The following is a 144,179-nucleotide window of genomic DNA, read 5'->3' on the forward strand; positions in this document are numbered from 1 at the left end:
CATGCTTAGCCATCACTAAATCCTTAATTAATCATACATAGACATGCAACCAACATAGAGAATTTAGTGTAGAGATCAATTCCCCAAATAATCACACATAAGACAACATGTAATTGAAATAGAGAGTCACTAGGAAGAATTAAATCAACAATCACAAGACTAACCACTAATCACAATAATATATATATAAATCCCCAAAAATGAAAATACAAGGGTTTAGATTACATAAAACTTAGGGCTCATCCAAGCCCTAAGTGTAGATCTAGCCAATCATGGAGGAGGTGGATATGGTCATGAAACCCTCAAGGGCAAACTCCAAACATAGCTCTATCTTCTTCTTTTTCTTCTTTGAAGCTCAAGAGATAGCGAGTGTGTGGATCTAGAGATGTGTTCTTGAGATGTGCCTCCACTTCCCTCTTTTCTTCTAACCCTAATCTCTAACTTTCTAGAGAGAAACTAATGAAAATATAGAAATTACAATGTAAAAATATGAATATCCCTACAAAAATGGTTCAATCCCTCTTATATACAAGGCTTTTAGAGCCTAAAAATGTGAGAACTCGGCCCTAGGATCTCCCCTTTCAAGTACAGCCCGAGTTGGTTCGAAATGAGCTTTAGATCTGTTTTTTTATAACTTCTGCGAACAGTTCGATCGATTCGACCAACAGTGTGATCGATCAAAGGCATGGTGTGATTGTTCAGGGTTCGATCGATCCAACTTGGCAGTTTTTCAACATCAGCGTCCTTTTGCTCCAGCTTCTCACCAAGACTTAGTTTCACTCCAAAAAGGCCTTAATGGACCAAAATTAGCCCGTTTGAACCTTATTGACTTGAAATAGACAAAAATACAAATAAGTACTAAAATGGGAAAATAAAGATAGATGAATGGACTAAAATACCCTCACTTAGGTACTAAAATGCATCACATTTGAACACTCATCACACCCTTAAACTTAGATATTGCTAGTCCCTAGCAATGAACTACAAGGAAAAGAAAGAAATAAACAATTAAGTAACTATGAACTATAAAGCAATAAAAGGATAATGCCACTTTCGTAGGGAAGACGATTGCATTTAGCATATGCAACAAGCCTTTTAAACCCCTAGGTTACCCCTAGTGGATGAGTGAAGTCTCGTGAGGGTTTCCAGAAATGATACCCATAAACATTAAACTCTTTCTCACTAAAGAGGCACTAATATTCCAAACAAGTATTGGGAGAAAACTACCTCAAGTATGCAATTTTTCAACAATTTTCAAGCAATCTCCCAAAATTTTAACATCAAGTAAGGAAATATGGTCCTCCACACATCAAGACAATGATCATGCAAATTAAAACAACTCTAGAATCCTTTTTAAGTGAACCGGCATCAAATATGTTGCTATCTAAGCCAACTAAAGAAATGATCACAAACTTTTTTATTTGCTTTTGCAAACTTGCTTTTTCTTCTTCTTCTTTACACAAGTTATTAATTTAGAGTTTGGCCCTCCACCTTTCGGCACGAGCAATTCAGTGCTTTATGAGGCTAGAATCCCGGCTACTCAATAAAAAAGGTTTGTTATCCACATTTATCAAGAATGAAACATTTCAATGCACTACCAGCTCAATTGGGATATAACCAAATCAATAATCAACAAAATATGTACCTCACAAATGAATGCTAGTGTGCGCTTGTGCTAGTGTAGAATCCTAGAGTGAATCTCAAAATAATCACAAAATAAAAATGATATGGACCACAAGTGCAATGCAATCATGATATCAATCTTTCAAAAAAATTACTCCTAAATGGCATCCACAAAACATACAAGGAGTATTGCACTCTCAAGTCAAGCAATTTTTAAATTTTAAGTATCATGGTCCTCAAAAGATCAAAATCATAGCTAACAGGGATCTCCAATCTCAATCATACATTTAAAACTCAACTTTAAGTAGAATGCGACAAAGACACCTTACTCCCAAACTTAAACTGCACATTGTCTTCAATGTGCAATGAGAACAATGGAAAAGATGGAAAGAGTATACCGTGGTGACGAAAGCATGTAGCCTGGTAATGATCTAATATGAAAAGGGTCTCCCCCAAACTTGGAATCAATAACCTATTTGAATAACCACACTAGCAAACTCACATCAAATATCAAATGGGATAAGAATAATCAAATCATGCATTCTAAGGCAATATAACACAAGATGAAAGAGAGATATGAGATCAAGCCTAATAGAAAATATTAAGGTAGCCAGGGGCGGAGCCAGAATTTTATTTCGGGGGGGGGGGGGGGGGGGGCATAGTGTATTTGACGAGAAAAAAAAAAAAAACCTTAACTAACATGACAAATATAATTTTTTCATATGAAAAGGTAAAAAAAAACAAACTTAACAAAAACACAAAATTCTCAAGTAATAGCATAATATTCGTGATCTAATTTAATACCAATACTGATTTAAAGTAGAACAAAGAATTACCTATGTATGTTGAGATACCGGATGAATTTTCAGCCATAAGAATTACCTATGTATGTTGAGATGCCGGTAGAATTTTCAGCCATACCAAATCAATCATACTCCATCTTTAAGCACTTCGTGAATTCTGACAACCAAAGCAAACAAGATTTTATTTAATTATTTATATCTTAAATTAACAAGGAAACAAAATGTTTTTCAATAATGTGAATAAAAATTTAAATAAAAGAATTCATTCTTCAATTGAAAAGAATAAAGTTACAACTCAATAATACTTGACAAATATAAAAACCAAAATATAAAAATTTACTTGAATCAAAATATAGATTTTGATAACATTTTCATTGAATATTTGAATACATTACAACTGTCCTCAAATCAAACATTCAAATCAATCAAACCAATATACAAACACATTCATAATTTGTATATATGAGTTTTTTTTTTTTAACTAATTGAGAAGTCTGATTACTAACCATTTAAATGGCGAATTTAAAGCTCCTATGTTACTATGTAGCATTATGGGCTCCAAAATTGATGCAGAAAATCTGCTATTTTTGTTTGTTGGTGGAGAGAGATGAATTTCTGAGCAAATGAGGAATCAACCAAATTATTCAATTTATGGAACTTTGAAACGAAGGAACAGAAGAATCAGAAAGAAGATAGAAACAATTTGATTAAAGTTTTAGGAGGTTCTAATTTGTTAACCGAAGACCTCTCTTTTCCATATTTATATATAAATAAATTAAAAGGAAAAATCTAGATCTTGTCATAGAAAGAACCAGGAATGGAAGGAAATTACAGGACTGACTTTTTTTTTTTTCACCAAATTATGTCCAACAATGTCTCATTTAATTAAAAATAAAATCAAATAAATATAACTATATAAGGGAGTCATAGAAAGAACCAGGAATGGCAGGAAATGACACGACTGACTTTTTCTTTTTTACTAAATTACAACCAACAATGTCTTATTTAATTAAAAAATAAAATCAAATAAATATAAGGGCATTGCAAATAGATGTAAAACATATTATTCATGTGAAATTGTGAATCCAAAAAAAATTAGAGTTTCCAAATTGTCTAAAAAAAAAATTATGTTTTACCTAGGAAATCAATGAGAGACTGATAGAAAAATAGGACTAATTCCCTTTTGATATCTCCTTTCGATTCTGTTGCAGACAATAGCATTTAGAAAAATCAGAATCAAAATTGGGTCGCCTTTTCTGGGTACCGTGTAAAGTAGAATTTCTTTCCCCAAAACAAAAAGAACGTGATGGCAATCCTTTAGCCTTCAAAATGATAGGCGAATGACTGAATCACCCCTCAACATGTGAACAAAAAAAAAAATTTGAGGGGGGGCATATTTGAAATTTTGAAAAAATTTACATATAATAATATTAAAAAAAAAAATTTCAGGAGGGGCATGCGCCCCCTGGGCACAATGTCCCTCCGCCCCTGTCAACAGGTGAGTTGCTGGAATTACCAACGTGAGGCAATCACTTTCTGTTTCTGTTTCTGTGTCGTATTACGTAAAAAGCTGCAGCGCCAGAGTAAAAATGGCAGTATATGATGCAATTGGGATCCTCGGAAGGACTGCATGATGAGATGAAACTAAATTGTCCACCAAAACACAATGGCTTTGGAGGTTGTGGGAGCCAACAGGGATTGAAAAGATAGAGTAGTGTTCGTTTCATTCGAATTACGAAGAGATCGAATTGGAACAATGTAACTCCAGTGATGGTTTTATCACCCATCGCCAACTTTAATTAATTGTTGTGGTGTAACAAAATCTCGTGTTGAAACAGTAGTAGCCATACCAGAAGGAAACAGCCACCCTGAGCATACTTTTGAAAACGTACATGATCCTTTTGAAAGTAAATAGTAGTAGTAATGGAGGAACTACATGGATTCCGCATCAGATGAATTCAGACATGTCCGTGAGATGTTCCAAGATCAAGTCCAGCAATTCTTCTGGGAGGTCGGACCAAGATGAATATTGTACTTTTCTAGCAATTATTGCCACCGTTAGGTCATTGAGCAATTCTTTTGGAAAGTCACTGGAAGATTGTTCAGCCATTGAATACTAGAATCAGAAGAAGAAGAGACATTCAACAAAAGGTGCCTGTACCAGAAACCGACACAGGTGGGTAGGTAGAGAATACTTAGGGGCGCGAGACAACTCTATCTATGGAACTCGGCAAAACAGCCATGTAACTACTGTTGGGGTTTTTCTTGGTTATTTGATGATGCAAAGATTTGAAATCAATAATTAAGAATTTTCATCATATCTCCTCTCTCTCTCTGTATATTTATACAATTATATATTTGATGTGTTTGATCGTCTGACAGGTAAGAATTATGAAACCTATAATTTTCTTACTTAATATTAATATAATTATATATTTGTTTCATGCATCCAAGCTTGTTTGAACTTGTATATGAATGCTACGCTCTGTTTTTGGTTAGTGATTGATGAGTAAAAGGACCCTCAATTGCAATGGAAACCCAAACAATCCATCTCAAGCTCATTGCCGTCCTAACAATCCATCTCAGGGTTTATCGCCGGTGAGTGTTGGGGCTCCTCGTGGTCGTGGAGTGCTGAGATTTAACAGTTGAAGACAACAAAAGACCCAAGGACCAACTTAAATCCCGTGAGTTGAGAGAACATATGAAATTTTCGTGTTTAAATAATGTTTAAAAAAGTTGACGAGTCTTGTTCACGTCACATTCTGTAAAATTGGGGGATAATTGTTTGGTCCCCATCATTATTCATTTTTTAATTTCTCACTGCAACGCCATTTGCGCTCTCCTTTATCTAACAGCTAAACCCCCATAATTGGGCCTGCTACCCAGTTGGGTTTGTTTGTCCCAAGCAATTGTCATTTGGACATAACAGAACCTTCAATTTCCTTAGCCCACTTGCCTTCTCAGGTCCACCGAATGAAATGACCCATACCATTTAGGCCCACCGAATTAAGTAGGGCCTAACACCAGATTCTTTGCCTGGACTTATTTAATTAATTTTTTCTTTTTTTAAAAAAATATATTCATATTTTACATGGGTAGGAAACGCCATCACATACTTACTTATTCTCATAAAATTTATTTATTTATTTATTTATTTTTTAAATTTAACTCTGGACCTTTTACTTTAAAAAATCATAAAATATCATTAAATTGTGACAATAATTAAAATATTAAAGATATAATATTATACTAATTAAATATTGACATTTACCACATAATAATAAATAATGTCATCCAAAAATAAATACAAAACATAGGAATTTGAGCCTTGTATATATCAAATCCTAATCTCAAATCGCACTTGCCTAAAAATGTAAGTGGGTCAAATCTTTTTCTTTTATCAAATCTCTTCTTCTTTTTTTTTTCTGTGCAAAACACAATAATTTAAGTGAAAAAATACATAAAATAATAGTATGTATTACCTCATTCAATTTTAAATAGTCCAATTAATTTGAGGTAAATATTTTTAAATATACTCACATTACAAATTCACCTTAAATTATTAATAACAACGATGTATAGTTTTGGTGCTTATAATATTTTAAAATTATATTCAATTTACTCTTTCTTACAAAATAATAATAATAATTATTGTTATTATAAAAACTTGGAAAATAAAGGCTGCTTCACGCACCTTGGGCAAATGGGAATATTTTAGCATATACGGTGACGAAAGTTTGTCCATCAGTACCTACCGAAATAAAAATAAATAAAATAAAATAAAAAAATTCACCAATGAGCTGTTTTATTTTCATTTTCTCGTTTCCCAAACAAAGGGAAAGAGAGGGAGTGAAAAATTACATGTATGTACTCTTCTTCCCCCTCTGGGACAAGCGAACTTGAACTGAAAGCCACGTCGATCTGTTATCAGTTCTGTCATTTTCTGCCCCAATTTCCCTGAGAAAGTCCGCCATAGATTTTTCAGCTCCTGCTTCAATCATGCTTCCCACCCGTCATGATCGGTCAGTCTCCACTCTTTCTTCTTTCATTTAATATATATTACTCTATGTATGCGCGCACAGACGCATACACATATTCATTTCAGGGTACATATTCACATATACTACATAATACATACTTGTATGTTGCCACGCACATATGTAAATATATTCATATATAGACAGATATACACAAATATACACAAATATACATATAGATTTGTTTTTCCTGCTGTAGCCGTACTAAAATTTCCCTTTGTTTCTCTTATGGTGTTGGAATACAGCTAACGACTTCGAATTTGAGATTCGGTTCAGTTACTTCAATTGTTCTTATATCCGTGTAAAATTGATTTGTTCCGCCAGGTGTTTGATTTAAGGTCAATGAGAGTTCATTAAGTATGCTATAGAATCTATTGCTGCATATTGCACATTTTATTTTTTTACAAAGGACAAGGAATATGGACTTTGCATGTAGTTTCCGGCAGCCTAATGTGCTTAATGGCGGAGAAGGAACGAGTTATAGGACCTCAGATTGTTTCAATTCGCGCATGAAGTTCAGATGTAGAAGTTTTAGTTATAAGTTTCTTGGCAACTCTAGGCTTGTCCCAAAAGCCTATGGGCCAAAAAAGTTGAAGAAAATCACTGTATGTAGTGGTAGTTCTAATTCCAGTATGCTTATTAAACGCGAACCTAATTGTCATTTGTGGGGTTATAATTCACGGAGGTCCTTGATTTGTAATTTTGATCACGTTTCAAGGTCATCGAGGGCCCTAGTTTGGTCAAAGTGTCAAGGAAATGATTCAGTTGCCTTTATTGATGGAAATGGTCGAAATGTAGAATTTGCAGAAAGTAGTACAGAAGATAACTCAAGACACGGGGCTATTGTTGAGCCAAAGGATTTGAGAGAAGAAGTTGGAGAAGAAGTGGAGGTTCCTAGTTTGGATGAATTAAGGGAATTGTTACAGAAGACACTCAAGGAATTGGAGGTTGCGCAGCTTAACAGTACCATGTTTGAGGAAAAGGCTCAGAGAATATCAGAAGCCGCGATAGCATTAAAGGATGAAGCAGCAAATGCTTGGAATGATGTTAATTCCACCCTTGATACCATTCAAAAGCTTGTTGATGAGGAATCTGTTGCTAAAGAAACTGTTCAGAAAGCGACAATGGCCCTTTCTTTGGCCGAGGCAAGGCTTCAGGTGGTGGCGGAATCATTGGAAGCTGCAAAAGAAAGGGACGTTTCTGTAGAAGCTTCTGGAGAGAATGCTTTAGAATATGAAACTGGAGGAGAAGAATCAAAATTGTTGAAGGAAAAGGAGGAAGCTCTCTTGGTTGCTGAGGATGATATTAGACAGTGTCAGTCAACTTTGGCAAATTGTGAGGCGGAGCTTAGACTGTTGCAGAGCAAAAAAGAGGAGCTTCAGAAAGAAGTGGACAGGTTAAATGAGGTTGCAGAGAAAGCTCAGATGAATGCTTTGAAAGCAGAGGAAGATGTGGCAACGATAATGCTTTTAGCAGAGAAAGCTGTTGCTTTTGAACTTGAGGCTACACAACATGTTAATGATGCGGAGATTGCATTACAGAGAGCAGAGAAAAATCTCTCCAACTCTCGTATTGATAGCCTGGAAACTGCAGTACACCAAAATGGATCATCGTCCCAGGGACAGGTGCTGAGTGAGGAGGCATCTGTTGAGGAGGAGAAGGTGATTCTGGAAAATTCAGTTGATTTTAGTATTGAGAGAGACAGCGATGTGCCAACTGAGGTTGATTATTCAATAGGTGAGCCCTTAGCAGATGGCAAGGTGGATATGCCCAGCCAAAAGTTTGAAGATTCGAATTTGTCTGATGGAAGTGTTCAAGGGAACGGAAAAATAAGTGTAGACACATTAAAAGAGAGTGAAGTAGATACAGAAAAGTCAAAGAACGTGGTTCAAACAAAAAAACAGGAAATGCAGAAGGATTGGACGAGGGACAGTTCACCATTAAATGCACCAAAAGCATTATTGAAGAAATCATCTCGTTTTTTTTCTGCATCGTTCTTCTCTTTCGCTGTAGATGGAACCGAGTTCACACCGGCATCAGTTTTTCATGGCATCATTGAGTCTGCAAAGAAGCAGTTGCCTAAGTTGGTTGTTGGGTCATTGCTTCTTGTCGCAGGGTATGTTGTACTGTTAGATTTGTAATTTTTGGATTGTCGCTTTTTGTTTCAATTACTTTTCTTGTTTGCATCTGTATTGATTAGGTTATTGATGCCTGTTATTAGATTGTTATTGTTACTTTCTTTTCCCTAAATGTATCTCTTTTATTAGATTGTTATGTCTCCTGTTAAGGTTTGACTTCCTATGATCTTAAGGTGCTAAAATATGTCACAGGGTCACATTTTATGCTAATCGGACAGAACGGACTATTCAATTGTTTCAACAGCCCGACATCATTACCACTAGTATTGATGAAGTTTCCTCAAACACAAAGCCTCTGGTCCAGAAAATACGGAAGTTGCCCAAGAGAATTAAGAAATTAATTGAGATGCTTCCTCATCAAGAGGCATGTTCTCAAATTGCCTTTTATTAGCTCTGATTCTGGGCTAAAACCCATAATTCCAGATTTTCATTTATCTATTTGTTTTGTTCTTCCTGATTGTATGCTCCATTTTCCTTCAGATGAATGAAGAGGAAGCTTCCCTTTTTGACGTGTTGTGGTTACTGCTCGCAAGCGTTATATTTGTGCCCATATTCCAGAAAATTCCTGGAGGTAACTGCACTTCTGTTTCTACCTTTTGAAATTGAAGCCTTCATCTTCTTACACTTCATTATTTATCAGTGTCACAAGATTGCAACATATAACATGCTCTGGCTTTAAATTTGTTCAGAAACAAGTATTTTTAATAGCTTTATTATAAAATATGTTTAGGCCATTTTGTTGCTCATGTCACTTAAACTAATTTGTAAATTATTTGTGCTATTCCTTTTGTGACTGTTTCGTTTTTGTTACTTTTTCTTTTTATGATTGTTATGACAAGCACGGTGCTATTCGTGCAATTAACCATGGTCTGCATATACTGTACTGGGCCTTCGCATCTTTTCTGATGTATGTTGTTGAAGTTTTCTTGCCTTCTATCTTCTGCTATGTTTAGGAAGTCCTGTCCTTGGATATTTGGCTGCTGGAATCTTGATTGGACCCTATGGTCTCTCTATAATTCGTCATGTACATGGGACAAAGGCCATAGCTGAATTTGGAGTTGTTTTCTTGCTATTTAATATCGGCCTTGAGGTAGATCCATAAAATCTTGAATTTAGCATCCGTTAAGAATTACTATTTTTCCTTATTATTCATCCTGCTTATAACAAAGATTGTTGAAACTGAACTCTGGTTATCAATTTGCAGCTCTCTGTTGAAAGACTAAGCTCCATGAAGAAATATGTTTTTGGATTGGGGTCTGCTCAGGTGCTTTTACAAAAAAATTTCCTGTCATAATTAACTATTTCCGCCCCAAGGCAACCTTTTTATTTGCAAGTGATATATTGGCTCCCTATTTGAGATCTCTAACGTGCCTAATTTATACAGGTCTTGGTAACAGCTGTGGTGGTTGGCTTGGCTGCTCATTTTGTTTCTAAGCTGCCTGGTCCTGCTGCACTTGTGATTGGGAATGGCCTGGCATTATCATCTACTGCTGTTGTCCTACAGGTAAGAAGTGGGCAGTCTTTGCTTTCAATAAAATGTATATGCAACTTTTATTCTCCCCTACACCCCCTCCCCCCCCCCCCCCCCCCCCCAAACGAATTTTTTGCACCCAAGAGGATTCGAACTTTAGACCTGATGCTTCCATATGCAACTTCTTAAGCGTATTTATCATCTGTCCTATTTTCTCTTTCTTCTTTATCAGGCCAGTCTCAGTGACTGAAAATTGAGTGTCAATATGGACATTTTGTACCTACTTGTTAGAACTGGATTAAATATGCATTGGCATTGATGTAATGCAACTGAAATTTTCCTAAAAGGAATTCTCATGTAATGTAACTGAATACTCAGTAATATTCTTAATAATCTTTGTTAGAAGAAGCATATGATATTCTACTTGAGCCCCATGAAGTCAAGTGCGTGCTAATTCCTTCTGAGGCCTATGAAGTTTCAACTTCCTCAAACTATTCCATTTTTGCTTTTAATTCTCAAGCCACTTTATTTTCTTTAGGGTTCCACTGTCAGGATTACAGAAACTTGTTAGTTGATAAGCTTTTCAATGGGCAGATGAACTAATTTTTGTGGATTTTCTTCCAGGTTTTGCAGGAACGAGGTGAGAGCACGTCACGCCATGGACGTGCAACATTTTCTGTCTTACTTTTCCAGGTATCGATATGGTATCTAATGTAATGTCTGTTTTTGATGTCATGAGTAGAATTTTACGGCTAACACAGTGATATTGGCATTCAACTTAATTCTTGTTATATACTGATAGTTGTATTGTTGTTTTGTAAGTGAACTTAACATTCTAGTTGTCATGCTGTACTGTGTCATTCATACTTCTGTAACTTCAAAAGACAATCAGCGATGGGGCTAACAACCCCTACTGCTGCATAATGTGTAGTTAGCCTTGCTACATTTTTTTTCTTTTCCTGCTATTACATATAACAACACAACATATACATGTACTAAACTGTTGTTATTGAAAATGTGATTGGCCAGTTATTTATTGGTTGTATAGCTCCATGTTTGCCCCTTTATGATGAATTATTCAATTATGTTCCTTGACGTTATGGTTACTTACAAAAAAAAATGTTCCTTGACATTATCATGGGCTTCTGTGTTCACTTTATTTTATTTGATATGTTTGTGTTTCATTGTGAATCTTAATTTTATCTGATTATTTCTATCGCTTACCTTCTTTTGATCTTTTCTTGCAGGATCTAGCTGTTGTGGTTTTGCTTATACTTATACCTCTTATTTCACCCAATTCATCTAAAGGAGGGGTACAATTTTCATAATTCATCTAATGTTGGAATGTATCAGCAATTTTGCACCTTTTCTCACGGTTTCTTTTTCAGTAGTTTCATTTAGTCTGTCATCTTATGGATCAGCACCTCACTCTCACATGCACCCTTTCTTTCTATGCTCAGAGTGTTTATCACATGATGCAAATTAAAGTTTTTTTCCCACATTGGAAAGGATAATTGGACACTATTCAACGATTAGCTTTGAACTCGCTTATGGTAGTTGTAATGTAGCTGCTTTTTCTATAGATAATGTAGTTATAATGGGTAATAATTTCTGCTCATTTAGATTGGTTTCCAAGCAATCGCTGAAGCTCTTGGATTGGCAGCTGTGAAGGCAGTTGTTGCCATCACTGCTATAATTGCTGGAGGACGCTTGGTGAGTGTTTTTTTTATTTCTAGTAATGTAGAATTATGACATTTTAAGTGATCGAGCCACTTTTTTTGTTTTTTGTTTTTACTATTCAATCAAACTACATTTGATGCTCCTGACTGTGCAATTTTTATATTTTAAAATTCTCCATCACTATCCCTCCTATCAGAATTTATGGCAGTGCTTGAAATTACGCACTTTTAAAATGTACTCAAGGAGACAGTTTATAATTTTTGCTTTACGTTGTTATACTGTTGTATGTCTAATTCTCTTTTTGGAGTCCTTGTAGCTTTTGACAAAATATTTGTCAAGTAATCTTAAAATTCTTTTTAGCATTTGTAAAGTTCATCATTTAGTGACTTCTCGTGCTCATTTTCAGCTGCTTCGGCCAATTTACAAGCAAATAGCAGAGAATCAAAATGCAGAGATATTCTCTGCAAACACTCTCCTTGTTATTTTGGGGACTAGCCTCCTTACTGCCAGGGTATGTGGGCATGTGTTATTGATTGTCATTCCTGCATATTCTTATAGCAATAAATATTTACCTTTTTCATGATGAATGGAACAGGCTGGCCTTTCAATGGCATTGGGAGCGTTTTTGGCTGGTTTACTCCTTGCGGAAACTGAATTCTCCTTACAGGTTGAATCAGATATCGCTCCATATCGTGGCCTTTTATTGGGTCTCTTCTTTATGACGGTAGGAACTTACCTTGGCATATCTGTAAAATCCATTTCATCATCATCCTGGCCTTAATCCCATACGAAGGGGTTGGCCATTTGTAATATCCATTTATTATATCTATACGCTCCGTAAACCTTGTTTCTAGTTCTGAAGTTACTGATTCAATGGAAATAATCCTTTAAGAATCCAGTGGATTGAAAATCCTGTCTTTGTGTGGTCTCCAAACTTTTTATGCCATGGTTCTATGTAATTACATTTTTCATCAATTTTTCGCAGTTCCACTAAATAATGATTTTTTTGATACTAGTCCATACTGCAATAATAATAAGCATGACAATTGTTGGACAAGAATGTTTTAGTGTTTTTATATCAGCAGATTGATTTTGCTGCTGCATGACCAGCAAGGATAGTTGCTCTGATAATTCCAATTAATGTGAAATTCTTGGGTTTTCACTTTTCAGGTTGGAATGTCCATTGACCCAAAACTTCTTGTATCAAACTTTCCAGCTATTATGGGGACATTAGGACTTCTAATTGGTGGCAAGACTCTGTTGGTTGCAGTGATTGGTAGACTTTTTGGTATATCAATCATATCTGCTATAAGAGTTGGCCTGCTTCTTGCTCCAGGGGGAGAATTTGCATTTGTTGCTTTTGGTGAAGCTGTTAATCAGGTTTCCTTTCCACAAACTAATTATTTTGCTTGCAAGTTTTACTGCTTAGCTGCCAATAGTTTATACAGCCTTACCAAAACATTTTATTATCCTGTTTTACTAATCAAATATATAAATAGATTGTTTATCCTGGGTGTTAGTTTTAAAAATGTTGCTTTATGCTTTATACAAAACCTTCATTTTTTTCGGATGTGTAAGCCACATAAAGGATGCGATGGAGAACGACTTATGGTTCGCATGCATGAGCCAAGAACTCATGCTTATTTACAGAATTCTTGAGAATGAAATGGAATTCCGGCAGTATTTTCTGGTTGCCTCAATACGGGTTCCACTCTCATGTTGGAATTTGGAACCACAGAAGGTCCATGAGACGTAACTTTTAGACTTTTTCTCTAAGTCTTACGAGCAAAAAAGGCTTTCTATTGACGCAAGAAAACTCCTTCCCTTCTGTATCACACTTCATCCGACTAGCACCTTTGAAAGGCCCTTGGATTGAGGCCGGTGGTGCGGCAGAAGCAACCTGTGCGGGTCAAAGAGCAAATCCAGAGACATCAATCCAGCAGCAAAGGGCAAGCGGGGGATTCGAGATTCTTGGCATAGCGCCAGGCGGGGGTTAGAGATATATTAGTATTTTACTATTTTAGAATTTCTTAGGGTTTATTTATGTTTTGACTATATAAAGAAGCCTATGTGTGAGTAGCGCGATGCGGAAGCTGTTAGTTAATGTAGTTGTGAATTACTACTCTAAATGAACTAGAGGGGAATGAATTGGTCAACTTGCCCAATTTTTGTGATTGATTAAATTACCCACAATTATGATCAATTAAACATCCACAACCACAAAAATATAAATTGTAAAGTAAAGCAAGCAGAGTAGAGTTTGAGAGATGACACCGGGTTTTTGAGCTTGGAAACCCTACACCCTTTCGCTTTACCAAAAACCAATCTTTGACAGTCTTCGGCTTTGCAACTCCCCCGTTCAACAGCACTTGACTTCAGATTTACTCTTGATCTCTGTAGAAGGATCGTGTTAGCAGATATGATAGCCACGATTTATGGAATGACTTATCATATTAGCAGACATTTGATTATGCTATAGAATATGCCATAGAATATGCTTTGATTTGATTTAATTTCCTTTCTTGTAATATGAGCATGTGCTCTTTTATCTATAAATATTAGAGTCGTGAATGAGTGATTATCTCATTCAAGCCTTTACACAATTATCTCATTTCTCTTCTTTTTATATTTCTAGTTGGTATCAGAGCTTGGGTGGTCCGACTACAATGAGGGTATTGCAAGTTCAGCACCACTTATTCGGGAATGATCCAAGGCGACATCGTGTGATACCCCCTAATTTCAGAGACATTGGTTGATCAAGTCCACACTCGAAACCAAGGGATATCAAAACAATTAATATTTAACAAGCACAAATTGCAAAATGAAATAAAAAGAATAAAATAATACGCTGAAAGAAATTCTATTAAATAATAAATCAATTACTAATAATCCTCCAATATTACAACTCGATTCCTGCAATTCAAGGACCCATAAAAATCGTAATCCAATCATCTATAAATAAAATAAATTTCAACATCTAATAATGGATAAATATCCTACTTTGAAATAAATAGAAATAATAGATAAGTCTCCTAGCTATAGATCTTGAGACTTGAACCTCTAATAACCTGAAAGATATAAAAATAAAATGGGTTAAACCCACGAGCAAGTTCCTTCTACTAAAGCTCTTAAAACCAATAAATAAAACATTTCTAACCAAAATCATCCTAATAAAGATTTAGACCTTTATTCTAAGATGATAAGTAATACCATATGGCATTAACAATAAATAAATAATATTTCTAGGATCCCACTCCATGGATGATGGTGTTTATATATATTTATATAACCATAACCAACACTAGAATAAACATTCTCTTCTAAGAGTAACTCCCTCAACCCAAAACTAAATAAATTGGCTCACCAGCCATTAATCAATGCACTAATCAAATCTAAGAGTATTATGTCCTCCAATTCACAAATACAACATCTATAGATGTATACTTGTTTATACAATTCACATAGCAATTTATTTAAGCGTTGGCAACTCCTCCATGAGTATGTTTTTGTCCATACTATGTAAGTGGCAACCTATTTATGCTTTGGCAACTCATCCATACCTCCACAAGTATGTTTTTGTCCATACTATAAAATAACAAATCCTCCATGCTATTAATGTATGTATTTGATTTATACAATTAAATGGTAATCTATTTATTCCATTGCAACTCATCCATGCCTCCGAATAAACCACCTTCAACATTTTAATCAACTACACAACAACTATACAATAGGCAACACATGCTTTATATAGCATGATAAAACTTTACTCTCACAGTATACATGAAAAAGTAACAATTCATCATTACCATGTTTATAACCATGGTACATTATGAAAATACCATCATAGATCAGATTTACAAATCATAAATATACTAGCAAATATGATTACAATCATAAAGTGGATTATGCATTGAATTACACAATTAGTATCTTAATAGATTAATTTAAAACTTAATAATTAATATTCAGCATTCCCATTAATTATCATAACATAGGAGTTACACATTTATATATTTTCCCATGACACTATTCCCAACACTTACAAACATGTTCGGGATCATTAATACCCAAACCAGGGTCATTCAGAACACTGTTGAAGTAAACAGGTTCCCAGAGCTCGAGCATAATCCCCCTGACATGCTTTGGTTGCTGACTGCTATCGCCTTGCTAGTGGTAGGTTGTCTTGGGATGTTCAGTTCCGGCGATCCTTTCAGGATTGAGAGTTGGATGACGTCACTGGTTTGCTGGATCTTCTGTATAGACAGGAGGTGGATGGCACTGGTTCGGACTCCTTAACTTGGGTGCTTTTTCCATAGGGAATGTTTCAAGTTCAGTTCTTTTTTTACTAGCTTTCAGGGTTTCGAGGTTCCACCTTCCCGTGGAAAACGGTTTGGCACTCGAAGGCTCCTCTTAGGGTGGCTTTCTTTGTGTGAACTGCTGTTTGGGGCAAGATCTTGACTCTGGACAACTTAAGGAAAAGAAGACAAGTCATCCTTAACCGGTGTTGTCTGTGTATGAATGATAAAGAGTCTGTGGATCATCTTCTCTTGCATTGTCCCGTGGCCCATGACTGCTGGAGCCTCATCTTAAGCCTTTTTGGTGTTCAGTGGGTTATGCCTCGGACTTCAAAGGATTTGATTGATGGTTGGAGGGGCCAAAGGGTGGGAGCGTGTGTTCGTGACTTCTGGAGGGTGACCACCTTTTGTATTTGGTGGAGTCTTTGGAAAGAACGCAATCAAAGATCTTTTGATGGGGAGGGGATCTCCATCGGGGCTTTGAAGTTCGCTATTCTTTGCTCTCTTTTTAGTTGGGGAATGGGGAGAGATTGTATTTCTTTGGATGAGATTATGGACTTTTTGGGGTCGTTGGGTCCATAGGTCTTCCTTTTTCTTTTTTTTTTCGATTTTTGTATAGCTCTTGGGACTCGTTCTTCTCCTGAACGCTTTCTTATACATATTTACTTATAAAAAAAAATACCAATAATGTCCTTTTAGAGTACCCAAACTACCCTTTACTCATTTTTTCTCTCATTTCTATATATATAATATATATAATGACCTTATTTAATTAATTTTATTTCTTAAATACTCTCTATATAATACACATATTTTCTATATATATTACTCATTATATTTATATTTTTCTCTCCTATTTATATTATATCCCTCATTTCTGTATATAATACTCATATTTATATATATATATATATATATATATATATATATATTTCTTTCTCTACGTTTTTTTTTTCATATTTGTATTAATTAATTTTCTTTCTATAAATAATCTATATATAATACACATATTATATATATATATATATATATATATATATATATATATATATATATAATACTCAATATATTCATATTTCTATTATTTCTCTCCTATTTATATTATATCCCTCATTTCTATATATAATACTCATATTTATGTATTTTATTTATTTTTTCTCTCTCTCTAATGCTTTTCTTTTCATATTTGTATTCTTTATTTATTTTCTTCACTCTCAATATAATATAATTTTTCTTTTCTTAGTTTTATTCTTTATTTATTTTCTCTCTCTCTAAAGATTCTTTCTCTCTGTTACAACTTGCATCTCCACAAGCGGTGTCCGCTGCCGAGCTCAGTTCCATCACCCTGTAACTTCTTATTTTTGTTCTGACCCACGAAACCCTCCTCTGGAATTCCTCAATCACAACGGCCAAACAGTCTTCCTTGATGAAAACTCATACTTGGTCGGCAAAATTGAAGAGAAACATCCGAAAATCGAAACCTACGACGTTCAATTCACCACCAAAGTGAGCGATTTATACGACCTTCTTCACCACGTGAGAGAGCAAATTCGGAAGGAGTGTAGACCTGTGCAGAGCCTACTCTTCTCGGACTGCAAATTGGGGATTATATTCTGCTTCCCAATCATGTGTACGAAGTGGGTTGGGATGTGATTTTAGTGGGCGAGCAAAGTGGGAAATTTCCGGCGGCGCCGGGGTGGATGGCCTTGATATTCACCGTTAGCATGCTAGCGAGAAGCAAGGGAGGAAGCGGCAGAGGAAACACCCATGTGTTTGTGCAAGATGTGAATAGGGAGGTGGAGGGATTGCTTCATCTCTGTGTGTGTTGGTTGTGATCTGTGTGCGTTGGTTAGTTGTGATCTGAGGCTATGGAGTTTGTGTTTGGGAAGAAGAAGTATAATGACTGGTCATAGCCCTATTTGTGCTTAATTACCCAAAATCCCCCGTTTACAATTTTGTATACTATTTTTGTTTCATTACCCAAAATGATGCCGTTTAGAATTCTCTATTTGGGTAATTTCAACTTCTAGCAATTTTTTGTTATTATTTTATAAAGAATATTGGTGGGTATTTTCGTATATTTACCTATCCCTTTGACAAGAAGTCCTTAGTGGCACAATTTTGAAACTACAAGGGTGGCTTTTGAACACCAGGGATGTTATTTGCACAATTTTAAAACTACAGGGGTGTTTTCTGCACTGCATCCATATATATACATATAAACCTTTACAACCATGGGCCCTAATTATTTAACCTATCAAGGCTTCATCCAAGCCCAAGACCACATCCATTGGTCCAACTTCCCTAAACCCAATCCCTTAAACATTTAAATAAATAGAACAATTAATTAAATCTATTAATTAAAAATAATTCACAATTAAATAACACAAGCATAAATACGCACATAGTCAAATAAACAATCCCAGTCATGGCATTCCAATAAAGCAAAACATTATACCAAATCATCAAGTATAATCACGAAATATAATTTAAATAAAACAAGACAATTAAATAAAACACCCAATTTAAATCAAATAAATCACCTCCATCAAATTAAAAGTAATTAAATTAATTAAATAACTCCTTTAAAATATAGGGGTATTACACATCGCCCATCCGGGAGGTGTCGGGTAGGCAAGGTGGTCCAACATCAATGAGGGAGTTGCGAGTTTGGCACCACCCATTCAGAAATGGTCTGAGGAGACATAGTTGTTTCTTTTTTATGGTCTGAGGAGACATTGTTAATTATTTCATCTACATTGTTTAAACATATGTATGAAGGGGAATGGTCTGAGGAAACATTGTTGATTCTTCCATTTACACGTTTTAAACAAGTGAAGGGGAATGGTCTGAGGAGACATTAGTGATTCTTTCACATGTTTTAAACATGTGAAGGGAAATGGTCTGAGGAGACATTGCTGGTTGTTTACGGTCTGAGGAGACATGATTGGTTGTTTATGGTCTGAGAAGACATTGTTAATTATTTATTATCTGAGGAGACATTTTTGATTTGTTAATCGGCACTTCATTAGAGAGAATCATTGCTATTCAGATTTGCACTCTGCAACTTGTAGTTTCTGAAGAAGGGTGCTAGCAAGACCGTGTTTGAAAATGCGTTGTTTAAGTTGGGCGTTTCAGGTATTGAGGAGGAGTGTTAGTAGATATAATAGCCACGATTTATGGAATGACTTACCATATTAGCAGAGATTTGATTATGTTATAGAATATGCCATAAAATATGCTTTGATTTGATTTAATTTCTTTTCTTCTAATATGAGCATGTGCTCTTTTTATCTATAAATACTAGAGTTGTGAATGAGTGATTATCTTATTCAAGCCTTTACACAATTCTCTCCTTCTTTTTTTTTCTTTTTTTTTTTATTATTATTTTTTTATATTTCTACTGATAGCTAGTAGATCAACCAACACTCCAAGAATGTCTTGATCCCTTCAAAGTGTGATCGAAACCTCCTCTTCCTTAAAATCTTAATTTTGTGAAGGTTTGTAGAAAATCTATTGTTCTGATCAACTTGTAATCTGACGTAGATTCTGAAGATTTTGAGTTGATCAATAGAAGAACATCACCCTATTCCCTCTCATGTTTAAGTGTGTGCTCTAAAAAATATACAATCAGATTTCTCTGAAAAATCTCTCAAAAAGCTTTAATGTTCATGTAAAAGATGAAAACTTTAATTTTCCAATTGAAGCCACCAATCTCTCTTCTAGGTTTTAGAAAGACATCATATGTATATTAGAGAGTCCTTATGACAGACAAAAATAGCTTTTAAAATCGCGCAAGGGCTGCCCTACAAGTTTGGGTACAAACAGGAAACTGAAAAGTTACCAAAATCTGATACATTCGGGCAATTGCAACTGGTTGGACTTCAGAAAGTAACCGGTTGAACTTTTCCCGAGAGCAGTTCTTTCACTGCAAGTGCAACCGGTTGGACTTTGCTAAAAAGTGATTCCAACCTCTGCTCTTCTACCTAACTTTAAAAATACTCACAAGTGTTCCTCACTCGCTTGCCTGTTCTAAATGATGTTCTCAACGGATTCAACACTAATAGGCACTTGCGCTTCAGCTCCAAAAGTCCGAGACTCAAGATAAACAAAATTACAACTCGGTCATCAAGTTTTGACCCCGAAATTTGCCAACATTAAAAATTTATATCTCACACTATGTAACTAAACAATTCACCTTTTGATGATTGAATTATTATTGTGAGTTTGTGAATTCTCTGTGTATCTCTTTCTCCCTCTTTGTTCTTGCTATTCTCACTCCCACATTCTTTCTCTAGCCTCTCTCTTTCAATCTATCTTCCCACCCCCTTCGTCGGTTTCTCACTGCCTTCCTCTAGCCTATCTCATCTTCTCATTCTCATCTCCTCTTTTCATTCTAGTTCTATACCAGTTTGGTATTAAAACAATATTTGTCCTACATCAGAATGTCTTTCTGAGATCATGAGTTGTTGCTTTTCATCGATAAATTTGCATATGTACTTGTGTGCGGTGGCTATAAGGTGTCCACAAAACAAAAGCCTCACCTTGAAGTTGTTGCTAAAGAATACATTCCTAAAGGTTGGAGTTGCAAGCTTAGGTCTCCTAAAAGTCAAGCCCCTAAAAATGAGCCACTGATATATATATATATATATATATATATGTATGCATGTATATCTTTGACAACTAAAATAAGCCACCGATATTTACTTCTAGGGGTGTTTTTTAAGTGTCTATAGGATATTGAGGGGGCTCCAAGGAAAGAGTGAAAGAAGGGAAGGGCTTTACACACCTTTACATATCAAAGGAAGGGTGTAATTGAAATATAAAAAAAGGGAGCTATATTGTTCCTCCTCCTAGGCCATTTTTGGGAGGAAAGAATTTTTTGGGCAGGAGGGGATGGTCTCCCCTCTTCTCTGTGTTTCCCTTCCTAATTTTCCCCACCAATCTGGTAAGAAACTATCCATCCTTTTCTTTCCTTCCTTCCACTCTTCTCCTCTACCAAGCAGTCCATTGAATTGCAAAGTAAACCTGCTCAGAACTTAGCCGGCTCAGCTCTGGTTTATGATGGTTAAGGATTGCCACCTCTGAATGAGATTTTGTCTTTCAATATTAGAATGAAGTAGCATAATAGTTGTCCAAGTTAACTATATAAAAATGCCACATCACTGTAATTTGATCATAAGCAGCCTTGCAATAAGGTTTTTGAATGATGCAATCTGTGTTCAGTTGAAGTTATGTAGGCCAGTGAGATTGCTTGAACTTTAGATACTTCTTATTTTTTCAAGGGGGGAAATTATAGGTGGAAGTAGCCCTGTTAATAGGAATGGAAGCAATCTGTAATTGGTGCTTTTTGCGTAAGAAGCCAATATCATTGTTCAGACTTGTGTTCTTGTTACTTTTTTATTTTCCTTCTTTTAGGTAACAAGACTATATATCGATTCCATTTTCCTTTTCCTTTTTCTTTTTTACTTTAATTTCTTGCCTAAATAAATAAATTGGGTAACGCAACACAAATTATAGTTACCATGAGCACAACTAACTCTTTGTTAATTGATGTTCTTTGCAGGGTATAATGTCACCTGAACTGTCATCTTTGCTGTTTCTGGTGGTGGGTATTTCAATGGCCCTCACACCATATTTAGCTGCTGGAGGCCAGTTGATAGCATCTCGTTTTGAGCAGCATGATGTCCGAAGCTTATTACCTGTGGAGAGTGAGGTGAAATGTTATTTGAGTGTTTACTGAGATTATTAGTAATATCTGGAGCAACCATTTTTACTGTTGGTTCACTGAATGTATTTTCTCTCTTCACTGTCGTATGATTTAAAATTGGTTTATTTGGTATGTGATTTCCAATCAGGATTCAGGACTATAATCATTTTATACTCAACTGAATGAACTTCTTTTCTTCTTCTCCTTTGCAGTAACTTCTTTTTTTTTTAACCTTCACACCCAACTTTTTGCCCCTATGGGACTTGAACCCTCAACCTTCTACTTTAGTTTCTTTGATGTAGTCCATTATATCTATATCATGAGAGAGCAGACAAGTAATGGAGAATAAACCTGTTAATTCATGCTTGCTTGATTGCATTGTGGTTGAATTTTTAATAATAATATCTCAAATGTCATTGAACCTTTTCCATTATAAAATTATTTTAGTTATTCAAATTTCAGTTTTAGGCTTTTAAAATACTGGCAGTGTTGTTGAAATTATTTAATAGGAGGTTGCCTGTTATAGCTGGTGGATTGGGTTTTTATTCCTTCTCAAAGTATTACCACTTCAAATTGATGCAAAAGAACCAGATGATGATAAAAGACAGTGAGTGGTAATAGCTGACATAAAGTATGTACGGAAAGATCAATTAATTTACATATAGTCGAATGATATGATGGGTAAGTAGATTGGAATGGGTTTACTTATAAAAATAAAAAAAATAAAAAGTAGATTGGAATGAGTATCTACATGTGCAGTAAGGTGGTGAATATCCATCTGCAATGAGAAGTTTCATGATCCATGTTCTCCATCCTGGAAAGTTTTGACATGCAAACACCTTTTTCTTTGTTGCATTATAATAACGCCAGATTATGCTGTAAAAGACCTTGAGTAATTATTCACTTATGATGCATTTCGATTTTTTGCTGTTATAGCCATGATCAATTGAACAGTGATTTACACACAACATAACCAACAATAAACTCGGTTAAAAAATTTATTTGTTTGTTTTATTTATATTGATAGTCTATTTGATCTTTGTTTACTGCTCGAGGTTTTATTGATTGACCACGAACCAAATTCTTTGTCCATATGATGAATTATTTATTTGATATAGGGCTGACATTGGGATCATACTGCTATGTTTACTGATTGCATTAAGTTGTGATGTTTTATTTTTTATTTTCCAGACAGATGATTTGCAGGATCATATTATAATTTGTGGCTTTGGACGTGTTGGCCAGGTGTTGTACAATTTTCAATTCTTGATACGTGAATTAGTTTGAGACCATTTATGTAGAGTTTCTGTTGTTGGTTAGGATGTGTATACAATGTACATGTGGATGTAGTGTAACAGTTGTATTTTTTTTTTTTTTCCTTTTCTTTTTCTTTGGGTTCTTTCAGATCATTGCCCAACTTCTTTCAGAAAGACTAATTCCATTTGTTGCTCTTGATGTGAGGACGTAAGATTTTCTTCTCTGTCTTTTCTACATCACACTGAACTGATATTCTTCTGACAAGGATTGGCATCATATTTTATATTGTACTTTTGTGGAATATCAGCTGAGTGTTTTCTTTTTGGTTATAATAAAATATTTTGAATCATCTATATTGAAATGTTTAACATGTGTCCTACTAAAAATGATTTTTGAGGAAGAAAAAGGTAATCCAAGTCCATTATTCCTTGCATCATAGGTAAGGCAAAGCATTACTTATCCCCCCCCCCAAAAAAAAAAAAGGAGGTAGTTTGTGTTTGATTAAGTTAAAGCATATTGATCATTTGTTAAGTTTATGTATATTGTTCATTTGTTCTTACGCTATGTTTGGGAGCACCGAATCGGCTTCATTTGTAATTGGAAGAAATTAAGTTAACACCGATTCAGTGCTCCCAAACACAACATTAATATACTTTTACATAATGGAAGTTCTTCTTTGGTTATAATGCAAGCTAAAAAGAGCCTGGAAAGTGGCTCCTTGAATACATATGAATGGGTGATAGATCATTATGGAATTACTCCCCCCATCCCACAAAGTGTCCACCTTTCTATTTTTGGCTGTCCTATTTCAAAATCTAATGTACTATTTTTTTAATAATACTATTTTAGCCTCCTTGCCTTTAAGATAAGCAATTAAAATTTGAAATAAGACCTCATGTGGACCCACCATAGAAGGGTATATTTGAAAATTCATTCCCTTCCACTATAATAAAAAAACATTAAAAACTACACTCTTAAAAAATTAGGTTCCCAAAAAGATACACTTTTTGTGGGACGGAGTGAGTATTTTTTTTTCTACAATTGTTCTTTTCTACTCTTGCTTGTTTTTATTGTAGTTTGTGGAAAAATTTGTCTTTTGCCTCGAAAAATATTTTGTATATGTCTGTAGATAGTATTTGAATATTGCAAAATGATTTTGAGCAAATCCTAGTAGTTGGATACTTGGTTTTGTTATGTGGAGTTGAATACTCATTGCTGTATATTTTAATTAAATATGAGAGGAAAGAAATCAATTTGTATATGCATTTTGTTCCTCCGAAACATGGTTGTTAAAGACATGCCTAGACCGAAAGAAGAAGGGGAAAACAAAAAGGCTCATTTAAGCTTAGTCAAAAAAAAAAATTTAATGCCCTATATCTTACTTCTTACAATTTTTTATGTGACAGACCATATTGTTTAGTCATGGAAGATATTTAATATTGTAGATTCTTTATTTCTTTTGGTAGGTTGATATTAAAAATCATGGGTTAATGATTGATGACTTGAATCAGATTTATCTAATGCTTGACTCTCGATAATTATGACAGTATTATAAATGCTTATTATCTATATGTTGTTACCTGACATTATCGCACTTCTGCATAGGTATTTGATCTAGTTGATGCATGTGCAAAATGAATATATCTACATTGATAGCTAACCCTCATAATTGATATGCTTCAAAATATAGTTTTCTTTGATTAGTTTGTGTTGCATGTTTTGAATTGCTTCAATTGTAAGTGCACTATATTTACATTTTTATCACACATGGCCTTGCTTTTGTCATGCTTGTGCTTTTTGCTGCTCCTTGCACGAAAGACATTGGCGTGCTACCCTGCACCTTAATAAATATGCTTCCAGGTGCACCGAAGAATGGAGTCATGGACTGATATTCTAGTTGATGTTAACTTTAATATCTATCAAGGGAACACCGGGAATTCTTGTTTTGGTTGCATGTTCTTCATAATTTAATATTAATAAGAAAACCTTTAGGCGTGTTATCCAGGAACTTGTTCAGAAATACCGTAATGAGAAGGTAAAAGTAATTTTTCTTGTTCCTTGATGTGCTGATGTGTAATTGTAAACATGCATTCTATTCATCTAACACGGATGAGTAAAAGCTTACTTCATACCAGCATGCAGTTTCTTTACTTCAGATTTTCCATGTTTTCAGTGATCGAGTGGCGGTTGGGCGTGCACTTGATCTTCCTGTTTTTTTTGGAGATGCTGGCAGTCGAGAGGTAAAGCAAATTGTGCCAGAATTTAAGTATTGTTGCTTCCGGTTCACTTTGTGACATGCTTCTCCCTATACTGGGTTATTAGGTCCTCCATAAAGTTGGTGCTGAGAGGGCATGCGCTGCAGCAATTACATTGGATACCCCCGGTGCAAATTATAGAACTGTTTGGGCTCTTAGCAAATATTTCCCCAATGTGAAGACATTTGTCCGTGCTCATGACGTTGATCATGGCCTCAACTTGGAAAAGGCTGGGGCAACTGCGGTATCATTCTATTTCGCTGTTTTTTTTTTTAAATAGGCAATCCTTAGCTTTCTTTTTTATCTGGCACTGATGTTATTTTTAAGCTCAAATATCAAGATTGCATTTCATGAGCTCGTAGTTCCTACATGAGTTTTCAAGCATGGCTTATGAATTTTGAATTATTGATCCAAAATCTGCATTCTTTTAAAAATTAAAAGCTTCCGTATCATACTTATAGTTTTTGTGGAAAACTTACAGGTAGTTCCAGAGACATTGGAACCAAGCCTACAGTTAGCAGCTGCTGTTCTTGCACAGGTAAGCAGAATGATTGACAGTGTATTGTATTGAGTTTATTACATGGTAGCTATAAGGAGATCTATATTACGTTTTTGTTCTTCCTGAATATCTAAACTGTGGTTTTTGTCTGGTAAATATCGGTGACTGTTGATGAAATAGCATATGGCCAGATGGTAAATAGATCATATATCAGAAACGAGATAATATTCATTGATTATGCTAGCTCTTTTTATGAATGCATCATTGTCCTCCTCTCTCTTAAAGATAATATTATAATTGCAAATAGTTGAAGTGATCAATCTTTTAGCATCATTGTCCTCTTCTCTCTTAAAGATAATACTATAAATGCAAATAATTGAAGTGATCGATCTTTTGGATTAATGAGTCTTACATCTGTGTAAGATTGATCTCTTTTTGCTACAATTTTGATAAACATCCTTTACATCCTCTGGATATTGTGATTTTTCATGGGTTTTACCATTGAAAAGAGAAAATGAAATAATAACTAAAGAACATGCATACCAGCAGCTTTTAGTCCAAGGGGTATCTCCCGTCACTCCAAAGGGGAAGGTTCAGTTTCAGTGTCAACTGGGACATGGATATATGTGCAGTAATATACTCATAGACACACACAAACATCACTTAAATGTGCATACCTTTTGGTTTTTGTTTAGTTGAACATCTCTCGTTTGCGAATACCTATGTTATATTTTTGCTGATTCTCTGTATAGTTCTTGGATCCGATCACATGGATTCACCAGCACAGTGGTACTGATTATTGTTAAAGCTCTTAGTTGATGCTTGCATGACCAACCTTTGATGTTGATTTAGAATAATGAATGATTAATTACTAGTTTTTGGCTGGTTTATTTCTTAATGTTCTTATTTTTCTTCTTTCTGCTATTAGGCCAAACTGCCGACATCAGAGATAGCAGCAACCATCAATGAATTTAGATCTCGCCACCTCTCTGAGCTCACTGAGGTACTCAATGTTGGTTACACTTCAAATTGGCTTACACAATTTTTATTTCATCTTAATGTTGTATCGTAGGATCTAATAGTAGTTATTTTCTCTGATAAATGCCTGGCTTCTAAAAGGATCCTGCAATCATCTATTAATTCTGCATGCAGTTATGTCAAGCCAGCGGAAGTTCTCTTGGTTATGGATTTTCACGGATCATGAGCAAAGCCAAATGTCAGCTGCCCTCGGATTCTTCAGATGATAACCAGATCACTGAAGGAACACTGGCAATATAACTCGATCGATCATCCAAGATAAACAAAGTTAATGGTATTGAACTTCCCCCCTCAAAAAAAAAAAAAAAGTTAATGGTATTGAAAAAGAACATTAATAATGAAGAGCTGTATAGAGTTTACGTGCCTATTTGGTATAAATTGTACAGAAATATAGCGGACGAATTGGCAGTAGCTAGCACACACTTCTTCATTGATCAATGACATTTTTTTTTTGTTTTGATAAATTCTGATGGACACTTGATTGTAAAATTTGTCTAAGAGGACTGTTGTGTTTCTAGTTATACCTCATTCCTAACCTCTTTCTCTCGCCCTCTCTCTCTCAAAGGGCCAGTATGGTTTATTTCTCAAACCTCTTGCTTAATTCGGTTTCTCATGGAACTGTGAACCAAATGGGCTTTTGGATTATTTTTATTTCCCATTTTTCAGTTCTATGAAATAATAACAGATGTAGGGTTGAACTTCCTCATGTTGCTGTTTCAAATGTCCTCTCTCTTGAAACACAACTGATGATACTATTGACGTTGCGTTTGGAACACCAAATTGGTGTATTTGGTGTATTGAAATTGGGGGAAACTGAGTTTAAAATTTGCACGAAATTTTCTTCAATTCTAAATTTAAGGTGCCAATTGGTGTTTTTAATAAGCTGTTGATACGGTGCGTCAACTATTGTATTGTAATTTTTCTTGCCAATTATAAGGATAAACAACTGAGATCAATACAGACAATCCTGGGCTGCCAGAGCTAGAATTTCAACAGGAATATGAATAAGAGCAATATCTTAGAGATATGACTTCTTGAAAGCTTTGCAATTGCATAGGAGACGCCCGTTGTGCCTTTGGACATAGATAACAACGTGGAGAAGTTCCGCAGCGTCAACTTGATATCATAAGATGTTGCTTAAATTTCTGAAAGCCCTAGATCAGCTCCTCACACTGCCTTGATGACATTTATTAAAATAAAATAAAAAAATTCAAACCACGCCTGATCGAACTTTTTTGTTTTTAAAGCCAATTTTGGGTAGCAAAACTCTACTTGTACTTAACTCTTCATGACTCCAATATTAAAATACGTAATTTTGAAAGTCATTTGCGTAGAATAATCCCAATAGAAAGTTGAACAAACACCTTGAGAGATCTTAATATTATATTAGATGATAATTTTTTGGTTGAAAATTTACGCTAACATTTTTTATCTAAGCAACATGTGTTAACCTTTTTGTCCTCCTAAAATCACTTGCAACATATGTTGCCTTTGGTATAAATATACATTATTATTATTTTTTAACAAGTCAAAACATAAGTTATACAATTCTTCTCAATGGGTATCGCTTTCACGTTCCGAAAGAACTCCCGTTCTCACGCTCCGCACGCTCTCGCTCAAATTCTCACTATTTGTGATTTAATTTTGTCGCTTTCACGTTTCAGCTATTGAATTTGTTTTCGTTTCTGCTCCTACTTTATATGACTTGAATCCAAACGGTAAAAACATCAAATTTGTTAGGATTTAGTGCAATTGTATTGCATCTAACTACTCACAACAGACATAAAGTTATGCATGATAACACATTAGTGGGAGATATGATTTGTCATGCTTTCATTGATGAAATAACTCATTTTAGCTTCAACAAAACGGTCTTGATAGGTTAAAATTAGATTAATAAAGTTTTAAATGGGATCTAATTATATGATCTATATATTACTTTCTAATACCATTTTAAAAAGTTTTAATTATATTTTTGTAGAAACAAAATAAAAGAAAAAGGTCAAAAATAAATAAATAACGGGCCCCTCTCCCTCTTTATAAACCCTTTATTTTCATACACAAGCAAGCTAAAACCCTAGTAGTTCTAAGCAATAGGGCATATAGTGAAATTTCTTGGAAAGTGTCATCAAATGGCGTCGATGATATTCACTGACTGTACTTCAACCACGACATCTCGGCTTCTTCCCTTTCCCGGCCAAAAATTCCGTCGCATCCGCCGATCAGTGCCCTTCCATTTGGACCGCGCAAATCCGACCTTCCTCAGAACCATCACCACCACTCACAAATTGGCAGTTTCTTCCTCCTCTCACGCCGGTAAGTGTCTTCTTCTCACTTCATTTTCTGATTACGGAAACAGATGTAGATGATAGATGTGTGTGTACATTATGTAACACACGTTTGGAATTTACATATATTGTAGCTATGTTGGACTGAAATACTATCGCCGGTTTCTCGCCGACCATACCATCGCTGGTCACTAGTCGGCAAAGCCCTAGCCGGTGAAATATCTCATCGATTGACACTTGACAGACTCCAGTCGATTTTCACTGGCAAAGATAATAGGTGTTTTTAGGGTCTGGTTATACATCGGGGATCATAACCCAAAATTTTGGACCGATTCCTGGCCGGACAGCGACATATTCTTTTCTGATACATCATATATTTTCCTTACACATTTTTACACAGACGATTACACACATATACATTCTTACATGCAATGACACCCCTGCACACACGATTACACACACACACATATATATATATATGTATATGTATGTATGTATATCTTTACAGTGCCATATTTTACTTCCTTACTGTCACTGTTACTGTTTTTGGACACATTATACATATTTTACTATTTGTTGCTTCTTTTAACTAATTTGAGATATATTGTTTGAATTTTATTTATTTATTTATTTATTATTATTTTTAAAGGCAAGAAGATTATATATTAATAGGCTCAAACGAGCACAACACATCAGATCAGAAGCCAAATATATAACCTCCACTGGAAAATCATTGGTACAAATAGAATTACTCTTGCAACGTAGAGCCATAGCACCCAGAGCATGGGCTACAAAATTTGCTTCTCTAAAAATGAACTGCAACTTGAAGTTTATTTGATCTCTTAACCACTTGATGATATTCATCACCACTGCTGCAAGATGAATGGGCAATCACTCAAGTGTTATTATCTGTTCTAACCACAATCTCTGAACCTGATTCGGAAATAACATTCTCCAATCCCCAAACTTGAGCAAGCTTAACAGCTTCTCTAACCACCAAGGCCTCTGCTACATCAACTCCCTCCACATGCTCAAAGTAACAGCACACAGCTGCAACAATTGCCCCATCATGATTACGGGCCATAACCCCAACGCCAGCAACCCTGTTATCCTCTAAATAAACAACAGCAGAATTTATTGTCACCTAACCAAGGGGACGCCGAACCCAAGAAGCCTGATATCTGCCATTAGGGAAGCAAGAGCTTCTTGAAGAAGAAAAAGAAGAATTGCCCAGATAAATCCGCAGGCTCCAAAAACTCAAAAAATTGAGTTGCGGCATTGGAAGTAATCTCCATCTCAGACCACCACTTGACATCAAATACCTACGCATTTCAGGCCTTCCAAATATACCAGCAAATACTAGCAGCTAATCCCTTCAACTCTGTCCTTTGATCTACCAAATTCTAGAAATCTATTTGATCAGTCCACTAATTGGACCGACAGGAGTGCGCCGTATTTGAACAATCCACGACTCCAAGCGAAGGAGGGATACTCTCTAAACCTTAGCTCCTTGAGGACAACTGCATAACATGTGAGACAGGGATTCCGGCTCTTACCCGCAAACTTTACAAATTAAATATTCCGTCATATTATGCTTGATTGGTTGCACAACTTTTTGAGGATAGAAACCTTTCCATGTAAACATCTCCACAAGAAATGTTTTATTGTTCGACACACTTTTAAATTCCACACCTCCTTCCATAGTTTGGATAAATAACTTCTTCAACTTGTTTCTCCACACCTACTCTGAACAATAGCAGCCTTTACATTTTTTCAGGTCAACACACAGCCTATATGCAGATTTCACAGAGAACAAACCATTATTGGAGTAAAGCCCCCCCCTTCTTTTTTTTTTTTAAGGCAAGAAGTGTTAGAAGTTAGATTAGTAGATGCAAAGAGTCGAAGCCTAGCACTCCAAGGTTCACGGGAGGCACTAAACCATTGGGCTATCGCGGCATTTGTCCTACTACCTTGGTCAATACGATCCACCACTCTATGCACAGGACTAACATCTGGTTTCCTGGTTATTATTTTTGAATTAGACTTGTCATGAATCCAATCATCTTCTCATACCCATACCTGTTTACCATTACCAATTCTCCAGACAAGACCTTCCACAAGAACCCTTCTAGCCACTAAGAAGCTTTGGCAAGCCCATGAGGGGTTAGACCCTTTCGTTGCCTCCATGAAAGTGCAATGAGTAATCAACTTTGGACTGTCAACAATTGCCCCTTAATTTTGAGGGGCTTATCAGCTTCATATAAGCCGTTGAAAATTTTAAAATCAAATGATAACCACTCTAAAACCGATAAGGCCTCTTTAGAAATCAACTAAAACCCACCCTTCAGTTGGTAAATCTTTATTTTATGCGATGGTGGAAATGACTACCATCTGTTTCCAAGAAATCCGCGTCTAGAAACTCATCAAAACATGTCCCTTTATCGAGCGTATTCCCAAGGCCAGGTGGAAGGCTTATTATATATATATGCAATTTGTTTCGGTACTATCCCTTTCCTTTCCCACTTCTTCTACCTTTGTGTTTCTCGTTCCAAACCCTTTCCTAAAACTTCACCATGGCTCCAAGAAGCAAAGCTCCCAAATCAGCTACTGATACAGCTTTGCCTACACCACTCATCAACCCAGATTGTCATGACAATCAAGCAGAAAGAACCAGCATAGCCATGCCTGTAAGCGACCTGTATCTAGGTACCATTGTTGATCTCTCTGCTAACTTCTAGGGTTTAGGTCCAGGTTTCATCAACCAGATCCCTCCACCTATCTCTGGTTTCTACCTTTCAACAAGTTCAATCTCCGGATTTGGCACACACCAACGGACACCTGGAACACATGGGTAGGCAGAGTGTCTGATGCCAAGAGTGAGACTTGGAAGGCCTGTAATATTTACGACACAATCCAGCTAAGCAAGATAACAATCACCCAGGACAAATCCCTCCTTTTCGCTGCTGTTTTCTTCTGGTCAACCACGACCAACTCACTGCAGCTTCGGTGCAGCATGATGTCCCATGCAAATCTACAATAAAGGACATTTGCTACTTGACAGGGCTAAAACCCATACCATAAACATGGGTATGGGGCATGTTTTAGTGACAAACATGCCAAACACATGCCCCATACCCATGTTTATTTGTCTTACAGTGTCCACTATGAATGCTCCTCGCATTTAGTACATTCACTGAGATGTAAGATGTGGCTTCAAAGCATCTATTTCTGCTTTGATGCAGAATTCCTTTATACTGAATTATGGATTGACAGGGCCAATTTTGTTGTATTTCATCCATATGTGGATTTAAAGTTGTTTTTTTCTGTTAAACCTTCATGTTCTTGCTTAATTTTTTCAGTTGATTTCTTGTGCAGTTGCAATGGGTACTGAGACTTCTGCAAAGGTTATTGATGGAAAAGCAGTTGCAAAACAAATCAGAGATGAAATAACTGCCGAGATATCCAGGATGAAAGATGCAATAGGTGTTGTTCCAGGATTAGCAGTTATACTAGTTGGGGATAGGAAGGATTCTGCAACATATGTACGCAACAAGAAAAAAGCTTGTCAATCCGTAGGGATTAATTCATATGAAGTGTGTTTGCCTGAGGACTCCACAGAACAAGAAGTGCTCAAATATATCTCAGACTTCAATGATGATTCCTCAGTTCATGGCATCCTTGTTCAGCTACCTCTGCCTTCTGTATGTTTCTCGGTTACCTCGACCTTCTTTTTGCTTTTATGATGAATTTTCTTTTTCTCCTTGATGATACATGCTAGATCTGAGAACTTAAACAAGCATTGTTGGATTGTTATAGTGGAGAAATTTATAGTAAAACATATTGTCACACGAAAGAGAAGGTTGTAATTATCAAAGTTTATCATTTGCTAAGCTTCATTGTGATTAAGCTAGATATAAATGTTATTGTCATTTTTTTTCTTCCAATTATTAAGATTTAATGGTTAAAGTACATGGCTTTTGAAAATAAAGTACAGATTAGATTAAGCTATATAATTTCAATATTCTTGTTGTCATCTGCCTACACAAATAATATCCTTGTGTTCAGGGGTGAAAACCAAAATTTAAGGGAAAATGAATCATATTACTAAATTATAATGCTCCATATATATTATATACATAGTTACATACATATCCATGTACATTTAAAATGCATTTCACTGTTTCCTCAAGAAGAGGAATTTTTGGAGAGGGTAAAGGGAACACTTGCCATTGGGTTACGGCACACTTCACAGTGTTCATAACGTTTCACTGGGACTTTCTCATCGACACCCTCCACTGACTCAAATTCCTTCTGTTTCAACCTCGGAGTGGTTATCGCAAATCAACAAAGGGTATTTCCTACTATGTATGCAAGACTGAAACAATAATAAAAGAAAAGAATGTTATGATACTTGGCCCACCAACTGGATGCCCTTGGTCTCTCCTTTGAGCGCTCGTTCCCTTGGGACTCAAGCACCTTCTCCACTTGGCGAACCTGCTTGCCTCCCTAAGTGAGATTTCTCCAGCAAAGAAGCTCATCCTCATGCTTATAATATATATATATATATATATATTAGTTTATAAACATTTTAAAATTTGATTACATAGTATTAGTTCCTCCCTCCTCCCTATTACCCATGCTTATGCTTATGTTGTTACTCTATGCATATAAACGTATGTGGATCTTCATAAGATTAAATTCATTGATATTCCATTATGTAAGAAACTTGTTAGTTTTGTGTAAGGTCATTCATGCACTTCATTGTTAACACCACATCTCTAGTTCATGCCAAAGAAATGATTGAATGTCAGAATGTTAATGTGGATTCATAACTATCTGTTCTCTATGAATTTATTTTTGGATATCCAGCTGAGGGTACTGTAAATTTTGTTATTATTACAATGATCCCATTACAATGGTTGATTTGTACAAAAATTGACACGCTCAGAACTGAATTGACCTGTTCAGTTTCCATGGAAGTGGAATGAACTAAAATGCCTACTTAGACTGTTTGTCAACTTGTCACTAATTGAGGATGATAGAGGGCGAGTCTGGATAGATACCTGACATTTGGCATCCCTTACAGAGTGGCTGCCCTCAATACTCAAACCCACCTCTTCCCACTTGCTAGCCTAAGCTTTTACCATTATAGCGGGCAATATGAGAAAAAATTTATGTTGTCATGGAAATACAGAAATGCACAGAATAAATTAGACAATATATTTATATGAACTTAATCACTTACTCTTTTATGTGGACATAAATTGACATGTCAGAAATGAAACAAATGCTTTGCCTTGCTGCGATTTAAATAGTCTTATCTCCATGGATTTTGTAACAGCATATGAATGAGCAGAACATCTTGAATGCTGTCAGTATTGAGAAAGATGTGGATGGATTCCACCCGCTGAACATAGGTCGTTTAGCCATGCGAGGTAGAGAACCCTTATTTGTTCCATGTACACCTAAAGGATGCATAGAGTTGTTGCATAGATATGGCATTGATATCAAGGGAAAGAGAGCTGTTGTGGTTGGCAGGAGTAACATCGTAGGAATGCCAGCTGCTCTGTTGTTGCAAGTATATTCTTTTTTTTCTTCTCTTAATTGATAACTTCAAGTATATTCTATTTATTGAAGTTCTTTTATGTATTTGTTCCCTGCTAATACCAACTTCTTGGTGTTTTATTATTGGTAGAGGGAAGATGCTACTATTAGTATTGTCCATTCCAGAACCAAGAATCCTGAGGATATCACGAGGCAAGCAGACATCATCATCTCAGCTGTAGGACAACCAAACATGGTGAGGGGTAGCTGGATAAAGCCAGGTGCAGTTATTATTGATGTTGGGATCAACCCCGTTGAGGTGAGCATACCTTTTTCCTCAGTTCAATATCTCAAAGTTCTACAAAATTCATGCTTTAGGAACTCTCTCTCAGAGAACATGTATAAATTCATACACTTGGATTTCTGCTCACCTCAATTAATATAGCTGTTTCCCTAGGACTGAGAGATGAGTTGATCATATTACGTTGATGGTTTCTTTTAGATCAATATTATAGGTTTTTTTTAGCTGGTTTTGTGTCTCCTGTGTGACAGGATGCAAATAGTCCTCGAGGCTATCGATTGGTTGGAGATGTTTGTTATGAGGAAGCCTGCAAGATTGCTTCAGCTGTTACTCCTGTTCCTGGAGGAGTGGGGCCAATGACTATTGCAATGCTTCTCTCTAATACTCTCACCTCAGCAAAGAGGGTACACAACTTCTTGTGAAATACAAGTTTCTCCTTATTTATGGAAGGGGATGATGCATTCAAATTTAGTTCAGTTGCCCAAGTGATACCTGCATGAGCTTGAGCCACCTTTTATCTACCCTTTTCCAATGAGAAGCTTGCAATGTCACTGCCCCTCCTTTTAAAAGTTATTTGTATTTATAAAAATATAATCAAGTAGAGTCTCAGCTGATACAAATAAAAGCCTTTTGATGTCACTGGCATGTGGCATTTTATCTACATGGTTTTCCAAGGCATGGGAGATCTGCAGTTGTGGTTCATGTTGTAGGCCGAGTTCCTATGAAAATGGTGGAGGGATTTCATTTCGAAACAGGAATGAAGGATGGAGGATTTTTACATGAGAATAATAAATGGTGCTTGTTAATCTTGCAATTTTGCTCTGTGTTTCAACCAAGAAAAAGGCTGGATGCAAATTTGATGCGAAGATTCTTTGTTATTAAGTGCCTTCTCATCTGTATGGAATGTAATATTTTGTACAAAAATGTCCCAGGTAGTAGTCTCACCTTTTTCACTTCCAAAAAATCAGATGACCGCGATATAGCCACCATATATGGCTTTGTTTGATCTTAAAGCATTGAAATGATTTATGGCGAAGAAGCAAATCCTCCCAAAATGATTGTAATTTTATGTCACTTTTTTTTTTTTTTGTTTTTTTTCCTAATTTTTTTTTTATTTTTTTTCCTAAGACTTAAACTCTGACCTCTCTATAAAAAAAGTAAAAAAAGTAAGCTTAGTACCGCTGAGCTATTAGCACATTGGTAATTCAATGTCACTATTACAAAATTACTTTTTGACAATTTTACGCCACCATGTATGGCTTTGTTTGATCTTAAAGTATTGAAATGATTTATGGCCAAGAAGCATATCCTCCCAAAATGATTGTAATTCAAAGTCATTGTTATTTTTTTTTTTTTTCTCAACAGACTTGAACCCTGACTTCTTTTCAAAAAGTAGGCTTGGTACCACCGAGCCATTAGTCCATTGGTAATTCAATGTCACTATTACAAAATTACGTGTTGACAATTTTACGTTTAATTTTGCAATGTTCACATTATGACTATTTCATTACAAATAACACTTGCATTTAGCAACAAAAGTTGAAGAAAATCAGTATCATAACAAAATAACAATCAAAGACGCTGCCATATAACAACCATTTAGCTTTGTTACGGTTCCCATTCTCTTATTAACTAATATCTAAGGGTTTAATCGCAAAAAGTAGCCTTTTCTAATGAAACCACAATTTCATATTTAGCGATGAAAGTCGATATAGATCTATTTTTGTCACAAATAACTATGCTAAGATTGTGCCTTTTGTTACGATTTTTTGTCATAGAAAAACATAAGCAATTATCCAAACATTCAAAACCTCAAACCAAGGAGATTCAATGGGCAGTACCGAGTATCCCCTTTGGAGTCATGCCTTTAGCCACTGTAGTATAACAAAAATCTTGAGTCAATGAAAATATCACCACACAGGTTCCCCATTCTTTACTACAAATAAAAAACCCAAATTCACTTTTGCCGGAATTCCAAGATTTTAAATATTTCGTAGAAAAATGATAGCTCTTTTAAGGTCAGTGTTTCCATGAGCAGAATAGCTGCTCCTGTAATGTAGATGAGAATGTTCTCTGTCAACAAAACTTCGACTTTGAAGCAGAGGATCAACTGATCAAGAACATAGCACAAACATGAGAAAACGACTTATCTATTCTTCCCTTTACTCGATGTGATAATCCACATTACCTTAATAGTTTGTTTGACAATGTAAATTTTGGGATTGGAAGCTTGAAAATGACATCCAATCCCTAGTGGCAGATTCCACATTGCCATATCCAACCCTGCTCGATTCCAATTACTACAATTCCTCAGCCGTGAGATCAATCCGTGCTCCAAACTGGTCTATCCCAGTTTTATTTTGCAGTTTTTCACTCCTTAGAATTGAAACCTACAAGAAATTTAAACAAACAATAATAAATAAAATATTTTAAAAAATAAAGAAAACATCATGAAATTCAATTGTGGAAAGTACAATCCTTGATCATCAAAGCAACTAAAAATAAGCCATTTTAAGACTGCTGAGCAACAAAGCACTTAATTTCAGAGCAAATCATGAAAAATCTCATGCCTTCTAAAAATGTAATGCTCATCAATATGAATCCTGAAGGTTCTTTCGGACGGCCTGTGCAAATAAAATCCCCAAATAGCATTTTAACTCAAAAAGTCTTGAATGTTTAATAGATGGAAGAAGAAAAATAGTCTCATCATTATCACCGATACCAAGTTTCCTCTTTTCCAGTCAAACAATGATATCCTAATTGTCTCACTGTAACATGCGCAAAATTAATAAAAGGACCTCATACATTTCAAATTCTAATTAAACCAAGATGGACTGCTCTACATTCTAGGAGATATCAAAAGGACAAGTAAAATCTTCTATGATTAATTAAGTCACAACTCACAACTGAGACTAGACCGAAAATTTCTTGATTTTTAAAACCTTAAATAACATTGTATAGTTCTACCACGTAGCATCATTATATGCATTCAATTTCAGGTAATGGGTTAGGTTGCATTTTTAGTCCGAGGGACAATGCAATCAATTGTAATGTTTCCCATAGAAGGTGGTCAAACTCCTTGAGCTATGGTAGAAAGCATACTAGCGACTTAACTATATTGTAACCATTGAATTGTGATGTTTCTTGCAGTAATTGAAGGTCAAATTCTACCTCTAAAATCATGGTAGAAAGCATGCTACCTAAAGTATGATGTAACTAAATTATTTTTATGGAACATTCAAGCTTCATGTATATTCAAGACTAAAAATGTTCAAAATGATAGTCCTGCCTATGTAGGATGGTGAGATGAGAAGACCAAAAACAGGTCTAGCCTTTGGCATTATTTTGCAGAGCAGTTGCTCTCAAACTCCAAACAACATCTTCATACTTGTCAACCCAAACTTTCTATCATTGAACCAAAGCAATGACGCAGGGATATACACAAAAAAATTTATGAAATCATATAATTTTGATGCCAGGGGCTTAGACTAAATCAGGAAGGAACAAATATACTGTATTTCCAGCAGTTAGTTTATTTTAAATATAAAGATAGACATCGTTCTTCATTTCGTAGAGCTTGATGAGATTAAAAAATACTTTATAAAATGAAAAAGATATCTACAATGGTAAGATTCAACAGATTCAAATACCTTGGGCCGCTCCATAGAGCTTCCAAAATAACCTATTCCAAAAGATGAAGAAGTATAGGCAGCTGCAATCTCTATAGCTTTCAGCTTTGGTGGATTTCCAGGAACCTAAATTAATAAACGTAACTTGATAATTTCAAAAAAACGGGGGCAAAAAAAAAAAAAAAAAACTAAGGTCAGGAACTAACCCCTATAGGAGCATCAGCTTGCACCAGTAAAATTCCAGCACTTCTATCAGTTCCAGTTTGACAACTTTCTTGAACAATGGAGCGTAAAACTTTCGTGCAGGCAGAGGCAGGACCTGCCTGTGATCTATACAACAAATATAATCATGTCAAATAACATACTGGCCTGTATACATAAATAAGAATTTCTGGTTTTTGCAGGTTTAGTACATACAGCTTGAATAATACAACTAAATTATTATTCAACTACTTCGTATCTGCTGGGTGTTGTGCATCTAGTTTGGAAAGTCACTTTTTAGTTCCATGTGGTGACCAGGGAAATAATAAATATACACTCCCTCCATCCCAAAATACTTGTCCATCTGTCTATTTTAGGACATCCCAAAATACATGTCTCATTCCTAAAATGGATGTACTACTTTTTATAACATTGCTAAACTACCCTTTTGACATTTACTTTATTAAACAAGTGCACTGTTTTCGGAGTACTCTTTTGTCTTTTAGAAGGATAAATTTGAAAATTCACTCTTATCAATACAATAAAAAAGTATTAAAAACTTCTCATCATAAAAGTTGGATTCCCCAAAACACCCAAGAATTTTGGGACGGAGGGAGTAATGCTTTTTAGCAGTAGAGATTTAGAGCTTTTCGTCGAAGATCAAATTTGACACTTCTGCAATTGTAGTTGCATGTAGAGGTAAACCATACACAAGGATGTTAATGGAAGGAGTAGAACTTATTCACCTTTTTTAACACCTTGGAGGAAAGAAAAAAAAAAAAAAAAAAAAAGAAACAACAACAAAGCATCTTTAAAAGCCACAGAAACATCAAACATGATATTAAATTTAAAATGAAAAAGGGAAACAAATAATTGTCAAATATCCCTCAAAAAATAGGATCCAATCACAGAAAACAAGTAAAATGAAGGTCCTGACAGAGCCTGCAATTTCAGAGGCACAAGATGCTAATGACAAGATACTCTTCAGAATCATACTACAGGTAATATCATTCTGGACTGTAGAACGTTCTGCTCCAAGCCTTCAAATATGCCAGGAATTTAGTGGCTAAAAAAGTTCTACCAATTGCAGTTTAATATCTTGGGAAGTAAAAATGATAACTTAATATTGAATCTTAATTGATTTCAAGAGAATAGAAGTTCTGAAAAAAAATATTTTGATAAGTAATAGAAGTTCTGAAAATTATGAAGCAAATGCTAATCGTACAGTGATGATGAGACACAGCACTCTCGGGCTGCAAATCCTTTCATCAGGTATTCTCCAGCACCGCTAACACAACAGCCAACAAGGAATGGGGCCCCAAAGGGACCTTTTGAGGACGCCCAACAACCTGAACCATACATTGCTGCCAGTCCCACACGCCCGCTAACCTGTTAAAAAGATTAAGTGTAAAATGAAAAACTTGGTTAAATAATCCAATACTTTGAAATCAGCACAAGTCAGATTCTTCATAAATGTTCCAGCTTTTAGAAACATGTATAACAATACCAACATAATGGCAACATTACCAAAAAAAAAAGAGCTGATAATTAACCAAAGTTAAATGCAGATAACGTAAATAAGGAGTACAAGATGTATATTAATAATTGCTAAAAGAAACCTCACAAGGAATCTCAAATTTGGGCCTTCTACAATAGAAAAAACTCAAGATTCATGTCGAAGCACGCACAGTTAAATGCTAATAAAATAATATATGGAATCAATTGATCAGTCATAAAATGACGCAAAATAAAACATTAATTAGTAAGAAAAAGATTCCAAAGAGAGCCATCTAAAGAAAAGGTAAAGCAAGGAGAAAACTACAAGGCCTATATAATTATATTAGGAGGGTACCAATATAATGTCCGTATTGGATATCGATACTTCTCAGATACTCGCGAATACTTCCTAAAGTATCCATAATCTAAAAATAATAATAAATTTTTTTATTATTTTTAACATGTATTCAATACTTTAAAGATACGTTGGCAACGGCCGTGACGTATTGATACTTCTTGGAGACTTTAGGACACATGTTTAACAAGTTTTGAACAAAAAATTATTACTTTTTCAAATATAATACCATAGAATAATTGTTAATAAAAGCTTAAAATTGCATAAATAATAAGTATTGAGATATATATATCATGGCTTATTTAATCTAAATTTATCCATGTTGGTTCTTGGCAAGAAACTCGCACACTAGTTTGTCCCTATGGAAGCTTGAACACTCACCTCACTTTGAGAAGTTCAGGAGATACCACTAGGTTCCAACCTTTGGTGTATTATAACTCTTAACCCTTCTTGTTTGTCATAATATTGTTATTGCTAGTTACTACATATATAACATGACAAATAATTAATATTTTAAATTTATACCTAGAAATATATTTTTTATATTTACTCATATATATAACAATAATATATAGAATCAATTAATCTCACCTCACGAGGTTTGGCCTAATTACCCTTGGCTTAAAGCTTTTGCAAAGTTCTTACTAGTATTACTGAAGAAGAAATAAAAAAGACTGTGATGTCTATGGAACCTGATAAGGCCCCAGGACCCTAGGGACATTAACTGGTAACAAAAGGGCTTCTCTCCCACAACCATTAACAAGGCGCTCTCATTTCAATCCTCCTAGATAACCTTCTCACTCTACTCATCTGGTTTGGATCCATCAAAATGGAGCTTGAATTTCCCTTCAGAGGTGCTTGGGCCACAGGCTGTTGAGCTTGTGGAGCCTTTCTTTTTCGTTTTTTTTTCTTTTTTTTTTTTTGATAAGTCTCATTGAGCCTTTCTGACTTGCACTTTAAGGGAAACAGATAAAAAAAATTAAAAAAAATAAAGCTAAGGCTGCAAGCTTCAAAGCCACCTTGTGCAGAAGCTAATTTGAGTAAAACTCTCAGAGGTCACAATCATGTATCTCGAATTCAGTTTCAAAGTCACGGTGAAAAGAAAAATGAATTCTCTAGGCCTATAGAAATGGAAAGGCTTTTGACAACCCTGTCAGACTAATGAACCGTTAGTCAACCCAACATTTTATGTGCATTTACTATAATTCCCTCAACTTTTCAGTAGCTAATTACTAGCTGCCCAAATAACTCCTTTACAAGCGATATGTATACACCTTATAATAGAGAGAGAAAGATACCGTGAGTGTAATAGTTCTACAGAGAGAGAATATATATACATATACAGAGAGAATGAGTTTTAGAGAGAGACAACAAGCGAATCAATTGATAGATCCATGCCTAGTGTTCTTTAGCTTTAATTTACTCATCAATGGACACACGGACACCATCTTAAGAGCTTCTGTAAAAGATCCAAGACCTAGAAGCAAAGCTCTAGTTACATTATGTATCAGGTTGACTTTTTATCTCATAAAAGATCATTATTCAGTTAGTCCCCACAAACAAATATGTGACATATAAATGATACCATCCAGCTGGAGTTTACATGATCTCAAAATAAGAACAATCAGATTTGGCTTCATAATAAGGAATGAAACAAAACCATATCCATCATTTATCAACTTGGACTTTGTCAATTGATGCTATGCAGTAAAATAGGGACTGCGAATGAGGCTTAAATGGAAGTGCTGTGCTGGAGATTACAACACATGGCTCACCTCAAATAAGAGACGCCGAAGCTAATAATTTCAGGCAATTACTAAGCGAACCAACAACACAGTGGTAGGATACACCAAACGCTCGTTTGATGTTGCCGCAGCGGCAGACGGTGGTGAGACGACCAACCACCAGTTCTCTCTCTTCTCTATCCACCATTTCCCACCTTCTCAGTTCTCTCATCACTGCCATCTTCCCTTATCTCTCCTCTCCACCCTTCACTACAACCACCATCTCCAATGAGTCTATATTATTCGGCACCTCTAACCTCCCCTTTCCATTCATGGGCACAAGCCACACAACGACCTCCACTGGTGATCCCAATTTCAAAAGGCCGAAACACAAAAAGAACTAGATCTAATACCAGAATTAAAAACCCTAACCCTATATCTTGATTAATTGAGAGAGAATATAGAGGAATTAGTTGAGTTTGATTGATGATAGAAGTGAATGGGCAAAGATTTTTTTTTTGAGTTTGATTGATAATATTAATGATGGGATTGCTATCCCTTCCAATTCAACTTGTGACCTAGTGGTGATTTTGCTGTAGAACTGGGTGTACATACCATATAATATATGCATATATATTACAATACACATAAGATGAGTTATCATGGAGGGAGAAGAAGTGGGATGGAAAGAATGAAAGGGGTCAGTGGTGGACCTAGTGGTCCCTGGTGAAGTTATCTTTGTAAGAATAATAATATCAATAGAGTCCCCTCATGACAAGAGCCATAAGCTCTCCACAACTGAATTGAGACAGTTTTTTGAGATCTGTGAAAAATCAAATGAATATTTAGTACATCTTTCAATCCATTGGTTAAATGTGCGGAGTTCATGGCTCTTGTCATGAGGAGGCTCTTGATAGCATTACATTTTTTTGTAAATATACTGCATACAAGGGTAGTTTTGACCAATAAGATGGCAGGGGTGTCCAGAGTAATTTACCTAATATATATATATAGATATTTATTGTCGTGTCCTTACCATATACAATCCTATTTTTTAATTAATTTTTGTATTGTGTCGTGCCCATATTCATATATGTGTCCATGCTTCACAAGAAAACATTACTCAAATTCTAGAGGTAAGCTTGGTTGGTATAAAAAAAATTATGGAGACAAATGTGAAATCAACTTGACATACTAGTCATGGCACATCATCTATTGACAATGCAAAATTTAATTTAATCAAGAAATAGAAAAGGTGGAGCGCCACAGGCAAAAAATAGACAGCTAAGTGAAACTAAGATAATGAAAATAACAACCTAAAAAGGGCATTGCGTCCAAAGAGATAAAGATCAAATACATTTTATATGCCCTTTCCTTGCAACAAGAACTCACAATGAATCTGTTCTTCGCAAATTATCCACTGATCTCTCGCACTTCAAAAAAAAAAAAAAAAACAGAGCCAGGGATTTTCAAGCTAAATCCCAATCTGCATAGTTGTTAAAGGCTTAAGGCGCACTAAGGCTGTCAAGGTAATAGAAGAGTGTGTGTTGGATTGGTGGAAATTGAAAATTAATAAAAGTCTATGGATAACTGAATTTGCATTTGAACTGAGTTTTGAGAATTAAGAATTCCTTTCAATATTGTTGAGTTTCATGGTAAACATTGATACAATTCATTGCATACCACTTGTCCATGTCCAAATCAAGAACCATGCACTTCATTAATTTGTGGAACGAAAGTCCTTAATTACTAAGAATGTCTCTTCTACGGTTCCACCCTTATTTACCCTTGTGTATAGCAATGGACCACTTGATTTGCACACTACCCCCATAGCTTACAATTAAATCAAGAAGCTCGTTTGGAAGCCATGCCCAGTCTCTCATCAAGGTCAGTCCTTCTAATTTGCACACATATGCAACCCCAAATAAAAGGAAGCTCACCCTTTTCCTCTTTGAACTCATTCCAACACCCTTGCCTGAACAAATCTAGAGTTTGAAATTCTAGTGCTTGAGTGGTAAAACTTAATACTTCCTGATATAGAAGTTAAATGAAGCTTGTTATGCTGGATGAATATCATAGGCCCAACGCGCGCTAAGGCGCAAAAGTTCCTTGAAGCCTTAAGCACAAAGCACAAGGTGCGTACCTCAGTGTCGTGAGGTGCACAATTGAATGATAAAATTACTATCAAATGATATCCCATGGTCATTATTCTAAAAAATAATATCAAACATGAAAAAATAAAATCCAAAAACCATATCACCCAAGCATTTGAAACCATATCATCCATGCATTAAAAAATGTAAAAGCATATCTATAAATCCATTTCCAAAACTAATACTTCACGAAACAAAAGTAATAAATATCCAAGCATGACTTTTCACTCTAAAACCAACCAATGAATATCCAATTAATCAAGCACTTGTGCAGGAAAAGCAATTCAGAACAATAACAAATCAGTTCAAATCAATTTGAAAAATCCAGAAAATTCAGAATTAATTCACAACATATCAATAGGAAACAGCAACTAAAGAGAGAAACGAAGCAATACCAGAGAGAGAGAGAGAGAGAGAGAGAGAGAGAGAAGTGTTCAATCTGTGACCCAAAAATGGCCACAAGTACATTACATTACCTTCAGCGCAATTCCACCGCTTGAGGCTCCAGATGCTATGTGACCTTTAGTGTCAATGCAAATAACTCCAACAGTGTCCATAATACAGTCCACTTCCAATGCACTAAGTGCAGATGATTGACCACCTCCTCCATTTCTCTTGGAAGGATCACATGGTTGAGCTTCTATTTCTGGAACAGATATATATTTATTAACTAATGCACAATTCTACTGAACACCTAAACTCAATTTATCCCCAATATGAACTAGGAGTAGAACAAACAACCAAAGACACTATCAGATTGTCAAAATTGAAATGGAAGGAGTTCATTTCTTTAAGATAAATGTGAAGGAATACCTGATATTGTAGCAATCTCTTGAGAACTACAAGACATATCCACATAAGAATCGTCTTTTGTAGCTTTTGCATCATCAAGCATACTTTTGTATTTGTGCCATTGTGCTGTTGCCCTTTCTGTCACCAGCCACTGTTAACAAAAAATGTGCCAAAGTAATGATTAAGGGGACAATTTTCTGACCAGATTTGTACCTTGAAATTTTACAATCATTATAGTGAAAACGAAAAGTAATTCATACGAAAAAGAAATTTAGTAAGCATAATTATGGCAGAAAAACAACAAGAGTACCTCATCAGCCTCGGCTATGCTTGCTGGTAAAATAATTCCCTTGGACTTTGCCCATGTGCATGCACCTTCACCAACCAAGAATCTGCGCAACACAAGAAATGGCCCATGGAAAAATAAAATAAAATAAGTTCAAATTCCAAAAACATGCATTGATATAACATGATTGATGAAAAACATGTGATAGCAATTAAAACCAAAGAAGTTCAGACACATGCACAAGTTAAGAGTGGGCGAGTGGCTCTATGAAATTCAACATTTTGAAACTTGTAAGTTGTAACATATTGTTTTGATATGAAACTGCGAGAGGACCCTTTTGTCATATTAAGTGAGCATTTTCATTGACCATAGCTCTCTATCTCATGTCAAAAAGAAAAAACATCTCTTTATTTTGAGCTTGCTTTAAATAGTGGTTTACTAAGTAAAGAACTCTGCATGACCAGGGAGGCAGATCTGCAAGTACAGGCCCTAACAAAATCGACGATTAACACATACAATGCATGCAATGATTAGAATAACTTTCTGAAATTCAACATTTTGAAACTTGTAAGTTATAACATATTGTTTTGAGATGAAACCGTGAGCGGCCCCTTTTGTCGTATTAAGTGAGCATTTTCTTGGACCATCGCTCTCTACCTCATGCCAAAAAGAAGAACAGATCTTTACTTTGAGCTTGCTATAAATATTGGTTTACTAAGTAAAGCACTGTGCATGACCATGATGGCAGATATGCAAGTACAGTCTCTAACAAAATCGACATTTGACACATCCAATGCATGCTATGATTAGAATAACTTTCTGCAAAAAAAATTTTGGTCGACGATGGTGGCGTCGGGCCTCTTAGAGCACCCCAAAATCCACCACTGGGCACATGCAGTCCCCCTGTACCGCATGCAGAAAGCAATTCTGAGGAAAATTCCCTGGGAGTGGCCCCAAGGGGATGAAGAAATTTGTACCAAGATACCAAATACAGAAAAAATTTTGAGAATATGCTACAATAAAGAGGTACTTTTGAGTTTTGTCCAGTAGGTTTAAAGACAAGTATGGCAGAGTAATCATACATGGGAGGTATACGACCCAACAACGAAGAACCCGTCATCTGTTCCTTGGCCAAAAGAGAAGCAATCTGGATTGCATTTCGGACACCTGGTAATTATTAACTTCACAAAGAATTGTAGGGTATAAAATGAAGATGGAAGCCAAAGGATGTCCACAGAAAAGAAAAAAAAATGATATCAAATAAACAAAATAGTTTAGAGAATGGTTTCAAAGATGAATTATATGAAATTCAGTCTTGGACTCACCTCTCACTGCGCCAACAGCCCCGAATGCTCCAGAATCGCCATCAATAATACTGGCATCACATTCCACGTGACCATCTTCTGTCAAATTTGAACCTCGGCCTGCGTTCGTGCTTGGATCATCCTTGAGAAATAAAATAAAAAAACACTCCAACTATCAAGCCATAATAGAAACAAAAACAGGATGTCTAGAGCTGAAGCAACTATATACAGCCAGCATTCGACCAGCTCTCCAACCCACCAATTCAAAGACAAAATCCAACCCACCAAAGGCAACATCAGGAAGCACCAACCCCATTTATTTTAAAATTTAAAGCAATAGCTAGCCTAAGCAGCCCACTGGGCACCAGCTCATTTTCTTTCAAACCTACAACAGCAACCACCACCAAGCCTTTTTCCCAACTACTTGGAGTCGACTCGATGAATCCTATGTTTCCATGCCACTCTATTTTCTTTCAGACCTATTCATCCAAAATCTAAAATGCTATTGATTTAATGAAAGGCAACATTACAACACCAATGTCATAGGATTAAATAGATAAACAGAGTCCATGCCATAGATGGAATAAGTACCTCCAACACTTGAATGGCAGCCGAAACAGCATCCAAGCATCCACCAGAACACTAGAAAATTCAAACAAATACATGAACAAAGGATTGTATATTCATTTACGGTCAATCCAATGATTTCTAATTCATCAGTTCATAATCTATAGAAATGTAAAAGTAAATCAAGAAACCAACTACAAACCTGGCAAATTATTAGCAATTAGCATAATAGAAATCAATCCATTATACTCTATATAGAGAGAGAAAAAGAGAGAAGCCCTAGAAATTCTAACAAGTACATGAACAAAGGAGTGTATCTTCAATTACATTCAATCCTATGATTTGTACTTCATAAGTTCATGATCTATAGAAATGTAAAAGCAAATCAAGAAACCAACTACAAACCTGGAAAATAATTAGCAAATAGCAAAATAGAAATCAATCCATTATACTATATACATATAGTGAGAGGGAGGGTGGGAGGGAGAGAGAGAGAGTAGAAAGAAGACCTTGCGGAGAACAGAAGCGGCAGCGAGGCAGGCACGTTTCATGGCAGAGCGTAGATGTTTCTCGTTGGACGGTGCGTGAAATCCAGCACCGACGTGTACGGCTACAAAGAATCTAGGGTTTTCAGAGTCTCCTTCGTTGGCCATGGAGTTTTCAGTATGAGGATTCAGCGAATACAACTGAGGAATCGGAGGACAAACAATCTATATTTTGTTTTAGGGCTCCACAGATCCAATTTTGCTGATCCCTCTTCTCTTTCCAAATGAACAACAATGCTAGTACACACTCCACTAAGGATCTGTTGCACATTTTGCTTGCATGTAAAACCCCTTTGCTTTGATTTTCAACCACCATTAACGTCTAATGTGCTTACTAATGGTTGTTTGTTTTTCGCATTGGGCTGGGCCTTGTCCCTTGTGTGTGGTTGTCTTTCAATCTTAGGGTCACTCTCCCATTAATTGGGTTGTCTGGCCAAATGGCCCACAAGTGTAATTTCTTTAATTTATATCAGTTGCTTAAAATTCCAAAAAAAAAAAACTTTTATTTTCAAAGAAAAGAGTGTGCTAAACCCACAGTATATATATATATATAACCTGGCAAGAAATATATTTATACACTTTTTGTCCAAGCTTTAAACTCTCCTTCTTCTGAATGAAAATGTTATACCATTAGACTAGATACAATATAATATTTTCAATTCAATAATATAAACAAAAAATAAAATTTTAATCCATTTTCTCTGTTTTACTTTTTAAAAAATTATAAAAGAAACAGTCACATTTAATTACTAATCTTCTTAGATGAAATGTAATTGCGTCAAGTAAAACTATTAGGAGAGTTCTTCTCTCATTTATATTGGATTGAATTAAGTACTACTAAGTTATTGAAAAAAAAATTATGAGATATGTAAAAATTAAAATAAATCATTTAATCATGAATAATAAGGCACAAAACTTTTGTTAGGCGAATCGGAGATTCTCTTGTTAGTCTTATTCTACTACTCTATTATGAATGTACTTATAGTCAAATAACTACATTGACTATTTCATAACTTACTATTTTAGGAGGTGAGGGTTCCACTCCATAATGGAGATTATGGGAGGTTTACGTGTTGTGTAAATGTTTGAAAAGCATTTTGGATTTTGATTTGATAGTTCCATGTATCGTGATAATATACAACACTACAAAGGCATTGTAGTTGGGCAAAACTATATGATTTTTTCAAATTGTTTTTATCACTAATACGAAACCATTCAATTGAATTCAAGACATATTACAAAATTGGGTTGATATTAGACGTGTCAAGCATTCTACGTCATTGATATATTCATTCAATAAAAATGTGGCTTCCTGTCAGCATTTTTACATGTAATTTTTTATTTTTATTTTTAACTAAACACAAGCTAAATATCTTACAGAAAATTTTTATTATGTGTGCAATACCAATGATGCTCAACTCTTTTGTTACATTTAGAACTTTTTACTTTCAAATCTTGTCACATTTAATTTACTACGATTCTATCTCACCTTAAAACTCAATCATTAAATAAATAAAAAGGTAAAGTGTAAAAAACCCCCCTATTATATAAAAATTGTGCCCAAAACACCTCTCTCCCTATTTAAGTATGTGATCATAACTTCTTAATATTCGAAATTTTGCACAAATTGCCCCCTTATTTAACCAATTTTTTAAATAAAAATCCTTTTAAGTTTTTTCAAAGAGATTATTTATTATTATTATTTTTTTGTCCTCAACAACTCTTACAAGTCATGATGTTGGTCAAAAGGCCCAGAAAGATATAATTGATTGAATGGCTTCATATTCTTTTATACTACATTAATGCCTATCATATTTTCTCCTTAAACGATGTGGGATACCATCAACAGCCTGTGAACCACAGGTGCCCTGCGCACTTGAAAGACTCGGCTTTTCCCAACCAAATCAAACCTGCTTTGGTCACTAAAGCTTTCAATTTATCAACCCATATTTGTATAGAGATGTTTATTTTTTAGGTGATCAAAAACCATTTGCATATCATAGTAGTCCTTGATGCATTTTCTTGTTCTTTTGAAATTCTGAATCTGCCAAGTAATGCGCACAACACGCTTCAAAATATTCAATAATTGTAAGAATATGTAAGAACAGATTGCTTCAATCAAATCCATATCGTTATTCTTATTCTACTGGCAAACAAGCACTAAACAAGCTAAACAAATATTACTAAATAGACCACAAGCCATGCTTGTGTATTTAGAGCATAAAACAGTACGAGAATTACTTAGATTTGTTGTACAAAGTATTAGTATGACATGACAATATCGTTAAAACTCACAAGCTACTTATTTTACATATGTGATATACATGCACAGAAAGCCGTATCTTCATCTGCAAGCTTTAAGTCTATAACGAATCATGTTTATCCTTCAAAAAGATGATACTTCACTACGAACGAAGAAGAGACCAGAAGGACCTCCATCCGGCAGCAATGCAAGTCTCACGGGGCTTTCAGCACCTTCTTCAACACTTAATATGCCAGTATTAAAGTTTATATCAGTTTTTACATAGCCAGGGCACACACAGTTGATGATGATATTCGGGTACTTCTTAGCCACTATCCTTGTGTAGGCATTCATGGCTGCCTTAGAGACTGTATATGCAGACATAAAAGTAGGCCAGCTTTTGGCTTCTATACAACCCTCTTTGAAATCTCTCAGAAACTCATTCAATACTTCGTCAACTTTCTCTTCTGTAAGGCTTTCGGCATCACTACTGAGCACTCCTTTTGCCCATTCATTGGGTATAAGCTGAAACAACATGATGGGAAAATAACCAAAAAAAAAAAAAATGTGTCAACTATTTCAAAGATTTCACTCGCCAATTTTCAAAGAAAAAGAACTCCATATCAACAACAAAGTTAATCAAGGGTCTATTAAATCCCTTATTTAATATAAAGAAAACCAATATTTTGGAAAATTCTACAAATTTACTGAAAGAAAATAGATGGATTGGCTCAACTTGGTCAAATTTAGAATGGAACTGAAACAAAACACGGTATCAAATTCGGTTAGACCTATTTGCATGACCAATACACAACGTACACAGCTGAACTTCAAATCAATTTGCTATCTAATATCAAATACAAAGATTGAATTCATGGAGGGTTAAATTTTTTACCTTTAACTGCCCCAGTTGGGAGGAAACATTCACAATTTTTGGTGAATCGGATAACTTGAGAAGGGGAAGAAGTGCTTCAATCATCCTTTTTGCACCATAGTAATTTATTTGTAGGCATTCTTCTGTCACCTCATAAGTCTGAGTTATTATTTCATCCCACTTGATCTGTTCTCCTTGCCGCATCAGTGGAAAAAAAAAAAAAAAAAAAAAAAAAATTCACAATTCTACAATAGGAAGGAAAATGTAGAACTGTTTGAACATATAAAACAAAGTCAAGTTTATACATCACACGAACTACAGTTTAATTAATCAAATATCTTAGCAACAACTGAACATTGCACACAAACTCAAGAAAAAGTTGAAATCAAGTGTTTCAAATTGACCAAACAATCAGTGCTTGAAAAATATCATGTTCGTTGACACAACTTTGAGGAAGAAATTTTTTAATAGACACAGAATAATCTCTTAATTTCCTATCTCATTATCATCTTATTTAAAAAAGGTAAAGGTGAAAATTATATAGCACCAGCATTAAATTCCGTAATATTATATCCTTTCAAGCTTCACTCAGGCCTCTTGTCCAACCAACAAAAGTGACATTTTCTTACTCCCCACCCAATATACATTGTTGATATATTTTTTATTTTTTTATTTTCTCTCCTTCTGGATTTATTGAGTAGTGAAACTTTCATACAAGTGCATGATCTTCAAGCAAATTGCATAATGAACTTTGGTGGCTAGTACACAGTATGCATATGTGAAGTTGCATTTAATTTCAATTTCGCGTTTTGCTCATAGGAAATAGACAGATTAAATATAATAGACTCACCTCATCACCAGCAGCCACATACGCTGTTATCGCATCACCATCTACCATGGCCCCTAAAATCCCTGCATTGTTCACCTTCACAATTTCCAACTTTTTTCAAAATTTATTTCACAAAAAATAAGAAAATGAAAGATGTAAAATAGACAAATCATTTGATTTATTAAAAAATTTGGAGGAGCAAAGGCAAAGTCACCTCAAAATCTTCAGGAATCATGAGATAATAAGGAGGAATCTTGTAATCACAATACACTATATGGCCTCAGTTCTGTCTATATACTCGAATGTGTTTCAGTAAATTGCATCAGCAAAGTTTTTTTCAAACTCATTAGTCCAATCCTAGTTATATCTACTCAATGGATCAAGAATAGAAGCTATTTAACTAAGCATCTCTGTTAAGAAAAATTGAGATTTAATCATGGAGAATAAAATAAACCAGCATAAAACAATAAATACAAGAAAAACTTTTTTGAAATTCAAAAAAAAAAAAATGACTATATTACCATTTCTAAATTCACAAAACTGTAGAATGCTTAGATTTTTATACCATATTTTCATTTTTAATAATAGAAATTGAGAGACCATAATTCTATCAAACAGGTATATCTTAAAAACAATTGTAGGTATTTCAAAAATGGACATAATGATATTAAACTGGTAATTTTTTTAAAAAAAAAAAAATTGTAGGTAAGAGTAAAGTATAGGAACTTCAAAAATTGGGTTTAATAGAAGATGAACCAAGTAATTGTTATTGAAAAAATTGAAAATGGACTTTGATACATACCAAGATATCAAGTTTTCCAAACTGGTTCTTGACAAATTCAGCGAGGGAATGAATACTAGAAGGGTCTGCCACATCAAGCTGATGAAAAACCACATGATCAGAGAGATCAGACCCTTTGAAATTCTCAAGAGCTTCAAGACCCCTCTTCTCATCTCTTGCCGTGAGCACCACCAACACTCCATTAGAAGCCAACTGTCTACATATCTCCAGTCCAATCCCTTTATTTGCCCCAGTAACGACTGCATACCTACAAAATAGTGAAAATAAATAGATTAAAGAAAAAAAAAAAAAAAATGTTGATAGGTGTTGGAGATGTAGGGTTATGAAAAATTTAAATGCTATGCATACTTAGATTGCAAATCATAGGAGAGACCAAAGTGAATTTTTAAATTTTTTTTTTTTATAAAAAATAAAGTAAGTACCTCTTTGTTGCAGTGCTGATCGCTGGTTCAGCCATTGTTGACAAGATGGGAGTTGCCAAAAGGAATTTTAGCTTCAGTACATAGTTCAATAAATCTTCCTGAGCAGAAAATTTATGTTCTATAATTTGGCATTTGGCATGTATGGACAAAACGTTGTGGTCTTCCCTATTAATCTCTCTCTATATCTTCTCTCACTGAGTTGGACTCTGGTTAGCCACTCATATTGTGTGACTTCGTGAAGCATTGTGTGCCAATTTTATATTCTCTTGAGATTAATCCTATCAAAAGTAAGGGACCCTTGGCTTGCCCCTTCCCAAAAGCATATGTTGTAATGGGTCATTTGTATATAAGGTTTTTTTGTTTTTTCCGTACAAGAATGTTATAGGTAAAGTGGTTACTTAATACGGAGACGATGCAAGGTCCGAACGCAAATTTGGAAACATAAGAAGTAACTCGACTACACAAATAATAAAACATTTATCTTAAAATATGTATAAAAATGATTTTATACATTTTTTTTTTAATACGATTGTATTTATAATATATCAAGAATAATTTATTGTTTATTAAAAATTTTCTTATAGATATTCATATAACAAAGTAGGAGTTCTCACGTAATGGCAAGAATAACAAAGAATTACAGATCCGTATCATCATAATCTTATATTCATTTCGATTCTATTATTTGGTCATCAACTTTTGTGTGATTTGTTACGTAATTATACATATTCAGTCGACCAAATAATTGAATCGGGATAAATTAATAATTTTCATTTAATAAAAGGGAATCATTTCGTCATAAAAAAATATTGCAAACACACATCTATATAATGATATATATATTAAAACTCTTTTCTTTTTTTCTTTTTTTTTTTTAAGGAAGGAAGCACATGCAAACGCTCTCATAGAGATTAGAGAAAGAACAAAATCTAAACAGATTTAAGGCATTTGTCTACTACATGAACCAACAATATCTCTCAGGTAATTAACTTCAAGTCCAAAAGAGCACAAGCACTAACAAGTAGCAGCAGCAGCAGCACCACCACCACCACCACCACCACCACCACGACCGTGACCACCACCATAACCACAACCAACCAAATTAATAACACAATGAATTACATCATTCATATCAAGTTGATCTGCAGTTTGGGCCTCGCTTATCAACTTACCATTGTAAATAAACCTTAGCTATTCATAGTCCACTGCAATAAATTTGGCGTGATATTTGCGCATCAGATAACGCAATGGCATGCTACGACTGATCGTGAACCACAAATATTTATCAGAGCTTAGCTGAAATATTAGTTTTGGTGTGAGAGTACTCAATACTTTATATTCTCTTGAAATTAATCCTATCAAAATCAATGGACCCTTGGCTTGTCCCTTCCCAAAAGCATCTCTTGTTACGTGTCACTTCCATATTCCATTGAAATTAATACTTCCAAGATTTTTTTTTTTGGGAAATCCTTGGTTGGTCCTCTCCCTAGCTGAGCTCATGTCTTCGTTTTCCTTCACAAAAAAAACTTAAATACTCCTGGTACAACTGATCACATAATATTAGATAACCATTAAACTCGGACATATAAATAAAAATACGTTTATTTTGATGGGTCATATCATTGTGTGTACGTCATTTAATTATTCTATGATGCCATATCATCACTACATGGTGAATGTTTAATTTTTTTTTTTCCCTTTCACGGAGCCTCTTGATCAGAGCCCTAGTTGGTGCTGTGTTTTGCCCTTTTCAATTTATTGCACAGTGGCAGTCATAATGGATACAGATTACTCTTGGGCTGAGCTCTCCATCTTTCTAGTGGTTGTTTTGAGAGATGGGTTTGTTTGGGCCAACAGCTTAGTTGGGCCATTTTGTTAAGAGTTTTCTCTGTTCGGCCCTCCAATGGTCTTTATATATATATATTTTTTAATAGGATCGTAATTATAATATATCAAAAATAATTTGCCATTTATTAAATTATTCCTTATAGATATTCATATAACAAAATAGTGATTTTCTTGTAATAGCAAGAATAACCAAGAATTGTGACATTCATATTATCATAATCTTATATTCATCTCGATTCTATTATTAATTTGGTCATTAACTCTCGCATAATTTATTACTTGATTTAGTAAGATGACCAAATAATGAAATCGAGACAAAATAGTAATTTTCATTTAATTAAAAGGCAACCATTTCGTGATACAAAAATATCGTGCACACACGCATTTATATAGTGATATATATATATATATATATTAAAAATCTTTTTTTTTTTAAGGAGGGAAACACATGCGCACACTCTCATTGAGATTAGAGACGGAACAAAATCTAAACAGATTTAAGGCATTTGTCTACTAAATGAAGCAACAATACCTCTCAGGTAATTTAACTTCAAGTCCAAAAGAGCACAAGCACTAACAAGCAGCAGCAGCAGCACCACCACCGCCACCACCAACCATCCTAATCAAGTAATGAATTACATCATCATCCTTCACATCAAGTTGATCTGCAGTTTGGGAACCATTTCGTCATACAAAAACATTGCACACACACATCTATATAATGATATATATATATATATTAAAACTCAAAAAAAATTTTAAGGAGGGAAACACATGCACACACACTCAATAGAGATTAGAGAAAGAACAAAATCTAAACAGATTTAAGGCATTTGTCTGCAGTTTGGGAACCATTTCGTCATACAAAAACATTGCACACACACATCTATATAATGATATATATATATTAAAACTCAAAAAAAATTTTAAGGAGGGAAACACATGCACACACTCTCAATAGAGATTAGAGAAAGAACAAAATCTAAACAGATTTAAGGCATTTGTCTACTAAGTGAAGCAACAATATCTCAAGTCTCAGGTAAATTAACTTCCATGTCCAAAAGATCGAGCACAAGCACCACCACCACCACAATCACAACCACAACCACAACTAACCATCCTAATCAACTAATGAATTACATCATCATCCTTCATATCAAGTTGATCTGCAGTTTGGGTCTGGCTTATCACGTTACCATGGTAAATAAACCTTAGGTGTTCATAGACCACTGCAACAAAGTTGGGGTATTAGCGCATCAGGGAACGCAATGGCATGCCACGACTGATCCTGAACCACACATATTCTTCAGAGGGAAGGAAATTTTTATTTTTTTCTGAAAGGTAAGAGGGAATCAAATTTGTTACCCTTAAAATGACTGGAGTTTCTCCTTCCTCCAGAGGATAAAATTACACAAGTCCCTTGAATTGCTGATCTCGCCATCAATGGCAGGCCTTTAATCGTACTTAAATACTATAAAAATGAAGCCATAGTTTGAATTTGGAAGTCACACCTACTTTGGGAACTGCAAAAGATAGTGCATGTACCAATCATTCCATTTCCATTTCCATTTCATCCCCTTCATTTTTCAATTTTTTATTTTTATTTTTCGGGCTTGACCTTTTGTTTTCGAGGATTTTTTTTTTTTTCAAGTCATATACCCATTTAACAATGCAAGATCGTAAAAGGATAAAAAAAAAATTAAAAAATTCTCTCATAAAAGAACGAGAGATTATAAAGAGAATTTTTTAGGTGGTTGTGATCCATTAATACACACTTATGGGGTCATTTTTTTTTTTTTTCAATGTGAGAGTCTAAATCTAATTGGTTCATCAAGTGTCAATGGACCAAGTGCATGTGAATTGATTGAGCATGCCAATGACTATGGTATGTCCAGCACACCCTATATCCATTCCGTGAACACCATTAATTAGTTTGAAATGGGATTTTTTATTTTCCATTGAATGAGAGTGGGCACACTAAGGGTTCATTTGGATAAACATGATACAATATATATATATATATATATATGGATAGCATTAATTATTTATGAGAAAAGAGAAGAGATGGAAAATATTGATAACAATAATCTTTATTCATGTTTTGATAAATTATGAAGAAAATGAAAGCATTATTTGAAAGGTATAAAAAAAATAATTAAAAATAATAATAATCAAATTACTATCACGGTAAACAGGACTCAAATAATTTTTTTTTTTTTTTTTTTGTTAAAGGTAGTTCGGGACATTAACAGAAGATTCATTCTCCTCCCTAAAAGTTGAAAAAATAAATAAAGTAGCAGTTAGGATCTAATTTATGTTAATACATTTTAAGCATATCACAGAACATATCTTCCCAACTACAAAATCAACTCAGTTGAGAATAAATTGTAAGAATTAATGTCTTCAAAGATGAAGTCTATAAAAGGAAGGTCATGTCCAAAGCTCGGAGACAAGCCCTCATGAAGTTCTTGATGTCAGGCTTGCCAAACTATGCGGTGCAATGTTTTAAAATTTCAAAATCTATAAGCAACAAATTGAGAAGCCAAATGCTAGACTTTTGGAGTAAATTATGCAAACCAAAGGAAGTGGATGGTTTAGGCTTTAAATATATTGATGCTTTCAACTTTTCCCTGTTACTAAACTGACCACAAGCCACTACTGGTTGTGGCAAGTCCAAAATCCAACAGTACAAGTGCATGCTTGTGAGCTTGCAGCATATATAAAAGAGTAAAGAGAATGAAATAGATTTGTAATACAAAGCATAAATGTAACCTGAGATGGTTAAAAGTCACAAGCTACTTATTTTTGAAGTTTGATGATATACATGCACAGAAAGCCATATCTCTTCATCAATCAGCATATTATTATATATCACGAATCCATGTTATCCTTCAAAAGTATCAACTTCATTACGAAAAAAGAAGAGACCAGAAGGACCTCCATCCGGCAGCAAAGCCAGTCTCACGGCGCTTTGGGCACCTTCTTCAACACTTAATACGCCGGTGTTAAAGTTTATATCAGTTTTCACATAGCCTGGGCACACACAGTTGATGATGATATTTGGGTACTTCTTAGCCACAATCCTTGTGTAAGCATTCATGGCTGCTTTAGAGACTATATATGCAGACACAGAAGGAGGCCAACTTTTGGCTTCTATACAACCCTCTTTGAAATCTTTTAGAAACTTATTCAATACTTCATCAACCCTCTCTTCCGTAAGGCTTTCGCTGTCACTGAACACTCCTTTTGCCCATTCGTTTGGTATATTCTGAAACAACATGATAGAAAATAACCGAAAAAAAAAAAGGATCAACTATTTCAAAGACTTCACTAGATTTTAAAAGAAAAAGAACTCCATATCAACACGAAATTAAGTAGATCTAATAAGAGGTCTATTAAATCCCTTGTGTAATAGTAGTATAAAGAAAACCAATACTTCGTCAATAATAATTGAATAATTTGCATAAGTAAAGGGAAATATTTTCATGGAGTAATTAAGTTTTTGTGGGAAACCATTTTTCAACAAATTAACTGGACAACTATTTACACAGTCGTTCCGTAAACTGATGTAGTATCTGTTTTATCATAATGAAATTTTCTTTTACAGGAAAATGCAAGCCCCTCATCCAACACCATTGTTGATTTCCTTTCCTGACATAATTCATTTCGTAAGACAAACATCTCGAACCAAGCCAAGGTAAAGTGCAAGCCACTGCCCGAATAGGTGATTGGTTGTTTATTGTTTGGAAAACCTTACAAATTACTGAACTTGGTCAAATTTAGAATGTATATGAAACAAAACTTGGTTGCTAAAAATTTGGTTAGACATAATCTTATGACCAATACACAACACAACTGAACTTCAAACCAATTTGCTAGCTAATATCGGACTTGATAAAGTTGCTTATGAGGATGCAAAGATTGATTTCATGGAGGGTAAAAAAAAAAATTACCTTTAACTTCCCCATGGAGGAAGAAACATTCACAATTCTTGGCGAATCAGACAAGTGGATAAGGGGAAGAAATGCTTTAATCATCCTTTTTGCACCATAGTAATTTATTTGCAGGCATTCTTCTGTCACCTCATAAGTCTGGGTCATTATTTTATCCCATTTGATCTGTGCCATTTTCTGCATCAGTGGGGCAAAAAAAAAAAAAAAAATTAACAATTCTACAGTAGGAAGGAAAATGTATATCTGTTATCCCTCTCCCCCTCCACAAAACAAATATAATAATTAAAAACATTGAACATATAAAATACATTGAATTTTATAAATACATCATGCGAACTACATTTTAATTAATCAAATATATTAGCAACAACTGAACATTGCACAAACTCATGAGAAGTCGAAACGAAAGTGCTTCAAATTCGACCAAACAATCTGCTCATGAAAAAGATTATGTTGGTTTTCTAACACAACTTGGAGAAAGAAAGAATTTAATGGACACCAGAATAATCTCTTATTGCATTTCTCTTTTATCATCTTATTCAAGAAAGGTAAAGGTGAAAATAATATAGCACCATAATTAAATTCCACAATATTATGCCTTTTCGCCACTTCCCACCCGCAAATTTTTTTTTTTTTTTTTCATTCTGGATTCATTGAGAAGTAAAGCTTAAATACAAGTGAATGATCTTCAAGCAAATTGCATGGTAAACTTTGGTGTCTGATGTCTCTGAAGTTGCATTTAATTTCAGTTTGGCCTTTTGGTGGCAGTAAATAGACAGATTGAATATAATGGACTCACCTCCTCAAGAGCACCATCACCAGCCACTGCAGCTCTTAACGCATCACCGTCTACTTTGGCACCAGTAATCCCTGCATTGTTCACCTTTACAATTTCCAACTTTTCTCAATATTTATTTAACAAAACATTATGTGAAATAGACAATTCATTAAATTCTTTTATAAATTTAGAGTCTGTCTACGCCTCAATAAGCGAAGGCAAAGGCAAAGTCATCTCAAAATCTTCAAGAATCTTCAAGACAATGAGGAGATATCTTTTAGTCACAATACATTATATGGCCTCAGTTCTGTCAACATACTCAAATGTGTTTCAATAAATTGCTATCAGAAAAGTTTTTTTTTCAAACTGACTAATCCAATCGTAGTTATATCTATTCAATGGATCGAGTATAGAAGCCATTTAACTAATAAATATCACTATTAAGAAAAATTGAGATTTGATCATGCAGAGTAAAATAAACCAGCATAAAACAATAAATTATTTTATTGAAATCCAAAAACAAAAATAACACTATAAGCATATGAATATCATTTCTAAATTCACAAAACAATAGAATGCTTAAATTTTTATCCCATATTTTCATTTATAAGAATAGAAATTGAGAGAAAATCTTGTAGTACATAATTCTATAAAACAGGCAAATTTAAAAAAGAACTCTAGGTAAGACTGTAAGAGTAAAGCATGAGTGTTTAAAAAATGGACATAATTATATCAAACTGGTAAAAAAAAAAAATGGTAGGTAGGAGTAAATCATGGGTATTTAAAAAACTGGGGTTTAATAGAAGATGAACTAAGTTATTGAAACAACTGAGAATGGGTTTTGATTCATACCAAGATATCAAGTTTTCCAAACTGGTTCTTGACAAATTCAGCAAGGGAATGAATACTAGAAGGGTCTGCCACATCAAGCTGATGAAAAACCACAAGATCAGAGAGATCAGACCCTATGAAAGTCTCAAGAGCTTCAAGACCCCTCTTCTCATCTCTTGCTGTGAGCACCACCAATACTCCATTAGAAGCCAACTGTCTACATATCTCCAGTCCAATCCCTTTATTTGCCCCAGTAACAACTGCATACCTACAAAATAGTGAAAAAAAAAAAAATGTTGATATGTGTTGGAGATGTAGAGTTATGGAAAATTTAAATGCTATGCATACTTTTAAAAAAAAAAAAAAAAAAAAAAATTATAAAAAAAAGGAAGTACTTCTTTGTTGCAGTGCTGATCATTGGTTCAGCCATTATTGACAAGCTGGGAGTTGGCGAAGGGAATTTTAGCTTCAGTACAGAGTTCAATAAATCTTGGTCTTCTGAATTGTCAACCCATCATCCTCGGCAGATGTTCAATAATTTGGCATTTGTCATGTATGGACAAAACGTTGTGGGTCATCCCTATTAATCTCTCTATATTTCCTCTCACCGAGTTGGACTCAGTTTAATTTGACATGTTTGTTATCTAGTATATATCTTGAATCTTCCCAAAAAAACATAAAATAAAAAAATCTATCTTCTTTTCTTTATTTTCCATGATAGTACAGAGGTAGGTGTAGATTAGGAGTAGGTATATGGTGGGCTTGGTCGTATCGTACCTTGGCTTATCCCCTACACAAAGGCTACAAAGCATCTCTTGTTATGCACCACTTGTTTATTTTCTTGAAATTAACGAGTTCGGAGGTACCTATAAAACATTTAAACCTCTTCATTTCTCTTGATAATTGGAATTAACCATGTACCATTAATAGGAATATTAAACTCTCTGCACTCTTTTAAAAAATTACTTTCTCCTTTTCACAATTTTTAATGTGAACAATTATTTTGAAAGGGAGGGAATAAAAACTTGACTTTTTTTTCTCTCTGAAACTATGTTGAGTTGAAAGAAAGGATGAATGAGGAGGTATAAAAAAAATAATTAAAGGAAAAATGAAGTAATTCTAAGTCATATAAAGTGAGAGTGAGAGTAAATTCAAGAATAAAAACACGAAAACAATAAAATTAAAATATAAATAATGAGAATTTAAATAAAAGCGTAGATAAAACGTGATAATAAAAATGTACTCATAATATAAAAGCGGCACTGAAAAAAAAATTAAGTGACTTAGTGTAGCGTTGTGTGCCAATTGTATACTCTCTTGAAATTAATCATATCAAAAGTAAGGGACCCTTGGCTTGTCCCTTCCCAAAAGCATATGTTGTAATGCGTCACTTGTATATTCCCTTCAGATTAGTACTTTCAAGATTAAGCAACCTTGGCTGGTCCCCTCCCTAAAGCATTTATTTTATTATAATATATATATATATATATATATATATATATATATATTTTGGGCTTTGCCATTAGTTTAAAAAATCAATTCTTATTTGTGATTTGTTTAGGAATTAATTATCATTTATAAATTGTCTAAGTATAGAAACTTACCATCACATAACTTCTTTTACTTTTTATTCTACTGACAAATTACGTGATTTATTGACCACGTGTTTGTTTACTTATATATCCTCTTAGGCTTAATTGTTATTATTATTATTTTTTTTCCGTGCTCACCTGATGGGTTGTATTGTAATTATTTGATTTTTGAGTCATATTTTACTGTTAAATAAAATCTATAAGTGAAAAATATTTTATTTTTTTTTGTTCTTGTACTATTATGTTCATTTTTTTATATAATATTTTTCACTTTAAATTAATATAAAAAATTTCACATTCAGGAAAAAAAAATATAGAGTAAATAATCAGATTTGTTGTATTGGTGTTGTTATTATATTTATGTAAAGTTTCTAATTGGAACAAAAAAATTTAGGATTGATAAAAATTGAAGTGTAAATTTAAATTTTATAGATTTTATTTAACAGTAAAATATGATCCAAAAATCAAAAAATACAATACAACCCATCAGGTGAAAAAAAAAAAAAAAAAAAAAAGGAGGAAGAAGAAGAAAACAACAACAACAACAATTAAGCCAAGAGAATTTGTGGCTAATAAATCTCGTGACTTGCCAGTAGAATAAAAAGGAAAAGAAGTTATGTGGTGATAGGTTTCTACACCTAGACAAGTCACAAATGATAACTGATTCCTAGACAAATCACAAATGAGAATTGATTCCTAAACTAATAGGACAGACGACTTTAAAGCCACAGTCATTTATGGTGACTGGGCGACTGTGGTTAGCAAATCACAAGAGAATTTGTGGCTAATAAATCTCGTGACTTGCCAGTAGAATAAAAAGGAAAAGAAGTTATGTGGTGATAGGTTTCTACACCTAGACAAGTCACAAATGATAACTGATTCCTAGACAAATCACAAATGAGAACTGATTCCTAAACTAATAGGACAGACAACTTTAAAGCCACAGTCATCTAGGTGACTGGGCGACTGTGGTTAGCAAAGTCCATATTTTTTTTATGTGCTCTGCACAAGAATGGTATGGTCAAGTGGTTAATTGATAAAGAGGAGGTCGGTGTAAAGTGGACTCTCAAACATAGAAAGTACCCCACCACACAAATAATATAGCATTTGCCTTAAAATATGTATAAAAATGACTTTATATAATTTTTTTTTTTTAATACGACCATGTTTGTAATATATCAAAAATAATATATTGTTTATTAAGTTTTTCCTTATAGATATTCATATAACAAAATAGTAGTTTTCATGTAATGGCAAGAGTAACAAATAATTGCACATCCGTATCATCATAATCTTATATTCATCTCGATTATATCATTTGGTCATCAACCCCTGCGTGATTTGTTACGTCATTATACATATTTAGATGATCAAATAATCAAATTGAGATAAAATAGTGATTTTCATTTAATAAAAAGGGCACCATTTTGGCATACAAAAACATTGCAAACACACATATATATAATGATATATTTATTAAAAGTTTTTTTTCTTTTTTTTTTAAGGAGTGAAGCACATGCAAACACTCTCATAGAGATTAGAGAAAAAACAAAATCTAAACAGATTTAAGGCATTTGTCTACTAAATGAAGCAACAATATCTCTCAGGTAAATAACTTCAAGTCCAAAAGAGCTAGCACAAGCACTAACAAGCAGCACCAGCAGCACAAGTCCCTCGAAATATTTTACCCTTAAAATGAATGGAGTTTCTCCTTCCTCGAGAGTAAAAAATACACAAGTCCTTGAATTGCTGATCGCTCCATCAATTTACCTATTCCCTTTGCTTGTAAATCGTATTCTACTCTTATTTATATATAAAAATGAAGCCATAGATGGAACTTGGAAGTCACACTTCCTTTGGGAACTGCAAAAGATAGTGCATGTATCAATCCTTCCATTTCCATTACCATTTCATGCCCCTTCAGTTTTCATTTTTTTTTCCTATTGTTTTGGGCTTGACCTTTTGTTTTGATATGAAATTTGTTTTTCTTTTTTTCTTTTTTTTTTTTTGTTTTTTTTTTTAGCACCTTGATAATAAGAAATAACAATTCACTTAGCTGAAATATTATTAGAAACCCTTGGCTTGTCCGAGCCTTAAAGCATCCCTTGTGTGCCTGTTTTATGTTCTCTTGAAATTAATCCTATCAAAATCAGCTGACCCTTGGCTTGTCCCTTCCCAAAAGCATCTCTTGTTATGTGTCACTTTCATATTCCATTGAAATTAATTCCAAGATTTTTTTTTTTTTTCAAGATTAATGAAACCCCTGGTTGGTCCTCTCCTTAACTGAGCTCATGTCTTAGTCTTTCTTTACGAGAAAAACTTAAACACTCCCGGTACAATTGATCATATAATATTAGGCACATTAAACACGGACATATAAATAAAAATACATCTATTTTGATGGGTCGTATCATTTAGTGTACACAATTTAATTAGTTACTAATATCATATCATCACTACATCGTGAGCATTTATTATTATTATTATTTTTCCTTCCAGGGAGCCTCCTGATCAGAGCCCTAGTTGGTGCTCTGTTTTCCCCTCGTTTCAATTTATTGCACAGTGGCATTTTGAATGGACACAGATTACTCTTGGGCTGAGCTCTCCATCTTTTTAGGTGGTTGTATTGAGAGATGGGTTTGTTTGGGCCAAAAGCTTAGTTGGGCCATTTTGTTCTCTTTTTCTCTGTTCGGCCCTCCAATGGTCTTTATAACAAAAAATTGGATAAAAATTCTCTCCGGCGAGGAGAAGTTTAGCACAGAATTCAGTGATTAAAATTGAATTAATAAATGAAACCATTAGTAGTGATGCAATTTCAAAGGATCTTGTCCCAAAAAATTGCAGCATCCCTCCCGTAACGGCATGATCTCAAAAGTTTGTGTTCGATTATTTTGGGACGCTCGTTCGATTATTTTGGGACGTTCCCCAACTTAATCTTAAGTGATAGTTTAATGGCAAAGACTTGGGACGTAAAAAGACATCATATATTAACTAATGACCACTCTGAAATATTAAAATAAAAAGTTTTGCCAGACAACTCTGATTGGTACAAAATTAATGTTTGCATGTATCATCGACAAAATATATACATATATATTTATTTATATATAAGTAGGCATCACTTAGGTAATTAAGTACTTCAAGCACAAAAGAGCACAACCACTAGTTAGCGCCACCAACACCACCACCACCACCACCACCACCACCAGTAGACAAGTCAGTCCAGGCATCGATGACATCATCATCTTCCATGTGAAGTTGAAGTGCAGTTTGGGTCTCTTTGATCTTCTTACCATCGTAAGTAAACCTAACCTGTTCATGCACCAGTCCCACATGGCGTAGCCACATAAGGACAAGTGGGGGTAGCTGCCCCCACTGAATTTTTAATTTTATATGAATTTTTTTTTTATATTTTTATAATTGTCCCCACTAAAAATTGACATTGCACATATATATACTATATATATAACCAAATGACCATTCATGGTAAATAAAAAAAAATAAAAAAAATAAAATAAAATAAGGGGAATATAATCTTTCCAAAAAATATGATATTTTGTTTTCCACTTTCTCAAAATATTATATTCTTTCCCACTTTCCTCAAAAAGATGTATTTGAAAACAAGAAAAACTCACCGTTGTTTATAATATATAAGTTTGTAGACCTCCTGATTACTCATCTATAACATACTTCAGAAAGAAAAAATTATCCCCAACTTTTTTCAACACATTCATCTTTATGCATCAAAATCAAATTGAATAAGAATTTATATACTTCAACATAACTTCTATAGATAATAAGCAATATAACAAAATATATTTTATAATACATGGTTAAAAAAATTAATTAATTACATACCTATATAATATCTTCTCAGTAGGTAGATCAAACTGATTAAAAAGGTTCCATTTGATGTCAGTTTGTTGTAGCTGTTTGCCCCATCTTTTTGTACATCTAGCTGTACATATTTACAATCAATGCAATCTTTTAATTATCGAAAAAATAAATTTTATATATATATATATATATATATATATATATTCCTCTGTAAAAACTTCAATTTACTGGGAGATCAAAGGGGAAGTGGAAGATATATATAGTTTTCTTTTTTTACTGCAAACTACATGTGGAGTAGTAATAGTAATATATATTATACATATATATTGTATTCGTTTTCCTTTCTTACCTTTTTGATTTATTTCTTTTGTTTGTAACTTTATTTCCTATAAATTATGTATCAATACAATGTAAGCATGTCAAGAAATACATGCAATAAGAGAAATGTTACCTCAACTTTACTGGCCCCACTAACAACTGCAAACCTACAAAATACCCCACCTTAGATGGCAAAGTTTGAGACTGATGGCAAAATTGTAAATGCTATGCTAAAATTAAGTAAGTACCTCTTTGTTGAAGTGTTGATCATTAGTTCTGCCATTATTAACAAGATGGAGTTGCCAAAAGAAATTTCAGGCTGGGCTAGGAAATTTCCTTCTATAATATAGCATGTATGAACAAAACGTTGTAATCTTCCCCAATAAAATAATTTGGCATGTTCACTGCTTTGGACTCTCTCACTTAGCTACTCACAAGAGAAGGGAAAACGATAGTTGGGTCAAATCAAAATTTCTGTCTCCCTCCTCGTAACAATGTTTGTGGCCAAGACAAACATGGCTAGCCGTCCAAGAATGCAATGGGATGTGATACATTGGGCCCCAATGTAATGGGGCCAAGGGTTAGAAATTGGCCCATCAGAATGCCAATCACAAATTGGGCTAGAATGCCAATTACTTTTTACACAGTTTCTTTGTTGCATTTTTTTTAAAAAAACTTCAACGATGGTAAAACTTGAATGATATTCATTCTTAACACATCTTCCCAACTACAAAATCAACTCAGTTAAGAATAAATTCTAAGAATTAATGTGTTCAAAGATGAAGTCTATAAAAGGATAGATCATGTCCAGAGCTGGGAGACAAGTCCTATTCAAGTTCTTGATGTCAGGCTTGCCAAACTACGCGGTGCAATGTTTTAAATTTTCAAAATCTATAAGCAACAAATTGAGAAGCCAAATGCTAGATGAGGATGCGGCAAGTGGCATGGGCCGGATATGGTTCGCGGGAACGAGATCAGGTCGAATGATTGAAGTAGGATCCATGCCAAAGTGCCCTGGAATGGGCCGAACCTGGGGGATCCACCGAGGAAGGTCAAGCCCATTGGAAGATCGAGCCCAGAAGGAAGAGAGCTTTCGAATATAGGCCCAATGTAATTGGTTAACAGCAATAAGGATGATGGCCTATAAATAGACCATTACAGGTGGAAAGTGAGGGGAAAATGCTAGATAGAGAGAGAGAGAAAAAAGAAACGAAATCTTGTATCTTCAACTGGCGCCGTCTGTGGGAATCGAGGACGAAGATCAATTCGAGCCCGATCAGTACCATATTAGTTCAATCGAGTTTGTGAATATGCAGTGTGACTTCTGGAAGTTGAATCCAGATCAGTGAGATTGTAGTTTGTTCCAAGAGAATTCTTGCTTATTGTGGATTCTGAGACATTTGCTTTGGAATGACACAATTGTGATTTGCTCAGTTGCACTCAGATCCGATGAGTTTGAAGCTAGAAAAGTTCAGATCTAGCAAACAGTGATCACGATTCGGTGAAGTTAAGCCCAGATCTAGCGGAGTTTGCATCGGTAACGCTTAGATCTATTTCGAAGTTTGTAATTCATGCCTTTGCTTCGATCCGGAATCATGATAGGGGTGACAACTCTAATACGGTTGAGAACGTCCAGCAAGTGAAACTTGATGAGTTGATGAACAGATCGAAGCTCTCCGGAGAGAAAATGCGGATCTAAGGACTGAAATGCAGCGTCAAGAAGCTCCAGTAATTCCACGACCACTCCCGGTAGGAGAATAAGGTGCACGTACTGATGCAGCACATCACGGTGAGGAGGTTGGAAACAATCTAGTAGATCCTCACCGCGAAGAAATCCGGCGAGACGGTTTGCCGCCAAATCTTCGTCGTATGGATGATCGTGAAGGATCGACTCACATGGATCCACGGCGTGAGCAGATCAGGCGAAACGAAGCAATGACTTTTGATCCATATCAAGAAACGCTCAGCCGAGGTGAAGCAACAGAGTTGATTCGTCAGAAAGCTATGCCTCCATGGCGCAAAGACTTTGTTGAGGACAGATCATTCGATCCGACCTATTGGCCTTCCATGACGACGTTCGACTATCACAGCTCAGAGAGGAGATCAGTAGACCAGAGAGTAGCCACGGGGTTCCAGAGGGAAAATGAAGCACTCCGTTCAGCAGCTCGAACGGTTGATTCACCGTTCACCGATGAGATTCTGAATGCTCCGAGTCCGAGGAAATTTTCCATGCCCGTTTTTATTCTGTTCGATGGAACGACTGATCCGATCAATCATGTGTATCACATCCAACTGAAAATGGCTCTAAACACTGAGAATGACTCTTTGATGTGCAAGTGCTTTCCTACGAGTCTGGCCGGACCAGCTCTGAATTGGTTCAAGAACCTGCCGAGGGGTTCAGTGGATAGTTTTCGAAGCCTGTGTGATCGGTTCATAAGCCAATACTATGGAAACAAGCGTTCAGCGAAAGATATTTCGAGATTATTCACAATGAAGCAACATACTGAAGAGCGTCTCCAGGCTTTCCTAACCAGGTTTAACCTTACCAAGAGCATGGTTATTAAATGTCACCCTTCAACGGCAGTTCAAGCATTCATACTGGCCATGAACCGTGGCACCCCGCTCCACACAAGCTTGGTGGTCAACACGCCGAGGACTATAGATGAACTTAACGAAAGAGCCGATGGATTTGTGCGCTTGGAAGAAGAAGAGGCGGCAAACGCTCGGAAGATATCCGTTATATCCACGGAAGAAAAAACCAAAGCAAAGATCAGGCAAAAACAGGTTCAGCCGCAACGCTCCTCGTGGAAATCTGAGAAGAGGCCCAGAGAGGAAGAGCTGATTACTCCATTGAAAGTTACCCTAGCGAGACTGTACCAAGAAAATAAAGATAAGTTCTGACCTCCTTTACCAATCAGACAACCTCTCGAACAGAGGGATCAGTCTAGGCACTGTGCATTTCATTCTGATTTTGGCCACCAGACTAACGAATGCAGGAACCTAAGGAGACAGGTAGAGATGCTGATAGCCAGAGGGGAGTTCGCAAGTTATATTCAAGGACCAGCGGTGGAGCAGAACCGACCAATAGAGCATGTGAAGAAGAATCAGAAGTCGAATTCTCACAACGCGCAACCAGTTCGAGTAATTAATGCAATTCACGGTCGGCCAGAACCTGCTGAGGAATCAGATGAACTTCTTCGAATACGCCTTCGTCAGGCACGGATGAAGAGAAGGACAGGCAGTGTAAACACTCTGCACCAGCAGAGCGCATCAACGCAGATAAAGTTTAACGCAACAGACTTGTTACGTGTTCAGATCCCTCATGAGGACCCGCTGGTCGTAAGTTTGACAGTGGCCAAATGCTTAGTGCGCAGAGTTCTAATTAACCCTGGAAGTAGTGCGAACATCATGCCAAGAGATACATTCGATCGACTTGAGATCAAACAGGATCGGCTGAAATCCACCGGGAATCCACTATTAGGGTTTGATGGAAAGCGAGTGGAGCCCGTCGGCACGGTGGAGGTAGCGGTATATGTTGCCGAGAGGGTTTTGATGGAAACCTTTGTAGTTGTTGAAATTCATCCCTCTTACAATCTTCTGATGGGCAAAGGGTGGATCCACAGAGTTCAAGGTGTTCCTTCCACTCTGCATCAGGTAATGAGATGCCTGGGACCGGACGGAACCAAAGTGATTGACATTCATGGAGACCAAGTTGCAGCTAAAGAATATTATTCTGTAACGCTGAAACATGCCGGAAAAGGGAAAGCTCTCATTCGTTCAGTAAGTCCGAGATAGCAATTACAGGAACCTCCCTCCAAGCAGAATGGAGAGGAGGAACCAGTAGGCTTGACTGAAGAACCCCTGCTTGATGTGCAGATCGATCAGTTCCGACTAGAACGGACAACCAGAGTAGGGGAACGACTCGTTGAGGAGGAAAAGCAGGAATTAGTTGATTTTTTGTCTCAAAACGCAGATGTGTTCGCATGGAGTCACCTAGACATGCCAGGGATCGATCCTTCGGTATCCTGTCACTCCTTGAACGTTAACCCCAATGCAAAACCTGTAAAGCAGAAGCAGCGACGGTTTGCCCCCGAGCGCAAGCGAATTATTGCCGAGGAGGTTGACAAGCTGCTTGATGCGGGGTTTGTAAGAGAAGTGTACAACCCCGACTAACTATCGAATGTGGTCGTTGTGCAAAAGAAAAATGGGAAATGGCGCGTATGCATTGATTTTACCAATTTAAACAAAGCTTGTCCGAAGGATAGCTTCCCGCTGCCAAAGATTGATCAGATGGTGGATGCAACTACTGGATATGAACGCTTGACCTTTTTAGATGCTTATTCGGGTTATAATCAGATCCCCATGGACCCCGCTGATAAAGAAAAAACTTCTTTCGTTATTGAACGTGGGATGTATTGCTACAAAGTTATGCTGTTCGGACTGAAGAACGCCGGGGCAACTTACCAAAGACTTATTAGCAAGATTTTTAAGGAACAAATAGGGAAGACAGTGGAGGCTTACATTAATGATATGGTGGTCAAAAGTAAAAAGAAAGCTGATCATGTGCAGCATCTTCGAGACGTGTTTGATGTGTTGCGGCGATATGGAATGAAGCTCAATCCGACCAAGTGCTCGTTCGGTGTAAGTTCAGGCCAATTCCTAGGGCACGTGGTTAATCTCAGAGGCATCGAGGCAAGCCCTGCCCAAGCAGATGCTCTGACTAAGAATGCCGAGCCGACGATAATCAAAGAAGTACAAACACTTACGGGACGGATTGCTGCATTAAGCCGTTTCATTTCCAAATTGTCAGATCGATGCAAACCATTTTTTGACACAATACGGAACCACGGCAGGCAGGTTTGGGGAGATGAACAACGCCTAGCGTTAACTGCTCTGAAAAAATATATGCAGAACCTTCCGATACTGTCAGCTCCAGAATCAGGCGAAAAGCTGTTTTTGTATCTCGGAGTATCCAGCATCGCGGTGGTGTTCTGATCCGCTACGCAGAAGGGAAGCAATATCCAGTGTTCTATGTTAGCAAGACAATGACTGAGGCCGAAAGACGTTATTCAAAGGCAGAGCGGGTGATACTCTCGCTAGTGCATGCGAAAAGAAAGCTCAGGCATTATTTTGAATCCCATCCTATTATTGTTCTAACCACTTTCCCTATCAGAATAATCCTACACAAACCAGATCTCACCGGAAGAATGACGAAGTGGGCCATAGAGTTAAGCTCATTTGATATCACATACGAACCTAGAACAGCAGTCAAAGGGCAGGCGGTGGCAGATTTTTTACTAGAATGTGATTCAGAGGACGTGGAGGAGGATCTTTGTAAGTGCTTATGGAAACTCTTCGTTGATGGATCTTTAAATCAGATAGGTGCAGGCATTGGGATCAAACTGCAGACGCCAAAAGGTACAGCCTTAAGCCAAGCACTTCGACTTGAATTCGCAACCACGAACAATAAGGCAGAGTATGAAGTGTTGCTGGCAGGAATAAAGCTTGCCAAAGAACTTAAGGTCAGGAATTTGAATGTTTTTAGTGACTCACAGTTAGTCGTTCGGCAGGTGAGGGGTGAGTATGAAACCAAGGATGAAACGATGGAAGCATATCGTTCTGCTGTTATGCGGGAGGCGAAAAACTTTGAAAAAATTGAATTCATTCAAATTCCGAGGGAGTATAACGAAGTTACCGACAGGCTAGCATGTAGCGCCTCGGGTTCTGGAGAAACATTGGCAAGGGTGGTTCCAGTGGGAATATTAAACCAGCCATCCATTTTCGAAGAACCTTCAGGCTCGGATCCTTGGCAAGTGAATGTTATTCTATACGAGCCAAGTTGGATTGATCCGATCATAACTTACATCCGAGATGGTACTCTGCCTGAACAAAGAGATGAGGCTAGGAAAATCAAAGCGAATGCTGCAAAGTACGCCATAGTGCATAACCAGTTATACTGAAGATCTTTTTCCGGACCGTTCTTAAAATATGTTACCCCCACAGAGGCTCGGCAAATATTACGAGCTATTCATGAAGGCGTATGTGGAAACCACTAAGGGGGAAGATCATTAGCACACAAAGCAATGGCTAAAGGGTACTTCTGGCCAAACATGTCGCGAGATTCAAAAGAATTGTCCAGAAGGTGCGATAAGTGCCAAAGGTTCGGACCACTGATTCACCGACCGCCTAAAGACTTGCATGTAATGGCCACACCATGACCTTTCGCACAATGGGGGATGGATGTAGTTGGTCCTCTACCAACTGCCAGAGCTCAGAACAAGTATGTGTTACTGGCTATAGACTACTTTACTAAGTGGGTGGAAACAGAGTCATATCCGAGCGTTACTCAAACTCATGTGAGACGATTCATTTGGAGTAATATTATTTGTCGATTTGGTGTTCCGAGGTCAATCATCATGGATAATGGTACCAACCTTGACAGTAAGCAAGTAAGAGAGCTGTTGGAAGAGTATGGAATCAATCAAAAACTGGCAGCAGTGAGTCACCCACAGGCCAATGGACAAACGAAAATTACAAACAGAACAATCTTTACTTGTATCAAGAAAAAACTAGAGGAAAGGAAAGGAAGGTGGTTAGATGAACTGCCGAACGTCCTATGGGCCTACAGAACGACCCCTAGACGACCGACCGGAGAAAGCCCATTCACCATGGCGTATGGAACCGAGACAGTTATACCAGTTGAGCACTTAGTTCCAACTGTTCGAAGCTTGGCATGGAACCGTGAGCATAATGACAGTATGCTAAGGTTTAACCTCGATTTGCTGGAAGAAAAAAGAGACGCAGCAGCAGTAAGGCTCGCATCTTACCAGCAGATGCTTGCGAACAGCCATAACAGGAAAGTAAAGCACAGAGACTTTAGGCCAGGTGACCTGGTTCTGAAAAAGAAGGTGGGGATAGTCAAAAAGATTATGCCACCATGGGAAGGCCCATACAGAATTGCAGAGGCCATAGAAAAAAGGGCATATACCTTAGAAACTATGACCGGAAGGCTGGTTAACAAACCTTGGAATGCTACTTCTCTGAAGAGGTATTATCAATAAAAAGTTGAGATTCAATACTGAATTTTGTTTATTTTAAATTGAAAACAGTTGAATGTATAAGTTTATGAGATTTATAAATATTGCATTCCTCTTTACAATCCTAAGCAAAGTAAGTGGCAGCTGGCACTATGAGCCGAACGCCAAACACTTGCTAAGAAAAATAAAAGGCCAAGTGGCAAGTGGCATTCCAGCCGAGCGCCAGGCACCTAAGCAAAGTAAGTGGCAGCTGGCACTATGAGCTGAACGCCAAACACTTGCTAAGAAAAATAAAAGGCCAAGTGGCAAGTGGCATTCCAGCCGAACGCCAGACACCTAAGCAAAGTTAGTGGCAGCTGGTACTATGAGCTGAACGCCAAACACTTGCTAAGAAAAATAAAAGGCCAAGTGGCAAGTGGCATTCCAGACGAGCGCCAGACACCTAAGCAAAGTTAGTGGCAGTTGGCACTATGAGCCGAACGCCAAACACTTGCTACGAAAAATAAAAGGCCAGGTGGCAAGTGGCATTCCAGCCGAGCGTCAGGCACCTAAGCAAAGTTAGTGGCAGCTGGCACTATGAGCCGAACGCCAAACACTTGCTAAGAAAAATAAAAGGCCAAGTGGCAAATGGCATTCTAACCGAACGCCAGGCACCCGAGCAAAGTAAGTGGCAGTTGGCACTATGAACCGAACGCCAAACACTTGCCAAAAAAAAAAAAAAGGAAGTTTACATAAAAAGTTTGATCAAAAGTCGGCCATCTCATTAATAAGGTTCAGAAGGTTACAAAAAAATAAGGTGTAAAGATGGCAAATATACCAAAGTCAGTACATTTAAAAAAAAAAAAAAAAAGTTCTAACTAAGAGGCGTTTACCTCGTCGGCCTCTTGATGATGTTGGGCTGCCTCCTCATTATTGGTGGTGTCGCCGTCCTCACGAGGTGGAGAGTCGAGGTGAATGACAAAATCGTTCTGTTGAGTCCTACCCTCAACAGCGTCGGAAGAATCATTCTGCTGAGGGTTATCTTCAGTAGTAGCAGCAGATGGAGTCAAAGTGGACAGAGGAAGAATGTCCAAAGTCAGAGCAGCAGGAGGAGTAGGAGTGATCCGAGAGGACGCAATCTCCTGACATTCATCAAATATGCCCTCAGCAGCGGTGGAGTCTGGATCGGTATAAACACCAGGAGGGTCAATATCCAGTTCTTTATCAACATTATCAGGGGTAGAAACAGTCTGACCCTCATCCGGAACGCGATCGGCGTAACCCTCTCAGAACCCCTGAGCATATCTGAGGGCTCCAACTCTAGAGAACCGAGCATGCAGAGCTAGCATACCACCATTTACCCTGCTGATGGTATCAAGTAAAGCGTTGCGCTCGTCCAAGGCCCTTTTCTCAAAAGCCATCCGAGCGGATTGCTTTTCACTCAGAAGGCGTAGCAGTTCTTCCTTCTCGGCCTTAAGGGATTCCCGCTCGGTCTGCCAGACGCTCTTTTCAAGCTGCAGAGCATTCCTCTCATCCTGAAGAGAGTCAGTCTCTTTCCTCAGCGAATCCCTCTCTTTTTCAATTTTGCCAAGTTGAACCATCAACCCGGTCTTCTGAGCAGCCAAATCATCGTTCTCCTTGTTCGCTGCATTAAGGCTGTCAGAAAGCGCGCGGACCTTGGCATTTACATGCTCAACTTGTTTCTGCATAGCCATCATCCCGTATAAGGTCTGTAGAGATATACAGGACAACTGGTTAAGCCGAGCAGATGGTTAGAAGAAAATAAGTGTCAAGAGTGTGTAAAGATTTATTGACTAAAGGGCAGAAGTTACCTCCATGGCGGACAAGGGAAATCGGCTGAACACCTCCCTCTAAGACAGACCTTTGGCTACCTCGATGTCCTTGGGAGTCCACATACTCCTGTAGTAAGCCATTGCGGTCTGACCATCTTTGAACATGATCTCGGTCAGTTTTACAGACGATCCGTTTGTTCGAATGAATCGAGGGCTCCATGGCACCGTTCCTGAAGCGGAGGCATACCCAGAAGGGGTGGGGGGCCTAGCTTGAGGAGGTCTCGTCAGGAATATCACATTCGGCCCAGAGGGCCTAACCTTCTGAGACAAGGGAACGTCATTTATGCTGAGGGCACTGTCAGGTTGATGCCTTTTTCCTCTGGCCTTTTCCCGTGCGGAACCAGTAGTAGAACCAAGAGGTTTGTTGACAGAGGGGGTAACGTTCGGACTGGCAGTCGCCGGGTCAGTCGCCGTCACGGATGGATCGATGGAAGGAGTGGTATTAGAAAGGGTAGCGGAGGAAGATGCTGAAGCCGGTGAGGAATTTGATGCAGGGGTGATAGCAGGCCTGGGGGCAGTTTTCTTCCTGCCGAAGGAAGGGATCTGGAGTTGGCTCATTGTCTTGCCGAGGACTGAGATATCGAGGAGATTGTCTGAGGTGAGAAGGTCCGAGCAAGAGGGAACGTTGGTCAGAACGTACCGCTTCAGGTAGTTATCCCTATCCCTGCACACACTGTAGCTCAAGTCATCACAAGGAATGCCTAAGGAATGGCACAAGAAAGTACAAAAACGAGAAATACAAATCTCGCAAGGACAGTCACTCTTATGGTTTTTATATTTCTTGTAAAAAGAGACAGAGCACTCTCCGAAAGTGCTCGGGATAGCGAAATCCTCTGCAGCTGGAGAGAACCAGGCTCCTCTAACCCCAATAATGTTTTTCCTCCAACCCTTCTCGGATTTGATTTTATCTGTGCAGATGGACCTCTTCTCAATGGGGAAAAAGTGGTAAAACGGTTCGTCAGTTCTGATCTTGCTGACCTTGTAACAGAGGAGAAAATCTACGAGGTCCAGATCCAGACCTCTGTCACGAATCAGGAGTAGCATAACAGATAAAATCCTAAAGAAATTGGGGTTTACTTGTAAAGGGGAAAGATTTAGCTTGTTAAAAACATAGCAAAAGAAATGATGTAATAGAAATCTAAGGAGATTGAGATGGAGGAGTGAAAACAGGACCTCGCCGGGAAGAAGGCCAGCACCAGTTCTAATATTCACTTCTCGGGGGCAGTTTCTAATTTCTACATCGTCAGGAAGGTGAAGTTTCATGCGAAAAACGTCTAGATCTACTGTCATGGTGAGAGTGAATGAGGATTCCGGGGAGGAGAAAGAAATCTTCCAAAAGAAAAATGCAAATGAAACTAACCTTAGAGAGTGAAAACGGCAGAAAGTATTGCAAAGCCACTGGAAGGAGGATCTTTCGCAAGAGATCGCCGGAGAGGATTCAAACAGCAAAAGGTGAGATGGAGACGGTAAAGAGGATCGATGGAAAATCAATGGAGCTTATAAAGACGAGGTGACCCTAAGGGCCGAGGAGTCAGGAAAGCGATGGGTTGTCTTTTTGAATCTCGAAACGCCGACCCCTAGATTTAACCATCCATTTTCCCACACGATCTCCTCGAGCCGTCAGGTCATCATTAGCAGCCTCTAATAATTACCCCCTAATCAATAAGGGGTAATTATGGGGGCAGTTGAGGATGCGGCAAGTGGCATGGGCCGGATATGGTTCGCGGGAACGAGATCGGGTCGAATGATTGAAGTAGGATCCATGCCAAAGCGCCCTGGAATGGGCCGAACCTGGGGGATCCACCGAGGAATGTCAAGCCCATTGGAAGATCGAGCCCAGAAGGAAGAGAGCTTTCGAATATAGGCCCAATGTAATTGGTTAACAGCAATAAGGATGATGGCCTATAAATAGACCATTACAGGTGGAAAGTGAGGGGAGAATGCTAGATAGAGAGAGAGAGAAGAAACGAAATTTTGTATCTTCACTAGACTTTTGGAGTAAATTATGCAAACCAAAGGAAGTGGATGGTTTAGGCTTTAAATATATTGATGCTTTCAACTTTTCCCTGTTACTAAACTGACCACAAGCCAGTACCGGTTGTGGCGAGTCCAAAATCCAACAGTACAAGTGCATGCTTGTGAACTTACAGCATATATAAAAGAGTAAAGAGAATGAAATAGATTTGTAATACAAAGCATAAATATAACCTGAGATGGTTAAAAGTCACAAGCTACTTATTTTTAAAGTTTGATGATATACATGCATAGAAAGCCATATCTCCTCATCAATCAGCATATTATTATATATCACGAATCCATGTTATCCTTCAAAAGTATCAACTTCATTACGAAAAAAGAAGAGACCAGAAGGATCTCCATCCGGCAACAAAGCCAGTCTCACGGCGCTTTGGGCACCTTCTTCAACACTTAATACGCCGGTGTTAAAGTTTATATCAGTTTTCACATAGCCGGGGCACACACAGTTGATGATGATATTCGGGTACTTCTTAGCCACTATCCTTGTGTAGGCATTCATGGCTGCTTTAGAGACTATATATGCAGACAGAGAAGGAGGCCAGCTTTTGGCTTCTATACAACCCTCTTTGAAATCTTTTAGAAACTCATTCAATACTTCATCAACCCTCTCTTCCGTAAGGCTTTCGCCGTCACTGAACACTCCTTTTGCCCATTCGTTTGGTATATTCTGAAACAACATGATAGAAAATAACCGAGAATAAAAAAAAAAGGATCAACTATTTCAAAGACTTCACTTGATTTTAAAAGAAAAAGAACTCCATTTCAACAAGAAATTAAGTAGATCTAATAAGAGGTCTATTAAATCCCTTGTGTAATAGTAGTATAAAGAAAACCAATACTTCGTCAATAATAATTGAATAATTTGCATAAGTAAAGGGAAATATTTTCATGGAGTAATTAAGTTTTTGTGGGAAACCATTTTCCAACAAATTAACTGTATGACTATTTACACAATCGTTCCGTAAACTGATGTAGTATCTGTTTTATCGTAATGAAATTTTCTTTTACAGGAAAATGCAAGCCCCTCATCCAACACCATTGTTGATTTCCTTTCCTGACATAATTCGTTTCGTAAGACAAACATCTCGAACCAAGCCAAGGTAAAGTGCAAGCCACTGCCCGAATGGGTGATTGGTTGTTTATTGTTTGGAAAACATTACAAATTACTGAACTTGGTCAAATTTAGAATGTATATGAAACAAAACTTGGTTGCTAAAAATTTGGTTAGACATAATCTTATGACCAATACACAACACAACTGAACTTCAAACCAATTTGCTAGCTAATATCGAACTTGATAAAGTTGCTTATGAGGATGGAAAGATTGATTTCATGGAGGGTAAAAAAAAAAAAAAAAATTACCTTTAACTTCCCCATGGAAGAAGAAACATTTACAATTCTTGGCGAATCAGATAAGTGGAGAAGGGGAAGAAATGCTTCAATCATCCTTTTTTGCACCATAGTAATTTATTTGCAGGCATTCTTCTGTCACCTCATAAGTCTGAGTCGTTATTTTATCCCATTTGATCTGTGCCATTTTCTGCATCAGTGGGGCAAAAAAAAAAAAAATTAACAATTCTACGATAGGAAGGAAAATGTATATCTGTTATCCCTCTCCCCCTCCCCAAAACAAATATAATAATTAAAAAGAAGAAAATAAAGGAATATGTGGTTGAAAACATTGAACATATAAAATACAGTCAATTTTATAAATACATCAAGCGAACTACATTTTAATTAATCAAATATATTAGCAACAACTGAACATTGCACAAACTGATGAGAAGTCGAAACGAAAGTGCTTCAAATTCGACCAAACAATCTGTTCATGAAAAAGATTATGTTGGTTTTCTAACACAACTTGGAGAAAGAAAGAATTTAATGAACACCAGAATAATCTCTTATTGCATCTCTCTTTTATCATCTTATTCAAGAAAGGTAAAGGTGAAAATAATATAGCACCATAATTAAATTCCACAATATTATGCCTTTTCGCCACTTCCCACCCGCAATTTCTATTTTTTATTTTTTTATTTTATTTTATTTTATTTTTTCTCATTCTGGATTCATTGAGAAGTAAAACTTAAATACAAGTGCATGATCTTCAAGCAAATTGCATAGTAAACTTTGGTGTCTCTGAAGTTGCATTTAATTTCAGTTTCGCCTTTTGGTGGCAGTAAATAGACAGATTGAATATAATGGACTCACCTCCTCAAGAGCACCATCACCAGCCACTGCAGCTCTTAACGCATCACCGTCTACTATGGCACCAGTAATCCCTGCATTGTTCACCTTTACAATTTCCAACTTTTCTCAATATTTATTTAACAAAATATTATGTGAAATAGACAATTCAATAAATTCTTTTATAAATTTTTAGTCTGTCTACGCCTCAATAAACGAAGGCAAAGGCAAGGTTATCTCAAAATCTTCAAGAATCATGAGACAATGAGGAGATATCTTTTAGTCACAACACATTATATGGCCTCACTTCTGTCAACGTACTCAAATGTGTTTCGGTAAATTGCTATCAGAAAAGTTTTTTTTTTCAAACTGACTAATCCAATCGTAGTTATATCTATTCAATGGATCGAGTATAGAAGCCATTTAACTAATAAATATCACTATTAAGAAAAATTGAGATTTGATCATGCAGAGTAAAATAAACCAGCATAAAACAATAAATTATTTTATTGAAATTCAAAAAAAAAAATAACACTATAAGCATATGAATATCATTTCTAAATTCACAAAACAATAGAATGCTTAAATTTTTATCCCATATTTTCATTTATAAGAACAGAAATTGAGAGAACAATTTTGTAGTACATAATTCTATCAAACAGGCAAATTTAGAAAAGAACTCTAGGTAAGACTGTAAGAGTAAAACATGGGTATTTAAAAAATGGACATAATTATATCAAACTGGTAAAAAAAAAAATTTTTAAAAAAAAATGGTAGGTAGGAGTAAATCATGGGTATTTAAAAAACTGGGGTTTAATAGAAGATGAACTAAGTTGTTGAAACAACTGAGAATGGGTTTTGATTCATACCAAGATATCAAGTTTTCCAAACTGGTTCTTGACAAATTCAGCAAGGGAATGAATACTAGAAGGGTCTGTGACATCAAGCTGATGAAAAACTACAAGATCAGAGAGACAAGACCCTATGAAAGTCTCAAGAGCTTCAAGACCCCTCTTCTCATCTCTTGCTGTGAGCACCACCAATACTCCATTAGAAGCCAACTGTCTACATATCTCCAGTCCAATCCCTTTATTTGCCCCAGTAACAACTGCATACCTACAAAATAGTGAAAAAAAAAAAAAAAAACAAAAAACAAAACCAAAAAAAAATGTTGATATGTGTTGGAGATGTAGAGTTATGGAAAATTTAAATGCTATGCATACTTTAAAAAAAAAAAAAAATTATAAAAAAAGGAAGTACTTCTTTGTTGCAGTGCTGATCATTGGTTCAGCCATTATTGACAAGCTGGGAGTTGGCAAAGGGAATTTTAGCTTCAGTACAGAGTTCAATAAATCTTGGTCTTCTGAATTGTCAACCCATCATCCTCGGCAGATGTTCAATAATTTGGCATTTGTCATGTATGGACAAAACGTTGTGGGTCTTCCCTATTAATCTCTCTATATTTCCTCTCACCGAGTTGGACTCAGTTTAATTTGACATGTTTGTTATCTAGTATATATCTTGAATCTTCCCAAAAAAACATAAAATAAAAAAATCTATCTTCTTTTCTTTATTTTCCATGATAGTACAGAGGTAGGTGTAGATTAGGAGTAGGTATATGGTGGGCTTGGTCGTATCGTACCTTGGCTTATCCCCTACACAAAGGCTACAAAGCATCTCTTGTTATGCACCACTTGTTTATTTTCTTGAAATTAACGAGTTCGGAGGTACCTATAAAATATTTAAACCTCTTCATTTCTCTTGATAATTGGAATTAACCATGTACCATTAATAGGAATATTAAACTCTCTGCACTCTTTTAAAAAATTACTTTCTTCTTTTCACAATTTTTAATGTGAACAATTATTTTGAAACGGAGGGAATAAAAACTTGACTTTTTTTCTCTCTAAACCTATGTTGAGTTGAAAGAAAGAATGAATGAGGAGGTATAAAAAAAATAATTAAAGGAAAAATGAAGTAATTCTAAGTCATATAAAGTGAGAGTGAAAGTAAATTTAAGAATAAAAGCACGAAAACAATAAAATTAAAATATAAATAATGAGAATTTAAATGAAAGCGTAGATAAAACGTGAGAATAAAAATGTACTCATAATATAGAAGCGGTATTCAAAAAAAAATTAAATGACTTAGTGTAGCGTTGTGTGCCAATTGTACACTCTCTTGAAATTAATCATATCAAAAGTAAGGGACCCTTGGCTTGTCCCTTCCCAAAAGCATCTGTTGTAATGCGTCATTTGTATATTCCCTTCGGATTAGTACTTTCAAGATTAAGCAACCTTGGCTGGTTCCCTCCCTAAAGCATTTATTTTATTATAATATATATATATATATTTTGGGTTTTGCCATTAGTTTAAAAATCAATTCTTATTTGTGATTTATTTAGGAATTAATTATCATTTATAATTTGTCTAAGTATAGAAACTTACCATCACATAACTTCTTTTGCTTTTTATTCTACTGACAAATTACGTGATTTGTTGATCACGTGTTTGTTTACTTATATATTCTCTTAGGCTTAATTGTTATTATTATTATTTTTTTTCGTGCTCACCTGATGGGTTGTATTGTAATTATTTGATTTTTGAGTCATATTTTACTGTTAAATAAAATCTATAAGTGAAAAATATTTTATTTTTTTTGTTCATATAATATTTTTCACTTTAAATAAATATAAAAAATTTCACATTCAGGGAAAAAAATATAGAGTAAATAATCAGAATTGTTATATTGGTGTTGTTATTATATTTATGTAAAGTTTGTAATTGGAACAAAAAAATTTAGGATTGATAAAAATTGAAGTGTAAATTTAAATTTTATAGATTTTATTTAACAGTAAAATATGATCCAAAAATCAAAAAATACAATACAACCCATCAGGTGAAAAAAAAAAAAAAAAAAAAAAAAGGAGGAGGAGGAAGAAGATGAAGAAGAAAACAACAACAACAACAATTAAGCCAAGAGAATTTGTGGCTAATAAATCTCGTGACTTGCTAGTAGAATAAAAAGGAAAAGAAGTTATGTGGTGATAGGTTTCTACACCTAGACAAGTCACAAATGATAACTGATTCCTAGACAAATCACAAATGAGAACTGATTCCTAAACTAATAGGACAGACGACTTTAAAGCCACAGTCATCCATGGTGACTGGGCGACTGTGGTTAGCAAAGCCCATATTTTTTTTATGTGCTCTGCACAAGAATGGTATGGTCAAGTGGTTAATTGATAAAGAGGAGGTCGGTGTAAAGTGGACTCTCAAACATAGAAAGTACCCCACCACACAAATAATATAGCATTTGCCTTAAAATATGTATAAAAATGACTTTATATAATTTTTTTTTTTTTAATACGACCATGTTTGTAATATATCAAAAATAATTTATTGTTTATTAAGTTTTTCCTTATAGATATTCATATAACAAAATAGTAGTTTTCATGTAATGGCAAGAGTAACAAATAATTGTACATCCGTATCATCGTAATCTTATATTCATCTCGATTATATAATTTGGTCATCAACCCCTGCGTGATTTGTTACGTCATTATACATATTTAGATGATCAAATAATCAAATGGAGATAAAATAGTGATTTTCATTTAATAAAAAGGGAACCATTTTGGCATACAAAAACATTGCAAACACACATATATATAATGATATATATATTAAAAGTTTTTTTTTTTTTTTTTTTAAGGAGTGAAGCACACGCAAACACTCTCATAGAGATTAGAGAAAAAACAAAATCTAAACAGATTTAAGGCATTTGTCTACTAAATGAAGCAACAATATCTCTCAGGTAAATAACTTCAAGTCCAAAAGAGCTAGCACAAGCACTAACAAGCAGCACCAGCAGCACAAGTCCCTTGAAATATTTTACCCTTAAAATGAATGGAGTTTCTCCTTCCTCGAGAGTAAAAAATACACAAGTCCTTGAATGGCTGATCGCTCCATCAATTTACCTATTCCCTTTGCTTGTAAATCGTATTCTACTCTTATTTATATATAAAAATTAAGCCATAGATGGAACTTGGAAGTCACACTTCCTTTGGGAACTGCAAAAGATAGTGCATGTATCAATCCTTCCATTTCCATTACCATTTCATGCCCCTTCAGTTTTCATTTTTTTTTCCTATTGTTTTGGGCTTGACCTTTTGTTTTGATATGAAATTTGTTTTTCTTTTTTTCTTTTTTCTTTTTTATAATAAGATTTTTTTTTTAGCACCTTGATAATAAGAAATAACAATTCACTTAGCTGAAATATTATTAGAAACCCATGGCTTGTCCGAGCCTTAAAGCATCCCTTGTGTGCAAGTTGTATGTTCTCTTGAAATTAATCCTATCAAAATCAACTGACCCTTGGCTTGTCCCTTCCCAAAAGCATCTCTTGTTATGTGTCACTTACATATTCCATTGAAATTAATACTTCCAAGATTTTTTTTTTTTCAAGATTAATGAAACCCCTGGTTGGTCCTCTCCTTAGCTGAGCTCATGTCTTAGTCTTTCTTCACGAGAAAAACTTAAACACTCCCGGTACAATTGATCATATAATATTAGGCACATTAAACACGGACATATAAATAAAAATACATCTATTTTGGTAGGTCGTATCATTTAGTGTACGCAATTTAATTAGTTACTAATATCATATCATCACTACATCGTGAGCATTTATTATTATTATTATTTTTCCTTCCAGGGAGCCTCCTGATCAGAGCCCTAGTTGGTGCTCTGTTTTCCCCTCGTTTCAATTTATTGCACAGTGGCATTTTGAATGGACACAGATTACTCTTGGGCTGAGCTCTCCATATTTTTAGGTGGTTGTATTGAGAGATGGGTTTGTTTGGGCCAACAGCTTAGTTGGGCCATTTTGTTCTCTTTTTCTCTGTTCGGCCCTCCAATGGTCTTTATAACAAAAAAATTGGATAAAAATTCTCTTCAGCGAGGAGAAGTTCAGCACAGAATTCAGTGATTAAAATTGAATTAATAAATGAAACCATTAGTAGTGATGCAATTTCAAAGGATCTTGTCCCAAAAAAATTGCAACATCCCTCCCGTAACGGCATGATCTCAAAAGTTTGTGTTCGATTATTTTGGGACGCTCGTTCGATTATTTTGGGACGTTCCTCAACTTAATCTTAAGTGATAGTTTAATGGCAAAGACTTGGGACGTAAAAAGACATCATATATTAACTAATAACCACTCCGAAATATTAAAATAAAAAGTTTTGCCAGACAACTTTGATTGGTACAAAATTAATGTTTGCATATATCATCGACAAAATATATACATATATATTTATTTATATATAAGTAGGCATTACTTAGGTAATTAAGTACTTCAAGCACAAAAGAGCACAACCACTAGTTAGCGCCACCAACACCACCACCACCACCACCACCACCATTAGACAAGTCAGTCCAGGCATCGATGACATCATCATCTTCCATGTAAAGTTGAAGTGCAGTTTGGGTCTCTTTGATCTTCTTACCATCGTAAGTAAACCTAACTTGTTCATAGACCAGTCCCACATGGCGTAGCCACATAAGGACAAGTGGGAGCAGCTGCCCCCACTGAATTTTTAATTTTTTTTTTTAATTTTATATGAAAAGATTTTTATATTTTTATAATTGTCCCCACTAAAAATTGACATTGCACATATATATACTATATATATAACCAAATGACCATTCACGGTAAATAAAAAAAAAATTAAAATAAAATAAAATAAAATAAGGGGAATATAATCTTTCCAAAAAATATGATATTTTGTTTTCCACTTTCTCAAAATATTATATTCTTTCCCACTTTCCTCAAAAAGATGTATTTGAAAACAAGAAAAACTCACTGTTGTTTATAATATATAAGTTTGTAGACCTCCTGATTACTCATCTATAACATACTTCAGAAAGAAAAAATTATCCCCAACTTTTTTCAACACATTCATCTTTATGCATCAAAATCAAATTGAATAAGAATTTATATACTTTAACATAACTTCTATAGATAATAAGCAATATAACAAAATATATTTTATAATACATGGTTAAAAAAATTAATTAATTACATACCTATATAATATCTTCTCAGTAGGTAGATCAAACTGATTGAAAAGGTTCCATTTGATGTCAGTTTGTTGTAACTGTTTGCCCCATCTTTTTGTACATCTAGCTGTACATATTTACAATTAATGCAATCTTTTAATTACCGAAAAAATAAATAAAAAAAATATATATATATATTTTTTCCTTTGTAAAAACTTCAATTTACTGGGAGATCAAAGGGGAAGTGGAAGATATATATAGTTTTCTTTTTTTACTGTAAACTACATGTGGAGTAGTAATAGTAATATATATTATACATATATATTGTATTCGTTTTCCTTTCTTACCTTTTTGATTTATTTCTTTTGTTTGTAACTTTATTTCCTATAAATTAAGTGTCAATACAATGTAAACATGTCAAGAAATACATGCAATAAGAGAAATGTTACCTCAACTTTACTGGCCCCACTAACAACTGCAAACCTACAAAATACCCCACCTTAGATGGCAAAGTTTGAGACTGATGGCAAAATTGTAAATGCTATGCTAAAATTAAGTAAGTACCTCTTTGTTGAAGTGTTGATTATTAGTTCTGCCATTATTAACAAGATGGAGTTGCCAAAAGAAATTTCAGCCTGGGCTAGGAAATTTCCTTCTATAATATAGCATGTATGAACAAAACGTTGTAATCTTCCCCTATAAAATAATGTGGCATGTTCACTGCTTTGGACTCTCTCACTTAGCTACTCACAAGAGAAGGGAAAACGATAGTTGGGTTAAATCAAAATTTCTGTCTCCCTCCTTGCAACAATGTTTGTGGCCAAGACAAACATGGCTAGCCATCCAAGAATGCAATGGGATGTGATACATTGGGCCCCACATGGGCCCCAATGTAATGGGGCCAAAGGTTAGCAATTGGCCCATCAGAATGCCAATCACAAATTGGGCTAGAATGCCAATTACTTTTTACACAGTTTCTTTGTTGCATTTTTTTTAAAAAAACTTCAACGATGGTAAAACTTGAATGATATTCATTCTTAACACATCTTCCCAACTACAAAATCAACTCAGTTGAGAATAAATTCTAAGAATTAATGTGTTCAAAGATGAAGTCTATAAAAGGAGAGATCATGTCCAGAGCTGGGAGACAAGTCCTATTGAAGTTCTTGATGTCAGGCTTGCCAAACTACGCGGTGCAATGTTTTAAATTTTCAAAATTTATAAGCAACAAATTGAGAAGCCAAATGCTAGATGAGGATGCGGCAAGTGGCATGGGCTGGATATGGTTCGCGGGAACGAGATCGGGTCGAATGATTGAAGTAGGATCCATGCCAAAGCGCCCTGGAATGGGCCGAACCTGGGGGATCCACCGAGGAAGGTCAAGCCCATTGGAAGATCGAGCCTAGAAGGAAGAGAGCTTTCGAATATAAGCCCAATGTAATTGGTTAACAGCAATAAGGATGATGGCCTATAAATAGACCATTACAGGTGGAAAGTGAGGGGAGAATGCTAGATAGAGAGAGAGAAGAAACGAAATCTTGTATCTTCAATTGGCGCCGTCTATGGGAATCGAAGACGAAGATCAATTCGAGCCCGATCAGTACCATATTAGTTCAATCGAGTTTTTGAATACGCAGTGTGATTTCTGGAAGTTGAATCCAGATCAGTGAGATTGTAGTTTGTTCCGAGAGAATTCTTGCTTATTGTGGATTCTGAGACATTTGCTTTGGAATGACACAATTGTGATTTGCTCAGTAGCACTCAGATCCGATGAGTTTGAAGCTAGAAAAGTTCAGATCTAGCAAATAGTGATCACGATTCGGTGAAGTTAAGCCCAGATTTAGCGGAGTTTGCATCGGTAACTCTTAGATCTGTTTCGAAGTTCGTAATTCATGCCTTTGCTTCGATCCAGAATCATGATAGGGGGTGACAACTCTAATACGGTTGAGAACGTCCAGCAAGTGAAACTTGATGAGTTGATGAACATGATCGAAGCTCTCCGGAGAGAAAATGCGGATCTAAGGACTGAAATGCAGCGTCAAGAAGCTCTAGTAATTCCACGACCACTCCCGGTAGGAGAAGAAGGTGCACGTACCGATGCAGCACATCACGGTGAGGAGGTTGGAAATAATCTAGTAGATCCTCACCGCGAGGAAATCCGGCGAGACGGTTTGCCGTCAAATCTTCGTCGTATGGATGGTCGTGAAAAATCGACTCACATGGATCCACGGCGTGAGCAGATCAGGCGAAACGAAGCAATGACTTTTGATCCATATCAAGAAACGCTCAGCCAAGGTGAAGCAACAAAGTTGATTCGTCAGAAAGCTATGCCTCCATGGCGCAAAGACTTTGTTGAGGACAGATCATTCGATCCGACCTATTGGCTTTCCATGACGACGTTCGACTATCACAGCTCAGAGAGGAGATCAGTAGACCAGAGAGCAACCGCGGGGTTCCAGAGGGAAAATGAAGCACTCCGTTCAGCAGCTCGAACGGTTGATTCACCGTTCACCGATGAGATTCTGAATGCTCCGAGTCCGAGGAAATTTTCCATGCCCGTTTTCATTCTGTTCGACAGAACGACTGATCCGATCGATCATGTGTATCACATCCAGCTGAAAATGGCTCTAAACACTGAGAATGACTCTTTGATGTGCAAGTGCTTTCCTACGAGTCTGGCCGGACCAGCTCTGAATTGGTTCAAGAACCTGCCGAGGGGTTCAGTGGATAGTTTCTGAAGCCTGTGTGATCGATTTATAAGCCAATACTATGGAAACAAGCGTTCAGCGAAAGATATTTCGAGCTTATTCACAATGAAGCAACACGCTGAAGAGCGTCTCCAGGCTTTCCTAACCAGGTTTAACCTTACCAAGAGCATGGTTATTAAATGTCACCCTTCAACGGCAGTTCAAGCATTCATACTGGCCATGAACCGTGGCACCCCGTTCCACACAAGCTTGGTGGTCAACACGCCGAGGACTATGGATGAACTTAACGAAAGAGCCGATGGATTTGTACGCTTGGAAGAAGAAGAGGCGGCAAACGCTCAGAAGACATCCGTTATATCCACGGAAGAAAAAACCAAAGCAAAGATCAGGCAAAAACAGGTTCAGCCGCAACGCTCCTCGTGGAAATCTGAGAAGAGGCCCAGAGAGGAAGAGCTGATTACTCCATTGAAAGTTACCCTAGCGAGACTGTACCAAGAAAATAAAGATAAGTTCCGACCTCCTTTACCAATCAGACAACCTCTCGAACAGAGGGATCAGTCTAAGCACTGTGCATTTCATTCTGATTTTGGCCACCAGACTAACGAATGCAGGAACCTAAGGAGACAGGTAGAGATGCTGATAGCCAGAGGGGAGTTCGCAAGTAATATTCAAGGACCAGCGGTGGAGCAGAACCGACCAATGGAGCATGTGAAAAAGAATCAGAAGTCGAATTCTCACAACACGCAACCAGTTCGAGTAATTAATGCAATTCACGGTCGGCCAGAACCTGCTGAGGAATCAGATGAACTGCTTCGAACACGCCTTCGTCAGGCATGGATGAAGAGAAGGATAGGCAGTGTAAACACTCTGCACCAGCAAAGCGCATCAACGCAGATAAAGTTTAACGCAACAGACTTGTTGCGTGTTCAGATCCCTCATGAGGACCCGCTGGTCATAAGTTTGACAGTGGCCAAATGCTTGGTGCGCAGAGTTCTAATTGACCCTGGAAGTAGTGCGAATATCATGCCAAGAGATACATTCGATCGGCTCGAGATCAAACAGGATCGGCTGAAATCCACCGGGAATCCACTATTAGGGTTTGATGGAAAGCGAGTGGAGCCCGTCGGCACGGTGGAGGTAGCGGTACATGCTGCCGAGAGGGTTTTGATGGAAACCTTTGTAGTTGTTGAAATTCATCCCTCTTACAATCTTCTGATGGGCAGAGGGTGGATCCACAGAGTTCAAGGTGTTCCTTCCACTCTGCATCAGGTAATGAGATGCCTGGGACCGGACGGAACCAAAGTGATTGACATTCATGGAGACCAAGTTGCTGCTAAAGAATGTTATTCTGTAACGCTGAAACATGCCGGAAAGGGGAAAGCTCCCATTCGTTCAGTAAGTCCGAGATAGCAATTACAGGAACCTCCCTCCAAGTAGAATGGAGAGGAGGAACCAGTAGGCTTGACTGAAGAACCCCTGCTTGATGTGCAGTGATCGGTTGATCAACTATACATCAACCTTCGCAATAGCACGAATCATTGTAAAATAGGGCTATTGGTCGGGTAAGTCGAACCACTGGGACTGCTCTAATCTATGGCAACTTAAGTGTCTAGAGTCATTTTAGAGTGATAAGGGGTGTTCATAGAGGGTTTGTTTTGTTTGTCACTAAAATTACGAATTCAGAATGCATAAAACGATAAATTGAAGGAGATTAAAAGGAGTGAAACTTAGGTGGAGAGGACTAGGGAAATGAATCCACCACACACCTCATAAACATGCTAGCTTGCAATTAACTTGGGGAACTACTTATGTAAATGACCATGATATATAGAGATACATGATAACTACACTATCTTCAAGAAGTTCATACAATCAGAGCTAAGTATAAACCATCTAAGTATAATCCCCTAGGAATGGCCTATCAAATCCCTTACTTTGTATGGTAAATGCACATGTAATCAAAGACTAAGTATAATCCATCCACGGTTGGTATGAACCATCTACCTAACTACATTAAACTAGGGGTGTAGTATGGTTCATCGTTCCTAGGAATGGACTATCAAAACCTTCACAAGACATGCCAAGAAAACCATTTCATATTCTCATCTCCATTCTCACTATGAAGATATAAGCCCTATAATCATGAAAACATACAATCTAAGACAAGATGATACATTTAACACAATCATTTATTGAATTGAAGAACATTTACAACATGTGTAAGTCTCTAGAATATGAAAAGATCACAAATACACTTCATTCCCCAAATTAAAACAAGATTATAGCATGCTTACAAAGGAGGCTTCATCACCTCCCTAGATGGAGGTTTAGTTACCCATTGATGCACTAGAGGAAGGAGGAAGCAAAGCCTTGACCTCCATTTTCGAGCTCCCCTCTTCTAGCTCCAAGAACACACCTCTTTTTGCTCTCTTCTCTCTCTCTAATCTTGTAGAATGAAGCTTTATAATATGTGTGGCTCTTATCCCTCTTATCTACTACCAAACTAGGCTCTCTCTCCTCCAAAAACATCCCCAACCACCTCATAAAAGAGGGCCATCCAAAATTGGAAATTTCAGAGCACAAGTGGGCTATCTCGTGGAGCAAACTACCCAAATTTCGAGTGCTCGAAATAGGGCCTCGAGCACTCGAATTTAGTGTAAAAAGCTCCATGTTTCACTTGCTCCGCCCAGACCTACTTTGATGAAATGGCCATAACTTTGCGCTCCGAACTCCGAATGACAAACCGTTTAAAGATTTGGAGATCTAATTCAGAGCTTTAAAAACTTTATGTTTTGATGAAGACCTAAATCTCAAGTCTGGTTGGTCAAAAATGGGGATAAAGGCAGTACTTCAGTGCTGCCAGGCAGTTCTGCGCACCTCTGGTAACAAGGCCATAACTCTCTGCTCCGAGCTCCGAATGATGAACCGTTTGAAGATTTAGAAAGCTAATTCAGAGCTCTAAATCTTTCATGTTATGATAAAAGTCCAGTTCTTGAGTTTGGTAGGTCAAAATGGCGAACAAAATTCGGGCTTCACTGCTGCCAGAAATTCAGCTTTTGAGCACATTGTTGATCAAAAATCCACAAGGGCTTATTTTTGCTCCCTTTTTGCAATTAAACCTGAAAATGCATAAAAACATACAAATGAAGATAATCTATAAAATTAAACAAACAACGGACTTAACTAATGCAATTTAGGGCGCTTGAATATACAGTACTCGGCGCTTATCACACCCCCAAACTTACATTTTGTTAGTCCCTTAGCAAAACTACAATGAAAAACTTAATGAAAAGACAACCATGGGCATGCTACTACAAAAATATCATCCATGGTAAAATGAGATATATACATGGCTCAAAAATAACTTGAGACAGAAAAAGAGCTGGAGATGGGGTCATTGGGAAGACTACCTTGCATATATGAAACATTAATACAAAAATTGGCTAAATACATTTCCACATACATGCATCAACATCAAAGTCTATATAAATAACTCAATTATCATCTTTTGAATGGAAATCAACTCCAGCTTCAGTGAAAGTGAATTGGATTCTCAACATGCGGCTTTTACTTTCTTTTCCAATTCCCAAGCACAAGTTTTCAAATCATTGAATTCCCCTTTAAATGAGGTCCCTAAGGCATGATTTTATTTACAAGATAACTTTTGTTACTTGTTGACAATTTATTGCAACTCATAAGCGAAACATAGAATGGTTGTGCAATACTGAAATCCCTTAAGCTTTCTAACCAACCTATGTAGCAAGCGTTAGGCCAACAGCTCCCAAACCAGATGGCTTTAGGTTGTTAAGTGTAGAGACACTCCAAAGGGCTTAATAACTCAAGTTGGAAAGGCTACGAACTCCAGCAAACCATGTTTATTACAATTTTTTTTTGAATGACCGTGCAATGTTTAAGTCCTTTAAGCTTTCTAACCAACCCTTGTAGCAAGCGTTAGGCCAACAACTCCCAAACCAGACGGCTTTAGGGTGCTAAGTGTAGAGACACTCCTAGGGCTTAATAGCTCGAGTTGGAAAGGTTACGAACGTCAACTGGTCATTTTTTTTTCTTTCTTTCTCAGTTTTTTTTTTTTTTTTTTTTTTAGACAACTTAAATCATGCCAAAGATATTCATCTATCAGGTTCATCAAATCAAATTAACTAGGCCAAGGTCAAGGTCGATCAAGTTACATGCCTCATAGTTAAGTTTCCAATGTGCATCTGTGCATTGTGAAGCTTAAAAGAGTGTCAAATCCAGCGAGAATTTAATTGAGACATTTATACAGACTAATTTGAATCTACATGATCATTTCAACTCAAATTTTTCTTTATTTTCAAAAATTTCAATTGCTTCTATACACAAGGTATTAAATATATGTTTCATCTCCGACAAGTGTCAAGTTATACTATCATTGCTTAGCAAAAATTATGAAACCAAAAATGTCAAAATGTGAAACCAAAAATGTCCTATTGCACCCCCAAACTTGAATGTCACATTGTCCACAATGTGAGAAGACAAGTAAATGAAAATAAGAACAGAGAGGGTTAAAGAACAATAATACCAAGTCGAGTGAGGAAGGCAAAGGTTTCCATCTATGTGAATGTACAAGTGCTTCCCCCAAACTTGGACATGAAGACCTAGCAAAACACAACTAATATACACATGTAAAAGCATAGGCTTTTAAGAAAAATCAAAACAGAATTAAAAACACTAACCTGAATTGTAGTGCAAGATAAAAATCCAAACAAAACATAAATGTAGACATTAGTCACAAGTTTAAAATGGATAGCAAAAGAATGCCAAAAGTGTGCCATTTTTTTTTTTTTTTTGAATGGCATGCATGAAGGTGTTGTGGAGGAATTGAGGATGGGGTTGATTGAGAGTGAAGGGTGGTGGGTGGTTAGGGAGTGAAGGTGCCGAGAAAGAGATGGTGGCATGCATGGTGGGGTGAGATGAGGAAGTTTGGTGAGGTTGGTTGGATGGTTGGGAAAATAAAGGATGCCGAGAGAGAGAAGGCTTGTGTGAGGGTTGGTTGGTGTGGAGTTGGTTGAGTGTGAAGGGTGGTGGGATGTTGGGAAGCCGAGATGTGAAGTGTTGAGTGGTGAGGTTGGGAGGTTGGTTAGTTGGTGGAGGTTTGTTGGTGGCTGGTTCGTTGAGGATGATGAGGGGTTGCCGAGAGGTTAGTTTGTGGGTTGAGGTGGTGGAAGTTGATGGTGCATGCAAGATGCCGAAAGAGTGAAGTTTGTGGTAGCCAAGATTGGTTTGTGGTGGCACTTGCATGGTCGCATGCATGCATGGTGTGTGGTTAGGTTGCTTGGGTTGCATGAGGATTGCATGGTGGAGAGGGAAGTTGGTTTGTGACTCGGTTGGATGCATGGTGATTCATGCATTGTGGTTGCTTGGGTTAAGAGAGAGAGAGGACAAAAGTTGGGTGGTGAGAGTGAAGTGGCCGAGAGAGAGAAGGTGAGGGTTGGTGAGGATGTGGGAGCTTGCATGCATGATGGGTGGTTAGTTGGCATGCAGGGGTTGGCCTGGATGGAGAGATGCCGAGAGGTTGAGAGAGGTTGAGTGCTCGGTGATGAGTGAGAGAGCTTGGGTGAGGTTAATTTGTTGGTGAGGACTGGGTTTGTATGCATGGGATGGTTGATGGGTGGTTTGGTTTGTAGATGAGATGGCCGAGAGGAAGAAAAGGCGATGAGGGTGAGGCAACGAGTGCTCGGGGCGTTGGCATGAGGTGTTCGAGCACTCGCTAGGAGGAGCTCGAGTGCTCGAAATGGAGCCAGTAGGTTCGGTATGTTGGGGTTGGCTATGGAGAAAGAAAGAAGGTGGAGTTCGAGCATTCCAAATAGGATCGGCGAGTGCTCGAACTGAGAGCAGTGAGTTGGGTGGGTTGGTGTATGAAATTCGAGCACTCAAACTAGAATTTAGAGTGCTCGAAAATGGCTCAGTAGGCTAGGGGGTGAGCTCAGCTGTGAGGACTGAATTTTGGAGCAATCCAAATGGAATTTAGAGCGCTCTAAAATTGGGCAGTGGTGCATGCAAGATTGGTTCACAATTAGAGCACTCTAAAATGGAGCTAGATTGCTCGAAATGAAGGCAGTGACTTCGGCAAGTTGGTGTGGTAATTTGGAGCAATCCAAATGGAAGCTAGAGTGCTCCAAAAATGGGCAGTGAGCTTGGGATTGATGGTGAAGACATTTGGAGCAATCCAAATGGAATTTAGAGTGCTCCAAAATGGGTAGTAGCTCATGGAATTTTGGTTAGATCATTCGAGCACTAGAATCTTGGCCCAGTGAGCATTTTGAGTGGATGCAATTGCTGAAACAAATGTGTCAAACTTTGCAACATCTTGCTAATGCATGAATATAATTGGAAAATTTTTCAAAATGTAACACATTTCCAATTTATGGATGAATTTTGAACTTTGCAAATTCATTCCATTCCAATGCATGGATGGAAAATTTTTAAACTTGGCATGCCATTCCCATGCATGGAAAGATTTTTAAAGCTTTGCATGGCAGTTGGAAAAATATTTGAAAACTTTGCATGCCATTCCATGCATCGAAAATTTTTCATGTCATTCCCATGCATTGAAAAATCATTGCAAGCAGCAGCTTCAATTCAAGCCATGCATGGAAAATTTTAAAACTTTGCACATTATTCCAATCTAATGCATGGATGGATTTTTGAAGCTTTGCATGCATGGAAAGAAATTGAAATTTTGCATGGGACAATGCATGGGGAATTTTGAAAAATTTTCAAACATTGCAAATGCATGGAAAAATTTTAAACAGTGTAAGAATTTCAATGCATGGATGATTTTGTGAAAATTTTCAAGAATGTATTACAAATGAGACATTATGCACATGAGTAGCATTCCCAAGATCCGATGAAATTGCTAGGAAGCGATGGAAATTTCTGGGAATGAAAATTAGAGTTGAGAAGGTCTAAGAAAAATCAAATTTTTGGCTTTTCTAAACCGTTTCCCAGAAAATTTTGTAAGGCACGAGCAATTTCAAAGAGAAGGAAGCTTGGAAATTGAAAGAATTGCTTCCCTTGCTTTGCTAAATTTAATGTCGATAGCTAGACGAAGTTAGAGCAGGTACTAATCCTCAAAAATCTCGATAGCTAGACACACCGAGATCAGGTTAGTCCTCCTTACCCTATACCATGTCTCTCAAGAGATTCAAGCTTCCCCAAATAGGATAATTCTTTTAAAAGCGAAGGAGGAAGAGCTTGAAGACAAAAGTGGAAAAGAGGTAGCAGAAAGACCTCAACCCACTCTTCATCCTCAATGAAGAACTTTGGATTATGGAGCTTATTTGGATTATAGGAAGATGAAGTAGGTGAGAGTGCACCTAGCAAAGGCTTTTGAAGGGTCATATTGAGCACGGGAATGCTCGACAACTTATCCTTCAAAATTTCAACATCCTCCTCACACTTATCCGGCGGTTCGGGCTCAACAACTTGAGACAACTCAAGTGAGGTAACGGGATGAGATGCAAGCTCCCAAGAAAGAGATACATTTGATGTTGACCAAGGAAGAGAATGAATAGGTGGATGAATATTAAGCAAAGAATTCACCTCCGAAATGGAATTGTCAACATTAAAATCCTCACAATTGAAATGAGCCAAACAAGCTTTTAGAGGATCCTCCATTGAAGGAGGTGCATCAAGCAAAGGATTATTTAGAGGTTGTTCTGGAGTTTTAAAGGATGCAATCTCATTATCTTTTTCCTCATTTTTAACCACAAATTCTTCCATTTTATGAGTGGCAACAATTTGATCTTCAACCACCATTTCATCATTCTCACATGTAATAACCACTTGATCATTCTCATGATGAAAGTTACTAGGAGTAATCTCATCATTCATAGAATTTTCTTTTGGATTGGCCATAAATTCAAATGAAAATGTTTCCTCCTCTTCATGATTTTTAGCGTTAATCCTTTGTTGAATTTGAGATATTTGGTCATCTATCATTGCACTAACTTGGGACTGGTGATATGGTACCACTTGATTGATAGACTTTACTGTGGATTGCATGCTAGCAAGGGAGGCCAATAGTTGATTGTTGGAGTCCATCATTTGCATGTGCATAGACTCCATCATTTGTTTGTTAGCAACAATTAGCTCATCCAATGGAGACGGTGGAAAAGGAGAAGAGGGAGGGAAAGAATGATCATTGGGTTGAAAAGGTTGCATATGAGATTGTGGGGTTGAATTTCCTATATCATGCCACAAGAAGTTTTGTTGGTCTCCCCAACCCGAGTTGTAACCATTGAAGTATGGATCACTACCCGGTTCAAAGAAATTTTCATTTGGTTGCTCTAGATAAAAATCCGAGAATTGTCTCGTTGGAAGACAATCTCTTGTATGATGTGAATTACTAGAGCAAAAAGCACAAAACGCATGTGGTGTGTAGAATTGAGTTGGGAGATAATTATTCTCCATCTAGGAGTTAAACATCAACAACACACAACATAATCAATACAACAATTCTTTATCATCAATTCCACATACAATAATATTCCCTTTCTCCTCAATTATCAAGACAAAAATTAAAATGGCCACGACAAGGACCGATGCTTGGATTGAAAATACACAATTGAAATAGCCTCGACAAGGGCTTGCAATTTATCTACTTCTAAGCTTAACACATGCACGATATTCACAATTCGAAACTAGAAGGTCAAGAGACTTACCCGAGGTCCTCTAGACTTACAATTTGCTAGCATTCCCCACGGCGAGCTTCGAGTTCCTAGAATCTCACTTACAACACAAAAATGGTTAAACCACACAAGAAATATTCACAAAACACAGTATTCACAATCAAACTAAATTTAACCCTAGAAACTTCGGTTGCTAAACCGTTTGCAATCCCCGGCAACGGCGCCAAAAATTAATCGGTTGATCAACTATAGATCAACCTTCGCAATAGCACGAATCATTGTAAAATAGGGCTATTGGTCGGGTAAGTCGAACCACTAGGACTGCGCTAATCTATGGCAACTTAAGTGTTTAGAGTCATTTTAGAGTGATAAGGGGTGTTCATAGAGGGTTTGTTTTGTTTGTCACTAAAACTATGAATTCAGAATGCATAAAACGATAAATTGAAGGAGATTAAAAGGAGTGAAACTTAGGTAGAGAGGACTAGAGAAATGAATCCACCACACACCTCATAAACATGCTAGCTTGCAATTAACTTGGGGAACTACTTATGTAAATGACCATGATATATAGAGATGCATGATAACTACACCATCTTCAAGAAGTTCATACAATCAGAGCTAAGTATAAACCATCTAAGTATAATCCCCTAGGAATGGCCTATCAAATCCCTTACTTTGTATGGTAAATGCACATGTAATCAAAGACTAAGTATAATCCATCCACGGTTGGTATGAACCATCTACCTAACTACATTAAACTAGGGGTGTAGTATGGTTCATTGTTCCTAGGAATGGACTATCAAAACCTTCACAAGACATGCCAAGAAAACCATTTCATATTCTCATCTCCATTCTCACTATGAAGATATAAGCCCTATAATCATGAAAGCATACAATCTAAGACAAGATGATACATTTACACAATTATTTATTGAATTGAAGAACATTTACAACATGTGTAAGTCTCTAGAATATGAAAAGATCACAAATACACTTCATTCCCCAAATTAAAACAAGATTATAGCATGCTTACAAATGAGGCTTCATCACCTCCCTAGATGGAGGTTTAGTTACCCATTGATGCACTAGAGGAAGGAGGAAGCAAAGCCTTGACCTCCATTTTCGAGCTCCCCTCTTCTAGCTCCAAGAACACACCTCTTTTTGCTCTCTTCTCTCTCTCTAATCTTGTAGAATGAAGCTTTATAATATGTGTGCCTCTTATCCCTCTTATCTACCACCAAACTAGGCTCTCTCTCCTCCAAAAACATCCCCAACCACCTCATAAAAGAGGGCCATCCAAAATTGAAAATTTCAGAGCACAAGTGGGCTGTCTCGTGGAGCAAACTGCCCAAATTTCGAGTGCTCGAAATAGGGCCTCGAGCACTCGAATTTAGTGTAAAAAGCTCCACGCTTCACTTGCTCCGCCCAGACCTACTTTGATGAAATGGCCATAACTTTGCGCTCCGAACTCCGAATGACAAACCGTTTAAAGATTTGGAGAGCTAATTCAGAGCTTTAAAAACTTTATGTTTTGATGAAGACCTAAATCTCAAGTCTGGTTGGTCAAAAATGGGGATAAAGGCAGTACTTCAGTGCTGCCAGGCAGTTCTGCGCACCTCTGGTAACAAGGCCATAACTCTCTGCTCCGAGCTCCGAATGATGAACCGTTTGAAGATTTAGAAATCTAATTCAAAGCTCTAAATCTTTCATGTTATAATGGAAGTCCAGTTCTTGAGTTTGATAGGTCAAAATGGTGAACAAAGTTCAGGCTTCACTGCTGCCAGAAATTCAGCTTTTGAGCACATTGTTGATCAAAATTCCACAAGGGCTTATTTTCGCTCCCTTTTTGCAATTAAACCTGAAAATGCATAAAAACACACAAATGAAGATAATCTACAGAATTAAACAAACAACGGACTTAACTAATGCAATTTAGGGCGCTTGAATATACAGTATTCGGCGCTTATCATGCAGATCGATCAGTTCCGACTAGAACGGACAACCAGAGTAGGGAAATGACTCGTTGAGGAGGAAAAGCAGGAATTAGTTGATTTTTTGTCTCAAAACGCAGATGTGTTCGCATGGAGTCACCTAGACATGCTATGGATCGATCCTTCAGTATCCTGTCACTCCTTGAACGTTAACCCCAATGCAAAATCTGTAAAGCAGAAGCAGCGACGGTTTGCCCCCGCGCGCAACTGAATTATTGCCGAGGAGGTTGACAAGCTGCTTGATGCGGGGTTTGTAAGAGAAGTGTACTACCCCGACTGTCTATCGAATGTGGTCGTTGTGCAAAAGAAAAATGGGAAATGGCGCGTATGCATTGATTTTACCAATTTAAACAAAGCTTGTCTGAAGGATAGCTTCCCGCTGCCAAAGATTGATCAGATGGTGGATGCAACTACTAGATATGAACGCTTGACCTTTTTAGATGCTTATTCGGGTTATAATCAGATCCCCATGGACCCCGCTGATAAAGAAAAAACTTCTTTCGTTACTGAACGCGGGATGTATTGCTACAAAGTTATGCCATTCAGACTGAAGAACGCCGGGGCAACTTACCAAAGACTTATTAGCAAGATTTTTAAGGAACAAATAGGGAAGATAGTGGAGGCTTACATTAATAATATGGTGGTCAAAAGTAAAAAGAAAGCTGATCATGTACAACATCTTCGAGACGTGTTTAATGTGTTGTGGCGATATGGAATGAAGCTCAATCCGACCAAGTGCTCGTTCGGTGTAAGTTTAGGCCAATTCCTAGGGCACGTGGTTAATCTCAGAGGCATCGAGGCAAGCCCTGCCCAAGCAGATGCTCTGACTAAGAATGCCGAGCCGACGACAATCAAAGAAGTGCAAACACTTACGGGACAGATTGCTGCACTGAGCCATTTCATTTCCAAATTGTCAGATCGATGCAAACCATTTTTTGACACAATACGGAACCACGGCAGGCAGGTTTGGGGAGATGAACAACGCCTAGCGTTAACTGCTCTGAAAAAATATATGCAGAACCTTCCGGTACTGTCAGTTCCAGAATCAGGCGAAGAGCTGTTTTTGTATCTCGGAGTATCCAGCATCGCGGTGGCGTTCTGATCCGCTACGCAGAAGGGAAGCAATATCCAGTGTTCTATGTTAGCAAGACAATGACTGAGGCCGAAAGACGTTATTCAAAGGCAGAGCGAGTGATACTCTCGCTAGTGCATGCGAAAAGAAAGCTCAGGAATTATTTTGAATCCCATCCTATTATCGTTCTAACCACTTTCCCTATCAGAATAATCCTACATAAACCAGATCTCTCCGGAAGAATGATGAAGTAGGCCATAGAGTTAAGCTCATTTGATATCACATACGAACCTAGAACGGCAGTCAAAGGGCAGGCGGTGGCAGATTTTTTACTAGAATGTGATTCAGAGGACGTGGAGGAGGATCTTTGTAAGTGCTTATGGAAACTCTTCGTTGATGGATCCTCAAATCAGATGGGTGCAGGCATTGGGATCAAACTGCAGACGCCAAAAGGTACAGCCTTAAGCCAAGCGCTTCGGCTTGAATTCGCAGCCACGAACAATAAGGCAGAGTATGAAGCGTTGCTGGCAGGAATAAAGCTTGCTAAAGAACTTAAGGTCAGGAATTTGAATGTTTTTAGTGACTCACAGTTAGTCGTTCGGCAAGTGAGGGGTGAGTATGAAACCAAGGATGAAACGATGGAAGCATATCGTTCTGCTGTTATGCGGAAGGCGAAGAACTTTGAAAAAATTGAATTCATTCAAATTCCGAGGGAGTATAACGAAGTTGCCGATATGCTAGCATGTAGCGCCTCGGGTTCTGGAGAAATATTGGCAAGGGTGGTTCCAGTGGGAATATTAAACCAGCCATCCATTTTCGAAGAACCTTCAGGCTCGGATCCTTGGCAAGTGAATGTTATTCCATACGAGCCAAGTTGGATTGATCCGATCATAACTTACATCCGAGATGGTATTCTGTATGAACAAAGAGATGAGGCTAGGAAAATCAAAGCGAATGCTGCAAAGTACGCCGTAGTGCATAACCAGTTATACAGAAGATCTTTTTTCAGACCGTACTTAAAGTGTGTTACCCCCACAGAGGCTCGGCAAATATTACGAGCTATTCATGAAGGCGTATGTGGAAACCACTCAGGGGGGAGATCATTAGCACACAAAGCAATGGCTCAAGGGTACTTCTGGCCAAACATGTCGCGAGATTTGGAAGAATTGTCCAGAAGGTGCGATAAGTGCCAAATGTTCAGACCACTGATTCACCAACCGCCTAAAGACTTGCATGTAATGGCCACACCATGGCCTTTCGCACAATGGGGGATGGATGTAGTTGGTCCTCTACCAACTGCCAGAGCTCAGAACAAGTATGTGTTACTGGCTACAGACTACTTTACTAAGTGGGTGGAAGCAGAGCCATATCCGAGCATTACTCAAACTCATGTGAGACGATTCATTTGGAGTAATATTATTTGCCGGATTGGTGTTCCGAGGTCAATCGTCATGGATAATGGTACCAACCTTGACAGTAAGCAAGTAAGAGAGCTATTGGAGGAGTATGGAATCAATCAAAAGCTGGCAGCAGTGAGTCACCCACAGGCCAATGGACAGCGAAAATTACAAACAGAACAATCTTTACTTGTATCAAGAAGAAACTAGAGGAAAGGAAAGGAAGGTGGTTAGATGAACTGCCGAACATCCTATGGGCCTACAGAACGACCCCTAGACGACCGACCGGAGAAAGCCCATTCACCATGGCGTATGGAACCGAGGCAGTTATACCAGTTGAGCACTTAGTTCCGACTGTTCGAAGCTTGGCATGGAACCGTGAGCATAATGACAGTATGCTAAGGTTTAACCTCGATTTGTTGGAAGAAAAAAGAGACGCAGCAGCGGTAAGGCTCGCATCTTACTAGCAGACGCTTGCGAACAACCATAACAGGAAAGTAAAGCACAGAGACTTTAGGCCTGGTGACCTGGTTCTGAAAAAGAAGGTGGGGATAGTCAAAAAGATTATGCCACCATGGGATGGCCCATACAGAATTGCAGAGGCTATAGGAAAAGGGGCATATACCTTAGAAACCATGGCCGGAAGACTGGTTAACAAACCTTGGAATGCTACTTCTCTGAAGAGGTATTATCAATAAAAAGTTGAGATTCAATACTGAATTTTGTTTATTTTAAATTGAAAACAGTCGAATGTATAAGTTTCTGAGATTTATAAAGATTGCACTTCTCTTTAAAATCCTAAGCAAAGTAAGTGGCAACTGGCACTATGAGCCGAACGTCAAACACTTGCTAAGAAAAATAAAAAACCAAGTGGCAAGTGGCATTCCAGCCGAGCGCTAGCCACCTAAGCAAAGTAAGTGGCAGCTGGCACTATGAGCCGAACGCCAAACACTTGCTAAGAAAAATAAAAGGCCAAGTGGCAAGTGGCATTCCAACCGAGCGCCAGGCACCTAAACAAAGTTAGTGGCAGCTGGTACTATGAGCCGAACGCCAAACACTTGCTAAGAAAAATAAAAGGCCTAGTGGCAAGTGGCATTCCAGCCGAGCGCCAGGCACCTAAGCAAAGTTAGTGGCAGCTGGCACTATGAGCCGAACGACAAACACTTGCTAAGAAAAATAAAAGGCCAAGTGGCAAATGGCATTCTAGCCGAACGCCAGGCACCCGAGCAAAGTAAGTGGCAGTTGGCACTATGAGCCGAACGCCAAACACTTGCCAAAAAAAAAAAAAAAGAAGAAGGAAGTTTACATAAAAAGTTTGATCAAAAGTCGGTCATCTCATTAATAAGGTTCAGAAGGTTACAAAAAAATGAGGTGTAAAGATGGCAAATATACCAAAGTCAGTACATTTAAAAAAAAAAAAAAAAAAAAAAAAGTTCTAACTAAGAGGCGTTTGCCTCGTCGGCCTCTTGATGATGTTGGGCTGCCTCCTCATTATTGGTGGTGTCGTCGTCCTCACGAGGTGGAGAGTCGAGGTGAATGACAGAATCGTTCTGTTGAGTCCTACCCTCAACAGCGTCGGAAGAATCATTCTGCTGAGGGTTATCTTCAGCAGTAGCAGTAGATGGAGTCAAAGTGGACAGAGGAAAAATGTCCAAAGTCAGAGCAGCAGGAGGAGTAGGAGTGATTCGAGAGGACGCAATCTCCTGACATTCATCAAATATGCCCTCGGCAGCGGTGGAGTCTGGATCTGTATAAACACCAGGAGGGTCAATATCCAGTTCTTTATCAACATTATCAGGGGTAGAAACAGTCTGACCCTCATCCGGAACGCGATCGGCGTAACCCTCTCGGAACCCCTGAGCATATCTGAGGGCTCCAACTCTAGAGAACCGAGCATGCAGAGCTAGCATACCACCATTTACCCTGCTGATGGTATCAAGTAAAGCGTTGCGCTCGTCCAAGGCCCTTTTCTCAAAGGCCATCCGAGCGGATTACTCTTCACTCAGAAGGCGTAGCAGTTCTTCCTTCTCGGCCTTAAGGGATTCCCGCTCGGTCTGCCAGACGCTCTTTTCAAGCTGCAGAGCATTCCTCTCATCCTGAAGAGAGTCAGTCTCCTTCCTCAGCGAATCCCTCTCTTTTTTCAATTTTGCCAAGTTGAACCATCAACCCGGTCTTCTGAGCAGCCAAATCATCGTTCTCCTTGTTCGCTGCATTAAGGCTATCAGAAAGCGTGCGGACCTTGGCATTCACATGATCAACTTGTTTCTGCATAGCCATCATCCCGTACAAGGTCTGTAGAGATATACAGGACAACTGGTTAAGCCGAGCAGATGGTTAGAAGAAAATAAGTGTCAAGAGTGTGTAAATATTTATTAACTAAAGGGCAGAAGTTACCTCCATGGCGGACAAGGGAAATCGACTGAACACCTCCCTCTGAGACAGACCTTTGGCTACCTCGATGTCCTTGGGAGTCCACATACTTCTGTAGTAAGCCATTGCGGTCTGACCATCTTTGAACATGGTCTCGGTCGGTTTTACAGACGATCCGTCTGTTCAAATGAAGCGAGGGCTCCATGGCGCCGTTCCTGAAGCGGAGGCATGCCCAGAAGGGGTGGGGGGCCTAGCTTGAGGAGGTCTCGTCAGGGATATCACATTCGGCCCAGAGGGCCTAACCCTCTAAGACAAGGGAACGTCATCTATGCTGAGGGCACTGTCAGGTTGATGCCTTTTTCCTCTGGCCTTTTCCCGTGCAGAAACAGTAGTAGAACTAGGAGGATTGTTGACAGAGGGGGTAACGTTCGGACTAGCAGTCGTCGTGTTAGCGACCGGGTCAGCAGCCGTCACGGATGGATCGGTGGAAGGAGTGGTATCAGAAAGGGTAGCGGAGGAAGATGCTGAAGCCGGTGAGGAATTTGATGCAGGGGTGATAGCAGGCCTGGGGGCAGTTTTCTTCCTGCCGAAGGAAGGGATCTGGAGTTGGCTCATTGTCTTGCCGAGGACTGAGATATCGAGGAGATTGTCTGAGTTGAGAAGGTCCGAGCAAGAGGGAACGTTGGTTAGAACGTACCGCTTCAGGTAGTTATCCCTATCCCTGCACACACTGTAGCTCAAGTCATCACAAGGAATGCCTAAGGAATGGCACAAGAAAGTACAAAAACGAGGAATACAAATCTCGCAAGGACAGTCACTCTTATGGTTTTTATATTTCTTGTAAAAAGAGACAGAGCACTCTCCGAAAGCGTTCGGGATAGCGAAATCCTCCGCAGCTAGAGAGAACCAGGCTCCCCTAACCCCAATAATGTTTTTCCTCCAACCCTTCTCGGATTTGATTTTATCCGTGCAGAAGGACCTCTTCTCAATGGGGAAAAAGTGGTAAAACGGTTCGTCAGTTCTGATCTTGCTGACCTTGTAACAGAGGAGAAAATCTACGAGGTCCAGATCCAGACCTCTGTCACGAATCAGAAGTAGCATAACAGATAAAATCCTAAGGAAATTGGGGTTTACTTGTAAAAGGGAAAGATTTAGCTTGTTAAAAACATAGCAAAAGAAATGATGTAAAGGAAATCTAAGGAGATTGAGATGGAGGAGTGAAAACGGGACCTCGCCGGGAAGAAGGCCAGCACCGGTTCTAATATTCACTTCTCGGGGGCAGTTTCTAATTTCTACATCGTCAGGAAGGTGAAGTTTCATGCGAAGAACGTCTAGATCTACTGTCATGGTGAGAGTGAATGAGGATTCCGGGGAGAAGAAAGAAGTCTTCCAAAAGAAAAATGCAAATGAAACTAACCTTAGAGAGTGAAAACGGCAGAAAGTATTGCAAAGCCACTGGAAGGAAGATCTTTCGCAAGAGATCGCCGGAGAGGATTCAAACAGCAAAAGGTGAGATGGAGACGGTAAAGAGGATCGATGGAGAATCAATGGAGCTTATAAAGACGAGGTGAGCCCAAGGGCCGAGGAGTCAGGAAAGCGATGGGTTGTCTTTTTGAATCTCGAAACGCCGACCCCTAGATCTAACCGTCCATTCTCCCACACGATCTCCTCGAGCCGTCAGGTCATCATTAGCAGCCTCTAATAATTACCCCCTAATCAATAAGGGGTAATTATAGGGGCAGTTGAGGATGCGGCAAGTGGCATGGGCCGGATATGGTTCGTGGGAACGAGATCGGGTCGAATGATTGAAGTAGGATCCATGCCAAAGCGCCCTAGAATGGGCCGAACCTGGGGGATCCACCGAGGAAGGTCAATCCCATTGGAAGATCGAGCCCAGAAGGAAAAGAGCTTTCGAATATAGGCCCAATGTAATTGGTTAACAGCAATAAGGATGATGGCCTATAAATAGACCATTACAGGTGGAAAGTGAGGGGAGAATGCTAGATAGAGAGAGAGAGAGAGAGAGAGAAGAAACGAAATCTTGTATCTTCACTAGACTTTTGGAGTAAAATATGCAAACCAAAGGAAGTGGATGGTTTAGGCTTTAAATATATTGATGCTTTCAACTTTTCCCTGTTACTAAACTGACCACAAGCCAGTACCGGTTGTGGCGAATCCAAAATCCAACAGTACAAGTGCATGCTTGTGAACTTACAGCATATATAAAAGAGTAAAGAGAATGAAATAGATTTGTAATACAAAGCATAAATATAACCTGAGATGGTTAAAAGTCACAAGCTACTTATTTTTAAAGTTTGATGATATACATGCACAGAAAGCCATATCTCTTCATCAATCAGCATATTATTTTATATCACGAATCCATGTTATCCTTCAAAAGTATCAACTTCATTACGAAAAAAGAAGAGACCAGAAGGATCTCCATCCGGCAGCAAAGCCAATCTCACGGCGCTTTGGGCACCTTCTTCAACACTTAATACGCCGGTGTTAAAGTTTATATCAGTTTTCACATAGCCGGGGCACACACAGTTGATGATGATATTCGGGTACTTCTTAGCCACTATCCTTGTGTAGGCATTCATGGCTGCTTTAGAGACTATATATGCAGACAGAGAAGGAGGCCAGCTTTTGGCTTCTATACAACCTTCTTTGAAATCTTTTAGAAACTCATTCAATACTTCATCAACCCTCTCTTCTGTAAGGCTTTCGCCGTCACTGAACACTCCTTTTGCCCATTCGTTTGGTATATTCTGAAACAACATGATAGAAAATAACCGAGAAAAAAAAAAAAAAAAGGATCAACTATTTCAAAGACTTCACTTAATTTTAAAAGAAAAAGAACTCTATATCAACAAGAAATTAAGTAGATCTAATAAGAGGTCTATTAAATCCCTTGTGTAATAGTAGTATAAAGAAAACCAATACTTCGTCAATAATAATTGAATAATTTGCATAAGTAAAGGGAAATATTTTCATGGAGTAATTAAGTTTTTGTGGGAAACCATTTTCCAACAAATTAACTGTACGACTATTTACATAATCGTTCCGTAAACTGATGTAGTATCTGTTTTATCGTAATGAAATTTTCTTTTACAGGAAAATGCAAGCCCCTCATCCAACACCATTGTTGATTTCCTTTCCTGACATAATTCGTTTCGTAAGACAAACATCTCGAACCAAGCCAAGGTAAAGTGCAAGCCACTGCCCGAATCGGTGATTGGTTGTTTATTGTTTGGAAAACATTACAAATTACTGAACTTGGTCAAATTTAGAATGTATATGAAACAAAACTTGGTTGCTAAAAATTTGGTTAGACATAATCTTATGACCAATACACAACACAACTGAACTTCAAACCAATTTGCTAGCTAATATCGAACTTGATAAAGTTGCTTACGAGGATGCAAAGATTGATTTCATGGAGGGTAAAAAAAAAAAAAAAATTACCTTTAACTTCCCCATGGAGGAAGAAACATTCACAATTCTTGGCGAATCAGATAAGTGGAGAAGGGGAAGAAATGCTTCAATCATCCTTTTTGCACCATAGTAATTTATTTGCAGGCATTCTTCTGTCACCTCATAAGTCTGGGTCATTATTTTATCCCATTTGATCTGTGCCATTTTCTGCATCAGTGGGGCAAAAAAAAAAAAATAACAATTCTACAGTAGGAAGGAAAATGTATATCTGTTATCCCTCTCCCCCTCCACAAAACAAATAATATACAGTCAATTTTATAAATACATCACGCGAACTACATTTTAATTAATCAAATATATTAGCAACAACTGAACATTGCACAAACTCATGAGAAGTCGAAACGAAAGTGCTTCAAATTCGACCAAACAATCTGTTCATGAAAAAGATTATGTTGGTTTTCTAACACAACTTGGAGAAAGAAAGAATTTAATGGACACCAGAATAATCTCTTATTGCATCTCTCTTTTATCATCTTATTCAAGAAAGGTAAAGGTGAAAATAATATAGCAACATAATTAAATTCCACAATATTATGCCTTTTCGCCACTTCCCACCCGCAATTTCTATTATTATTATTATTATTATTATTTTTCATTCTGGATTCATTGAGAAGTAAAACTTAAATACAAGTGCATGATCTTCAAGCAAATTGCATAGTAAACTTTGGTGTCTCTAAAGTTGCATTTAATTTCGGTTTGGCATTTTGGTGGCAGTAAATAGACAGATTGAATATAATGGACTCACCTCCTCAAGAGCACCATCACCAGCCACTGCAGCTCTTAACGCATCACCGTCTGCTATGGCACCAGTAATCCCTGCATTGTTCACCTTTACAATTTCCAACTTTTCTCAATATTTATTTAACAAAACATTATGTGAAATAGACAATTCATTAAATTCTTTTATAAATTCAGAGTCTGTCTACGCCTCAATAAGCGAAGGCAAAGGCAAAGTCATCTCAAAATCTTCAAGAATCTTCAAGACAATGAGGAGATATCTTTTAGTCACAATACATTATATGGCCTCAGTTCTGTCAACATACTCAAATGTGTTTCAGTAAATTGCTATCAGAAAAGTTTTTTTTCAAACTGACTAATCCAATCGTAGTTATATCTATTCAATGGATCGAGTATAGAAGCCATTTAACTAATAAATATCACTATTAAGAAAAATTGAGATTTGATCATGCAGAGTAAAATAAACCAGCATAAAACAATAAATTATTTTATTGAAATTCAAAAAAAAAAAAATAACACTATAAGTGAGGAGGCCCTGGATGACATGGGCCAGGTCCGACTCGCAAAACACAACCTTCAGTCCGAACAGCTGGGTCAGCCCATAAAAGGACACTGCCATATGGGCCGAGCGGGAGTAAGCCCATCAAGAGTGACCAGGGCTTACTGAGGAATAGGCCCAGGTCCAGCAATTAGTAAATATCTTGTAAATATCTTGTAAATATCTATAAATAGGAGTTGGAATGAAGAGGAGGGGGATCTTGATTCGGGTTGAGGTGTAAGAATTCTAGAGAGAGAAAGAATAGAAGGAGTTTCTTGCATCTTCAATTGGCGCCGTCTGTGGGAATCGCATAAAAGTTTGGTTGATCAATGAGGAGGATCGAATGGATTCAAACCAATTCGGTTGATCGAGACTCGATCTTGCGGATTTGAATCCAGATCTGAGCGATTGCGACCTACTCTGGAGGAATTACGATTCTTGAAGCTTTGGCAGGAGTGACTTCAGATCTACGCAACCGCGAGTTGCTCGATTGTGACAGGATCTGACGGATTTAGAGTCCAGGCAATTCAGATCTTGTAAACAGTGAGCATAATTCGGAGAATTAGAAGCCAGATCTAAAAATTCCTACTCACGAAGCTTAGATCTACTCGCGAGCTTGAGATTAATGCCTTTACTCCGTTCGGGAATAATGATAGGTGAAAGCTCCAATCCGATGGAGGCTGTCCAGCAAACAAAGCTTGAAGAGTTGATGAATTTGATTGAAGCTCTCAGAAAAGAAAATGCAGAATTGAAAGCTGGATTGCAGCATCGGCAAATACCCGCAGTCTCGCATCCGCTTCCGGTCGGAGAAGGAGGTGTTCCATCTAGTATCGCGCATCAAGGCGATCAGAACGAGAACAATCAGTCAGCTCACCACCGTGATGAAAGGATGATGGACAATTCGCCGCCAAATGTTCGTCGAGTTGAAGATCACGAAGGTTCGACTCACGTTGATCCGCAGCGGGAAAGGTTTGACCGAGAGGAAGTGATGGAGGTAGATCGCCGTCGAGTAGCGTCGCCTTGGCAGAGAGAGTTCATAGAGGAACGGTCGTTCGATCCGTCTTACCGGCCCTCCATGGTTACTGTCACTCATCACGGTTCGGAGGGCAGAACCGTAACTCACAGAGCTACCGCCGGACTCCAGAGAGAGAATGAAGCTCTCCGATCCGCAGCTCGGACGGTGGATTCACCATTCACCGACGAGATCTTGAATGCGCCGCATCCAAGGAAGTTTGCTATGCCAGTCTTTATTCTGTTTGACGGAACAACCGATCCGATCGATCATGTGTATCATATCCAGTTGAAAATGGCCCTGAACACGGAAAACGACTCTTTAATGTGCAAATGCTTCCCTACAAGTTTGGCCGGACCGGCGCTCAGCTGGTTCAAAAACTTGCCTAGGAGCTCCATTGGCAGTTTCAGGGACCTGTGCGATCGGTTCATAAGCCAGTACTATGGGAACAAACGCCCGCCGAAGGACATCTCGAGCCTGTTCACGATGCGGCAACACAAGGATGAACGGCTCCAGGCCTTTCTTACCAGGTTTAATCTCACTAAGAGTATGGTAATCGAATGCCATCCTACTACGGCAGTTCAAGCCTTCAAGTTAGCCATGACACGCGGAACTCCGTTTCACACCAGTCTGGTAGTGAATACGCCAGCTACCATGGACGAACTCAATGAGAGAGCCGATGGCTTTGTGCGCCTCGAAGAAGAGGAGGCAGCTAATGCTCGGACAACGTCGCTTGTGTCGACCGAGGAAAAGTCCAAGGCAAAGATCAGGCAGAAGCAGGCTCAGCCGCAACGTCAGACCACTTGGAAGGCCGAAAAAAGGTCCAGGGAGGAAGAGTTGATTACTCCGCTGAAGGTCACTCTGGCGAGGTTATATCAGGAGAACAAGGACAAGTTTCATCCACCACTGCCAATTAGACAACCCCTCGAACAGAGGGATCAAACTAAACATTGTGCTTTTCATTCTGATTTCGGACATCAGACTAACGAATGCAGGAACCTGAGGAGGCAAGTGGAGATGTTGATAGCTAGAGGGGAGTTTGCGAGTTATGTTCAAGGCTCGGCGATGGAGCAGAATCGACCAGTGGAACAAATAAAAAGGAGTCATAAACAAAGCTCCCACAATTCGCAACCAGTTCGTATAATCAATGCTATCCATGGTCGACCCGAGCCTAGTGAAGAGCCAGATGAGCTGCTACGGGTGCGCCTGCGGCAGGCACAGATGAAGAAAAGGGTCGGCAATGTGACCACTCTACACCAACAGAGCCCGTCAATGCAGATAAAGTTCGACTGGACAGACCTGCAGCGTGTCCAACTGCCTCATGACGACCCGTTGGTAGTCAGTTTGACAGTGGCAGAGTGCTTGGTGCGCAGAGTTCTGATCGATCCTGGGAGCAGTGCGAATGTTATGCCAAGGGACACATTTGACAGGCTCGACATTAAACCAGAGAGGCTCAAGCCCACCGGAAATCCCTTATTAGGGTTCGATGGGAAGAGGGTGGAACCCGTCGGGATGGTGGAAGTAGAAGTTCAAGCTGCAGAGCGAGCTCTTATGGAAACTTTTGTGGTTGTGGAAATTCACCCCTCGTATAATCTCCTGATGGGAAGAGGATGGATTCACAGAGTCCGAGGTGTACCCTCAACTCTGCATCAGGTCATGAGGTGCCTCGGGCCCGATGGAGATAAAGTGATAGACATTCGGGGGGATCAGGTCGCAGCCAAAGAGTGTTATTCCGTCACACTAAAGCATGCAGGGAAGGGAAAGGCGCCCGTCCGGTCGACAAGCCCCAGATAGCAATTACAGGAACCTCCACTCGAGCAGAATAGGGTGGAGGAGTCAGCCGACTTGACCGAGGAGCCCCTTCTGGATGTGCAGATCGATCAGTCCAGGCCAGAACGAACTACCAGAGTGGGTATAAGACTGACCAGAGAAGAGCAGCAAGAGCTAGTGGATTTCTTATCCCACAATGTCGACGTATTTGCATGGAGTCATCTCGACATGCCTGGAATTAGTCCTTCCGTCTCCTGTCATTCCCTGAATGTCAATCCTAATTTCAAACCAGTGAAACAGAAGCAGCGAAGATTTGCTCCAGAACGTAATCAGATCATAACGGAAGAAGTTGATAGGCTGCTTGATGCGGGATTTATCAGAGAGGTGCACTACCCTGAGTGGTTGTCCAACGTCGTTGTGGTGCAGAAGAAAAATGGGAAATGGCGCGTATGCATTGATTTCACCAATTTAAACAAAGCCTGCCCGAAGGACAGTTTCCCGTTGCCTAAGATTGATCAAATGGTGGATGCCACCACGGGGTATGAGCGTTTAACCTTTCTGGACGCATATTCAGGTTATAATCAGATTCCTATGGACCCCGCAGATGAAGAAAAAACTTCTTTTGTCACCGAGCGAGGAACGTACTGCTACAAGGTTATGCCTTTTGGATTAAAGAATGCGGGAGCAACTTATCAACGACTTGTCAGCAAAGTTTTTAAGAATCAAATGGGTAAGATTGTCGAAGCCTATATTGATGACATGGTGGTGAAAAGTAGGAAAAAGGATGATCATCTGAAGCATCTGCAAGAGGTATTTGATGTACTAAAGCGATATGGGATGAGGCTCAATCCGACCAAGTGCTCGTTCGGTGTGAGTTCCGGGCAGTTTCTGGGACACGTGGTCAACCGCAGGGGCATCGAAGTTAGCCCCGCTCAAGCAGAGGCTTTGATTAAGAATGCCGAGCCAAAGACGATCAGAGAGGTGCAAGCCCTAACAGGACGAATAGCTGCATTAAGTCGATTTATTTCAAAGTTGTCAGACCACTGCAAACCATTCTTTGACACGATTCGGGGCCATGGAAGGCAGGTCTGGGGGGATGAGCAACGACAGGCATTGACTCATTTGAAGCAATATATGCAGAATCCGCCAGTCCTGTCAGCCCCAGAACCGGAAGAAAAGTTATTTCTATATCTTGGAGTATCTGGTGTCGCGACGAGTGCCGTTCTGATTCGTTGCAAGGAAGGGGTGCAATACCCAGTATTTTATGTAAGCAAGACACTGATGGAGGCAGAAAAAAGATACTCAAAGGCCGAACGGGTGGTACTTGCACTTGTAAATGCAAAAAGAAAGTTAAGGCATTATTTTGAATCCCACCCCATAGCTGTTCTAACAACTTTCCCAATCAGAACGCTCATGCACAAGCCAGAGCTCTCGGGCAGAATGACAAAGTGGGCCATAGAGTTGAGTTCATTTGACATAACGTACGAGCCGAGAACAGCTATTAAAGGGCAAGCGGTGGCCGATTTCCTACTAGAATGTGATGCCGAAGATACGGAAGAGGACCTTAGAAGCGGCTCTTGGAAACTTTTTGTGGATGGCTCCTCTAACCCAACGGGGGCTGGGATTGGGATCAAACTGCAAACCCCAGAAGGTACTTCCTTGAGCCAAGCACTCAGACTTGAGTTCCGAGCCACCAATAATGAAGCGGAATACGAGGCGTTGCTAAATGGATTAAAGTTGGCCAAAGAGCTACAGATCAAAAGTTTGACAGTGTATAGTGACTCGCAGCTGATTGTTCGGCAGGTAAATGGTGAGTACGCAACCAAGGATGACATGATGGGGGCATACCGTTCTGCCGTTCTGCGTAGAGCCAAGGACTTTGCAAAGATTGAATTCATACAGTTGCCGAGGGAACAGAATGCAGATGCAGACCGTTTAGCATGCAGTGCTTCAAGTTGTGGTGAAACATTGGCGAGGGTGATTCCAGTGGGAATAGTGACCCAGCCGTCCATTTTCGAAGAACCGATGGTCTCGGACCCTTGGCAAGTCAACGTCATACCGTATGAACCGAGTTGGATTGACCCAATCATTACCTATATTCGAGATGGCGTTTTGCCTATGCAAAGGGATGAAGCTAGGAAACTCAAAAAGAATGCTGCCAAGTACGCTATCGTGCGGAACCAGCTGTACAGAAGGTCCTATTCTGGCCCGTACTTGAAATGTGTCACCCCCGCGGAATCGCAGCAGGTATTGCGAGCTATTCATGAGGGTGTGTGTGGCAATCATTCTGGGGGAAGATCGTTAGCGCATAAAGCAATGACACAAGGGTATTTTTGGCCAAACATGTCAAGAGATGCGGAGGAGTTCTCTCGAAGGTGCGATAAGTGCCAACGATATGGACCAATGATCCACCAACCACCTGAAGAATTGCACGTAATGGCCTCGCCGTGGCCTTTCGCGCAATGGGGGATGGATGTGGTCGGTCCTCTGCCAACTGCAAGAGCTCAGAACAAGTATGTGTTACTAGCCACGGATTATTTCACTAAATGGGTGGAGGCAGAACCGTATCCTAGCGTGACTCAGACTCAGGTGAGACGATTTATCTGGAACAACATTATCTGCCGCTTCGGTGTTCCCAGAACAATAGTCATGGACAATGGCACAAACCTCGACAGCAGGCAAGTAAGAAAGCTGCTGGAGGAGTATGGAATCAACCAGAAGTTGGCTGCAGTAAGTCATCCTCAGGCTAACGGACAAGCAGAAATCACAAACAGAACCATTTTCGCCTGCATTAAGAAGAAGCTGGAAGATCATAAGGGGAAGTGGTTGGATGAACTCCCGAACGTTCTATGGGCTTACAGAACCACCCCAAGGCGGCCGACTGGGGAGAGCCCGTTCGCGATGGCGTATGGTACCGAAGCAGTTATACCGGTTGAGCATTTAGTCCCCACTATCAGAAGCTTAGCATGGAGTCGAGATCAGAACGACAAGATGTTAAGAGTGAACCTCGACATGATAGACGAAAAGAGGGACGCAGCGGCTATAAGGCTAGCATCGTATCAGCAAGTGCTGGCGAATAGTCACAATAAGAGAGTAAAACACAGGGATTTTGCCCCGGGCGATCTGGTTCTGAAAAGAAAGGTGGGGATGGTCAAAAAAATGATGCCACCCTGGGAAGGCCCATACAGAATTGCAGGAGTCATTGGCAAAGGGGCATATACGTTGGAAACCATGGCGGGAAAGTTGGTCAACAAGCCCTGGAACGCCACGTCTCTGAAGAGGTACTATCAATAGAAGCTAAGTTCTGGTTTTAATTGGATGTTATTTGTTGTTAATCAAATACATATGAATGAGCAAGTTACCGGAATTTACAAAAAAGAAGAGAAGAATTTTCTTTTCCAATGGTCTACTATAAAAATTGAAAGCCAAGTGGCAAGTGGCATTCTAGCCGAGCGCCAGGCACTTAAGCAAGATAAGTGGCAGCTGGCACTATAAGCCGAACGCCAGACACTTGCTAAAAATTGAAAGCCAAGTGGCAAGTGGCATTCTAGCCGAGCGCCAGGCACTTAAGCAAGATAAGTGGCAGCTGGCACTATAAGCCGAACGCCAGACACTTGCTAAAAATTGAAAGCCAAGTGGCAAGTGGCATTCTAGCCGAGCGCCAGGCACTTAAGCAAGATAAGTGGCAGCTGGCACTATAAGCCGAACGCCAGACACTTGCTAAAAATTGAAAGCCAAGTGGCAAGTGGCATTCTAGCCGAGCGCCAGGCACTTAAGCAAGATAAGTGGCAGCTGGCACTATAAGCCGAACGCCAGACACTTGCTAAAAATTGAAAGCCAAGTGGCAAGTGGCATTCTAGCCGAGCGCCAGGCACTTAAGCAAGATAAGTGGCAGCTGGCACTATAAGCCGAACGCCAGACACTTGCTAAAAATTTAAAGCCAAGTGGCAAGTGGCATTCTAGCCGAGCGCCAGGCACTTGCCGTACAAACACACAGCAAAACTAATATAAAAAGAAAAAGAGAGAAAAGATATACATGTACTGAAGATAAGTTGAACAGAGCACAACACATAGAGAAAAAGAGTTCGGCCATTTCATTAATATTGAACATTTAGTTTACAAAAGAGAGGTGTCCATCATTACAAGAAGATATGAACTGGAAGAATTCGAAGGAGCCCTAGCTAGACGCCTCAGTACCAACAGCATCCTGGTCCTGCCGACTCGCCTCCTCGGCCCCATCAGCCGCCTCACCTTCATGAGGTGGGGAATCCAGGTGAATAACTGAGTCGTTCGGCTGGGGTTCAGCGTCAGCAGTGGCTACAGAGGGAGCCACGGTTGACGATTGGGGAGCGGTCAGTGGCAGAGCGGTAGGAGGAGCTGTGATGATCCTTGAGGATGCGATGTCCTGGCACTCATCAAATATACGCTCCGCTTCGGTGGGTTCTGGGTCGACATAGACCCCCAGAGGCTCGATCCCCAGATCCTTGTCTACCTCATCCGGAGTGGAGCTGGTCTGTCCCTCATCCGGAACCCGGTCGGCGAAGCCTTCCCGGAATCCTTGAGCATACCGAAGAGCACCGACCCTGGAGAACCGAGCATGAAGGGCCAGCATCCCACCACCCACTCTGCTGATAACGTCGATCAGAGCGGTACGCTCGTCCAGAGCTCTTTTTTCAAAAGCCATCCGAGCAGACTGTTCATCAGCTAGAAGACGTTGGAGTTCTGCCTTCTCTTCTCTGAGTGATTCCTGCTCAGTCTGCCAGACGCTCTTCTCGAGCTGGAGGGCGTCCTTCTCATCCTGAAGGGAATCATTCTCCTTTTTCAGGACATCTCTCTCTTGCTCGGCTTTGTCAAGCCGAACCAGCACCTCGGTATTCTTCATGGCAAGGAGGTCGTTCTCTTTATTAGCCACCTCCAGGCTGTCAGAATACTTTCGGGCCCTGGCGTTCCCCATTTCCACCTGCTTCTGCATGGCCATCATCCCAAACAATGTCTGCATAGGTGCACAATAAGAACGGTTAAACCAACAGTCAGAACGGGAGAAGGCAAGACCAAGTAATATAAGAGAATTCATGAGTTAGAAAATAAAAGTCACCTCCATAGCAGATTGGGGAAAGCGACTGAACACGTCCTTCTGGGAAAGGCCCTTTGCCGCCTCAATGTCCTTCGGAGTCCACATGCTCCTGTAGTAGGCCATAGCGGTCTGGCCATCCTTCAGCATGGTCTCGTTCGGTTTCACGAACGTCCCATCCGTTCGAGTGTACCGAGGGGCCCATGGCGGCAAGCTGGGGATAGAAGGGGGGCCTGAAGCAGAAGCAGAGCCACCAGCTGCAGGAGGCCCAGAGTGAGAAGGAGCTCTGATCGCTCGGTGCAAGAGAGTACCCGGCCCAGAGACTCGGGTCCTTCTAATAAGAGGCTCCTCCTCAGGGTCGATTTCACTGTCAGGATGAGGCCTTTTGCCTCGCTCTTTGTCCCGACCGCCCCCCGCAGCAGCAGGAGCTATGGTAGCTGGGGAGGGCGCGTTCTGGTTGGCCGCAGGGGCGCTGGCAGCAGGGTTAGTAGCCACTGCGCTCGGGACAGTGTCAGATATGGTGGCTGAAGAAGAAGCCGACGCTGGAGAGGAGGTCGCCCCAACAGCAGGAATGACTGGGGGAGTATTTTTCCTCCTGCCAAAAGAGGGAATCTGCAGTCTGCTCATATTGTAGCCGAGTGATGAGAGCGCAAAGAGGTTGTCTGAAGTGAGGAGATCTGAGCAGGAAGGAATATCGTTCAGAACGTATCTCTTCAAGTAGTTAATCCTATCCCTGCAAACACTGTAGCTCAAGTCATCACAAGGTATTCCCAAGGAGCGGCATAAGTAAGTGCAAAAACGAGGAACGCATGTTTCACAGGGGCAGTCGTGTTTATGGGATTTGAATTTTTTATAGGAGGAGACAGAGCAGACACCAAAGGCGCTCGGGATAGGGTAATCCTCTGCAGCCGGCGAAGACCAAGCCCCACTAATACCCACTATGCTATCCCTCCAACCCTTTTCAGATTTTATTGTGTCAGTGCATATGGACATCTTCTCGAACGGGTAGAGGTGGTAGAAGGGCTCGTTAGTACGGATCTTACTGACCTTATAGCACAGAAGGAGGTCTATGAGGTCAAGGTCCAGATTTCTGTCACGCATCAATAAGAGCATAACAGATATGATCCTAAAGAAGTTGGGGTTGACCTGCAGAGGGGATATCCCCAATCTGTTGAAGACGTAACTAAAGAAAGGGTGCAGAGGGAACCTAACAACATTCAGTTGAAGGTTTGTGAATAAGACTTCGCCGGGCAGGAGGCCGGCGCCGGTCGTAATATTAACGTCTTGGGGGCAAACCCTAACTACGATGTTGTCAGGAAGCCTAAGTCTCATACGAAGGACACCCAGATCTACAACCATGGTGGAAGTGCAAGAAGAATCTAAAAGAGGGAAAATGGAAGCCTGCCGAAAGTAAAAAGAACGAAACTAACCTCGGAGGACTGCAAGATCGCTGGGAGAATGACTCTCGAAGGATTTCACCGGAAAAGGCTTGGCACAGTTCTAGAAAGAGGGAGATTTGGCTGATGATGGAGACGGTAAAGGGAAGTGAAGTGGAATTCGAGAGCATTATATAGGCAAGGGGGCCCGAGGGCCGAAGCGTCGGGAAGGCAAGAAATCCCTCGAACCCCGGAACATTGATTCTGGATCTGACCGTTCGCTCCCCCACGTGGTTATCTCGAGCCGTCAGCGTCATGATGAGACGCCATCAATAATTACCCCTTATTAAATAAGGGGCAATTATGGGGGCAGTTGAGGAGGCCCTGGATGACATGGGCCAGGTCCGACTCGCAAAACACAACCTTCAGTCCGAACAGCTGGGTCAGCCCATAAAAGGACACTGCCATATGGGCCGAGCGGGAGTAAGCCCATCAAGAGTGACCAGGGCTTACTGAGGAATAGGCCCAGGTCCAGCAATTAGTAAATATCTTGTAAATATCTTGTAAATATCTATAAATAGGAGTTGGAATGAAGAGGAGGGGGATCTTGATTCGGGTTGAGGTGTAAGAATTCTAGAGAGAGAAAGAATAGAAGGAGTTTCTTGCATCTTCAATAAGCATATGAATATCATTTCTAAATTCGCAAAACAATAGAATGCTTAAATTTTTATCCCATATTTTCATTTATAAGAACAGAAATTGAGAGAACAATTTTGTAGTACATAATTCTATCAAACAGGCAAATTTAAAAAAGAACTCTAGGTAAGACTGTAAGAGTAAAACATGGGTATTTAAAAAATGGACATAATTATATCAAACTGGTAAAAAAAAAAATTAAAAAAAAAAATGGCAGGTAGGAGTAAATCATGGGTATTTAAAAAACTGGGGCTTAATAGAAGATGAACTAAGTTATTGAAACAACTGAGAATGGGTTTTGATTCATACCAAGATATCAAGTTTTCCAAACTGGTTCTTGACAAATTCAGCAAGGGAATGAATACTAGAAGGGTCTGCCACATCAAGCTGATGAAAAACCACAAGATCAGAGAGATCAGACCCTATGAAAGTCTCAAGAGCTTCAAGACCCCTCTTCTCATCTCTTGCTGTGAGCACCACCAACACTCCATTAGAAGCCAACTGTCTACATATCTCGAGTCCAATCCCTTTATTTGCCCCAGTAACAACTGCATACCTACAAAATAGTGGAAAAAAAAAAAAAAAAAATTTGATAGGTGTTGGAGATGTAGAGTTATGGAAAATTTAAATGCTATGCATACTTAAAAAAAGTACATCTTTGTTGCACTGGTGATCATTGGTTCAGCCATTATTGACAAGATGGGAGTTGCCAAAAGAAATTTTAGCTTCAGTACATAGCTGAATAAATCTTGGTCTTCTGAATTGTCAACAATCCTGAGCAGATAATTTATGTTCTATAATTTGGCATTTGGCATGTACGGACAAAACTTTATGGGTCCTCCCTATTAATTTGACATGTTTGTTATATGCACAATTTTTGTGAGGTTCATTCAACCTGGTACGTGGACCAATTATTTCATGACAAGTGTTTTATAATATTATTAGATTTAAGTTGGGTATTACCCGGGTTTGACCCGTTGCTCTAATATTTTTATGGGACCAAAATAACCTCATCTTCTGGCTTTTCATTCTCCCTCTGCCTTGCATACCAAAATCACCCAAATCAGAACTCCCCTTAATCCATGCTCTTCTACACCCAATTTTTCTTTCTGTTATATAAAACACACTATAAATTGTTAGGATAGAGAAAATGGGGGACATGTAAAACCCTAGCTGTGAAGTAGTTGTAATGGGCAATTATATCCAACTGATATTCTGATTGGTTTAGAGAGAGAAAGAGAGATTTGATGAGAGAGAGAAGGGCAGCTCTGGAAGGTTAAGCGATCTAGATCTGAAAGCAAAGCCAAAAAAAACAAAAAGTTCTGAAAGCGTGGTAGAGAGAATGAAAGGGGAGAAGATGGGGTTACTTTGGTCCCATAAAAATGTTAGAGCAACGGGTCAAATCCGGGTAATATCCAACTTAAATCCAATTATATTATTAGACACTTGTCATGAAATAATTGGTTCTCGTACCCAGGATTTAACCTGTGTTGGACCCAAATATCGTCTTATATCTTGAATCTTCCCAAAAAAATAAATAAAATCAAAAACATAAAATAAAAAAATCTATCTTCTTTTCTTTATATAGTGGTGTAGATTAGGAGTAGGTATGTGGTGGACTTGGTCATATCGTACATTGGATTGTCCTCCACACAAAGCATATCTTGTTATGCACCACTTGTTTATTTTCTTGATAATTACCGAATTCGGAGATACCTATAAAATATTTAAACCTCTTCATTTCTCTTGATAATTGGAATTAACCATGTACCATTGATAATTGAAATTAACGAGTTCCAACTCTCTGTATTCTTTTAAAAATTACCATCTCCATCTAAAAATAGTTGTTCACGTTGAGTCACAATTTTTAATGTGATCAACTATTTTGAAACGAGAGGAATAAAAAATTAGACTTTTTTTTTTCTTTAAAGCTTTATTGAGTTGGAAGAAAGGATGAAAGAGGAAGAATAAAAAAAATAATTAAAGGGAGGATGAAGCAATTTTAAGTCATATAAAGGGAAAATGAGAGTGAATTCAAGAGTGAAAGCGCGAAAACGGTAAAATTAAAACATAAATAATAAAAATTTAAAAAAAAAATCCATAAAATGTGAGAATAAAAATGCACTCAAAATATAAAAGTGACAATCAAAAAATAATTGTGACTTAGTGGAGCGTCGTGTGCCCATTGTATGTCCTATCGAATTAATCCTATTAAAAGTAAGGGACCCTTGGCTTGTCCCTTTCCAAAAGCATATGTTGTAATGCGTCATTTGTATATTCCCTTCGGATTAGAACTTTCAAGATTAAGCAACCTTGGCTGGTCCCCTCCCTAAAGCATTTATTTTTTTTATAATATATATATATTTATTTTATGTACTCTGCACAAGGATGGTATAGGTCAAGTGGTTAATTGATCTTGAGGAGGACGGTGTAAAGTGGACTCACAAACATAAAAAGCAATCCAACCACAGATAACAAAGCATTTGTCTTAAAATATGTATAAAAATGACTTTATATATATATATATATATATTTAACACTACCATATTTGTAATATATCAAAAATAATTTATTATTTATTAAATTTTTCCTTATAGATATTCATATAATAAAATAGTAATTTTTATGTAATGACAAAAGAAACAAAGAATTGCAGATCCGTATCATCATAATCTTATATTCATCTCGATTATATCATTTGATTATCAACCCTGCTTGATTTGTTACGTAATTATACATATTTAAATAATCAAATAATCGAATGGAGATAAAATAGTGATTTTCATTTAATGAAAAGGGAACCATTTCAGCATACAAAAACATTGCACACGCACATTTATATAATGATATATATATTAAAACTCGCTTCTTTTTCTTTTTCTTTTTTTTCTTTTTTTTTTTTTAAAGGAGTGAAGCACATGCAAACACTCTCATAGAGATTAGAGAAAGAACAAAATCGTTTAGCATTTGTCTACTAAATGAAGCAACAGTATCTCCTCAGGTAAATAACTTCAAGTCCAAAAGAAATAACAATTCACTTAGCTGAAATATTAGTTTTCGTGTCAGAATACTCAATACTTTATATTCTCTTGAAATAAATCCTATCAAAATTAATGAACCCCTGTCTTGTCCCTTTCCAAAAGCATCTCTTGTTACGTGTCACTAACATATTCCATTGAAATTAATAATTCCAAGATTTTTTTTTGAAAATCCTTGGTTGGTCCTCTCCTTAGCTGAGCTCATCTCTTGATCTTCCTCCACAAGAAAAATTTAAACGCTCCTGGTACAACTGATCACATAGTATTAGGTATTTATTAAACTAGAACATATAAATAAAAATGCATTTATTTTGATGCGTCACATCATTGTGTGTTCGTAATTTAATTGGGTATACGTAATTTAATTATTCCATAATATCGTATCATCACTACATCGTGAACTTTCATTTTTTTTTTTCCCACTTCCACGAGTCTCCTGATCAGAGCCCTAGTTGGTGCTCTGTTTTCCCCTCTTTTCAATTTATTGCACAATGGCAGTTATAATGGATACAGATTACTCTTGGGCTGAGCTCTCCATCTTTCCAGGTGGTTGACTTTGTTTTGAGAGAGGGGTTTGTTTGGGCCAACAGCTTAGTTGGGCCATTTTGTTAAGAGTTTTCTCTGTTCGGCCCTCCAATGGTCTTTATATAAAGGGAACAAGTATGTGGGTCATTATTTTGAATTTGCTAACCCTTCCCTTTGTTAAACATGGGAACCATCTCTTCAGTCCATTTGAGTGTTTTGATTTTGCTTTTGCTTTTTTGAGTGAAAATAGAAAACAAAAATGATGTTTATTATATTGTTGTCACAAATTTGAAAACATAAAACAATAATTGTGTTTAGTAATTCAACATATTTGTTACAAAATGTACATAATATTCTTTAATTTTTTTATTTTATTTTTTATTTTTTTTCATTTCTATTTTATTTTTTTCATGGCAAGAATTTAGGAGTTATACAGGAAGTAACCCAACCACTCAAGCACGACACTTGCTTCCATTAATATCAAAAGGACATAAATCTAGAAAATCTAATTTAAAATTATAAATCTTAAAAATACCCGATACATTATAAGTACAAAATTAAATATACGAAAACAAAAACATTCCCACTAATTATGTATATAAATACATATATATGCATGATGTATATATTTATTATGTGATATATAATATATTTAGCATATGATAATTTATTATGAATAAAAAATATTAAGTAATATATCTTATATGTAATAAAATATATATTGTGTTATAATATTGGAAATTAATTATATTTTAATATTTACATATAATATAATATAGATATGATATATAATAATATAAAATATCTACTGCTTAATAATTTAATAACATTATATTCTATATAAAATATTTTTGTCACAAAAAATAATTTACATTATTATTTAATAAATTAGATATTAAAATATATTTTTATCAAATAAAAAATAATATACAATATTTAATTTATTCTATATTAAAAATATATATTTTTATTAACATTTAATTTGCAACTTAGTAGTATATAATACAAATAATATGAATTTTCTTTAAAATGAATAGTGCCTTTTTGCAGTAATATTAGTGAAAACGTTTCTGCGCTACAATGCCGAAAACATAAAAAACATTGTTTTGATGTTTTCTCTTTTCTTTACAAAAATTAAAAACGTTTTCTGTTATAGAAAAACAAAAATATTTTATTAAACGCGATTTTTGTTTTCGTTTTGCCTTTTTAGAGGTTGACAACAGAAAATAAGAAACGTTTTTCGTTACTAAACTCAGCCTTTATGTATACCCAATCCACTGTTTTTAAAAATCCTTAGTAAATGAGACTCAAAACTAGAAATTAATGTGATCCTCATGTAAAATAGGAGGGGAAAAAAAAAATTGTAAAATAGCAATAAGAAGTGTTCACCTGAGGGCACACACAATATCACATTTTTAGTAGATGGTTGATAAATGTTTAGATGTTACTTAAATAGTGGCCTTTATGCAGTAGCAAGAGCCACAAAAAATTGCAGCATCCGTCCCCTCACGGCATGATCTCAAAAGTTTGTACTCCAACTTAATCTTAAGCAATAATTTAATGGCAAAGACTTACCATTCCGATGTAAAAAGACATCATATATTAATTAATAACCATCCGAAATATTAAAAGAAAAAGTTTTGCCAGACAACTTTGATCGGTACAAAATCTAGCAACTTCAACCAGGTACAAAATTAATGTTTGCATATATCATCGACAAAATATATACATATATATTTATTTATATATAAGTAGGTATCATTTAGGTAATTAAGTACTTTCAAGCACAAACGAGCACAACCACTAGTTAGCGCCACCAACACCACCACCACCACCAGTAGACAAGTCAGTCCAGGCATCAATGACATCATCATCTTCCATGTGAAGTTGAAGTGCAGTTTGGGTCTCTTTGATCTTCTTACCATCGTAAGTAAACCTAACCTGTTCATACACCAGTCCCATATGGTTGCAGTAATAGCGCATCACATGACGCAGTGGCATTCTACCACTGATCCTGAACCACATATCTACTTCGTTGGGCTTTTGTATCCTTAAAGTCATATCACTTTTTTCGTCTTCCTCTTCCTCTTCCTCTTCCTTTTCCTCCATAGAAAAATATACATAAATCCCTTGAGTTGCTGCTGCTGGCCTCATCGTTTCACCCATAGCCTAAGTACAGTACATAAAATTAAGCCATAGTTGGGAACTGCAAAACATATATATATAGTGCGTGTATATATACAATATATATCCTTCCATTTTTATTTCATGCCTTTTTTTATTTTTAAAATCAAATAAAGTACCTGATTAGAAAGTTAAAATAATCAATGGAGATTATAAAAGAGTTTTTTCCTTCTTGTTTTTCGATAAAAGGATAACAATGTATCAGTTGCAAAGAAAATTCGATTCAGAATAGTTATGTAATGTTTTAGAAGAAAACTAAACCCTAATTAGCATAGAAAACATCGAAGGATTAAGAGAGAGAGAGGGAGAGAAACTCGCATCTAGAAGGTCGTCACTTTCAGATTCAAGAAACTCCATGCTTTGAACATGAGAGAGTCTGAGAGAGAGAAATGCAAAAGGCTTTGAACATGAGAGAGTCTCATAGATAAATGCAAAAAGCAATAATAGTAGTGATAGTTTAATACAGAACAGAGGCGTACCTGGAAATGGGTCACAACTCAAGTTACTAGGTACTAGGCTCGCTCAGTCAGTAGACATAGGTATATACTTGAGTGGGAAAAAGGAAAAGACTCTAGATTATATTCTCGAATTGCCCGAGAAGTGTATTTGGAAAGTTGAGTAAAATATTTTATATTTTTAATTTTTCAGATTTTTTTTTCAGTATACAAGGTGTTACCCAAGGTTTACATCCATATATATATATATATATATATATATATATATATATATATATATATATATATATAAGTAGGACGTTTTTGGGGCAAGGTGTTACCCAATGATATCCCTTGAATTGTTTTAATTCAAACAGACCCTTAAAAGGTTTGAAAAGTCAAAATTACCTATCAATTTTTAACTAATTTTAATAATTAAATATCATAATTTTAAAAGGACATTTTTGCCCTTCTACCAATCTCACCTAACCCATTCAACTACTGAATTTAATTTCTCTTTCTATCTTCTGCATCAAGTCCGGCTCACCGTTGTCGGTGCAACACTCGAATTCGAAGATCCGATCACAATCGCCACCACCATCACCCCCTCCATCACCCACAAGCACTTTCCCCACAAGAAAACAAATAACCTCCCCCACCATCGCTAAGAATCGTCACCACCACCTACCTTTACCACTGCCCACCACTTCTTTCCCCCTCTCTGCACTCACTACCACAACCACCACCCACCAGCTATTAGGGTTTTCTTTCTCTTCTAACCCGGTGATCCCCACTCATTCTCTTTTTCCACTCGCTGCCACCATCTTCTCAACCAGATCCTCCGCCACCTCTCGTCAACCACACCAGCCGCCACCATCTCCTCAACCACAGCTGCCACAACCATCTCTCTCCACCCATCGGTAATTGCACAATATCACATCTCTCTTATCACCACCACCAGGTTTGATCTGTGCAAAAACAAAAAGAGAAACAACCCACAGATTAATCCAGATCCATTTGCATCATGAAACCGTGGTCGGAGGTTACGACGGAGGTGTGGTGGCATCACCAGAATTAACTGAATTAACAATCTCTGTTTCTCTTTCACGACCAGCAACTAACATCGTCATCTTCTTCACGGGCTTATTACAGGCTTATTCCAGCCTGTGCGATTCACAGTTCTTGCCGGCAATACCATCCCTGGTGAATTCCCACCACTTCGACCACCACCGCACCTCAACCACTTCCACCACCACCGGCCCCTTCACCACTTCCACCACCACCGCCACTCAACCCACTGCCACCACCTCAATGTTAACCATCCCAACCATGAATTTCTCTCCAACGTCTTGCGGATCTACATATAGACAATAACACATGCACCCAATTCCTCAATTGGGATCAACACTCTCAGATATTGGAGAGGAATTTTACTCACCTTGCCAAAATTTCAACACAGGGCTTCGGCGATCCCACTGATACGTTAGATTTATGGAACGCATATGTGAAGCCTAAGAAGCATAAGGAAGATTTCTGGTGGTGGTGGGGGCTCTTTTCTCAGGCATGAACTTATGATGGCTAAGGCCGGATATGTATATATATGTGTGTGTGTGTGTATATGAGGCTATGTATATATTGACAATATTTGTATACATAGAGATGTGTGAGAGGTTATTTTGGACTTTTCAAATTTATTAGAATGGGTAACTTAGTAATTTCGCTATTCAAAAGTGTCATTTCATAAGTCAATGGGCACTTAAGTCATTTTACCACATGTTTGCCCCTTAATGGTTGTCTTGGTCAAAGGCAGCAAAGTTGAGGGAATGTCATTGTTCAAAGAGGATTAACTTGTACATGATTATCAATAAGACAAACTTCATAATATGCCATTGTAATTAATGGGAAAAAAAAAAAAAAAAAAAAACCCCTCATTAGTCAAGGCACTCTCAATTTTTTTTCCCTGATAAATAAAATAACAAAAATAATCTTAAAATTGAGAAAGAGTGGGGGAGCAAATCCATTAGGCATGCATCAATTGATGATAAGGATGAAAAAATAATGTTTGGGGATTATAATATTGATGTGGTACCTGACACATGAATAAAAATACATCAATTTTGTATTTAATTAGTAATACAATTTCACGGCATATCAAGCATTTACGCCAGTAATGTGGGCTAATAGAAAGTTGAAAGGCGTGTCCCACAATAGTATGTGAAATGGAAAGTTCATAAATTATACTTCATCCATCACAATTTAAGTATACTCCAACTCACAAAAATATGAGTCACAAATTTTAAAACAGAATATTTAATTTAGGACAAAGATAATATAGTAGTTATAGTATTTTTGTTATAATAAAAAATAAATAAATAAATAAAATGGAGCCAATTCTTCTGCAGCTTGGGCACTGAAAAGTGAAAACGTTAGGGAAGAACAGAGATGCAACTTTAATAAGACGACCCTTAAAATCTCTCAAAATGGAACACCTTCCAGTTTCCTTTGACATGGAAAAGGCATATGACAGATTGAGAAGCCAAATGCTAGACTTTTCGGAGTTTCAAAAATAAATAAAATAAATAAATATATAATGCAAACCAAAAAAAGTGGATGATTTAGGGTTTAAATATCTTGATGCTTTCAACTTTTCCATGTTACTAGACTGACCACAAGCCAGTACTGGTTGTGGCGAGTCCAAAATTCAACAATACAAGTGCATGCTTGTGAACTTACAGCATATATAAAAGAGTAGAGAGAATGAAATAGATTTGTAGTACCAAGCATAAATAAAACCTGAGATGGTTAAAAGTCACAAGGTATTTATTTTTGAAGTTTGATGATATACATGCACAGAAAGCCCTATATTCATCAATCAGCATATTATTACATATCACGAACCCATGTTATCCTTCAAAAGTATCAACTTCACTACGAAAAAAGAAGAGACCAGAAGGAGCTCCATCGGGCAGCAAAGCCAGTCTCACAGGGCTTTTGGCACCTTCTTCAAGGCTTAATCTGCCGGTATTAAAGTTCAGATCAGTTTTGACATATCCGGGGCACACACAGTTGATGATGATATTGGGGTACTTCTTGGCCGCTATCCTTGTGTAGGCATTCATGGCTGCTTTAGAGACTATATATGCAGACATAAAAGGAGGCCAGCTTTTGGCTTCTATACAACCCTCTTTGAAATCTTTTAGATACACATTCAATACTTCTTCAACTTTCTCTTCCGTAAGCCTGTCGCCATCACTCAGCACTCCTTTTGCCCATTCATTTGGTATATGCTGAAACAACCGTACATTATCGGAAAATAACAACAACAACAACAACAAAAAGGATCAGCTATTTCATAGACTTCAGTTTACCAATTTGCTAGATAATATCGAACTTGATAAAGTTGCTTAATTATGAGATGCAAAGATTGATTTCATGGAGGGTAAAAAAAAATTTACCTTTAACTTCCCCATGGAGGAAGAAACATTCACAATTCTTGGTGAATCAGATAAGTGGAGAAGGGGAAGAAATGCTTCAATCATCCTTTTTGCACCATAGTAATTTATTTGCAGGCATTCTTCTGTCACTTCATAAGTCTCACTCGTTATTTTATCCCATTTGATCTGTGCTCTTTGCTGCATCAGTGGGGGAAAATCAAAATCAAAATCAAAATTCTACAATTGGAAGGAAAATGTAGAAATGCTATATCTCTAGCTCCCCTTCCTCCAAAACAAATATAATTTTTAAAAAATAAAATAAATTTAAGGAATAATATTTGGTTGAAACCTTGCACATATAAAATAAAATAAATTTTATGCATCATGCAAACTACTTTTTTATTAGTCACCTCATCAGGAGTAACACCACCAGCCACAAAAGATCTCAATGCATCACCGTCTACTATGCCACCAGAAATCCCTGCGTTGTTCACCTTTACAATTTCCAACTTTTTTTCTCAATATTTATTTAACAAAATAAGGAAACAAAAGATTATGCGAAATACACATTTCATAAAGCAATAAATACTTAATTGAAATTCAAGAAGAACATATGATTATTATATCACCTATGGAGCATATGATTTTCGAAATTTTCTTTTTCCCCTAATTGGAATATTTTTGAAATTCAAAAAGAAATACCTATAGAATTGTTAATTTTTAATTTCCTCCAATATTTTCATTGAAAAGAATAGATTTTGATATAGCAATTTTGTATCACATAATTAAATCAAACCGGTAAACTTAATAAAACTATATGTAAGAGTAAAGCATGATGGGTTTTTCAAAAATTGGGTTTAATAGATGACAGAATTAAGCTATATAATGAAACAATTGAGAATGAGTTTTGATTCATACCAAGATATCAAGTTTTCCAAACTGGTTCTTGACAAATTCAGCAAGGGATTGAATACTAGAAGGGTCTGCCACATCAAGCCGATGAAAAACCACAAGATCAGAGAGACCAGACCCTATGAAAGTCTCAAGAGCTTCAAGGCCCCTCTTCTCATCTCTTGCTGTGAGCACCACCAATACTCCATTAGAAGCCAACTGTCTACATATCTCTAATCCTAACCCTTTATTGGCCCCACTAACAACTGCATACCTACAAACAATAGATTGATAGGTGTCGTTTTTGTTTCTCATTCAAAACATAGTTCTTAAGAATTCAAAAACATAAAAGAACTGTTTCATGCGTTTACAGTTAGAGAGTGGCGGCAAGTGTAAATGTTATGGAAGAACTAAGTAAGTACCTCTTTGTTGCAGTGGTGATCATTGGTTCTGCCATTATCGACAAGATGGGAGTTGCCAAAAAGAAATTTAGGTTCAGTATATACTTCAATTCTCTTTCTTGGTTCACTGACTTGACTCTGGTTAGCCACTCGTAATTAGATGACGTCTTTAGTTTCATTTCAATGATAGCTTCCTAATCCACCATTCGTCCATCCATCTCACACCAATCGCATATAATTATAGAAAAATCAAAGGTATTAGGTGAGGTTTCAATTCTCAACTTCCAGAAGACATGCCATGACAAGTTTTGTCATTAAATCAACCCTATCAAGATTAAGAGACTCATTGACTTTATCTCCTCCTCAAAGCATGTCTGGGATTGAATGTCCGTCGACGGAGGAAATTAATATCTGTATTTATTGTGCACGCAAAGTTACGTATTGACACTTTTGACCCGAATGAGCTCCACCAAATTGATACTCGCCTCCTTAAAGCATCTCTCCTTATGCCACTTATAAGTTATAACCCTCGGGCTACCCGCCAAGGGCACGAGCAAGGGCGGAAGCTAGATTTGTGGGCCGAATTGGTTTTTTAAAATACATTTTTAATAAATTTTATAATTTATAATATATATATATTTTTTTTTTTTTTCGAAAAGTAAATATTGAATAGATTAAAAAGTGGTTACAAAGACTGTAAACCTTGGTCCACAAAATGTGGACAAACCCCAACCATACAAATATAACATGGCAGGCCCAAATCAAGACCAAGACACTTCTAGTCTAGTGTTATAGACCATGCGTGTCCATGTCTAGGACATAAAACATTCCGGTGCAAAGCCAGTGAAAGAGCAGAGCCCTAGTTTGGAAAGTCAGGCGGCTCCCGGATGAACGACGAATTTATAATATATTTTTATCTACAGTATTAGTTTACCTATAAATTCAAAATACCAAGGACAAATTCTAAAATAAGAGTACTTGTAAACAACTAATATTGCATAACCTATTAAGTGCATATAAAAGACAAAATATATAGAGAGAAAATTTGAGGGGAAAAAAAAGTGAATACGAATATAGTTTTAAATTAATTCAGGAAAAAAATTTGTGGTATCATGTAATGTAATTTTAATCAATTAAACATTTTAATTATGACTAAATGATAACAAATGCTAATAATAATAATAATAATATAAAATTAACAAATCTCATACAAACCTTTTTATTGTTTTATCCAAATTCTCTTTATCTTATTTCATATCCAAACACACATTACACTGGTAAGATCATTATACATAGATGGCAATTTCAAGGTGTAAAATATTCATATGAGTGAACATATCTCAAAGTTTCTAAAAATTTTTGAAGGGGGCCAAAGGACAATTTCCTTTTATATATTTTTTAAATTAATTTATCATAATAGGTTAATCATTGAACGAACTACTTCAAATTTTTAACATAAAAAAAATCAATCCAGGCATCATAGGATTAATCATTCAATATATAGAGAGTCATGCAAATTGGTACCCATTTCAGAATAAAAAACACATTTCACACAAATATATAATATATAAATTGGTAAAGTACCCAAAAAACCCCTTGAACTATATTTGAATTTATAAATAACTCCCTTAAATTATATTTTGTGTATAAAACCCCTAACTATCTCATTTTGGTGCAATATATCCCAAACAATGTGCTATATTTTATTTAATGACCATAATGCCCCTTCTTATAGAATTAAATTTAATATATTTTTCTTATCTAAATAAATTATGAAAACTTCATAATAATTTGATGAAATATTTTCCATTAAATTTGCATAAATTTATCTTTAATTTTTGTAATTAATTTTTAATAAATATATTACTTGAAAAGAAGGTATTTTTTTCAAAAGTATTTTATTAATTTTTCATCAATATATTATATGAAAAAAATGATATTTTTTTACGATAAAAATGTTTAAATTGGTTAAAATATGTTTTATTAATTATAAATAATAAATTTCTAATAATAAATTAATCAATTTAGAAAATGGTAGTTACAAATCTATTTTTCTATTTTTTTCGTTTTTATGATAAATTCATACTAAAAATAAAATTAAGGTAAATAGTATAATTAATATTTACATAAGAGAAAAGATAATAAAAATAATTTAATAAGAAATGAAAATTTTAATGAAAAATGATAAAATAGTCTTTTGTGATGAATTGTCCTTAATTGCAACAAATCAATAATTCAAGGGGCGATTTTTAATTCTGAAAAATTATTTACAAAAAGGTAATAGTTTAGGAAATCTTTTGCACTTAACCCTATATAAACATATATAGTCATTTTATGTATAAGTAGGCATGCACAGAGCATATGCACTCGTACACCCTCATAGAGAGAGAACAAAATATACAGATTAAGGCATTCGTCTACTACTAAATGAGGAAACATCATCTCTCGGGTAAATTAACTTCAAGTCCACAAGAGCACAAGCACTAACAAGCACCCCGACCAACACAACCATTTTGCCTTTTTACTCTTCAAAAAATCTCAAGGGGTATATATGCTACTAATCTCATAATATAAGAGTGTTATGTGCATATTACTTTAAAAATAATAATAATAATAAAAATAAAAAACTTTTTTTTCTATATATAACTTTAAAAGTTTTTATTTTTTATTTTTTTTTAAAACTTTGAAAATTTGTAAAATAAGGATTTGAATTTTTTGAGATTTCAGTTTATTATTTTCTAATAAAATTTTTTTTCTTTATTTTTTTTTTCCGGAGAAACACTGTTAAGTAAAAACAAAAAAAATAAAAAAAAATCTCAATATCAGTGTGCATTGGTTTTCAAAGTTTGGAACATATTACCATATAGGTTTTAATTATTATTATTATTTTTTTTTTTTTTTTTTTGCTTTTGACCTTTTTGTTTTTAAAGATATTTCTTTTTAAAGTCGAATATCCAATTAACATTTCAAATTTAAAATAATTATGGAATCATTGGAACTTCATTAAAATCATATTTTATATTGGTTTAAAAAAAAAAAAAAAAAAAAAAACAGTTAATTTTTTTTTTTTATTCCTATAATACAACTACTTTTTTTTTTTTTTTTTAAACAGTTGTATTATAGGAATAGAAAATAAAAAAATAAAAAATAACTATTTTTAAAATAAGCAACATTGGTTCCTATATCATAGGCTTCTTCCGTGTTTGGCAAAGGTGTAAGTTTAGATAACTTACCAAAAATTAATGAATATTTTACATCCAAACAAACGAGCCTAAAGTTTAAACCTTTTCCTAATCCAAATGGAATATTTATTTGATTTTATTTTGTTCTCTCTCTTGTTTTCTTGATAACGCCTACACCATTGATTGAAAGCTTTTTCCTAGTCCAAAATAATATTCTTCGTGCAGACCATTAATTTACATTAACAAAGTGAATGGCCTTTAAACTGTTTTTTGTCTTATTGTTTATGTTGACAAGAAGAATGACCAAATGTTAATGTTCTGCTAATTAACTACTGATGACTGGGATATGGAAACATTAAGTTTAATATGGTTATGTGATAAAAGGTCAGTATCTTTGAATTTTATGGTTTGTGTTGTTAAATTTTATGGTTGCTAGTGCGCTATGTAAGTTAGGATTGTGACTTGATATTTGTTTGTATATGTGCTGGTGGTAAGTGAATTTGATGAATGATATGTGCAATAGTTAAGTGTACTAAATATAGTGCGCTAAATGTAGGATATATATGTAGTAGATTAGTGCATAGTTACTTGGTGTATATATGTGCAGGTATTATGAGCAGAATATATGTGTAGTAGCCGAGTAGTGTATATGCGCATGTGGTTTGGTCAGTTGTTCAATTAATGTGCATAAAATGTTCAGTTTCTCAATTGCTCACTTGATTTTGCAAAAGTTGAAGCAGATTGTGCATCAATTGCTCACTTGATTTTGCAAAAGTTGAAGCAGATTGTGCATCAATTGCTCACTTTTAGGTCAATTGCTCAGTTCAGGTCAATTTGCTTAGTTTTGGTTATGTTGGTTCACTTGCTTAGTTTTGGTCAATTACTCCCATGGTGTGTATCAAATAACCAAAACAACAACAAATTCAAAAACAATTATTGCACACTTTTGAGGAATATATGTAAAACTGAATTTCCAAAAGATTACTATAACCATTTCATTAAAACTGACTTCCATTACATGTCAATAACTATAATAGAGAAATAGCAGTGAACAATGCAAACAAAGTGGAAGTCCACGCCTGCTTCAACAACTCACATCATAGTTTTCACTTCAGAACAATGCAAACAATTAAAACTAGCAGAGAGAGACACCCCAAACAAGATCAGGTTTGCAATCAAAATTGCCTTTGCAAACAAGGGCGGAGCCAGGAATTTGTTTCAGGAGGGGCGCCGTATTATATTTTTTTCAAGCGAATAATGATGCAAAACAATAAGTCAAAAAATAGAACTGTAATAATGGTGGAATAATAGTATTTAATAATTTGAAAAATAATTATTTAAAAAAAATAGAAACATAAAATACCAATCTTAAGAGTCTGTTTTGCAACAAATTTAATTACCAAACTTTGAAGAGAAAAAAAAAAAAAAAATAGTTTGAATACATGAATGCAACTTTTTTGTTTTTTAAGAGAATATAAAAAAGAAGAAGAAGAATATAAAGAAGAAGCAGAAGAAGAAGTGGAGGAGGAGGAGTAAGAAAGGAAAAATTAAAGATATTTTTAAAAAATAATTATTTTAGTGGGTATTTTTGTAAAATTTTATAAATTATAGGCCTATTTGCAATAAAAATTAATTGGCACAAGGGTAAATAATTATTTCACGGGGCATTTTTCACTTTTTTATAAATTATTGGCCTGTGTGTAATAAAAATTAATGGCCATTTTCTAGAAAAAAAAAAAATAAATTATTTTAGGGAGGGCATTTTGAAAACTTTTTATAAATCATAGGCCATTTTGTAATTAAAACTAATAGGCCAACATGGGGGGGGGGGGGGGGGGGGGGGGGTTTATGCTAGCTCTGCCCCTGTTTGCAAATGCAATCAACTATGCATTGAGGAATACTCCACCATTCCCAAAATTTGTTGGGGACTGACAGGACCAAGAAAACTTCCTGATGGAGCCACATAACCAATACGACCTATTCGAACATCATCTTCATCCTTTACAACCCACCATTCCCAAAACTTGCAAGCACCCGAACCCCATACTGCACTTAAAAAAAGGAAGCATGTATTGTGTGTGTGCCGCATACACGCCTTATGCCAAAATTAAACTTTAGAACACACACAGTAAATACAAGGGGGTTTTGTGCCACCAGACCCCTAAGTTGAGGGGGTTAAATGTTACTTTAGAAATTCGATGGGGTTTTGTGCTCATTGGGGTATAGTTGAGGGGGGTTTATTGCACTTAACTCTAAAAATAATGATGTAATATTAGTATTCGACAAACACTATCTTAATTATGGCTCCTGAGATGTAATTAGTCATCAGTACATGGCATATATCTAAGGGTTAAATGCAAAAAAAAACCTCTGAATTATGGAAAAATATGCAACTAACTCCCTGAATTTTCAAAAATGCAAGAAACCTCCTGAACTATGCAAAAAAGTTGTAGATCACCCCATCCGTCACTGTTCCGTTCGGATCTTGTCATTAAAGTGATCAAGTGATGGTCACATGACACATATTATATTTTTAATGATCATAATGCCCTCGTGACCATGAAAAGACACTAATGCCCCTTATTTTAATTATTAAATCCATACCCCTTTATAAACCCCAAGCACACCCTTCTACTGTTAATCTTCTTCCCAGCGTTGCCTGCCTGAAAAAAAAATAATAAATAATAAAAATAAAAATCGACTCACAAACTGATCTTTCATTTTCCTATTCCACTTCATCTTTCTCATCCTCGATTAAGGGTCCATCCACGATCAGCCCATAAACCCAACCTCCACTCTCAATCTCTCCATCAGCGTCCCTCACCTTTCTGTTATTCTCTTCCGCAATACAGTGGGTGTCCAATTCCGGCGACGGGGTGCGATACTTGGTTCGGGATTTTTCTCCAGCCACGATTGATTGGGTCTGTCGGGCATCGCGGGTAACATTTTTCTCCGGCCACGGTTTGTTGGTTGCTGTTTTGCATCGCTTGTGGGTTCGATGCTAGAATTGTGTTCTTCTCCGGTCGTGGGTTGTTGCGCCGTCGATGGTGGGTGCGGTTGTCATCTTCTTTTCCTCTAATGAAAATCCAGCGAGTTTGTGGGTCACGGTTAAATTCTGGCACCATGGTTTGAGTACGATTCCGGTTGGGATTCGTCTCCGGCGGGATTTGTTGGGTCTTGCGGGTCTCGGTGGCAGCCACTGTTGCCGAGTTTGGGTTTGATTTGCAGAGCCGTGGTGTTGTTGCAAGTATGTTTGTGACTAATTTGTGATGATGGTAGATAGTTGTTTGCTGTAATAGTGCGAATTTACAGTTCTGGATTGTTGATTACATGGTCCGATTTTGTGAATTGGGGTGTTGATTGTGGGGTTGTGATTGGGTGTAAGATTTGGTTTGTTTGATTGATTACAGATGTGGTGGTTTGTGGGTGTTTATGCACTTTTTTGAGGTGAGCACAGTGATCCGAATTGGTGATTAGGTGATTGATTTAGGTTGTAATTAGACGGTCTAATGAGCAGAAGGCGATGAATTCCGGCCAGGGGCTCTCTTTCCAACGCCGGTGTAACGACCCGAAAAGATACCAAAATAATAATAATAAAATCTATAAAAATTTCGGCATAACCTCCGCAAAAAAAGTCCCTCTACAACCTGTTGAAATACATAAATAGATGCAATAGCCTCACTGAGCCTCAAAAATAACATATCCTGTCCCAACGCACAATACAGATATTATATCACATTTTTAAAATGACTACATATATACATAAATCCCGTTCTTCCATCTCATCCAAACATGGAACCCACTTAAGTTACATCAAATTACAGTCCATAAAATGTAGCTAGAATTAAAAGTCCATAGCTTACAACATTATAATAATTAAACTAAAGTTTTACGAGTTAGTTAATATTACATTTATAAAATATTAGAGAGTTTTAATACAAAAGATAGCAAAAATAAAATAGGTCTCCGTGTTCGTCTAAAATCGTGGTGGATCGTCGTCCGCCACCTCTTTTCCATGTCCTGAAAGATGTTAAAAATAATGGGGTGAGTATAAGCTCAGTAGGAAGTGTCTAAGACACACTTCTTATATCCCCGTGAATCCCACACAAAGAATGGATAAAAAGGGACAGGGTCATACCATGGGGAAAACATAATCTCAATCACAACGACAAGCATAGTATAAATAACATTCAATCACAAATTTCCCACATGTACCATGAAATGCAACGTCATGCCTATGTTACTCCCCGTTTCCGAAACAATTCCGTTTCAACAATCAAACCGTTTATGTAATCCGACCCAAGGCACCTCCAAGACGTCAAGAAAGGAAGGTTGGTTAACTATCCACGACCACAAGGCACCTCCAAGGCGTCGCATTCGGCCTAGTTAACTCAACTACATTCCTTTCTAGACTACACTAACATCACGGACCATTAGGCGCCTCCTAGGCGTCCGGTTTTCGCAACACTTTTAGAAAATATTTTTCCCAAAACAATTTTATTTGTTCCAACAAATATTTATCCCCTTTTCTCTTTCCCAATGGTTGCATGAATGCATCATGCTTCAAATCATCAATTTAACTATATGTTTTCACACATTTCCATTTACATCATCATCACAATTTAATGAAAATTTTTAAACATTCATTTCCTTTATTTATTTATTTATAACCATAGCACCCATTTTTTTTTTTTCTTCAAGACAATAAATAAATAATCATGGAACATACAACATATCTAACACTAAGCATGCTCATTTACCATAATGAAAATAGACATGCATATGAACTCAAATAATACATGGAAGACAATTATCATTGTAATTACATATAACTACAACAACAACAAGCTAAGTAATTAAAATTTAGCATGCTTGGGATCAAATTTAAGGGAAAAAATTCACCAAAGGCCAAGAAATTGTAAATTAGAACACCCCTACCTCACTTAGATGCAAAACCCCCAATTTTGAGCCCAAGAACCCTAGAATTTTGAACTCCCTAGAGTGCACCAAATGATGATTGGCTCCTATCAAATTGAAGGCCTCGATGAGCTCTCCAACTTTGCTTCACAATGTTCTACCAAATTCCAATTGAGTGAAGCTAGATCAAGTCTTGAACTTGCAAAAAGAAAAAAAGAAGAAGAAGCTGCCGAGGTGAGAATGATGCAACAGAGAGAGAGAGAGAAACTAATGATCTGCGAAATGGCCTTATGGCCTTTTGTGGTGTTTTAATTTATTGGTGGGGTCCACCAACTTTTAAAAAAACTTTTAACTTATATATATATATATATATATACACGTATAAACATTACATTCTCCCCAACTTTAAAAGATTTTGTCCCCGAAATCAGGCCATACCTGAGGGAGAAAACAACTCTGGATAGTTGGAGCGAACCTCATGTTCGAGCTCCCAAGTAGCCTCCTCAACTCTATGATGCCTCCAAAGAACCTTTACCAACGGTATCGTCTTTTTCCTCAACACCTTCTGTTGTGTGTCAAGGATTTGAATTGGTCCCTCCTCGTAGGAAACATCCTCATCAATGTCCACATAAACCCAACTCAAAATGTGAGACGGATCTGGCTCGTACTTCCGTAACATCGACACATGAAAGACATTACGAACCCTGTCCATCTGTGGTGGCAATGCTAGTCTGTAGACAACCTCTCCTACACGGTCCAAGATCTCAAAAGGTCCAATAAATCGTGGCGACAACTTGCCACTCTTCCCGAACCTCATCAACCCCTTCCTTGGAGAAACCCGAAGAAAAACGTGGTCTCCCACCTCAAAGAATAGCGGTCGTCTCCGCCTATCTACATAACTCTTCTGTCGGCTCTGAGCTGTAAGCAATCTCTGTCTGATCAGTTTAATCTTCTCGGTAGTCTCGAGTACAATATCGGGTCCTAAGGCGGCTGTCTCGCCCACCTCAGTCCAACAGACAGGAGACCTACAAGGTCTACCATACAACGCCTCAAATGGAGCCATCTGAATACTCGCCTGATAATTGTTTTTGTAGGCAAACTCAATAAGTGGAAGGTGATCCTCCCAACTACCACCCAAGTCAAGTACACAGGCCTGAAACATATCCTCCAAAATCTGGATGGTACGCTCCGACTGGCTGTCCGTCTATGGATGGAATGCCGTACTAAGGTGCAACGCTGAGCCAAACGCTGCTTGAAGTCCTTCCCAGAACTTTGAGGTGAACTTGGCATCCCTATCTAAAACAATAGCCACTGGAATTCCGTGCAATCTTACAATATCTTTCACATAAAGCACACCAAGCGCCTCTGCATCATCTGTTGCCTTAATAGGCAAAAAGTGAGCCGTCTTAGTCAATCTATCGATAATGACCCATACGGCTTCATTTCCTCTCCGTGACCTAGGAAGACCTGTCACAAAATCCATTACAATCTCCTCCCATTTCCACTGCGCTACCGGCAATGGCTGCAATAAACCAGCTGGTTTCTGGTGCTCGGCCTTCACCTGCTGACAGGTAAGGCACTTAGCTACAAACTGTGCAACATCCTTCTTCATTTCTTTCCACCAATACTGACGTCTCAGATTGTGATACATTTTGGTACCACCCGGAAGAATTGCAAAGCGGGAAGTGTGAAACCCCCGTAAGACGTCCTCACGACAAACTGTGGGAACAACCAACAAACCCCTAAACCGTAGACCTACATCTGCATGTAAGGTCCAATCCTTCACGGTCTCGCCACTGGAAATCAGAGTGTAAATGGCATCCAAATCTGAATCATGTTTCTGTGACTCAATTATCCGTCTAACAAGAGTGGGTTGAGCCACGAGACTAAATAAGAATGCTGACTCACTGCTATCATCATCATCATCATCATCAAAGCAATACAATCCCATTTCAGCCAAATCTTCCAGCATCTTCCATTTCCGAATGGCTAAACTAGCCAAAGTCCCACGAGATTTCCGGCTTAAAGCATTAGCTACCACATTTGCCTTGCCAGGATGATACTGCAAATCAAAGTTGTAGTCTTCTAAGAATTCAACCCATCGCCTCTGTCTGTTGTTCAAGTCATTTTAGGAGAAAAGGTACTTGAGACTCTTGTGGTCTAAGAACACCTCAAATCTCTCACCATACAAATAGTGTCTCCAACACTTCAAAGCAAATACAACTGCCGCTAACTCTAAGTCATGAGTAGGGTAGTTAAGCTCGTGAGTCTTCAACTGTCGAGACCCATAAGCCACTACTCTATCATTTTGCATCAGTACACAACCCAAACCATCACGTGAGGCGTCACAATAGATCACATAACCCAAGCCACGCTTAGGTATCACCAACACCAGAGCCATAGTCAACCTTGTTTTCAACTCTTGAAAGGATGACTCACAAGCCTCATTCCATGCAAACTTGATCCCTTTCCTGGTCAATTTGGTCATAGGAGCTGCCAAACGGGAAAATTCCTTCACAAATCTCCGATAATAACTCGCTAGGCCAAGGAAACTCCGGATCTCAAAGACATTCTTGGGTTGCTCCCAACTCAAAACTACCTCTATTTTTTAAGGATCAACTGAAACCCCACCTTCCGAGATAACATGTCCCAAAAATTTCACCTCTTGTAGCCAAAACTCACACTTTTCATACTTGGCGTACAAACGGTGCTCCCGTAGAATCTGCAACACTATACTCAAATGGACCTCGTGCTCCTCCCGAGTCCGTGAATACACAAGAATATCATCTACGAAAACTACCACAAACTGATCCAAGTAATCGTGGAAGACACGGTTCATTAAATCCATGAATGCTGCCGGCGCATTAGTTAAACCAAAAGGCATAACAAGAAACTCATAGTGTCCATACCGCGTACGAAAAGCAGTTTTTGGAATATCCTCCTCTCTAACCAGCAACTGATAATAACCTGACTTCAAGTCAATCTTCGAAAAATAACTGGCTCCCCTCAACTGATCAAATAAATCATCTATCCTTGGCAAAGGATATTTGTTCTTGATGGTGGCATGATTCAACTTTCGGTAATCAATGCACATTCTCAAAGAACCATCTTTCTTCTTAGCGAACAAGACCGGTACACCCCACGGTGACACACTCGGTCGTATAAAGCCTTTTACTCTCAAATCATCAAGTTGTTTCTTCAATTCTTCTAATTCAATCGGTGCCATACGATACGGTGCCATAGAGATTGGCGCGGTACCAGGCATCAAATCAATAGCAAATTCCACCTTTCAGTGTGGAGGCAACTCAGTCAAGTCCTCTGGAAACACATCCAGAAAATCGCATACAACCGCTGGATAATCAACCCCATAAAACTTAACGTCATCATCAGCGAGAAGACTAGCCAAGAAGAATGTCTGCCGATCCCGATCCCTAACACCATAAAATGAATGAGTGAGAGGATCGCACCGATCTCCCCCAAAACAGAAACAATCCCCATCCGGGGTACACACTGAAACTCTGCTCCTGAAACAACCAGCTCTGAAGGACGACAACCAGTCCATCCCAAGAATGATGTCAAATCCCGTCATCTCGAGAAGGATGAAATCGAACTCAAGAACACGTCCGGCAATTGTGATGGAACAACTCCTATTAACTCTACTAAGAGCAACTGAACCCCCGATAGGCGTGTCAACACAAAGCGGTTTGTCTAATTGACTGACTTCCAAACCCAATGTCCATGTAAATGATGAAGCAATGAATGAATAAGAAGCACCGGAATCAAACAATACACGAGCCCAAGAATGGGACACAAGAAACATACCCCTGACAGCTGAATGACTGGATGGTGACTCGGCTGGAATGAGTGCAAACACGCGACCCTGGGTCCTCTGCCCTTGAGAACTGCCTGCCTGATAGCCAGACTGCTGAGTGGGTGCACTCGAAAAAACTTCCCTACCAGGTCGAGAATTCTGGGTTGACATAGCTGGCTGAGACGGCTGAGGTGGTGATTGTGGTCGAAACCCTGACTGAACTGTGGCAGACTGCATCTGCCTCTGTTGTGAACCTCCACCTCTACCCAAACCACTACCCCGCTATGGACAATCTTTCACCCTATAGCCCTGCTGGCCACACCCGAAACATCCAAGAGATGCCACCTGAATCTGAGTACACTGAGACTTGTGATGCCCTGGCTGCCCACACTTGAAACAAATCATCTGAGCTACCTGTGTCTGAGTGCATTGGGACTTGTAATGTCCCGGCTGTCCGCATCTAAAACAAATAACACTCGGTGTAGAAGATCCCATGGACACTGAAGCTGTGGGGGCGGATCTGACTGGCTGCTATCCTCTGAACCCTGATTACTCATGCTTCTGCTTCTTACTTGATTGACCCTCGGAGAAAGCACTCATACCCCTGTTGTGCTTGTAGGATTCCCTGATAGCCTTACTGTCTCTGCTTTCAGCCTCAACTACTAAAGCCTTTCACATTGCTTTTGCATACTCTGTCGGTTCTGAGGCAGCTACAATTGGCCTGATGGTGAGATGAAGACCATCAACAAACTTCTCTATCTTTCCTTCCTCATCATTAGCAATCCCCGATGCAAACCTCAAAAGCGATGTAAACTTATTCTCATACTCTGTAACTGTCATGCTTCCTCGCTTCAACCCATCAAACTCCTTCTTTAGTTCCCTCCGCTTAGGTGCCGGAAAGTACTTCTCATAGTACAACTTCTTAAAAGTAGCATATGTTATAGTATCCAGATTATGGGTGTGAGAAACGGTCTTCCACCAAATCTCAGCATTGCCCACAAAATTGTAAGTAGCCAATTGAATCTTCAACTTATCCATTGCCAAATTCATGGCATTAATATGCTTCTCCACTCTATCCATGAAACTATCCGCAACAAGCGGATCTGGACAGCCTTCAAACAGAGTTGGCATCAACTTCACAAACTTTGTAATCTGGTAAAGAGTATCATCTAACTCATTTTTCTTTGGAGGTGGTGGTAGTGGTACCAGTGGTGGCACAAACTGTGACGATGACACACCTGTCGGTCGATATGCATCAAAAATAGCCTCATGAACAGGTAACCTCAACTACTCCCTATTTATCTGAAAAGGTGGGTCAACGGTCCCCCTCGCTTGTCCCTCTCTTGGTAGGACCAAATCACGCAATAAGATATCTTCCTCAGCTTGCTCCTGATCCATTTCCACAGGATTGGAGCTAGAACTTTCCCCGGGATCCCTTCGTGTTGGCATGACGCTATAAGAAAAAGGAAACGGATCAATAACGATGACACTAAAATACGCACGAGAACGGAATCCTCACATGAATGACTTGACAAAAATGGAAACACATAAACACCTTCCTTGCTCCCAGAATACCCAACTAATGAGAAAAATGATCATGCTAATAATATACAACAATACTAAGCACTTAACACATACTCATCTAAGCAATTAACAATTAAGCGTGCCTTTCAAATAATAAAGCACCTTAACACATAGGCATATAAGCATGCAATCACGTAAGTAATTAAGCAAGTAAGCAAATAACTCAACTTCCCATGCAATCCTAGGTAGGCCTCTACTCGTCGTCCTAATGGTATTCGAACCATCGCTCTGATACCAAAATTTGTAATGACCTGAAAAAATACCAAAATAATAATAATAAAATCTATAAAAATTTCGGCATGACCTCCGCAGAAAAGATCCCTCTACAACCTGTTAAAATACATAAATAGATGCAATAGCCTCACTGGGCCTCAAAAATAACATATCATGTCCCAACGCAAAATACAGATATTATATCACATTTTTAAAATAACTACATACATACATAAATCCCGTTCTTCCATCTCATCCAAACATAGAACCCACTTAAGTTACATCAAATTACAGTCCATAAAATGTAGCTAGAATTAAAAGTCCATAACTTACAACATTATACTAATTAAACTAAAGTTTTACGAGTTAGTTAATATTACATTTATAAAATATTAGAGAGTTTTAATACAAAAGATAGCAAAAATAAAATAAGTCTCCGTGCTCGTCTAAAATCGTGGTGGATCGTCGTCCGTCACCTCTTTTCCATGTACTGAAAGATGTTAAAAATAATGGGGCGAGCATAAGCTCAGTAGGAAATGTCTAAGACACACTTCTTATATCCCCGTGAATCCCACACAAAGAATGAATAAAAAGGGACGGGGTCATACCATGGGAAAAACATAATCTCAATCACAACGACAAGCATAGTATAAATAACATCCAATCACAAATTTCCCACATGTACCGTGAAGTGCAATGTCATGCCTATGCCACTCCCCCTTTCCGAAATAATTCTGTTTCAACAACCAAACCGTTTATGTAATCCGACCCAAGGCACCTCCAAGGCGTCACAAAAAGAAGGTTGGTTAACTATCCACGACCACAAGGCACCTCCAAGGCGTCGCATTCGGCCTAGTTAACTCAACTACATTCCTTTCTAGACTACACTAACATCACGGACCACTAGGCGCCTCCTAGGCGTCCGGTTTTCGCAACACTTTTAGAAAATATTTTTCCCAAAACAATTTTATTTGTTCCAACAAATATTTATCCCCCTTTCTCTTTCCCAATGGTTGCATGAATGCATCATGCTTCAAATCATCAATTTAACTATATGTTTTCACACATTTCCATTTACATCATCATCACAATTTAATGAAAATTTCTAAACATTCATTTCCTTTATTTATTTATTTATAACCATAGCACCCTTTTTTTTTTTTTTTTTTTTCTTCAAGACAATAAA

General features: G+C 37.4%; 9 protein-coding genes and 1 pseudogene across 15 annotated transcripts; 3 read left to right on the forward strand and 7 right to left on the reverse strand.

Annotated features, from left to right (window-relative positions):
- Nucleotides 1–6,238: 6,238 nt before the first annotated feature.
- Nucleotides 6,239–27,330, forward strand: LOC132299032 (K(+) efflux antiporter 2, chloroplastic). Of its 2 annotated transcripts, none has more exons than XM_059795459.1 (21): nucleotides 6,239–6,448; nucleotides 6,709–8,579; nucleotides 8,794–8,965; nucleotides 9,082–9,172; nucleotides 9,555–9,691; nucleotides 9,806–9,865; nucleotides 9,986–10,105; nucleotides 10,697–10,765; nucleotides 11,320–11,385; nucleotides 11,696–11,785; nucleotides 12,159–12,263; nucleotides 12,348–12,476; nucleotides 12,923–13,132; nucleotides 21,617–21,766; nucleotides 22,952–23,005; nucleotides 23,166–23,224; nucleotides 25,191–25,257; nucleotides 25,340–25,516; nucleotides 25,754–25,810; nucleotides 26,700–26,774; nucleotides 26,924–27,330. In XM_059795459.1, exons 2-21 carry the CDS (start codon nucleotides 6,883–6,885, stop codon nucleotides 27,047–27,049), a joined length of 3,711 nt encoding a protein of 1,236 aa, XP_059651442.1. In that variant the 5' UTR covers nucleotides 6,239–6,448; nucleotides 6,709–6,882; the 3' UTR covers nucleotides 27,050–27,330. The 2 variants fall into 2 exon arrangements, with proteins under 2 accessions (XP_059651442.1, XP_059651443.1); XM_059795460.1 differs by having other exon boundaries at nucleotides 6,788–8,579.
- Nucleotides 27,331–28,871: 1,541 nt separating this feature from the next.
- LOC132299034 (bifunctional protein FolD 4, chloroplastic) lies at nucleotides 28,872–35,824 on the forward strand. 2 transcript variants are annotated; one of them, XM_059795463.1, is made up of 5 exons: nucleotides 28,874–29,125; nucleotides 32,473–32,798; nucleotides 34,439–34,675; nucleotides 34,793–34,960; nucleotides 35,194–35,824. In XM_059795463.1, the coding sequence occupies exons 1-5, from the start codon at nucleotides 28,942–28,944 to the stop codon at nucleotides 35,362–35,364; spliced, it is 1,086 nt and encodes a 361-aa protein (XP_059651446.1). In that variant the 5' UTR covers nucleotides 28,874–28,941; the 3' UTR covers nucleotides 35,365–35,824. The 2 variants fall into 2 exon arrangements, with proteins under 2 accessions (XP_059651447.1, XP_059651446.1); XM_059795464.1 differs by lacking the exon at nucleotides 34,439–34,675 and having other exon boundaries at nucleotides 28,872–29,125.
- A 250-nt stretch (nucleotides 35,825–36,074) lies between these two features.
- Nucleotides 36,075–48,304, reverse strand: LOC132299033 (putative threonine aspartase). 3 transcript variants are annotated; one of them, XR_009480008.1, is made up of 12 exons: nucleotides 47,960–48,304; nucleotides 47,475–47,525; nucleotides 46,905–47,025; nucleotides 46,662–46,746; nucleotides 45,604–45,685; nucleotides 45,315–45,444; nucleotides 44,978–45,147; nucleotides 39,998–40,161; nucleotides 38,778–38,901; nucleotides 38,593–38,697; nucleotides 37,131–37,332; nucleotides 36,075–37,052 (listed from the first exon to the last, which is right to left on the reverse strand). XR_009480008.1 is itself a non-coding variant. In XM_059795461.1 (11 exons), the coding sequence occupies exons 1-11, from the start codon at nucleotides 48,101–48,103 to the stop codon at nucleotides 37,243–37,245; spliced, it is 1,266 nt and encodes a 421-aa protein (XP_059651444.1). In that variant the 5' UTR covers nucleotides 48,104–48,304; the 3' UTR covers nucleotides 36,075–37,242. The 3 variants fall into 3 exon arrangements, 2 of the variants coding, with proteins under 2 accessions (XP_059651444.1, XP_059651445.1); XM_059795461.1 differs by having other exon boundaries at nucleotides 36,075–37,332; XM_059795462.1 differs by having other exon boundaries at nucleotides 36,075–37,332; nucleotides 46,905–47,003; nucleotides 47,960–48,100.
- A 1,852-nt stretch (nucleotides 48,305–50,156) lies between these two features.
- Nucleotides 50,157–61,091, reverse strand: LOC132300941 (uncharacterized). Its single transcript, XM_059798246.1, has 10 exons — nucleotides 60,970–61,091; nucleotides 60,596–60,842; nucleotides 59,765–59,848; nucleotides 58,966–59,142; nucleotides 57,900–58,280; nucleotides 53,165–53,343; nucleotides 52,743–52,989; nucleotides 51,962–52,036; nucleotides 51,133–51,297; nucleotides 50,157–50,762 (listed from the first exon to the last, which is right to left on the reverse strand). Exons 1-10 carry the CDS (start codon nucleotides 61,002–61,004, stop codon nucleotides 50,382–50,384), a joined length of 1,971 nt encoding a protein of 656 aa, XP_059654229.1. The 5' UTR covers nucleotides 61,005–61,091; the 3' UTR covers nucleotides 50,157–50,381.
- Nucleotides 61,092–77,323: 16,232 nt separating this feature from the next.
- On the reverse strand, nucleotides 77,324–80,852 carry LOC132299039 ((+)-neomenthol dehydrogenase-like; annotated as a pseudogene).
- An 8,028-nt stretch (nucleotides 80,853–88,880) lies between these two features.
- On the forward strand, nucleotides 88,881–89,591 carry LOC132300943 (uncharacterized). Its single transcript, XM_059798247.1, has one exon. The coding sequence runs from the start codon at nucleotides 88,881–88,883 to the stop codon at nucleotides 89,589–89,591; it is 711 nt and encodes a 236-aa protein (XP_059654230.1).
- Nucleotides 89,592–102,714: 13,123 nt separating this feature from the next.
- Nucleotides 102,715–105,745, reverse strand: LOC132299037 (uncharacterized). 2 transcript variants are annotated; one of them, XM_059795466.1, is made up of 2 exons: nucleotides 103,705–105,745; nucleotides 102,715–103,602 (listed from the first exon to the last, which is right to left on the reverse strand). In XM_059795466.1, exon 2 carries the CDS (start codon nucleotides 103,290–103,292, stop codon nucleotides 102,750–102,752), a length of 543 nt encoding a protein of 180 aa, XP_059651449.1. In that variant the 5' UTR covers nucleotides 103,293–103,602; nucleotides 103,705–105,745; the 3' UTR covers nucleotides 102,715–102,749. Both variants share the same exon structure in this region; 1 of them encodes a protein (XP_059651449.1).
- A 135-nt stretch (nucleotides 105,746–105,880) lies between these two features.
- LOC132299038 ((+)-neomenthol dehydrogenase-like) lies at nucleotides 105,881–119,188 on the reverse strand. 2 transcript variants are annotated; one of them, XM_059795469.1, is made up of 5 exons: nucleotides 119,034–119,188; nucleotides 118,689–118,935; nucleotides 107,924–108,007; nucleotides 107,149–107,313; nucleotides 105,881–106,451 (listed from the first exon to the last, which is right to left on the reverse strand). In XM_059795469.1, the coding sequence occupies exons 1-5, from the start codon at nucleotides 119,066–119,068 to the stop codon at nucleotides 106,068–106,070; spliced, it is 915 nt and encodes a 304-aa protein (XP_059651452.1). In that variant the 5' UTR covers nucleotides 119,069–119,188; the 3' UTR covers nucleotides 105,881–106,067. The 2 variants fall into 2 exon arrangements, with proteins under 2 accessions (XP_059651452.1, XP_059651451.1); XM_059795468.1 differs by having other exon boundaries at nucleotides 107,149–107,325.
- LOC132299036 (uncharacterized) lies at nucleotides 115,150–118,682 on the reverse strand. Its single transcript, XM_059795465.1, has 2 exons — nucleotides 116,332–118,682; nucleotides 115,150–116,229 (listed from the first exon to the last, which is right to left on the reverse strand). Exons 1-2 carry the CDS (start codon nucleotides 117,664–117,666, stop codon nucleotides 115,414–115,416), a joined length of 2,151 nt encoding a protein of 716 aa, XP_059651448.1. The 5' UTR covers nucleotides 117,667–118,682; the 3' UTR covers nucleotides 115,150–115,413.
- An 8,130-nt stretch (nucleotides 119,189–127,318) lies between the features above and the next one.
- On the reverse strand, nucleotides 127,319–129,614 carry LOC132299040 ((+)-neomenthol dehydrogenase-like). Its single transcript, XM_059795470.1, has 5 exons — nucleotides 129,308–129,614; nucleotides 128,913–129,159; nucleotides 128,405–128,488; nucleotides 128,016–128,192; nucleotides 127,319–127,847 (listed from the first exon to the last, which is right to left on the reverse strand). Exons 1-5 carry the CDS (start codon nucleotides 129,463–129,465, stop codon nucleotides 127,464–127,466), a joined length of 1,050 nt encoding a protein of 349 aa, XP_059651453.1. The 5' UTR covers nucleotides 129,466–129,614; the 3' UTR covers nucleotides 127,319–127,463.
- Nucleotides 129,615–144,179: the final 14,565 nt, after the last annotated feature.

The sequence above is a fragment of the Cornus florida genome, unplaced genomic scaffold (genome assembly GCF_030987335.1).
Source record: "Cornus florida cultivar Cherokee Brave unplaced genomic scaffold, ASM3098733v1 CherokeeBrave_3.0.0_Hap2_Chr03, whole genome shotgun sequence".
In the NCBI taxonomy this organism is placed as follows: domain Eukaryota; kingdom Viridiplantae; phylum Streptophyta; class Magnoliopsida; order Cornales; family Cornaceae; genus Cornus; species Cornus florida.

Bases quoted from the DNA above. Each gene is read 5' to 3' on its own strand.
- LOC132299032 (XM_059795459.1), top strand. From the start codon at position 6,883: ATGGACTTTGCATGTAGTTTCCGGCAGCCTAATGTGCTTAATGGCGGA. The intron at 8,966-9,081 runs GCATGTTCTCAA...ATTTTCCTTCAG, and splicing joins AGATGCTTCCTCATCAAGAG to ATGAATGAAGAGGAAGCTTC. The intron at 12,264-12,347 runs GTATGTGGGCAT...TGAATGGAACAG, and splicing joins CTAGCCTCCTTACTGCCAGG to GCTGGCCTTTCAATGGCATT.
- LOC132299034 (XM_059795463.1), top strand. From the start codon at position 28,942: ATGGCGTCGATGATATTCACTGACTGTACTTCAACCACGACATCTCGG. The intron at 34,676-34,792 runs GTATATTCTTTT...TATTATTGGTAG, and splicing joins CAGCTGCTCTGTTGTTGCAA to AGGGAAGATGCTACTATTAG. The intron at 34,961-35,193 runs GTGAGCATACCT...CCTGTGTGACAG, and splicing joins TTGGGATCAACCCCGTTGAG to GATGCAAATAGTCCTCGAGG.
- LOC132299033 (XM_059795461.1), bottom strand. From the start codon at position 48,103: ATGGCCAACGAAGGAGACTCTGAAAACCCTAGATTCTTTGTAGCCGTA. The intron at 47,026-47,474 runs GTACTTATTCCA...TTATTTCTCAAG, and splicing joins CTGCCATTCAAGTGTTGGAG to GATGATCCAAGCACGAACGC. The intron at 45,445-45,603 runs GTACTCTTGTTG...TTTTGTTAACAG, and splicing joins GCATAGCCGAGGCTGATGAG to TGGCTGGTGACAGAAAGGGC.
- LOC132300941 (XM_059798246.1), bottom strand. From the start codon at position 61,004: ATGGCTGAACCAATGATCAGCACTGCAACAAAGAA. The intron at 59,849-60,595 runs GTATGAATCAAA...GAAATTGTAAAG, and splicing joins TTGGAAAACTTGATATCTTG to GTGAACAATGCAGGGATTAC. The intron at 52,990-53,164 runs GTACTTACTTTA...ACTATTTTGTAG, and splicing joins ATCAGCACTGCAACAAAGAG to GTATGCAGTCGTTACTGGGG.
- LOC132300943 (XM_059798247.1), top strand. From the start codon at position 88,881: ATGGAGCATGTGAAAAAGAATCAGAAGTCGAATTCTCACAACACGCAA.
- LOC132299037 (XM_059795466.1), bottom strand. From the start codon at position 103,292: ATGGCCTTTGAGAAAAGGGCCTTGGACGAGCGCAACGCTTTACTTGAT.
- LOC132299036 (XM_059795465.1), bottom strand. From the start codon at position 117,666: ATGGTTGTAGATCTGGGTGTCCTTCGTATGAGACTTAGGCTTCCTGAC. The intron at 116,230-116,331 runs GTGACTTTTATT...GCACCTATGCAG, and splicing joins TTCCCCAATCTGCTATGGAG to ACATTGTTTGGGATGATGGC.
- LOC132299038 (XM_059795468.1), bottom strand. From the start codon at position 119,068: ATGGCTGAACCAATGATCACCAGTGCAACAAAGAT. The intron at 108,008-118,688 runs GTATGAATCAAA...GAAATTGTAAAG, and splicing joins TTGGAAAACTTGATATCTTG to GTGAACAATGCAGGGATTAC. The intron at 106,452-107,148 runs GTAATTTTTTTT...ATGTTGTTTCAG, and splicing joins CCTCCATGGGGAAGTTAAAG to AATATACCAAACGAATGGGC.
- LOC132299040 (XM_059795470.1), bottom strand. From the start codon at position 129,465: ATGAAACTAAAGACGTCATCTAATTACGAGTGGCTAACCAGAGTCAAG. The intron at 129,160-129,307 runs GTACTTACTTAG...TATTGTTTGTAG, and splicing joins ATCACCACTGCAACAAAGAG to GTATGCAGTTGTTAGTGGGG. The intron at 128,193-128,404 runs GTGACTAATAAA...CCACTGATGCAG, and splicing joins GTGGTGTTACTCCTGATGAG to CAAAGAGCACAGATCAAATG.